This window comes from Chlamydotis macqueenii, chromosome Z (assembly GCF_036417535.1).
Source record: "Chlamydotis macqueenii isolate bChlMac1 chromosome Z, bChlMac1.mat, whole genome shotgun sequence".
Lineage (NCBI taxonomy): Eukaryota > Metazoa > Chordata > Aves > Otidiformes > Otididae > Chlamydotis > Chlamydotis macqueenii.
Genome location: NC_141593.1, coordinates 48,534,279 through 48,678,457, shown reverse-complemented (window position 1 = coordinate 48,678,457; position 144,179 = coordinate 48,534,279). Strand labels below are relative to the sequence as shown.

Genomic DNA, 144,179 nt, shown 5'->3' with positions numbered 1-144,179 from the left:
AAGGCAAAAAGCCATCTCTCTGCAACTTAGCTATGTGACCTTTCCCCTCCCTAAAGGGCAGTGTCTTGCATAACACTTGTTTATATCATTCTTAAAACCATGACATTCATATATTCAAACTTAGCTAATTTTCTTGTTTGGCCTCTGACAATTTTATAGCAGAATTGGTACCTTGAAAGGTAGACCTGTTAGGCTAATTCTATAGCAAAAACTCCAATTAACTTTCCTCCCTTTATTTAAGTTCAACATCTAGGTTCATTGAGATAAAAGACTTCATAGTAAAACAACCACTGAAGCTCTTAGGGAGCTTTTCAAGCATGCATTTAGGTCCTGTATTAATAGTTCTTGTTCTTTTCTTTAAACTGGTTCTAATTTGGCAGACTAGCACCATTTCAAATGACAGCATATTAACTAATTAGGGAAATAAAAGACTAGGTAGAATAATATCACTGAACAGCAAGTGTGCTAGATAATGTTCAGTGCTTAAACTAGAGTAACTATTTTGAAGTCAATACTGAACAAAGCATGAATGGAAATACCTATTATGACGAAGTCCACTGATAGGGGAAGGTAGATAAAACATAACAACATGGACTGCTCCTTGCTGAGAACATCCATGTGGCACAAACAACAAGCACCACTTAAACCAAAGCTTCTCATGCTCTGTGATGCTGGCTATGCTTAGCCTTTCTTCTGGACGTTTCCTCCTCCTGTGGATTGTTTTGAATCCTAGGGTCACAGGCACTAACGGCTTGCCTTGGAAATATGGTTGAACAGCTGCAAAATAAGAGTCAGTCACATACTGGCAGTCAATTCCCCTTTGACCTGTAGCTCTAAGGCACATCAGAAATACCAGAATTTAACTAATCTCACTAATAACACAGTGAAATACATACCACACGCTGGGGGGCAACTGCTAGCCTACAACTAATTTCCATGAAATTGTAGAGTTTTTCCATGGTGTCAGTGTGAAAAGAAACCCTACTTTATCATGTTTGCCATATGTTGCTGATGTTAAACATCTGGAAGAAGTTATCAAGATTAAAACGTCTGTATGGATGTGTTGGTTTTAATTAAGCCATAGAGGGTTCTGATGGGAAGTTGCCTCCCTCTTTGCTGGAGTATTTTCCATCTATCCGTGCAGACACTGGGAACTAAGGTCTCTAGCCTGCTTCAGGGTTACTGCTTCAGAAATGGGAAGAAAAGCTTCCAAAATCTGCTGCTGCATCCCCTCTCCAAAGCAACCTGAAAGGTTTGGCTTGTATTTAAAACTAGGAGCAAAAGCACATTTCAAAATAATGAATCCCTTTGTACAGCAAAGTACCTGTCTCCACCAAATGATTGTATAAAAGGCTTCTAACAAGATAATTTACAAGCCTGGCAGCCGAGTGAGCAGGAACCATAAGTGAAAAAATAATTGTTACAAAACTCTCCTCTGCCCTGTGTGCATTGGGGAAAGAGTAACTTTCAGACAATAGCACATCTGGTATGACAACATGGTTCATAAGATCCTTTTTCAGACAATGCAACAATAGCAAAACATGAACAGGCTTTTGGCCTACATTTGCCTGACCTAAACATACACTAATCAATAAAAGCTAATCCCTACTCTCCCCCATTTTCCCCAATGCTACCCAGATGGTAAATCACTCATTTAAGAGAAAAAAAATGTGAACTTTATCATTGCCTCCCAGTCTCCAGGCTTTTAAGAATCCCTCATCTGATTTCCACATTCTTTCCAGAAGACTGAAATTTTACTCCTGCATTTTTGAGAGAGCTTTTCAGTAAAAATTTGACATTCAGTGCCTTGAGAACTAGGTCTTATTGCAGAGAGACCTGAACTGCAATAGGGTAGCAGTTCATAGCAGTCTCTGCATTATCCAATATGTTTTCCCTTGTGGATTTTTTATCCAGACTCATGCTTAGCATAAAACTTGACAATGTATTGTTGCCTTACCCACATCTCTAAGTCACTCTGTGTTCAGGAATTTTGTCTCTTGCTTCTATTTAATCCGAGTCAGCAGCTGAATTATGTTTGTTCAATTTATGTCCAGCAAGAATGACTTGTTACGCTAATATTTTTTTAAGACGGGGTTTGCATAGAGGCCAGAATGACAACATGATCTTTTTGTTGCAAGATCATTAAAGAACATAATAAATTACATCAGCTATGTTCAGGTCATTTCTGTGTATAATCTGTAAAATTGCTCTTTAAAGTAACTTCAGAGCAGGAATGTATTCGTTCACATTAACAATGTCCTAAAGGGTATGGAAAATGAACTGAGATTCATGTCAGCCCCTTATATGCCAAACTGAATGTTCTGCCTCTGATGTGCAGCCTGTTTTTCCTGCTGGTAGTTTGCTGTGGGTGTGTATGGGAGGATGTTTGGAGCATGGAAATGTTATTACAAAGGCAAGTCAGGGCTCCCAAAGCCAGGGCTCCCAAAGGCTGTGGTGTTTGGGAGGGCTTCTCATATTTATCACACTGGCTGCACTTCTGTGCCTTCTGTCAATGGTTCTGCAAGGATAGTACAGCTCTGGGCCTCGGATCATGCTGCCTATGAGCCTCTAGACTTCTATTTTCCCTGCCTCACCAACATGTCCCTGGTACTGACCATAGCTATTTCATTGCGGCCAGACAAAGGCTTAATCTGTACAAAGGGCTTCCTCCCATGTGCAGTGACAGCAAGAAACGTGTTCCTCAAAGAATTGCTTCTTCAGTGCCAAGCATAGTTTCCCTTCTTCCATAACAATGTGAAGCTACTCTCCTTGTCAGCACAGGCCTCCAGAGAAGCAGCCTGTATCACCTGAAAGACACTTCTATCCCATCTCAGGTGGGAGCCTGTGTTTTCTGGGCTTCTGAGCTTTGGGGTCTCCTTGATCCCCCAGGTGAGGCCAGGGAACGCATGAGGCTTCAGCTTTGGTGGCACAGCTCTGCTCTGCAGCACTGCACTTCATGCTGAAGTGAGCACTGCAACATTTTCACACCCTTTTCAGCTTTCTTCTCAGTGCAAGCTCCTACTAAGTGACTTCAGCCCAGCAGGAAATGCTTTGTCTTCCCCTAAGCCTCCCATTGCAGCTGGTAGGGGTCTTGCTGGGCTCTGGTGTAGAGCAATGGCAGGAGTAAGGAGCTGAGACCTCCTGACCTGGAGTTTGATTTTGGATCTGCCCTGCATGAAGAGGAAGGCTGTCTGAGAGTGCCTGCTGACAGCATCTCCTTATTGCCATGGTAGGGATCACAGAATTACAGAGCCACAGAGGGGCTGAGGTTGGCAGGGACCTCTGGAGATCTGGCCCCATCCCCAAGCTCCCACAGAGCCACCAAGAGCCAGTTGCCCAGGTGGGATGTGCGAGTGATCTGGAAGTAACTGCTGCAAGTGTTTGTATTAGACAGGGTCTGCAAACTCTCTGCAATTAAAGGCAGCTAGTGGCTCTCAGACCAGTGATAAACATCTTGCAGACAATACTTACATGTGGTTACTCACTTCCCCATCATACGGGAAGTGACACTGTAGGTTTGGGAACAGTAAGCTCTTGCCACTAAAAGGAAAGGACTGGTATTGTTTTCTCTTCCTTTAGGGTTGTTTGCAAGTACCTCCTGTCTAAAATTATTACAGTAGGGCTGAGTTAGAACACTGGGATTTACTCTGATAAAACAGTTTATTTCAGTTTCTCTAATTTAGATCTTATTTAAGCTACTTAGAATGCAATTGTAACTCATCATCTTTGAAGTCAAGCTCCAAATCCAATAGCTTAAAGAACCTAAAATAATTTCTAGACATTTTTATGTCTAAAATTTACTCTGTCTTTCTGAGAGAGAAGTTTTAAAGACAGTTTTAGATAAATTCTTTAGTCCTGAAAATAACTTGTTTGAATGGAAATGGATAGCTTTTAGATCATTATACAGAGACAACTCTCTCTGTAGTTTCTGAAAGATACTTATACAAATTTGAACAAAAAGACTTCTAGCAACATTCAAGAATTAGTATGGTGTGTGCAGATGTCCCAAGGTGGCAGTGTTAGGCAGCCTTTCAGTTATCTTCTGTTGGGCAAGAAAACCCTCTGTCCTGGGCAGAAAGGCAGTGAAACAGCATTCATTTTATTATGCCATACTCTGGATCACTGTTTCATACATCATCATCTGCCAGGAATGAAAAACAAAATGTGTAAGTGCAATTGAAAAACAAAATGCGTAAGTGCAATTATTTAGGTGGTCTCATGGCACAAAATAGATGACAGCTTAAACTTGTCACTTTTTTTCTCTTATGAGGCCAAAGAAAATCAGACTGAACTTTAGGTGCCACACAGTAGAAAGGAATATATCTACTCCAGCACTCCTTGAGGACCATTTTAAACAGTGTTCCCCTGCAAGACTGGAGCAGTGTTAAGGAACACCTTCATCTCTGTCATTAAGACTTTGCTGTCTACTCCTGGAAAAATCAGTATCTTGTGTGTACCTACTTCTGACCCAGGAATTTCCCTCTCAAACAGGGGAGAACCAATACTGCTGCTTTGAATAGCCCCAATAGACTCAGCTGCCTAAACTTACTTCTATGCCACCTCATCCCAATACTAGGTATCTTTCCCCTTGCATCAGCACCACTGTGCCTGACTGCATCTGGGGACCTCTGTCCACTTTGGGCTCTTCCATGGAAGAAGTTCAGCAGATGCCACAGAGATTAGAATGGTGGTGGAGCACAGCACATCTGGAAAGAGGTGGGGAGAAAGGCCTTTGTTCAGTCTGGATACAAGAAGGGAAAGGAGGACTTTTTTTTAATATATATCTTCAGCTTCCTTGGGGTGGGAAACAAAAAGGAAAAAGCCAGACTCCTCTCAGAGGTGTAGAGTGACAGCACCAAAGACAGCTGACAGAGACCAAAGGACCCCTTCTTCGCCAGGAGGATACCTAACCCAGGAAGAGAGACCCAGAGAAGCCATGAAGTCTCCACTCCTGTGGATCTTCCCAGGTCTACTGGGCAAGGCCTGGAACTGCCTGATTCAACCAGCACTCCTTTAAGCTCCATGGGTGGTGATGGGGCAACTGGTGGACCGCAGACCTCCAGAGGTCCCTTGTGAACGAAATACTATTTCATAGCTTTGTCAACATTGCTTCAGTTCTGCTCATTTTCCTGAAGTATCCTCTGCAACGTGTTAGTATGCCAGAGCGAACAGCTAATTTGTTGTGAGACTTCTTCACCCTGAAGCTGTAGTATCGGTGACAACCGTCCTGGCCTCAAGTTAACAAATATATTTCTACTGCCTGTTCTTTATCAAACTATGATCCCTGAATTTATCCTAATTTCAGAAGTTAGGAGTGTTTTAGAAAAGGGACTTTTAATGTGTCATATTCAGCCAGGCAAATAATGTGGGATTCATCCAGGTACAAAGGTTTATGAAAGCCTTACAGGAGGAAAGGGAGTCTGGGGCCTCTGTAAGTAAATCTAGATGATGCCTTGGCTACTGGAGAGGGGTAAGAAAAGTTGATGGCAGAAAGCAGCACCAGGTATAAGCAGGTAGAAAGGGCTAATGGTCTACTCAGGGAGAAAAGTAGTACAAGAAGATGTTTATGAAGGTGTACTTAAGAAAAAAATTGCTTAGTAAGGAAAGGGACAGAGTTGAAATCTAACATGGGTATATCCTTTCAGTTTGTCAAAAAAAGGGGAATACGATCAGCTTGGCTTGCTCAGAACATGAAGGTTCTTGAGAGGAAATCAGCACAGAGCTAAGGGATAATGTGTTTCCTTTTACAGACAGTTCTAAGAAATACTGTGGGTTTTATATCTAGATATGAACTTTGGAATTATTTTCTGTTTCCTGGGTCTAAGTCTTTTGTCCCATGATTTGCCTTGGCTTCCTTAGTAACAAAATATGCATGCTGAAAAAAATGAGCTGTGATGTTTTCCTAATGAGAAGCTGAAAATATAGCCTTTGTATTCCTTTGGTATCCAGCTTCACAAAAGTGCCCATTGTCACTGCTTGTTTTCTGCACTAGAAATACTGAAAAAACAGTGTTGTAGTCACAGAGCTGTATTTTGGAATCCAAGAGCCCTCATACCTCAGCTCAAAATTTCTACATAGCTGGGACAGTCCTTCTATCTATATTTTTGTTTTGTAATCCATTTGACACATCTTGCTCCTTTTAAAGTGTACTTAGCTTCCCTAATGATCTGGCTGCTTCAGGAGCCAGGACTACACCGTTAATCTCTCTTATGGCTGTAGTCTAAATACAATGCTGCACAGGTCACTGTAGAAATACCATGTCACTGCGAGTCTTTCATGCATTTCTCATCTTACAAAAATGTGTCTCAATTTTCTTTTTTAAATCTGAACTGCAGTAAGCTAACCCACAAACATCTTGGCATGATCACTCCATTAATCACTGTCATTGCTTTGCAGACATCTTAGTTTACCCTGTGTTTGCAGTTTGCTCCTTGATACTGAGGCTAACTTGGGAGGAGGGAAGAGAGAAAGATGGACAGCACCTTCCCTGCCGTCAAACTCTTGCATACTCAGGGCTGCAAAAACCTGTGGAAATCTTATGCTACTGAAATAATTCCACAGCCTACAGATCCTCCCCTGTGTGCTTGGAAACGCAGCACAGATGGAGCTGTGCTGTCAGTGGGGATTACAGGCTGGGAGAGAGTGGCTAAGTACAAGAACCCTGTCAGTGTTTAAACCCACTCGCTGGAGGCTCGTGGGGTGAGTGGGAGGATTAGAATATGGGGAAGGGCTGTGACATCCCAGCTCTGAGCTGGGTCCTGTCCCAGACAGGAAGGCACAGCTTGGGAGGCAGTCTCCTGACCACGGATAGAGGAGTACCTCTGGAAACTCACAGTGACAATGGATTTCTTAGCACCTCTAGGAAGGCCATAAGCCGGGGTGAAAAGTAGATTTTTAATGAGGGAAAGACCGTCAAGAAAATAAGTCAAACCATGTATGTTTTCTGCCTGCACAGAGTGTGAGTTACAACCCAGGGACCCAAAGAGATCAGACAGGTCAAATGGAAGTAACTTCTGTCTTTTCTTACTGTTCCCTGCAGACCTGTTTCTTCACAGCTTCTATTTTCAGGGCACAGTAACTCCTGCATGCTGCATACTTGAAGGCTACACATACTACCAAATCAGGACATGCTGAAAATCTTTGTGAGAGAATTTATCCTTCTCAAAGGAGAATCATGCACTGTTTTGTATTCAGGAGAGTTTCGGGGTTTTCAATATCTGTCTGGTGTTAGATATGGGGCTAATGAGGAGAAATTACTTCTGAGGCCACTTACTTACGTGTGGGTCTCTTAGTTCTTGCAGAATTTTCTATTGCTATGCTTTTCTAACTGTAGTTAAGCATTATATGTATTTCAGATAATATGGTAATTGAGCTGGTACTATTGACCAAACAGGCTATTTAACAAAGTGCTGGATGGCTGGTCAGTATACAAATGCTATAATAACACTGAACTCTGGAAAGAGAAAAGCACCCATACGGGAACTGTATATTGTAGTATGCCACAAATCTTTGAATTAGCCAGGATTATATGAGTCAAGCTGCATTTTTAAATAAATGGGTATAGATTGACCATTAGAGATTTATCTTCAGCAATCAATTTGATTCTAACCTGCAGCACTCAACAGAATTCTCTTTGTCAGAGACCTGCGCTTCACAATGGGACCTGTTCCCACCCTCAACCACACCCCACCAAAGTGAAAGGTCCTCCTGTAGGAATCTGCTGGGAGGCCCATCTCTAAATAAGAAGGTTAGAACAGCTCTAGTCCTGAGCCTGCATGGTCCCAACACTGTCCTCAGTCCATGCAACAGCCCATTGAGCAGACTGGCCACTGGAAGTAAATGTAAAGGTTTGACCCTCTTTACATACAATGGAAGTTTTGTTTAAATGTTTTGAGCATAGATTTAAGTACAAAACTTTGTATTTACAAACCTATTTAGGTTGACATTAGTGGCTGAACCTGATTTCACAGAGTGCTGGCTAAAGGAGCCACATAATTGGTGTTAGCCCTAGCTCACCTTCTCCAAAGTCCTTTAGTGTCAGCTTATTTCTTCCTCTTGTTAACAGTGAGGACTAACTCTCCCAAAAGATCAAAATGGTGCTAATAAGCTAGCATTTGAGGTACAAAGAAGTTAGAAAAATGTTAGAGAAAAATCCAGGCTTTCAAAGCAGGCTAGTACAATGGTTGGTAGTTCAGAACTGCTTGCAGTTTTATTCAAGTGGCCTAAGCAATCTTCTTTGTTCTCAGGGAAACAAGGCACTCTTTCATGCAAGAAAAAAAACTTTAGGGAACCTAAAATTTGGTTTAAGAATGGAATTAGGTTGTTAACTTAATTTTGCTTCTCATAAAAAAACCCTACATATTAAAAAGCAAAATTTTTCTAAAGGGATTTAAGAAACCAAAACCAGATGCCTGACTTTCAGTGAACACGCAATACTTCCTGTACTGCACCTCTTCAAAACACCCCAAATCATTAGTCACCGGTCAGTAACAACATGTTCAGAATTCACAGAAGGGATAAATATGCTCCTATCCATGATGGGGTATCTCAGCAGACTAAAATTCATCAATAAGCACTGCCTTTTCCTCAAGGAAAATGACAGCACTTCTAAATTTTATCTGCAGTTTTCATAACGTGTGGGTGATTTGGCTGACTCATTAACCCTGGGGGGAGATTGTTAATCAGCAGATGACTGCTGTGTGTGCCACAAAACCATGATTCAGATTTGGTCCTTTATGGGAATGCCTGATTGAAATAAATTGCATGTCTTACATTAAACTGCAGTCTTCTCATTTGAATCCATTTTTTCCTAAGAAACATGGCTTATGTAAACAGTCCTTGTGTTTTCTCTGCCTTCCCAAAATCTTTGCTTTCCTTTGCCAAACTCCAGAAAATTAATCAAATAAAGTAGTGACCTCAGTCTCTAGTTGTCACAAGGTTCCTGACCGCAGGTGGCTGAGTCAAGGTACTCCATGTTACTGTAGCCCTCTTGAGACGGAGTTGCAGTCTTTACTGAACCCAGGTGGAAGAAGAAAGGTGGAAGGGGTAAGGGAGCCAGGGCTTCACTTCTCCTGTTACACCTAGTAAGCACATGACAGTGGGAGGCAGGTTCTCATCCTGTGCACCTTTGTAGCCACTACAAAAGAGTTTTTAGACATGCAATTATAGATCTCCAGAGGAATTACTTGCATTTTTTCCACTCAGATAGTTGATTTATTTCTATTTTTGGCTTTGATGTAAATAGTTTTTTCTACATCCCAGTGTGTAGTTACAGAACAGGACAGATACTGCAGATGTGAGGGAGACTAAAAGGAGACAGTTAGTAGACTTTATCCAAGTCTTAGGATTTTCCAGTATAAGCTATTGTTAAAAAGTTATCTTAGTCATAAGCCTGGACATAAGCCTGGAAGTATTGCAGGGCTTTGTACACAGAGCTGCACAGAGCTGAGTGCTCTAACTTGTCAATTCCTTAACTAAAGCTGTTTAAAAGAAATCTGGAAAAACTCAAGCCAGAAATGCCTGGGCTTTATAGTGGCTTACTTTTAGAAGGTAGCTCATGTGCTGAAATGTCCTTTCAAAATTGGATGTAAATTCGCAGCTTCAGTTGTACCTTAGTGCAGTGTACCTTGATTGGAAAGTAAAAGCGAAAGCAATGCAGTAGTGCCAATTTGGAAACATAATCCAAATCCAACAAGCCACGTGGCTTTAGGTCATTGCACATAACCTGGTGCCACTGCTACATAACCTCCTGGGCTCAGTCACATGCCAAACAGAAGATGGATGACCCATTTCATTTTGCCTACCAGTGCTTCAAACTGCATGCAAGAAAGGAGTGTGTTTGCGGTATGGATACCTGAAAGTGATAAATGGGGAATTTGTGTATAGGTACCACATTTTCTGTAAAACTTAAGAAAAAAAAGAATCATATGATGTCTCCTCCACTTTCTTCCTCTGATTCCTCCCCTCCTACAGACTTTCACAAGTTTATATTAACTCTTTCCACTCTTCTCTGCAATATTTTTCTCTCCCTCATTATTGCTGTGTGCTTACTTTTTTTCCTGCTCAGCTTGCCTAGTAGATTACAGGGTGCGCACCTCCCTTTGCTTCTCTCACATAACCCATTGCTTTGCTCATGGCCATTCCTTCTCTCTCCCTGCAGCCATGGGCCCATTAATTTGCCACTGCTCCACATCTCTGCCTCCTTGCAGTCCATATTGTTTGCTCCTTCCCAACTTCATCCTTAGTCTTCTGCGGTTTTGCCCACTTCTTTCCTTCTATCTTGTTTTCCATCAGTGGCTGAGGCTCCCATGCACTTCTGACCTCTCTCCAGCTTTCCTCCCTTCTTTCTAGTTAGCAAGTGCTCCTTATCTCCCCACTGAGGAAACTCAGACTCAATCTATAGACTTTTTCAGTTGTATTTGGTTTATGTGACAAGGTTTTGGTTGCGGAGGGGCTGTAGGGGCACCTTTTGCGGTGAGGCCAGGGCTGTTCTGTGCCAGACTCACCAAAGAGCACAAGTGAGCCCCTCAGACAAGATGGTGGCACTTCAGGGAGAAAGTACTTAAGAAAGGGCAAAAATGCCACAAAGGCAAAGAAGGAAAGGGGGAAAAAAGTATGAGAAACAGCTCTGCAGACACCAAGGTCAGTGAAGGAGGGGGAGGAGGTGCTCCAGATGCTGGAGTGGAAATTCCCCTGCAGACTTTGAGAAGACCATGGTGGAGCAGGTTGTCTCCTGGCAGCCCAAGGAGGACTATGGTAGAGCAGAGATCCACACTGCACCCATGGAGGATCCCACATTGCAGCAGGTGGAGATGCCCTGAAGGAAGTTCCTGCAGCCTGTGAAGAGCCCACACTGGAGCAGGCTCCTGGCAGGAGCTGTGACCCATGGAGAGAACCTCACACTGGAGCAGGTTTTCTGGCAGAAGCTGTGGCCCATGGGCGACCCACACTGGAGCAATCTGTTCCTGAAGGACTGTACTCCGTGGAGACAACCCACATTGGAGCAGTTTGTGAAAGACTTTATCCCATGGGAGGAACCCCAGGCTGGAGCAGAGGAAGAGTGTTTGGAGGAAGGAGCAGCAGAGAGGAACCATTAAGGACCAATCACAACCCTCACTCCTCATTGCCCTGCATGTCTGGGTTGAGAAGAGGTTCAAGAGATCAGAGTGAAGGAGTGAATTTGAGCTTGAGAAGAAGGGGTAGGGTGAGGGGAAACTGTTTTACCCTTGTCTTTGTTTCTCACCTTCCTACTCTATTTCTAATTGGTAATAAATTTATATTGCCGAGGCAACAGCTTTGGAGCTGGCACAACCCGCAGCAGTGCAGCGTGCTGTGGCGCAGCGCAGCGAAGAGATTTCCAAACCGGGAAAGCTCAGGCCAGAGGTGAGAGAGGTGCCAGGAGCCCTCAGGAACCCGCAGCTCGTGGGAGAGCTGCTGACGAGACCTGGGCGGAGCCAGGGGGCACTGGCGATCCAGCCGCTTTCAACGTACGACCAGGGTGGGCAAACAGGGCGTGGCATGGCATGGCGTGGCACGGTGGTTTGTGTGGGCACCAACCTGGGGCATACCCGACTCTCAAGGCAACATGGCAAACACTCGCCTGAAGGCAAAGGCTACAGCTCTGGCCATGAGGCCTGCACCAGCAACTCCTGTGATTGATGCCTCCGCGCAGACGGAGCAGCTGAAGGGAGAGGCTGCAGTGCAGACGTTGGGCTGCAGGCAGTGCCTGGACCCTACTCCCGGGGCAGGGACAGGCAGCAGCTCTGATGCAGAAGGTGTGCACAGGTGGAGGAGCTCCTGCGGCAGGTGGCTGAGCTGCAGGAGGCAGTCAGGAGGCTGCAGGACATCAGGGAAGCTGAGAAGGAGCTGGTTACTTGGTTTCAGGCGCAGTCTGCACCAGAACCACAGTGCCTGGTCAGTCAACCCAACCCCCCCCACCAACACACAAGGCAAGTAAGTAGGCAAAAGACATCAAGGAATGGAAGCTCACAAAGGCAAGGGGCAGCAGGAGGAGCTTCCCTCGAACCCTGAGGTGCCCCTGCAGAACTGCTTTGCTGTTCTGCAGGCTGAAGAAGTAAGACTCAGCACCTTGGGAGAGGCACTGGAGCCAAACAAGGTAGCCCAACCGACTCGCCTGACAACGAGTGCTACCAACAAAAGGAGACACGTGGTAGCAGTGGGTGACTCTCTCCTGAAAGGTATGGAGGCACCCATCTGCTGACCTGACGTGCTCTCTAGGGAGATGTGCTGTCACCTGGGGGCTCATATCAGGGATGTTACTAAGAGAGTAACAAACCTCATACAGCCCATGGACTCCTATTGATTACTGGTGTTTCATGTGGGTGCCAGCAACACAGGCAGGAGCAGCCTGAGAAGCATCAAGAAGGCCTTCAGGGCCCTGGGGGCACAGGTGGTCTTCTCATCAATCCTCCCAGTCAAAGGGAAGGGACCTAAAAGGGCCAGATGAATCTGGCAAGTCAACACATGGCTTAAGTAGTGGTGCTACAGCCATGGCTTTCGCTACTTAGGCCACGGGACTTGCTTTGAGAAGCCTGGTCTACTAGGGGTGGACAGGATACACTTAACTGAGAAGGGGAAGAGCATCCTTCACCAAAGGCTTGCCAGGCTCATCAGGAGGGGTTTAAACTAGTGTTGCCAGGGGAGGGGGAGCACAGTCCAGCCCACCACTGCCACCATGGCGCCAGTGCCAGCACCAAGTGCCCAGAAGCCGGGGAAGGATCACAGCTAAGTGCGAGAGAACCTAAACTGCAGACCAAAAGAACTCCTATTGCTCCAGCCTGCAAATTGGCTTTGTTGGGGGGCCCAGCTGAAGTGTCTCTATACCAATGCACGCAGCATGGGGAATAAACAGGAAGAGCTGGAGATGCGTGCACACATGCAGGGCTACGACCTTGTTGGCATCACGGAGACGTGGTGGGATGACTCCTATGACTTCCGCATGGGCATGGAGGGGTATAGGCTTTTTAGGAAGGACAGGCAGGGGAGACGAGGAGGGGGTGTTGCTCTCTATGTTAGCAACCGCCTGGAGTGCATGGAGCTCCGCCTGGGGATGGAGGAGGAGCTGACAGAGGATCAGGATTAGTGGAAGGGCAGGAGCAGGGGACATCACGGTGGGGGTGTGTCACAGGCCACCTGGCCAGGAGGACAGAGCAGATGAGGCCCTCTACAGGCAGATAGGAACAGCCTTGCGGTCGCAAGCCCTGGTCCTCATGGGGGACATCAACAACCCCAACACCAGCTGGAGAGACAGCATGGCAGGGCACAGGCAGCCCAGGAGGTTCCTGGAATGTGTGGACGGCAACTTCCTCCTGCAGGCAACAGAGGAGCTGACGAGGAGGGGTGCCATGCTCGACCTTGTTCTCACCAACAGGGAGGGGCTGGTGGAGGATGTGAAACTCAAGGGCAGCCTTGGCTGCAGTAACCATGAGACGGTGGAGTTCAAGATCCTTGGGGCATCAACCTCTCTGCCCTGGACTTCAGGAGGGCAGACTTTGGCCTCTTCTGATGGGCAAAGTGTGATGGGAGGCGGCCCTGGAGGGAAGAGGGGCCCAGGAAAGTTGGTTGATATTCAAGGAGCACCTCCTCCAGGCTCAGGAGCAATGCATCCTGATGAAGAGCAAGTCGGGCAAAAAGGCCAGGAGGCCCGCGTGGATGAGCAAGGAGCTCCTGGACCAACTGAAAGTAAAGAAGGAAGCCTATAGAGGGTGGAAGCTGGGACAGGTAGCCTGGGAGGATTACAGAGAGGCTGTGCGAGTGGCCAGGGATCAGGTGAAGCAGGCTAAAGTCTTGACAGAATTGAATCTGGCCAGGGATGTCAAAAGCAACAAAAAGGCTTCTATAGGTGTGTCAGGGACAAAAGGAGGTCCAGGGAAAATGGAGGCCCCATCTGGAAGGAAACAGGTGACCTGGTTACCCGGGACACGGACAAGGCTGACGTGCTTAAAGACTTTTTTTGCCTCAGTCTTCATTGATAAGGGCTCTTGTCATGCCACCCAAGTTGTGGAAGGCAAAAGCAGGTTCTGGGAGAATGAAGAACGACTCACTGTACTGGAAGAGCTGGTTTGGGAACATCTAAGGAACCTGAAGGTGCACAAGTCCATGGCACCCGATGAGATGCATCTGCAGGTCCTGAGGAAACTGGTGGATGAAGTTGCCAAGCCGCTGGCCATTGTATTTTAGAAGTGATGGCAGTCTGGTGAGGTCCCCAATGACTGGAAGAGGGGTAACGTAACCTCCATTTTTAAAAAGGGGAACAAGAAGGACTCGGGCAACTACAGGCCAGTCAGCCTCACCTCTATGCCTGGCAAGGGCATGGAGCAGGTTCTCCTGGAAACCATGCTAAGGCACACAGGGAGCAGGGAAGTGGTTAGTGACAGCCAACATGGCTTCACGAAGGGCAGATAGTGCCTGACCGATTTGGTGGCCTTCTATGATGGAGTTACAGCACTGGTGGACAAGGGACAAGCAACGGACATCATCTACCTGGACTTGTGCAAGGCATTTGACACCGTCCAGCACCACATCCTTCTCTCTAAACTGGAAAGGCATGGGTTTGTTGGATGGACCACTTGGTGGATAAGGAATTGGCTGGATGGCCGCACTCAGAGAGTGGTGGTCAACTGTTGGATACCTGGAGTACCAGGGGCACTTAGTGAACAATCCAGACTGAATGGAATTGTTATGTTTGTGAGCAGCAGGCCTCAAGGACATTGCTGAAGCCACCTGTGAGAAAGTAATGAAGCTTCCTGTGAGAAAGTAAATGAAGCAACCTTGAGAAGAAGGAAAACAGCTGGCATATGTGACTGGGGGCTGAACGTGAAGCGGGGTGCAGGTGGAGAGAACCGTGCGCGTGAACAAAGAGACTAAACGAATCATATTTTAGCTAAGAGCGCATGCATGATATAGTTAGCCAATTAGTAGAGAGCTTGCGCATGATACGGAATTAGAAGGGCTATATTAACCAGGATGTATCAACAATAAATCAGCATTTGCTTGATCATATTGGTCGTGTGCAGTGTCCATGACTTCCGCATCAGCAGTCAACGGCTCAATGCCCAAGTAGAGACCAGTGATGAGTGGCATCCCTCAGAAGTCCATGTTGGGCCCAGACCTGTTCAATATCTTTGTTGGCGACATGGACAGTGGGATAGAGTGCACCCTCAGCAAGTTCGCAGACGACATCAAGCTGTGTGGTGCTGTCGACATGCTGGAGGGGAGGGATGCCATCCAGAGGGACCTTGACAGGCTGGACATGTGGGCCCATGCAAACCTCATGAAGTTCAGCCAGGCCAAGTGCAAGGTCTTGCACCTGGGTCATGGCAATCCCAGGCACAAATACAGGCTGGGCGGAGAATGGATTCAGACCAGCCCTGAGGAGAGGGACTTGGGAGTGCTGGTGGATGAGAAGCTTAACATGAGCAGGCCTTGCAGCCCAGAAGGCCAACTGCATCCTGGGCTGCATCAAGAAGAGTGTGGCCAGCAGGTTGAGGGAGGTGATTCTCCCCCTCTACTCTGCCCTGGTGAGACCCCACCTGGAGTACTGCATCCAGTTCTGGAACCCCCAACATAAGAAGGACATGGACCAGTTGGAGAGGGTCCAGAGGAGGGCCACAAAGGTGATAAGAGGGCTGGAGCACCTTTTCTATGAGGACAGGCTGAGAGAGTTGGGGCTGTTCAACCTGGAGAAGAGGAGGCTCCGGGTAATCCTTATAGCAGTCTTCCAGTACCTCAAGGGGGCCTACAAGAAAGACGGGGAGAGGCTGTTCATTAGGGCCTGTTGTGACAGGACTAGGGGTAACGGTTTCAAAATAGAGGGTGGTAGATTTAGATTAGATATTAGGAAAAGATTTTTTTACAATGAGGGTGGTAGAACACTGGAATAGGTTTCCCAGAGAGGTGGTGGATGCCCCATCCCTGGAAACGTTCAAGGTGAGGTTGGAAGAGGCTCTGAGCAACCTGGTCTAGTGGGGGATGTCCCTGCTTCTTGCAGGTGGGTTGGACTAGATGACCCTTGAATGTCCCTTTCAACCCGAACTGTTTTATGATTCTGTAACTTTCACCAAGTTGAGTCTGTTTTTCCTGTGATAGTAACTGGCAAGCAAATTCCTTGTCCTTATCTTGAGCCATGAGCTTTTCCATCATATTTTCTCACCCTGTCCTGTTGGTTAGGGGGAGTAAAGGAGCAGCTGAGTGGGAGCCTGGCTGAGGTCAAACCCACTCTTTGCTGGGCGTCTTGCTTTGCCCAGTTCCTTTAACTGGACTGTCACCCCTGTGCACTTCCGTTTTTTTTTTTTTCACCACAGCTGTCCTCCACACTTTCCTCAGCACTCTTCTCTCCTTTATCCTCAGCACTTTCTGATACTTCACTGCTTGACTGCTGATGTGCCTCTTGGCTCTCTGACTCCATCACTGTCCCATTCTGGCATGGCACTGCAACTCTAACCACCTGGGTATGTCCATGCTCAGCCTGTCTCTCACTGTTAGTTAGAGAGTTACTGTCTTAGCATATCCAGGAACCAGCTGCCTTCTGAAATCATGTTTGAACTTCACCTTGGTGTCCGCTCTCCCTTCTTTAACATAAGAAACTTCCCCTGACCACTACAAGAAGTGACATCTATGGACAGTCCTGCTTGATGTCTATCCAGAGAAAGCAATTATGGGCAAGCTGACACCACTTTGTGAAGACAATCTCATTCTGGTAATGACTGGACTGAATTACCTTAGGGAAATGGACGAAAGTATCAGTGAGGCAAAAGACCTAGATTTACCTCAGCGTCCTGGGCAAGGAGTGATCATAGCACATCTACATTAGAAATAAGGACAGTAATTCTCCTAGGCAAAGAGAAACTTGGTTTGTTCATCCCTGAAAATGAGCTTGCTGCTTTGAACTCCTGTCTAATGAGTACTACAAACATGTTAGCTTGGTATCGCAAATGAGAGATTTCAGATCTTGCTGATTACACCAGTTTGTTGCAAATGGGAGATTTAGATGCTTGAAGAACCACTGTCAAAGGTATTAGCAAAAGTGGCTTTAAAATCATATTGTAAAAGTGCTACTTGACAAAGTTCAATGGCAAAGTTCGATTACTGCATGGAAAAGCATACAAAGGAAAATTGAGTTACACTTGAGTTAGAATGATTTGCACAGAGAGACAACGACGCTGCAGAAAGTAGGGAGGGCCCTCCCATTGAGTCAGAGGTTCAGAGTGGACCCCCTTGCTTTCTAAACTCCTTCTCACAGAGAGGTCTAAGTGCAACTGGATCCAGACTTAGTCTCAGACTAAGATCAAGAGTTTATGTCTAAAGACAAAGTGAGGGAGGGCCCTCACTTTGAGTTACAAGCTTGAGGAAGGACCCCCTTGCTTTCTAAACTTCTCAGAGAGGAGTTTAGGTCCAGACTCGGCTTCAGACTTGGTCAATGCTTTATGCCTAGGGATTATGTATGCAGTTTGTGTAATGTTGCACTAGCATCAATTCAGCATGCAAAGTTACCAAGGCAAAATCAAAGTTATCCTACTACAGGGTTATGTGCGATATTGGTGGCTTACCAAAGATCTGCCATTGGTGAAAGGTCTCTCTGCCTCGAGGAGCAACCCTGAGGGGAGTTCCAGCTCCAGGGGAGATTACTGCCATGCAGCCATGCTGCCTAGCAGGGAGAGCTCAAAGAAGGCCCTCTTAGGCTGTCATATTTATGGGATCAAGTGGTTGGCTTGTAGTCAATTTACATGTGGCCAATAAAGGTATGCCTGAGACGCCTTGTACCGACAGCTTTCTTTGTTCTTTGATGAATGAGTCTTGGAAAAGTCACCAGCTATTCACGTGTCAATCGCATGATCAGTGTTCCAAGCTAATATGCATCGATACTCACTGCCACGCTGTTCTTTTTGGATTTTCAGACAACAGCTTGAAACTAGAGTAGTTCTTGGCCCAGCTACAGCCTGAGCCTTTACCTCCTGCGGAGTCTGCACCAAACCACCGCCAGTCTGGTCAGGGGGCTGAGCACACCCGTCACACTTGGCTAGTCCTTTCAGGCCAACACAGGACATAAGTGAGGCAATGCATCAACACTGATCTAAGCTGGAATGAAACAGTGCATCAACTGCTTGCCCTGCTGGGAGGAAGGAGGACTCCTCATAGCATCTTTTCAGGCAAAATGATGTTGACACCAGAAAAAGTGACAACTGAGACTCTGTTTTGGAGGAGGGAGGGAAGTTAATGCAGTGGATAATTGGGAAATTGTGTCTCGTTTGGAAAAGACATCACTTCGAGATCTCTCCTTGTCCATGGTGATGAAAAGTTTCTGCTACCATCCTCTGTATTTTATCTGGCAGTTGCCAAGCCCTTGATACGTAATAACCTGTAAGCCATTTTCATATCTCTTGGCCACATGGCTATCTTCCACCTTATTAAGCAGACTGAATGTCTTATTCTTAGGCTGAAGTTTCCATGTAAGCTTCCAGAACCCCAGTTTTCAGATCTGTCATTGGAGACATGCAGAGCCTGTCAGCGGCTCAGAACTCAATTTTAGGATGTTGTTTCTATTCCCTCCTGACCTTCTTAGCAGCTGGTTCCGTTGGACTTCAACCTTCTGTCACGGCCCACTCGGGACTCGTGATGGTTCTTTTAATGCAATCTCAAAGTGCAAAATTACAGCGAACACGCCAAAGGGGTTGGTTTCAATCAAACAGCACAAACTTTATTATTTTGCCTGTAAAGCGGCGTGCAATAGGTGAAAGGGAGTGAAAAGTAAAGATAGGGAAGGGAAAAAAGAAGATAATAGCTACCACCGCGGGTCCAAGGCGTCCCTATGGTCCCAGGTCCAGGCAGTGTCCCGCTGGTCCTCACGATCAATGTCGATGTCGATCCTTGGTGGGGAGAGCTCTTCGGCGGTCTCGTTGTTAGGGGTCGACCTTTTATGCCAAGTGGCAAACCTTGCTCCTCCTTACTTCGGGGATCTCCACCTGCTCTTGGCCCTTAGGATAGAAGTGTGGTTTTTGTACATTATAATTAGCAAAGTTCCGTTAAAGGGCACTTTCTCACCGTTGTTTTTGAGACAGCAGTTGTGATTCATCCTCCTCGATAGCAGCGGCACGGTTATCTCTGCCAGTTTTGACAACAGGGATGAGCCGTGGCACCTCTGCGCCATCCTGTCCGCCGTTTCAAAGATGTTGTACATTTTGTTGTTAGGCCAGAGTTGGCCTTGTCTGTAACAGTTCCATTCTGTTCCCAGGAGGGAAAAAAAAACAACTGCATCTCAGGCAGGCTGCTCACAGCAACTCATGTCAAGTTGTGAGCCTAACTTTTAGGCCAGATCAAGTCCATAGTCCACCTGGAAGTCCTCGATGACAAGGTTGAGACAATACTGGTTTTCTGACCGACCCTTACACCTTCCCTCATGGCTTCTAGCTAGGTCTGTCCCTTTGTGATCTTACTGATTTATTATTTTCTCAGAAAAATCCTCACAGCTAATGAGGAAATGCTAATGTTTGTGGAAATGCTAATGTTTGTGTCCATAGTCAGTAATAAATTGTCAGTATGTCTTGTGGTTGTGGTAGCTTGTCCAGGTTGCTTATGGTGTGCAGTGGTGGTTCTGGCTAAGTTTCTTCAGTAGCATAAAGATTTGAAGAGACTGATTAGGCTTAGGTACCATTTGGGGAAGCATTTTTTTGTTCTCCTACACTAAAATCTCACTCAGAGTTGAGGCTTTACAAATTATTTTAATTTGTCTTCTTGTCCTAAGGGTAATAAACCCTAGGAAACACCTCCAGCCCCTAAAGAGAATCCTTTTATCCTCAAACCCTTTTCTATTTGGGGAACTACAAAGACTGATCTCGGGTCATGGACCGCATAAATTTACAAAAGCAGACCTGTTCTTTCCATCTGAAATGTATTCATTGAAACAGAGCTGTCCTTAAAAGACAATGAGACTGAAAAATTTCAGCTTGTATTCTAGGTAAGAATATTTCAAAAGCATTTTATGGTGAAGCAGATAACTTACCTAGCATCTGACCTGTGACCTAATGTCCACTGACAATTGTGCTCCCACTCAAAAAGACTAGTGAGTGCTGACTCAGCAAAACTGATTTTGAGGCTGAAGCTGAAGCATCCTTGAGGAGCTGCTTACTACATGTTGGTGCAGTGGCAAGCAGAACTTATGGAAGATCAGTCATTCTTCCTTCTCCTCATCTAGCTGAGAAGTGGAGGCACAAAAGAAGTAGTAAAACGAACATGGTAGAGGAGATCTGTGGAAACACTGAGATTTTGATTTGGATGTGCCTCAATTGCTGTTCTAGTCTTTGTTTCAAATCTCTTTTGACAAGAGATTGTCTTTTTGCTATTGAGTACCTGGGCTCTACTTGCCTCAATAACCAGAGAACCTTAAATGCAAGCTCCCAAACATGACAGCTGTGTTATCTCTGCAAAAAAAACCTGCAGATTTCTCCCTTCTTGTCAAATATTTCCTCTTGCTCCCTGCCTTCCCTGCCAAGCCCCCGGAGCCCACAATGGTTCAGGGAAGGCTCAAATGCTGCAGGACCTTATGCTGCCAATATGTTCATGGGATGACTGGACCTTGTCCTTAATTACCTCTCACTTGTCCCTGTGTTTTCAGATAATAATTTACTTAAATGAAAATGAGAACCACTACACAGTAGCAGATGACAGGGAGGTGGAGAAGCCTGATAAAGATTTATGACTAGGTTCTGTGGTAATAAATAGTACAGTCTAACACGTCCAGTGCTAATATCTACCAGAGATTTGCCTTGACTTGAACGTGCAAGACTGTCTTTGGATAATCATCCCACAAAAGTACTGGCTTCAAGACATCAGTATCCCAAATAAACAGCTACTCTGGGGACTTATACTCACCATTAAACATTATAAAATTTATACATTATAAACTTCAATATTAAACATTATAATTCATTAAACATTATAAACTTGTACTCACATTAAACATTAGGGTGGTAGAAGACTAGAACAGGTTGCCCAGAGAGGTGGTATATGCCCCATTCCTGGAAACATTCAAGGCCAGGCTGGATGCGACTCTGAGCAACCCGGTCTGGTTGAAGATGTCCCTGCTTCTTGCAGGGGGATTGGACTAGATGACCTTTAAAGGTCCCTTCCAACTCTAACTATTCTATGATTCTATGATTTCTCTTTGTCTCCAGGTTACATCTCTTCCTCCTTCCTGGATAAAGCAGTAAGTATGAACTACTCCAAGAAAACATCATAAAAGCAGGACACTTTGGTTCCCCTGTGAGACAAGATCACAAAGATCAAGCAGAAAGAAATAATAAACTGAAGTGCCTTCTCTTCACTGGGGGAAGGTGGAGTTATTTTTCACTGGTCCACATTAGTTAACTGGATGTTAAATTATGCAAAGTGCTTCCTAGGTGTAGGTACAGCTCTTGATAAGTCTAGGTCACTATCAGACTGGTTTAAGACATCCTGTTTCCCCTTCACGTGTAAACATCAGAATCCTTTCCAGTCCTGAGAGTCTCTGCCTAAAGCTGAGTGTCTCATATGCTCCTGGGGAGCTTCGTGATAATTAGGTGGTGGTGTAAGCAGTTCCTGCTTTGAGAAAGGCTGTGAGAATCACCTATGTGATGCAGACCCAGCTGTTGCATGAGGTGGCTCAGACTGTAGCCTCTGTGTCATTTAGCACAGAAGGCCTCACGCAGAAGCGTGTACTCCTTTGGATACAATCACAATGGGAAGTTACAGCCCACCCCATCTAGAACTGCTCCATTTCAGGACACAGTTCCCTATGCCTGCAGGTGCAGCCTATTCTTGCCACACTCAAGTCCAGCCATCTGATGCAGCTTACCGTAACGTAGCACTTTTCATAATTAATGAAGGATGAGTATTTCTTCTGAGTGAGGTGCCTGTTTGTTGTGCCTGCTGCAGTAGGAATATGCCAGTCTCACAAATAGGTATGATTAGAAGTTCCTGAGGTCTTGACTGTAGTAGATGAGTTTTCTTGAGCTTACTTTTCTCCCTCTGTCTCTCTCCTGATTCCTAGCTCAACACCATGCTTCACCTCAAAGGCTGCAGCAGCATCATGAAATATTTGCCTTCTAGTACATCAGCAGAAACTTCTCTGCTATTGACATTGATCTGGCAAGCTTTAGCATATCATCAAGATGTCCCCATATTTTTTCTGCCACAAGAAAGCTGATCCTAAATGTATAAATCTTGTGGTAGTCTTTCCTGAGATGTTGAACTCCAAGTGGATGAGTTACCAGGTGAATATCCATACCAGGGAGAATGCTTTCCAATAGTATACTGGGCATTGTCCAGATACTTGCAAGACAATTTATAAATATCTTGTAATACCATTGTGCAAAATGCTATAGAGAAATCTTGCAGAGACATTGAAAGTTTAGGGGAGAAAGTCCATGGAGGCTCAAAGAAAAGCCCAACAAGGGGTCTATTAAGGGCCACAGGAATCCACAGACATGCTGGAAATCACAGCATTAGCTATATGTGTCTTCCCATGGAAGGAAGAATGTGCCACTTCAGCCCACAAGACAATAGGCGATATAGATCTCTAGTTATTGTAGAGAATAGTCATTGAAAGTTGGAGATAAAGCTCCTGTATTAGTGAGACTATTATAGTAAGCAGCAAAAATGGTTTGTGCCGATTGAGCCAATGTAACAAAAGAAAATTGGCTGTTTTGATTTTAAAGTTGTGTTTTAAAAGACACTATTAAGAAACCTGAAGCAAGTTTGTCTTTAGAAATGGAGATTAAAAAAATGTAGTGAGAAGATATAACTAGAATTATATAATGAGTGGAATTCGGAGAGAAAGAAAAAATGTAGAAGAAAAGTAGAGGGGCACTGTGCACATTAAACCCTCTACAGTGCAGTGATTCACCCCAAAGCAAGGGAAATTCCAGTGAGACCTGATCACAGTTTATGTGATGCTAAAATTAGATGCTTGCAAAAGCAAATCTGTATGCAAGAATCAAACATAGCTGCTGTATATGCAGGAAGAAATGGAAAGCTTGGTTGGGAACTGTCAGAGATTATCTCCATCGTCTAACAGGCTTGAATTGTTCAGTGAAATTACTTTAATCCCAGAAGTGAGGGCTATTGTCACCCTACAAAATATAGTTCCATATGATTGCTAAACCGTTCCTGTTCTGGAAATCTACATAGAAGGAACTAGTAAGTTTACTTAACGTGAAGTCCTGATGTGAAGGCCCTTTTGAAACAGAACAGTTTCCTGGAGGATGTGGTGGAAGCTAGATTCCCAGAAGTAAAAAATAGGTCCCCTGCCCCAAGGTAAGATCAACTGGATTTACAGACATGTTTATTGTTAGCCTGTCAGATGCTTGTTTAGCCTCCTAGGATATAGACTACACACCTTCCCTGCATCTTCATGGTTGGATGTCAGAAAAATATCCCCCCAAACACCTCACAACTTTCAGCTATCTTTGATGTATCTCTCTCAAACTAAACCCATGCTCCACTAGTCTTTCCTCTTAGGAGGGAAATATAAGTAGTTAGTGGTAACAAACACTTATTTCCTGAGTCACTAAATCCCTCTCTATTTCCACTTCTCTAATGTTCATCTTTGAAGCACTAAGAGGTTTTCTGTGGAGGACAAATATATACCAGGAGTTTCTAATTGCTAGTTAACAGTGCTCTGCCAATAGCCTTAATTTTTCATTTACCAGTGTGTGAGGGATTTCAGTGATGGTCCATGTAGGGCCACTATGGGAAATTACAAGCTTAAGAGAGTACGGGTTATGGAATACCACAGTGTCCCAACTACAGACCATGTGGTGGCATGTGTGAGGGATCTCAGTGATGGTCCATGTAGGGCCACTGTGGGAAATTACAAGCTGCACACAGCTGTGAGAACACGACCTTCGAGAGAGGAGCTAGGAGGGTTGTTACTGAGCAGTATGTTGCTGCTATCCAGGAACCACTGTTAGCCAGCAGGGCACGTACTTGGCAGGCCTTGCTGCATGTGCTGGCCATGCGTGCATCAACACCTGGTCAGTACTCTTCCACTGAATCTGGTGAGGGGATAAACAGAGGTGGCTCAGAACAGAGGGACAAAGAAAGGACCCAGAGCACACTCTACGAACAACAGGGGACACCCTGAAGGTGCTGCGCCTACCTCCCTTCTCTGCTCTGACCCCGCTGATCATCATCCTCCTGCTCGGCAGTGTCTCCGGCTTAGTCGGGTTGGTAAGACTCTCACAAAAGGGAAAACAATACGCTAGTAACTGCTTATGCTAGGAACTGTAACTGCTTATGCTTGTAACTGCTTATGCTAGTAACTGCTTGTGCAAAGCTATAATAGAGCAATAAATACTGTTGTGCCTTTAAATATCATATGCTGGGTGAACTTTGTGCATAGGAATCCTATGAACCGGGTACAACCAGTAGGAATATTTGTAAGCCTAGAGTTACATGAAGTGTCTGGTATTTACTAAAATACTGTGTTTCTTGTTTTCCAAATGATTACTGAATCAGTTTGTCTTGTTCAGTTGAGTGGACTTGGCAAGAGAGCTTAATGAACCTGATTTATTTGAGTTTGATACTAGAGAGAAAACTAGGGATTTCTTTTTTGCCATGGGGAATGAGAGGAATTTTAAAGCCAAGTGACAGTGAGGACTGAAGAGCTCAGGTGGGATGAGGGTGTAGTTAAATACCTGTCTCTTGGGTTTAAATCACTCTGAGTTTTATGGCATCCTTCAATAACAAAAAAAAATGCCTCAGATCAGAATAGGAATAAAACTGTTCAGCCGGAGGCTGACAGTTAGTTGTCTATTCTGCAGGGACAACAGAAAGAAAGGCACAAAGCAGGGACTGGGAGAATGAAGAACCACTCACTGTGCTGGAAGAGTAGGTTCGAGAACATCTGAGGAACCTGAAGGTGCACAAGTCCATGGCACCCGATGAGATGCATCCACAGGGCCTGAGGGAACTGGCAGATGAAGTGGCCAAGCCGCTGGCCATTGTTTTTGAGAAGTTGTGGCAGTCTTGTGAGGTCCCCAATGAGTGGAAGAGGGGTAACATAACCTCCATTTTTAAAAAGGGGAACAAGAAGGACTCGGGCAACTACAGGCCAGTCAGCCTCACCTCTGTGCCTAGCAAGGTCATGGAGCAGATTCTCCTGGAAACCATGCTAAGGCACACAGGGAGCAGGGAAGTGGTTAGTGACAGCCAACATGGCTTCACTAAGGGCAGATCGTGCCTGACCAACTTGGTGGCCTTCTGTGACAGGGTGACAGCATCAGTGGACAAGGGACGAGCAACTGACATCATCTACCTGGACTTGTGCAAGGCATTTGACACTGTCCCACACAACATCCTTCTCTCTAAACTGGAGAGCCATGAGTTTGATGGACGGACCACCTGGTGGATAAGGAATTGGCTGGATGGCCGCACTCAGAGAGTGGTGGTCAATGGCTCAATGCCCAGGTGGAGACCGGTGATGAGTGGCATTCCTCAGGGGTCCATGTTGGGCAGAGCCTTGTTCAACATCTTTGTTGGTGACAGAGACAGTGGGATAGAGTGCACCCTCAGCAAGTTTGTGGATGACATCAAGCTGTGTGGTGCCATCGACATGCTGGAGGGGAGGGATGCCATCCAGAGGGACCTTGACAGGCTGGAGAGGTGGGCCTGTGCCAACCTCATGAAGTTCAGCCAGGCCAAGTGCAAGGTCCTGCATCTGGGTCATGGCAATCCCAGGCACAAATACAGGCTGGGCGGAGAATGGATCAAGACCAGCCATGAGGAGAGGGACTTGGGAGTGCTGGTGGATGAGAAGCTTAACATGAGCAGGCAATGCGCTCTTGCAGCCCAGAAGGCCAACCACACCCTGGGCTGCATCAAGAGGAGTGTGGCCAGCAGGTCGAGGGAGGTGATTCTCCCCCTCTACTCTGCCCTGGTGAGACCCCACCTGAAGTACTGTGTCCAGTTCTGGAACCCCCAACATAAGAATGACATGGACCAGTTGGAGAGGGTCCAGAGGAGGGCCACGAAGATGATAAGAGGGCTGGAGCACCTTTTCTATGAGGACAGGCTGAGAGAGTTGGGGCTGTTCAACCTGGAGAAGAGGAGGCTCCAGGCAGACCTTATAGCAGTCTTCCAGAACCTCAAGTGGGCCTAGAGGAAAGACAGGGAGAGACTCTTCATTAGGGCCTGTTGCAACAGGACTAGGGGTAATGGTTTTAAAATAGAGGGAGATAGATTTAGATTAGATATTAGGAAAAATTTTTTTTACAATGAGGGTGGTAGAACACTGGAACAGGTTTCCCAGAAAGGTGGTGGATGCCCCATCCCTGGAAACGTTCAAGGTGAGGTTGGAAGAGGCTCTAAGCAACCTGATCTGGTTGAAGATGTCCCTGCTTCTTGCAGGTGGGTTGGACTAGATGACCTTTGAAGGTCCGATTCTATGATTCTAAAGATACCAACTTCACAAAACCCAAAGATTAAAGATTACTGAAAGAAATAAAAGTATCGTACTGCTTTACAGATTTAGGAGATTGCACAATTATGGAGTAAAAAACTGTTAAGGATTACACTTTAAAGTAAATCTATAGCAAAATTAATTGATTAATACTTCAGAATGTGTCTGAATTTGAGGGGCAGTGAACCTCCAAGTTGCCTTTGACTTACAGCTCCCCAGCATAAGATTGAATGACTGACTATACTTCCTTGTTCTTCATAGTGTTTCTGGGAGAGTGTGTGTCCCAAGTTAGGCTTGTGTCAACAAACTGCATCTCTTCGTTTGTACATATTAGAGCAAAGCATCTGGATGGTGAAAGTAGCTCTTGTTAAAAGCATTTTCCTGAGGGAAACTGTGGTGGTTTAGCTCTCGTCACCACACAGTTTCTCGCACACCCTCCCCCTACCCAGTAGGATGGGGGAGAGAACTGGGAAGAAACAAAAACTCGTGGGTTAAGATAAAAGACAGTTTACTAAAATAGCAAAGGAAAACTACAATAATAACAGAATATAAGGATATTAATATATACAAAGTGAACAATGTATGATTTATCACCACCTGATGTCCGAATGACCGATACAGCCCATCCTGAGCAGCGATCACGGAAACAAAAACTGAGCAGAAAGCAAAGGAGTGAAGGCAAGCCCACAAGGTAGAGGAATGATGCCAGCAAAATGAGAGACAAGAAAAAAGGATATCCCCGCCACGGGCAACCCTCACTTATATACAAGCATGAAGTTTATGACACGGAATACTCTCTTTGGCCAGTTTGGATCAATTATTCTGTCTGTCTTTCGCCCAGCTTCCTGCATCTACACGTTAATGAGACTTCAACAAGACTTGGAAAGCCAGACAGTGTCCTTGGTCTCATTAACAACAACTCGTATCATCAGAGTGTTTTTATCAACATTCTTCATATACCAAATTCAAAACACACCGGCTACTGAGAGGAAAATTAACTCCATCCCTGCTGAAACCAGGACAGAAGGCAAGCTGTCTATCTTGGAAAGAAATGGCTGGTCTTTTGTAGAGGAAGAAAAGTCTATTCGGGTAGATAACTGGGAAAGTTGTGGCAAGGAAACACAAAAGTCTGCAAGCCCAAAACCTAGGATGTAAAATGAGGGAAAAAGTGGTTACTTAGTCAAGACAAGACTGATTGGAGGTTATGTCAGATATGTCACTAGTATTTGCAATGACAAAGGATATGAACTGTTTTGTCTGCTAAAATGATAGCAGGAAGAGCAAAGTTAGAAACTGGAAAATACTTTTTAACAGTGATATCAACAAAGCAAAGCTAACTTGTGGAACCTATTTGAAAGCCTCAGAAGACAGACACTGTACGTCTTCATGACTCACCTATCAGAAGCTTACACAGTACGGATACCATTGATCATATCACTTGGTAGATCAAATGACCTTTCACGGTCCTTCCTTATCCCATTAGCAAATGGGTAGGGAAATGGGGTAGAAGTGAGCTTCTAAGGCTACCATTGCTGACAAAGCAAAGCTCATGAAGGGGACTTAATGCTATATATATTGGGTCTGTATGGCAAGGTTTTGGTAGCAGGGAGACTGGCTTCTGTGAGAAGCTGCTAGAAGCTTCACCTATGTCTGGTAGAGCCAATGCCAGATGGCTCCAAGATGGACCCACAACTAGCCAAGGCCAAGGCCATCAGCGACAGTGGCAGCGTCTCTGTAATAACATAGTTAGGGGGAAAAACTACTAGGAAAAAGAGCAGCAGAGAGAGAAGTGAGAATATGGGAGAAGAACAACTATGCAGACACCAGTGAAGAAGGAGATGGAGGAGGTGCTCCAGGTGCCAGAACAGAGATTCCCGTGCAACCCATGGTGAGGCAGGCTGTCCCCCTGCAGCCCGTGGAGGCCCAGAGAGGAGCAGAGATCCACCTGCAGCCCATGGAAGACCCCATGCTGGGGCAGGCAGATGCCTGAAGGAGGCTGTGACCATGTGGGAAATCTGTACCGGAGCAGGCTCCTAGCAGGACCTGTGGTCCTGTGGAGGACCCATGCTGGAGCAGCTCGTGAACTGTAGCCCGTGGGAGGGACCCCACACTGGAGCAGGGGAAGAGTGTGAGGAGTCCTCCCCCTGAGGAGGAAGGAGCGGCAGAAATAACTGACTACAACCCCCATTCCTCATCCCCCTGCATTGCTGGAGGGGAAGAAGTAGACAATTCAGGAATGAAGTTAAGCCCAGGAAGAAAGGAGGGGCGGGGAAATGTGTTCTTCAGATTTGGTTTTATTTCTCATTATCCTACTCTGATTTGATTTGTTAATAAAATTAAATTGCCCAAAGTTGAGTGTGTTTTGCCCGTGACAGTAATTGCTGAATGATGTCTCCCTGACCTTATCTTGACCCACAAGCTTCTTGCTATATTTTCTCTGCCCTATCCCCTCTAGGAAGGGGGAGGATGAGTGGCTGTGCAGTACTTAGATGCTAGCTGGGGCTAAACCACAACATGGTAGTATCAAAAAGGACACTCAGCAAACAGTTTTTCATACTAAGCTATCTGGATGTGCATGACATGGCGTGCACTGGTTACACAAAAAATACCTTTCACCTACTTCAGCTGTTTCATTACTGAAGCTACAGATGTCCTTTAGTCAGTTTCTCTGGTTGACTGGCCTGCCACCTATGCAGCTGTGTCCACATGGAATGCTAAATCTTATCTCCTCCTGTAAAGGACCTCTAGGTCTTTGGTTTTGAAATGAGAGGATTAACAGACCGCATCTCTGAAGCCAGAATTTAGTTGTGGTAAAAGTGACATTCAGAATATTAGTTCCCAGTGGTTCCTGAGCAAGAATTAAGTTATCATTCAGTCATTAGGATGTTCATGCAGAATTTACAATGTAAGAATGGCAGTGTGTGTTCTTGTGATAAACAGAGGAAACAAGACAGCCAGCCTGCTGTACCTGACCCTCCTTTGAGCAGGGAGATTGTCCTGGGTGGTCCCCAAAAGTCCCTTCCAAACTCATCCACTCTGCAACACTATCACAAAATGCTGTGCACCATCTATTGTTAAAAGACTTCTCTGAGTATTAGCAAGAGAATGGAGACTTATATGGTTGGAAACACCACAAAGTCAGTCATGAATGACATAGAATCATAGAATGGTTTGAGTTGGAAGGGACCTTAAAGATCATCTAATTTCAATGCCCCTGCCATGGGCTGGGACACCTTCCATGAGATCAGGTTTCTCAAAGCCCCATCCACCCTGGCCTTGAACACTTCCAGGGATGGGGCATTAACAGCTTCTCTGGGTAACCTGTTTCAGTGCCTTACAGTAAAAAAGTTTTTCCTTATATCTAATGTAAACCTACCCCCTTGTAGTCTAAAATCATTACCCCTTGTCCTATCACTACATGCCCTTGTCAAAAGTCCCTCCCCAGTTTTTCCTATAGGCCCACTTGAGGTACTGGAAGACTGCTATAAGGTCTGCCCGGAGCCTCCTCTTCTCCAGGTTGAACAGCCCCAACTCTCTCAGCCTGTCTTCACAGGAGAGGTGCTCCGGCCCTCTTATCATCTTTGTGGCCCTCCTCTGGACCCTCTCCAACTGGTCCATGTCCTTCTTATGTTGGGGGCTCCAGAGCTGGATGTAGTATTCCAGGTGGGGTCTCACCAGGGCAGAGTAGAGGGGGAGAATCGCCTCCCTCGACCTGCTGGCCACACTCCTCTTGATGCAGCCCAGGATGCAGTTGGCCTTCTGGGCTGCAAGGGCGCATTGCCGGCTCATGTTGAGTTTCTTGTCCACCAGCCCTCCCAAGTCCTTCTCCTCAGGGCTGGTCTTGATCCATTCTCTGCCCAGCTTGTATTTGTGCCTGGGATTGCCATGACCCAGGTGCAGGACCTTGCACTTGGCCTGGTTGAACTTCATGAGGTTTGCACGGGCCCACATCTCCAGCCTGTCAAGGTCCCTCCAGCGTGTTGACTGCACCATACAGCTTCATGTTTACGGCGTGCTTGCTGAGGGTGCACTCTATCCCACTGTCCCTGTCACCGACAAAGATGTTGTATAGGGCCGGGCCCAACATGGACCCCTGAGGAACACCTCTCATCACCGGTGTCCACTTGGACACTGAGCTGTTGACCACTACTCTCTGAATGCAGCCATCCAGCCAATTTCCTGAGTGGTCCATCTATCAAATTAATGTCTCTCCAGTTTAGAGACTAGGATGTCATGTGGGACAGTGTCAAAAGCTTTGCACAAGTCTAGGTAGATCATGTCAGTTGCTCTTCCATTATAGAATCATAGAATCATAGAATAGTTAGGGTTGGAAGGGACCTTTAAAGGTCATCTATTCCAACTCCTCTGCTAAGAGCAGGGACATCTTCCACTAGATGAGGTTGCTCAGAGCCTCATCCAACCTGGCCTTAATGTTTCCAGTGATGGGGCATCAACCACCTCTCTGGGCAACCTGTTCCAGTGTCCTACCACTCTCACTGTCAAATTTTTTTCCCTAAGATCTAATCTGAATCTACCAACCCTGCAACACTGTTGTAGCGGGCCACCAAATTTGTCAGCACAATTTGCCCTTAGTGAAGTCATACTGGCTGTCACCAATCAGCTTATTTTCCATGTGCCTTAGCATAGTTTCCAGGAGGACCTGCTCCATGATCTTGCCAGGCACAGAGGTGAGACTGACTGGCCTGTAGTTCCCTTGGTCTTCCTTGTTTGCCTTTTTTTCCAGTCAGTGGGAACTTCACTGGACTGCCACAGCTTCTCAAATATGATGGATAATGTCTTAGGAACATCATCTGCTAGTTCCCTCAGGACCCACAGATGCATCTCATCATGTCTCATGGATTTGTGCACCTTCAGGATCCTTAGATGGTCTCAAACCTGATCTTCTCCTGTAGTGTGTGGTTTTTCATTCTCCCAGTTCCTGTGTTTACCTTCTGCAATTTGAGTGGTGTTGCTAGAGCCCTCACCAGTGAAGACTCAGGCAAAACAGTCACTGAGTACCTCAGCTTTCTCCATGTCCAGGGAAACCAGGTCCCCCATGTCCTTCCAGAGAAGGCCCACATGTTCCCTAGTCTTCCTTTTACCCCCAATGTACCTATAGAAGCTTTTGTTGTTGCCCTTAACATCCCTGGCCATATTTAATTCTGTCAGAGTTTTAGCTTTCCTAATCTGATCCTTCGCTGCTCAGACAATTTCTCTGTATTCCTCCCAGGCTACCTGCCCTGCTTTCCACTCTCTGTAGGCTTCCTTTTTGTGTTTGAGTTTGTCCAGGAGCTACTTGTTCATCCATGCAGGCCTTGTGGCTTTTTCGTCTGACTTGCTCTTTGCTGGGAGGCATCGCTCCTGAGCTTACCAGTGATGCCTCCCCAAGATTTGAAAATTTTTTTAAAAATCACAATTCTATTCCCAAAATATAATCACTACTTAATGCTAGAACAGCACTAGTATATAATTCTGTTGTTATTAAAATAACACGTGAAGCATAGCTACATTGTCTAAGCATTTCCCTAAAGCTCAAGTTTGTAAAACAAATCTGGATATTCTTGCAGGAACAGGAACTTGTGTCTTGCATCTCCAGAAACTTAAACTTTAAATTAAATGCATGCTAACTTTGCAAACGTTGGTGATGAGGAATGTTTTATATTCTTGATGCAAATGTTCAGTCCAGGCTAATGCAATACAATGCACGCCTGTAGCACACATGCATTTGAGGAGAATGTGGTACAAGTGTGTGTGCAGATATCCACAAAAGAAACCTGATAGCGTAAAAGGAAAAGGTGTAAAAAGGGAGATGTCAAAATATAGCATTTTACATATATATCTGTTTCTATGTATACGTATTCTTATATAAGTGTATGTATAGTGTGTGTGTGTTAAGTGACCACTTTGTGCTGCTAATAGCACCAAAATCTTGTAGATACTTCCCCTAAGAATAGGTTACTAAAATTTAGTGCATGGTACATTTATCTAGAAGATAAAAGCTGATGAATGTTTGGGTTCTTTTGTTTTATGCTTCAAAATGTTTGGAGCCCAGCTCTGAGATCTTTGGTTACTACTACAGTGTTTTGCGTGCTGCCTGCCATTTGAACCTGAATGAAGAAATCTAAGTTAATCTCATACTGACTTAAGATTTATGACTGCGAAAGACTGAGTGTGAAAGGTAATGATTAGAAATGCTCTGAGTTTTCAGTTGCAACTAACAGGTAAGTATCTGTACTCTAAGTGGCAGTAATTGGTGAGGGCCTGTTGGGAGCTAGTAGCAGCCAAAGTGAAAGGCGACGCATGGAAAAAGCAGTCAACAGTTCACTGACAAAGTTTAGTCACCTAGATCAGCCTATTCACACATAATCTACATGTCAATGTTGTTCCTGAGCAGTTTGAGAAAGTTGCTCTGTCTTCCCAGGACAATTCAGCTCCTTCAGATAACTCTTTTCTTCTGTTAATCTATATTTTCATAGACAATTTTGGTTTATCTGCTTGACAATTAATCCCAGAATTACAGAAACATTTAGATAGGAAGGGACGTCCATAGGTCTATAGTACAACTTCTTTCTTAAAGCAGGGCTTTGTCCAGCCTGGTCTTGAAGACCTCCACAGATGCACTATACACACCCTCTCTGGGAAATCTCTTCCAAAGTTTAGCTGTCGTCACAGTGATCTTTTTTTTTTTCCTTTCTGTCTCATCAGAATCTCCCCTGATTCTCTTTATGACCACTGTTTTTCATTCTCCTGCCATTTGCCTCACTAAAGAGTGTGGCTATGTGTTTTCCAGGTGACTCCCTTTTAAATGTTGAAGACTGCTATTAGGTCCCCCTGAAGTCATCTCTTCTCCAAGCTGAACTGTTCCAGTTGCCTCAGCTTCTCCTTGCAAGACATGTTCTCCAGATCCTCTACCATCCCACTGGCCTCTGCTGGATTTGATCAAGTTTATCAGTCAGTTCCCTCAGCTTCTGCTTGCAGGACATGTTCTCCAGATCCACTACCATCCCTGTGGCCTCTACTGGACTTGATCAAGTTTATCAATATCTTTCTCATAACAGTGCACCCAAAACTGGACACACTATGCCACAGTTGTTCTAACAAGTACCACGTAAAGAGGAACAATCATAGAATCATAGAATGGTTAGGGTTGGAAGGGACCTTCAAAGGTCATCTAGTCCAAGCCCCCTGCAAGGAGCAGGGACATCCCCAACTAGATCAGGTTGCTCAGAGCCTCATCCAGCCTGGCCTTGAACGTTTCCAGGGATGGGGCTTCCACCACCTCTCTGGGAAACCTGTTCCAGTGTTCTATAACTCGCATTGTAAAAATTTTTTTCCTAATATCTAATCTAAATCTACCTCCCTCTATTTTAAAACCATTACTCCTTGTCCTATCGCAACAAGCCCTACTGAACAGCCTCTCCCCATCTTTCTTGTAGGCCCACTTGAGGTACTGGAAGACTGCTATGAGGTCTCCACGGAGCCTTCTCTCAGTTTGGTCCATCCCAATTTACCTTCAGTAAGACATGTCCTTCTCCTTCATGTGTTCAGAAATGGCATGGGTGGACTTGCTCCATGATTCTCTCAGGGACCAAAGTGAGGCTGTAGTTCCCTGAACTATCTTTCTTGCTGTTTGCAAAGACAGGTGAAATATTTACCATTCTGCAGTTCTGGGGGACTCCCCTGGTCACCATGATCTTGCAAAGGTAATAGAGACGGAGTAGCCTTGCAATGGTATCAACAGGCTCTCTTAGCATCCTTGGATGCAACTAGTCTAGTCCACAGACCTACAGGATGGATATAGCTCTTTCGCTCTGCAAAGCAACTGAGCAACTACTGTAAAAACTAGTTCGCAGCTGTGCTGTTTGTAAACACTGTATTATGGTCAGCCTTAAAATAAAATCATTTTGTCATGTATTTGCCTACTTTGCGCTTTACTGCTGTTCATGAAAACATCGTGGTTTGTTGGGATTCTAGCCATTTCGCTGTTTATGCCATTACCGTTAAGGTGCTCATGCCATGAGCTCATGCTCATGCCAACTAACTTTCCACTGTTACAAGTCCTGAAGTAGACAATGAACTTTTTTTTACATGAAATGTCATATAATCTTCCATTAATTCTTTTAGCTGGGAAATAGATGATTCCAGAAGCTAGAGCTTCAATTTACCTATGTTCACATTATGCTTTTGTTTGTGTGAAAACTGTGAGGACTAACACAAGTAAAGCTAACAGAAAGAATCCTTTAAATGCTATTTCTAGTTCCCCCCAAGTCATTCTCTGAACTTCTGTAGTTTCATCACAGCTCACTGACTGCAATGCTAACAAAAAGTTTCACTTCTCAATACCAAGTGCTGCAGTTCAGACAAGGCACTCTTATCTACTCAGTTATGATCCCAGATACTCTTAATCACTGGCCAAGCTTATATTTCAGAAATATCACTTATAACACAATTTTTAATGACATTGCCAAAGGCATTAGAACAGATGTTAGGGTAATGAGGCTGAAAAGAGAGCAAACCATTGCCTTGGCTCTCTGAGGGTTGCAACAGTCTTGTCACAAAGGGTATATTAAAGTAGATTAATTGTTTGAGTGGGCATGGCCATATCAGCTTGCTTTAGGTATGGATCTTCTAAAAATTATCTATAGTAAGAGAAAACCAAACCCCACAGACTCTGGCCTTACTGGTTTTCCCAATCTGCAGCGTTTGTCTCTGGAAACAGTAGGAACAACAAAAAAAAGAGCAGGCATCCTGTTTATAATTTCATGCACATTCTCTTGTAGTTTCTTACTTTTGCTTCTGGCTATTTGAAATCCAATTTCAGAAGTCAGGCAGGAGGCCCCATTACTTTCCAGAGAACATCTCTATAAGCAAAGGCCTATACAAAGTCATTTGTGGTTAAACTAAAAACAGAATTTGCATTTCTGACAGACAAGACGCATCCATTTAACCACACAACACTTGAAGTTAAATAGAGCAAATCTACAATGCTGTCGTATTTCCTGTTAACACTGCCTTTGCTTCTGGATAACACAGCTCCTACAGCCACGCACAGACCCTGAAGTCTTGATACACAATTATGGCTCAGTATTTTGTTGGACAAGGAGGAAAACATCTTCTAGGGCAGTGCCATGTCAGACAGCTCAATTCCAGTTGCATTCTTAGACAAGGTGGAAGACTGGCTTGTGGCTCATTCTTAGTTGGCAGGGAGGAAAGAAAAAAAGGGAAACACACAGTTATTTTAAAGCATTACATGTAAAATATATGCATAATTGGGAATGTCAAGATTGCTGTGGTGTCTCAGAGTTTGGACAGGTGAATTTTTAAGCACCTGTCTTTGCAACCTTGGCATTCACCCACTTGATGTCAAGCTGAACTTGGGATGGGCTTCCCAAGCTTTATGCACACTCCTTGACCTAAGACCTCACACCTTTCGACTTTCAGGAAGCCAAAATCTTCTGAATTTCTGCAGTTGGAGTGTTCGAGTCACCTGCAGTTTGCCACCAGGTTGTGTGTCTTGCCGCCAGCGCTCCCAGCTCCAGGTCACCGGGTTCATCGGCCAAGACAACGCCTGTGCGATTTTGAGGAAAACCTTAAGCCGGCTCAGAGCAACGACAGGCCATACCCTGCCAAGAAGTAAATCGCCCGCACTGACCGCACCCTGCTCCGCTCACAGGTCAAACCGATGCTGCGGCGCTGGACGTATCGGGGGCCCGCACACCCTCCGCGCCCGCCGCCCCCGCCGCCGAACCCTCCGCCCCCGCCGCACGCGCGCGCGCCGGGGAGAGCATGGGGGAGGAGAGGGAGGCGGGGGAGCGCGCGCGGGCCAGCCCCACTCCTTGGGAAAGGGAGGGGGCGGCCGGCGCTGCGCCCGGTTGAGCGCCCCGCGCATGCGCCCTGAGCGCGGCGCCCCCGCTCGGCTCCGCTCGGGCCGCGCTCGGCTATTTCCGCCTCTTTGTTTTAAACTCCTGGCTGAGCCTTTTAAATTTATTCTCCCTCCCCTTTTTATTTTTTTTTAATTTTTTTCGCAAGGGAGAGGAAGAGGGGCTGGTGTTTCCCTCTGTGTCGCGTTACCTGGCTCGCGTCCTCCGCTTTCTCTCTGTGGTCTCGCCCGGGGAGTGGAGGGTCGGCGGCGGTGGCAGGGAGGAAAACCCACCGCCAGCCCCTGGAGGCGACCGCGCCCCTCCCCCGGCCACGGACGTCAGGTCAGTCCAGGGCTGCGGCGTGGCACAGGGTGGCGTGGCGTGGGAGTCCTTCGGTGGCGGGACCGAGGCCCCGGCCTTCCCCCGCCGCGGGGAAGGCCAGGCAGAGGTCTTGGGGACGGGGAGGGCCTGCTGTCCCCCCAAAATCCCCCCGAGGTATTTGCAGTTGAGGGTGCCTGCGGCCTCCCGGCATGGGTGTGCGTAGTGGTGGGGGAGGGTGCGGAGCGAGGGCTTTCTCCGCCCCGAGGGGCTGGGTGTGGAGGAGCGAGCCGTCTGCCCCTGAACTGTCCGGGGTTGGGGGCGGGGTGGGGGGGGGGGGCGGTTCGTTGTGGCTGAACTTTACGTGCAAGCAGGCTGTGTTCTCGGAGGGCGGGAGGGTGCGTTAATAGGAGAGGCTGGGTCTTGTGTGAGGATCCCCTCCCCAAATAGTCCGCGAGTCTTCTGTGGGCCAGGGGACCGTCTGTCCCTGCCCTTCGGTCTGTCTGGACAGCTCCCCTTCGCCCCGGGGGAAGGCGACTCTTGTCTTCTGAGGGAGCGGGAAGTCCCATACTGCGCGCTCAACCCCTTCCTACCCCCGGGCAGGGCACCCTGTTGTGTGGAGGGGCCTGGGACAGCTCAGCGGCGGGCACGGCTGTGCTGGGTGTGAGGAGCCGGGGTGGACGGAGCTGTCCCAAGCTGTCCGTCAGTGCTTCCTCCCCTGCAGGGCTGCATTTGCAGGGCCTCCAAAGCTCCACGGCTTTGGGAGAAAGTATCGCTTTGAGGCGTGGGGAAGCAGTTGTTAGTGGTGGAGATACCGTTTCGAGTAAGCTAGGGAATAGAGGGGGCATGTCCTGTGCATGTATGACCTCACCTCTGCAGGTGTGTGGCTTTAGTGCTGTTTATCTGAGTGGCATATGGGATTCTAACTCTTGTGAGAAATAGGAAATGGAGTGGTACTTGTAGGTAAAATATGGTAATGCTTATAGTTTGAATTGTTTTAAGGTTTAAGGAGATATATATATATATACACACACAAAATCACATATATGTGTGTATTTGATAGTACAAAATTCTGATTGTTTTCTCAACCACTGAGTTTTAGTGAGTTGTAGTGCTGTTGGATTTGGTCTCTTAAGTTGATATCTTTTAAAAAGTCTGAAAGTGTCAAGTATTACTTCAGAGTGTCCTGTGTGGAAAGTTTAGCATGTATTATAAGGCTCACAGTAGATTTGATTGTTGTGGTTTATATTCTTTTGTTACTTCACATGTTTTGTTTTTGTTTTGTTTTGTTTTCAGTTGTTCCAAAACTATCACTCTATGCAGGCTTTTTGTCAAATCAGTTTAGCCGTTTCCTGCCTTCTGCATGAAATGTGTGCCTCTGAGAAACTCATTCAAGAAATTCTGTTTTAGTATCTTTGTGTGCTCTGGAACATTCTTCTGGAAATATTTTGTTTGGTATTTTTCAAAATAATTCTATGTATTAAGGAGCATCCCATGTATGTATCTTCCATTTTAAATTGATTTCCTTTATACAGCGTTAACAACTAGGCATATGCTAAATATGTTGTTACGAGTCTTTTTAGTGTTAGGTAGTGTGCTTTTTAAAAATTATTATTGATTATTGCTAGTTAGGATACTTCTGAATTTTGTGTTCATTCTTTTAGTGGCAGATCAGGTGAGAGTCTGAACTGTGATACTTACCATATGTCTCATAAAGCTGCTCTGCAATTAATAAAATTCTTTGGTAGATGACAAGGTGACTAGAAATGGAAACCTTGTACCTTTCCAATAGCTTTACTATTTCAATTTAAGTTGTACATGTAGATATTTTATAATGTGTTTTAAGAGAATACAGAACCTGTGCAGAACTGAAGGTACTTGGTAAGATCAGGTAGGATGCATTAGAAAAGCATCAGGGGGTTTTCTGAAGAGATGCATATAGGTACTGCAACAGAAAGCTTGGAAAGAAATAGATTTTAAAGCATTTTGTAAACCGCTTTTTGAGGAAAATCTGTTTCATTTCTTTATGTGGGCTGATCTAGTCAGCTTGATCTTGTTACTATGCTGTCACCAGAGAAAATCAAGGCTGAACACTTGTAGATGCTATATTAAACTATATCAACGTAGAGTTTGTAACTATGCTAGCCTAATACTAATGCCTAGAATGGCAGAAATTAATTACAATGTTATAAAAGACTTCTGCTACTAAGAGACTGTAAAGTACACCTTCTAGTTGCTGTAGCTGCCCAGCCTGCTCTTACTTCTCCTGGCTACCTGTATACTTTAGAGGAGGTAATCTCTAAGCTCTGTATTTGAGATATAGGTAAGCTTTCTTGCCAAGAACCATTCTACGTTTGCTTTAATAGCTTCCATTTCCTTTTTCCCACGACTGTTTAATCTAGGTGGCCGTTTTAGCGTTTGTCAGGTAGTGATCTCTCAGAACTGAAATAATTCCTGAACTCTCTAGGAAACTCTGTGAGAAGTAGTAGAAGCATTTCCATTGAGGCTCTAAGCTAGATATGACCTACAAAGTGGATGTGGACATGATGTTTTGAAAAGCATGCATGTTAATATCATTTTGCTTTTCAGCTACTGTCTTAAGAGATGATACCAGCTTACGGGAAAGTGTAGTGAGATCTTGTATGTTACGAAATAAATATTTTATATATTTTTTGTTTTGGATCTGTTGCCCAATTGGTACATATGTGTAAGCAGAGTTACTAAACAGAAGCTTGCATTGATGATGACGTTTGGAGATGCAATAGATTTAAAAGTGTTGGCATTCCTGAGGGTTTAGTAGTGTAACTCTGTTCTTTTTTTTGTCTTTGCTAGTAAAGATGTTTAATGATGGTTGAAACTACTCTGATTTGCTAGGTGAGATACGCTGTCATGTTTAAAGGAAATGTAGAGAAGACCTGCTCAGGGCAGTTTGATTGGAGTAGGTTAGAAGCCAGGAAGAAGCTGTCCATGTGTTTTAGCTTATACAAGATGTAATTTGAAGCTCTGTCTTGAAGTAAACTTACAGTTTTGTATTCCTTGCACCTCTCATTTTAAAATGCAAGCTCGCTCTATTAGACTGTAAGTTTGGCTAATATATGGAAGTCATAAATGCAATAAAAGGGAAGAAAGGGGTTATTCTGCATTAAAATTAATCTTTGCTGTTGTGATATGTAACAGTTTTGTTGCTAACTGAAGACATACTGTAAACAGTGGTTTATTCTGTAACAGCTCTAAAGAGCTAAGAAAAAACTTGTTGCTCTTATCCGAATTAGATTTTCTCAAGTTAATTTTACTGAATAAGTTCATCTGTATTTAAATCAACAGACTATGAAAATGAAATGCTCATTGTGGTGAGAATTAGTGAGATTGAAAGCCTTATTTGCGATTGAAAGTTTGATTGAAGTTTGCTACTGCAGAGACGTGAAGTCTTAGAATCATATTGCAGAGCCAGCATTGTAGGAAGTTCATCAATGATACTATTTTCCCTTGTTTTCTTTCTTTTTTTTTTTTTCCTTTCTTAATCAGAAACAGTACTTTATACTAGGAACTTCATACTATACATACGACCTTAAGGGTCTTATTGTTCCTTTGTCAAACACAGCACATACTATTCAAAAGTAGAGGGTAGTAGAGAGCATTCAAAAGTAGGGGGAATAAGAAAGTATGATGGACTCAAGTTACTTGTTCTTTGTGCCAAATGGGGATTGCTCTCACGGTTATGACTGCCTCTTTTTCAAATCACAATTATAAGTTGACAGAGTCAGTTGGGGAAATTGTTGAGAGCGTAGCAGGGAGAACTGGAGATAATTGAGGAGTATGTGTTGGCATTACTACAATGGAGGGTGAGATTCTAAGGAAGAAATATGCAAGTGTGAAGAAAACCAGGCATTTTGTTGTCTTGCTGCTAGTGGAACAACTTATTTAAAGTAGCTTTATCATTATTTTCCATCTCTCTGCAAAGTGGCAAGAAGGAGACTTATTATTATTTCTATCGATGTATATTTAGTTTGATGATTAACAAGTAACTATTTCATATTCTGTTCATACCTTAGAACTTTGCCTGCATTTAAAGGGCTTGTGTTTTGGTGGCAATAAGGATCCTTCTTGTTTGAAACAGAGGTTATCCTTGTTGGAAACTGGCTGTCTTTGAAAGGATATCTTTGCTTTGTAAATAGCATAAATTAAGTTTTTCAGTTTTAGTTAAGAACTTTCAAGTCCCAGCGTAACAGGTCAGCGTATGTTACTATCTGTAGTCAATTATTATATAATCATTGTGATGTTATGGGATACAAGTCTTCTGTGAATTATACGTGCTGTTATGTCATGTCTGCTATCTTCTCTTGCAATGTGCATGCAAATGTTAATATAATGTTTGTAACCATAGATGTCATTTATTCATGAAAATATTGAGCATTGCCAGTGCAGTGTTTGCTGATTTTTCAGGTAGTGTGTTGTGCTTACAGCTTTTTCTAGTTTGTCGCCTGAAAGAACAAGCTGAAATGTACAATATAGCTGACTAATTTATGTATCTCTGACATTTCTTGTTGTGTCTGAGCTATTAGTTTGACTACACAGATTGGTGTAATGAAAGCCGTGGGTCAATTGATTACTTAGTTGAAGGACACTGACAAATTTATTTTAACTTATTAGACAAAATGTTTATTTTTATTTTAACAGCTTTATTTATTGTAATGAGCAGCAGCAAACAGTAGAATTTATTTGACAAATGGGATTTTTTTTTAACATAGTGGCATGCTTTGTTCATTCAGAACATAGAGACGTTTGGAAGTTAAAATTGTGTTTTTGAGCTAGGGTGAAAAGGTGCTGAGATCTTGTGTTAACTCCTGTGTTTCAGATTATTGTATTTAATACTGTTACATTGTGATAATAACTGGGTTTTGGTTTGTTTATATTTTTTACCTAAAATATAAAGTATGTTCTAGACACAAGGACTCCAGTCTTGATTTGAGGATTCAAAATACGCAAGAGATAAGGGACTTCTTAATATGTTTGTGTAAGTACCTAATCATGCAAACTGCTAAAAATACATATGTCCCTGTTTCTAAATTAAATTATTTGTATTTTGAACTCCATCTTTTGTTAAACATATATCTGTTAAAGGTACTTCTAGTACTATTTCCTCACCAAATCAATCCTATTAATGCTTGGAATGCTTTTATTTCCATCTTTGAATTATTCCTTTCTTCTAAGGCATGGACCCCAAACCAGTGTACAGTGTTTTCCTCATCACTTCTGTCTACGCTTATGAAAACTCCCCAGTTATGGTGCTATAGCGAGTGATTCCCTTAGTCCTTCTTGCTTTAGCATTGTACTAAGTGGTTGTTTACTGACTGTTTTTCAAGCTTCACTGAATCTTTTTCAGCAAAAAGCAAGCATAACACCACCACTTGTTAAATGCTCACTTAACATTTCTTATCTACAAGTGCAAGTTGCTCTTGCCCTGTGCGAAAGTCTACGCTTACAGAAAAATTCTTTTGTGGTGTTGTGGAAACAGTGTAGTAAAAAATTATACTCTATCAGTGAAATCCACCAGGTTTAGAGATAAATATTTGTCCTTTTTTTGGGACAGTGATATGGATTTGTTTCTTTTGTTCTAAGAAACAAGTCAACTAAGCTGCCTTTTCCTGTAGCAGTTTGCTAAGACTGATTGAAGAGTAGCCTTGCATCTCAAATTGATTTATGCTTTAAGATAATGCTTTTTTTTTTTGATTTGCCGTATGATGATAATTGTTCTCAGACAAATTGTGAAGAGACGCCCAATATTTTTGTATTATTTTCCTGGAAAATCCATATGTATTTTCCTTCCCAACCCTCTTTTCCCAGTGCATTTGGATTTGATAAATTGGCATTACCTTACCTTGAATCTGTACTTTTAAATTCTGAAGTTCATTGCTACAATCTATGTTTATTCCTGCAATGAAATATTAAATCTAGTCTATTTGAAATACTGTGGTAATACCTTATTTTACCAAAAGTTTCAATCTAACTGTTGTTGAGCAGGAGCAGTTTATTTGAAAGGTGCTTTTAAACAACATTTATCCTTGTTAATAGTAGCATTATACTTGGTGGCACCAGAGTAAGTAGTTTATTTGCATACCAATTTATTAATCTTGTAGTCCTATTCCTTGACTGACTAGAATTAGAATTCCCTCCCAAGATGAGGTTATTCTGTAAGAATTTCAGAAAAGACTTCATAAAATACTTCATTCAAACTTCTTATTTTGACAATTGACCACAAGAAAACTTGTCTAGATTTGTATAGGCTTGTGTCTGAGGTAGCATAAGTGGCACTGGATGAGATAAAAAGGCTTCTGGGTAGCTATTGAAGCTTATTTTCTTCAGTTCACCTTCTTGCATTCAGATTCTTTCAAGATTTGACAGAAGTTACCATGAACACTCTGTGTATATTGATCTACATTCACTATTAAGTGAATCTTGGCACTTGAAGGTTTGATTTTATGAATATCTTCAAGATACATAGGTGTAAAAAGTACCGTATTAGTTGCAGTCATTTTTGATGCAACTTTTTAGGCATAACTGTCGTGGTTTTGTTTAGTGAGGGGGGGCCTAAGGTGGCAGCTTCTGTAGGAAACTGCTAGAAGTCGCTCCCCTTTGTTCAGGGGACTTGGCCAGGTCTAGGGCGGACCTGCTGCTGGCCAAGGCTGAGCCGATTGGTAGCAGAATGTCTCGTGATAACGCCTCTGCGATAATGTATTTAAGAAGGGGAAAACAGAAAAAAAAGAGAGAGAAGAGAAGATGTGAAGAAGCTGAGTCGGGGCAGAGGCGCGGAGGGGGAGGCGCAGGCCTCATGGGCCTTGCAGGCCTCACCCTCTGGCCTCTCGCCAGGTGGCCAACTGGGCCCAACTCGGTCCGGCCCGGCTGCAAGAAGTGGAGAGGAGATGAGAAGTGAATAAGATGTAAAAAAGATTCTGAGAGACATCTACCAGCCTGTTGTGAGGAACGGCTGCAGACGCCAAGGTCAGTTCAGAAGGAGGGGGAGGAGTAATGCGGCTCCTGGCCAAGATTCCCCTGCAGCCTGTGGTGACGACCATGGTGGAGCAGGTTGTCCCCCTGCAGCCGATGGAGGTCCACGGAGGAGCAGAGATCCACTTGGAGCCCGTGAAGGACCCCGTACCGGAGGAGGTGGATGCCTGAAGGCAGCTGTGGCCCGTGGAGGGCCCACTGGGACAGCTGTTCTAGAGGGACTGCACCCGTGGAAGAGATGACCCACGCCGGAGCAGTTCCACAAAGGACTGTGGCCCGTGGGAGGGACCCCATGCTGGAGCAGGGGAGGAACGTGAGGAGTTCTTCCCCCGACCATGAAGCAGCGGCGTAAAACAACGTATGATGAACTGACCGCAACCCCCATTCCCTCTTCCCCCCTGTGCCGCTCGGGGGGGGAGGTGGTAGAGATAATGTTAAGCTTGGGAAGAGGGAGGGGTCGGGGGAGGTTATCTTGTTCCCTGTCTCATTCTCCTGCTGTTTGTAGTAATAAATGAATAGTTTTCCCCAAGTCGAGTCTGTTTTGCCCGTGACAGTAACTTTAAGGATTTCTCCCTGTCCTTACCTCAAACCTCGAGCCGTTTTTCCTTATATTTTCTCTCCCTGTTTTCTCGGAAGGTGGGGGGAGTGAGAGAGAGACTGCGTAGTCTGGTCCGATCGGGGCTGAACTACGACAATAACCTTAGATGCTACTACCAGGAATTGTTTATCAGGAGTATGTTTGCTCTAATCTGTAACACTTACTCAAATTATGTAAGGTTTTAATGGCCAGATGATAATAGCTCATGGCTTTTGTGGTTATGATTTGATGACTAAAAAATTACTTGAATTTGGACAAACTTACAAATACAGGGAGGATAATGCCTTGTCTTGTTTTCTTCTTGGTTTTTTTTTTTTTTGGTTTGTTGTTTTTTTTTTGTTTTTTGACAGAAAGGTATTTTACCCTGGCCCTTTTTTTTTTTTAAACTGAAATCAGCAATGCAATTTTTAACTGAAATTAGCAATAGCAGTGCAATAAGCCATTCTGTGACCAAGTATATAAATGGATTATGGTCTTCAAATTAAGTATTTTTGCTCCTTCTCTTTGGGAAGGGAAAGTATGTTCTGTCCCCATGTTTCAGTTCCTCCCTCTGTTGCACCACCAGATGGGTCAAGTGACTTTCCTAGTGGAACCTGAGGTAGCTTTCCAAGCCAGTGCTCTGTCAGGACATCTGTTCCCCACTTAGAAGCATAAGTTGACACTGAATTTAATTTCTGGAGGTGATTGGAAAGTGTTGTGGAGATTTGATTTATCTTCAGAATGTGGAGATACAGAGTATAAGTGAGAATATTCCAGATTCCTCTAATTTAGCCTCCATTATTAGGCCTGATGTTACTGTAGCATACAGTGAGCAGAGGAGAGAAGACAAGGAAAAAATTAGCTGCTTTTGCTTCTCTTCCAGATTCCTTAGCCCCTTATTGTTTCCCATTATAAGTAACTTTTTTTTTGAGTTAATAAAGTTTTCTCGCTCTCTGCAGACATTTACAATTTTAGCATGCAAGTGGGAAAAAAAAATCAGCTCTGTCCCCTCCCAGTTTTAATCCAAAACCACAGTAATGAACTTTTTGTTTTCCCTGAAATTACTCTTTCAAATGCTCATAATATATGAGGAGATCTACAAATGGTGCATCGTGAGACAAAAAGTCTTTCAGATGCCCAGTATTTGCTGTGTGGAGATCACTGTGAGGCAGGAGCCTTTTTGTCCTTGTCAGCCAAGCTTTTGATGATACATATTTCTTGTGAGGTATTTTTATTAAGTTGTGTTCTAAAGAATAGAGGGAGAAAGTGTCAGTGAAGATTACATCTATTTAAACAACTGTTTAATTTTTATTAACATTTTAAAGTTATCCTGATTGTCCCTTGTGACATAGTTCAGTCTCCAAAGGCAGTTCTGTGTGAATTGCAGAAAGGAATCAAATTCAAGCGTATGGATACTGCTAACAGGCTGTCGTAGTTAACGTTTTGCACTGAAAGACGTCCTTCCCTTTTTACTGTACATGTCACACATGCATCTAGTGGTTGAAATTTGTTGTAGGAAGCGATGAGGGTTTATGAAAGTAATTTCACTTTTAAAAATTCCTGGGGGGAGACTTAGTGTATACCTGGAATGCAATTATTATGATACATAGCAAAGGTAATATTTATTTATTTATTTACTTATTTATTCCTTTAATAGACTGTCAGACACTGTTTAGGCTGAGCCTTTTCAGAGAATATTTTCTTCCTGCAGTTTTTTAATAGCCTATATCAATGTGGGGTTGAAGTTTTGTTGTGGCAAACGTCTGTTTGATCGCTAATGATCAATTCTGTGATATTTCTGTAAGTTCAGTGATGTTTTTGATGATGGATATGTTTTCATATGGAATGAACAAAAGACTGATGCAGAAAACTTTAGGTCATATAGGTCACTTTCTTTGTAATTTGCTGCTTTCTGATCTGCTACTGTGGATTAGAAAGGTTCTGCAGTATATCATAGTATCTATCGTTCCATTATGTCCATATGAAATGCTGTTGTGAATGTCTGACTCCTGACAGCATAAACGCCGTTTAGTGGTTATTTGTCTGCTTTCATACTAGTTTTCCACATAGATGTCTCTTTTACTAATAAAAAAAAAGTTGGTCTACCGATCCATTTTTCCTCTGATTTTATTTTTTATGAAGTCTGTTACTTTATTTCATCTGACTGTCAGTGCTGTGTTTGTATACTTGAAGTTGGAAAGAGCTAGCTGCTTAGCTATTGCTTTTCTGTTTCGGCATCTTTATTTTCACCAGCTGTCTTCCCTTAGCTGTAAAAAGCTGGCATCTATGCCGTGTTTAAAGGGATTCCGAGGAGTTTTGTGCAAAGAGATAAATGCAGTGTGTGTCTTAAACTCATTTATGGACTAAAACTAAACTGTCCTAGGGGCTGTAGAGTACTATTACCGTGATTGGATAAGGAAGAGCAATTTAACTTCTGTTAGAAGTTACTATTCTTTTAACTTCTGGTAAAAGTACTATTCAAATATGTGTTTTCTATAATTCTAACTCTAGAGAAACAGTCTTGAACATGTGACAGATAACTATATGCAAGGCTGGACAGGGAAACTTCTGTTCAGGAGGCATTTCATTTCTCTTGCTAGCTGGAATATGTGAAGCTTGTGCTAGTGCTGCAGTGAGTGCTGAGTAAGTTGTAGTAAGGGAAACTGTTAATTGCTTGCTTTCTGTGAGATTTGGTTAAACTGTTGGTATTTGGTAGTTTAGATAACGTTTTCATGGCTACTCCTTACTAAAGTGTAAGTATTACTAAATATATAAACAAGGTGCACAAGTCCATGGGATCTGATGAGATCCATCTGCGGGTCCTCAGGGAACTGGTGGATGAAATTGCCAAGCTGGCTATCGTATTTGAGAACTAAAAGGGTAATAAGGAAGACCCAGTCAGTCAGCCTCACCTCTGTGCCTGGCAAGGACATGGAGCAGATTCTCCTGGAAACGATGCTAAGGCACACAGGGAGCAGGGAAGTGGTTAGTGACAGCCAACATGGCTTCACGAAGGGCAGATCGTGCCTGACCAACTTGGTGGCATTCTATGATGGGGTGACAGCATCAGTGGACAAGGGATGAGCAACGGATATCATCTACCTGGACTTGTGCAAAGCTTTTGACACTGTCCCGCACGACATCCTTCTCTCTAAACTAGAGAGACATGGGTTTGATGGACGACCACTCGGTGGATAAGGAGTTGGCTGGATGGCCGCACTCAGAGAGTGGTGGTCAACGGCTCAATGTCCAAGTGGAGACCAGTGATGAGTGGCATCCCTCAGACGTCCATGTTGGGCCCAGCCCTGTTCAACATCTTTATCAGCAACATGGACAGTGGGATAGAGTGCACCCTCAGCAATTTTGTGGATGACATCAAGCTGTGTGGTGCTGTTGACATGCTGGAGGGGAGGGATGCCAGCCAGAGGGACCTTGACAGGCTGGAGAGGTGGGCCTGTGCCAACCTCATGAAGTTCAGCCAGGCCAAGTGCAAGGTCCTGCATCTGGGTCATGGCAATCCCAGGCACAAATACAGGCTGGGCGGAGAATGGATTCAGACCAGCCCTGAGGAGAAGGGATTGGGAGTGCTGGTGGATGAGAAACTCAACATGAGCAGGCAATGCGCCCTTGCAGCCCAGAAGGCCAACCGCATCCTGGGCTGCATCCAGAGGAGCGTGGCCAGCAGGTTGAGGGAGGCGATTCGGCCCGTGTACTCTGCTCTGGTGAGACCCCACCTGGAGTACTGTGTCCAGTTCTGGAGCCCCCAGCCCAAGAAGGACATGGACCAGTTGGAGAGGGTCCAGAGGAGGGCCACGAAGATGATAAGAGGGCTGGAGCACCTTTTCTATGAGGACAGGTTGAGAGAGTTGGGGCTGTTCAGCCTGGAGAAGAGGAGGCTCTGGGGAGACCTGATAGCGGTCTTCCAGTACCTGAAGGGGGCCTACAAGAAAGATGGGGAGAGACTCTTCAGTAGGGCCTGTTGTGATAGGATGAGGGGTAATGGTTTTAAAATAGAGGGAGGTAGATTTAGATTAGATATTAGGAAAAAATTTTTTACTCTGAGGGTTATAGAACACTGGAACAGGTTTCCCAGAGAGGTGGTGGATGCCCCATCCCTGGAAACGTTCAAGGCCAGGCTGGATGAGGCTCTGAGCAACCTGATCTAGTTGGGGATGTCCCTGCTTGTTGCAGGGGGGTTGGACTAGATGACCTTTGAAGGTCCTTTCCAACCCTAACCATTCTGTGATTCTATATAAGAAGGGAAATACAGAGTGTCGTTTTGGCAGATGTTACTAATGTAAGAACAGCAGTTGAGAATTATGGCTGACAGACAAGTTGGTGGGTCTAGCTCTCATTCCACCTGCCTTTTTTACTGAAGAGTTTCCCCTTGCTCTTCTGCTACATTGAGTCTTTACTGGCATAAAGCTGCCTTAGTCAGTGGTTTGTGCTAATATTCTGTAGTGTTAAAATAAGCGCCTGGTCTGTAAGGATTTTTTTTTTTTGTTCAAGGTGGCCTTATGTTCTTGTTCTATTTTAGTATGGTAACGGTAGTATGGTCAACATGTCAAAATAAGCTAAGAGCTTAAAAGCTAGAATTACTGTATTGAAGGAGGGGTTTTTATGCTTATTGCATGGGTGCAGGTGTTTTCCCCCATCTTTATAGTCTATTTCTTTATAAATCAGAAAAAAAAATTAAAAAACCCAAACAGTAAACTAGATTACATTTCATCGTTTAATTTTATCTTTCTTTTCCAGGAGATTATCTTTCCTTACCTTCCTCTTTCGTTCAAATGACTATTTTTCACCTTCCTTTCTATTACCTGTTGAATGTTGCCATTTCTTTCCTAATTCCTTTCAACTATTCATTCTTCTACTACAAGCATATGTGCTTTTGTCAGTTAATGCTGGTCTTCATTTTAAGTGCTGTTTATATTGAAGTCTATTTCTCGGTTGATTTGAGTGCAGTTTACATGGGTAAAACAGGAGAAAAGAAGAGTGCTGCTGAGCACACTTGCTTTGCCTAAGTTGCTGTTTTTGCCTGCCTTTGTAGGGTTGACAGGTGCTTATTTGTCGCCCTTGATTCTGCAGAGGGCAAATGTGAGGGCAAATGATTCTGCAGAGGGCAAATGGCCCTGAGGGGTTTTTTTTTTTTTTTTTTTTTTTTTGGACAGCTGTGGAACAGAGAGCCTCATGGTGTCTTGGTGATTCAGCTGCTCTGTTGCTGGTCCATAGAAATGCATTTCAGGCCTTTAGCATTGTGGCTGCCTGTCCACTGTCTTGCAGGGAATGTTTGTCACATGTAGTGGATGATACCTGAATGAAATAATTACCAGGAGAAATGTGTGCTGCACAAGGCATATAGGGGTGACACTAAAGAGGGGCCTGCTAGAATAGGAGACTATGCTGCTTCATGGCAAGTGCAAGTGTACTCCCTCTGATAAATTGATTTTTCTCCTGGTAGTTTAGTGTGGCTATGAATAGTGGAAGGGGAGGGAGAGAGATAGCAAACAAGGAGCAGGGTAGCACGGCTTGAAGTTAGGTGATGTAATTTGGGCTAGGAGCTTCACGGTAGGATTTGAAAAGTTCAGTGCTACTGTTGTGATCAAAATAGTTTTTCAGAATATATTTATCTTATAAGGTATTAAAACTGAAACTGATAGATTAAGTACTGTAGATTTCTCCCTAAAAGTGTCTGAAAATATAGACTTGGCTACCTCAGATACTACACTCCACTGTCATAAGCATACTGAACTAAAGATTAATTTTGTTTTAAAAATACTATAGTTCCTAATATTTCATTTATGCTAAGAATTCTACTCAGCAAAGAAGTGGAAATGGGAATTCATGTCTCACTGAAAATCTGAAACTTTTGATGTTAATGTGATCAGCCTAAGACTAATATGTTTTTGTAGTTCACTTGACATAGTCCAAGGTATTTAGTGAAGAAAATAACAGAAGAGTTATTTTTTCCTTATAACAAAAAGTTTCCTCATAACAGAAAAGTCAGATATTACTGTGTTGCCTCTAAATATTAGAACTGTTGTGTTCCTGCTTATTAAAAATAACCAAGCCTTTTGCAGATAAAGTGGTGTTGAATTTGATTAGGTTGTTTTGACTTGTACAGTTGGTTTTATCAATAAGAAGTAAAAGTGTATTGATGTGGGTTTTCATCACTTGATGAGGTTTTCTGTATTTTGGAGCGTTTGGTCAAATATGTAGTGATATCTTGGCTTAGTTTTGGACTGGGTCAACTCTTTGAACAGGCTGAGTGTGTGCTCAGATTGGTGTGTTCCAGGAAGTGGACATACGTGCATGGCAGAGGGAGAACTGTGGAACAGAAACAGAGCAGGCCAGAAGTAGATTGGCACAGCCTGTTGTCTGAACCTTTGCCTAAGCTAGTGGAGCTCAAGATGCAGGTATACTAGACTTCACAGCTTGTTTTCACACTCTCAGATTCTTCCTATTACACTGAGCTGGGCAGTGCTGGAAATCCAAAAATTTATGAGAACTTGTCAAGAAAACGGACTTTGCTCGACAGTGCTATTTGGTATTGCTCAGCCTTTGTCATAAATGGTATCAGTGCAGGCAATCTGTGTATCTCCCTCCCTTCTCTCCTATTGTACTTTAGGTCATAAAGCAATGATGAGTAAATGCAGAAGATGTTTCCTATAAAACTTAAAAAATGGTGACTGTGAAAACAGATTCTATTTCATGTGCGTTAACATATAGTTAAAAGGAAGTTGTTGTATGCCTTGCATAATAATGCCAGAGTTCTCTGCTATTTATACTCACTGTACTTTGTATCCTCTAAACATGAAGTACTTGCAGAATAATGTCTGCTGTAAAATTAGCAGTGGTGTCTAATGCTTAAAACTCACACAATTTTCACATTAAAAATCAGTTTGGTTTATACTAGTGAAGACTCAAAGCTAACAGTTTCTCTTAAGTTCACAATGTGCAGCAGTACAAACTCTATATATTGAACAAAGTTAAATGTTCTTAAAGATAATGAGTGGAGATTGCTTGGATACTTGAAAAATATGCCTCAGTAGTGAAATAAAGTAGTAAAAGTTTAGATGATGAATCCATCCCTTTGCAGGTATATTGACAAAGAATTACAAGCTATTAGGATAAACTTCAGAGGTTATGAATATTTTTTCCTTCTGGCAGTGATTGACAAGTGTAGCTTTATTCCAGCTGTTAATGGGTTGATGTATTATTGAAATCATTTGTATGTCTCCCTGTTAAGAAAAAGGAAGCTTTTAATAGCACATTCTACTGGGTTTTTTGGTTTGTTTTGGTTTGTTTTTCTTTTGTTTTGGTTTGTTTTTCTTTTGTTTTGGTTTGTTTTTCTTTTGTTTTGGTTTGTTTTTCTTTTGTTTTGGTTTGGTTTTTTTTGTTTTGTGGGTTTTTTTTTTGTTTGTTCTTGTTTTTTGTTTTTTTTTTTTCTTTTTTTTTAAGAAGGGTAATTCTTGCAGTCTTTGGAAGTAACACATAGAAGCTTCTGGTGCTATGTGTTGCTCTATTTTAACACCTGCAAGTTCCAGCTCAGATGGTCCTGATTTCGTATTGTATTCTTCTGTCCCTCCCTCAAGTGTTTTCTCTTCAGCAATTGTATTTCTTTTAAGAGAGAAGAAAAAAAGAGGGAAAATGTTTTCAAAACTGAAGTTTTCAAGACTTCAGTGTAAGAATTGAGGTAATCAAATACTGGAAGGTACAGAGGACTGAACAGTGTTTGGTGTAAAGAAAAAAAAGCTGTTCTATTGATTAAAATAGTGCTATATAATTTAATACTAAATAAACAGTGCTAATTATCAGGTTTGTTTTTACATTCACAGTCAGTTGACAGGCTAGGATTGTGTCTGCTGTAAGAGCAGCAAGAGTTCAAAGGAGACTAAATAACTGTGTTATATCGTTGCTTCAATTTATATCTGAAAGAGCTGAATGTTAGAACAATAGAAGTCTGATCAGAGGGCATCTTAAAGCCCTCCTGTGATTTCAAGAACAAAAAGATTTTTGCAAGGTTCCTTTTCATTTGAGTTGTATGGTTCATGGGTAGCTAACTTCATGTAAGTTCTGTGTGTACATTCAAATCCAGAAAGAATGCAGAATACCAACTAACCACTTGCAAGGTATGTGGCAATTCTAGCAACACTTGCTCATCTTCTATCATAGAAGCACAGAGGCAATTATTGGACAGATCAGTGCAATTGAAAACTTTGGTCACTGAAATTTTTTCATGAAGGATATGTACTTTTTCAGATTCTTTCAAGTCTTTAGAGGTTTTTTTATTATTATTAATTAAGCATCAAGTGCAGTAATTGGGTTTAAACTACGTGAGGATGTTAAAAAAGAAACTGCTGGTAAATGTGCATTCAGTTGAATCGTGGCACCTTCCTACTTCTTACCTGCTGATAGCTTCTGGATTCTCACTACAGATTTCTGTTTTGATGGCTACTGTTTTACTGGGCTACCACTGGGTCTGGAACAATAAGTGGACTCAGGTGACTGAAAACCTGAATTTTTAAAGGCCTTTCGCTAAATACCAAAAGTAATTGTCATTTGTTCCTATGAAGATTCTTTATCCTCTCTTTTTGAAAAACAGGCAATATTTGCATGAGAATGGAGAAAAAAAAAATCATTGTTTCCAATAGAGATCTATTACACTTCAGATAAAAGGTATAAAAATCCTGGTTACCATGCAATTACTCACTAGGGATACACCTTTTCCTTGTCTTTGTTAAAAAGTGGTTGGTTTCTGGGGTTACATACGACATTTTATGTAACTAAATGTTTTAATTGTACCTAGGACTAAGATTTTTCAGCAATGGAAGTGGAAACATATTATGTAAAGGGAAAGAGGAAGAGAAAGATCACCAAAACTTTAAGTTTTCTAGGAGTTGATGGCATGGGTCTGTAAGGCTTCTTGTTTCTCCAAGGTGAACTTTTCAAGCCCTTATTATCTTGCATGGAGTTGTAGAGCAGTCAGTGCAAATGTACACCATCAGTTCAAATGACAGCTAAAAGTTACTTGGTATTTTGAGTTGCTCATCTGTCCTGCAAAGGATGACAATCTATTTCAGCTGTAGTTAAGTCCTAAATTATTTCATCTGTGCATGGATATTAAACATTCAACAAAGTGATGTGAGTTCATGTAGCAGAATCTCACTGAAGGTTTGCTTTTAAAGAACTTTGTTCTTCATGAAATTCAAGGCTAGTTTTGACTGACTTTTACTTACTGGAAGTCAAGGATCTCTTCGTCTCCTTCTGATCCATGTATACTGAATTGAAACAAAGTGCTGTTTTAATGGCTTGTAGTTTCTATCTCTAAATCCTCAATGAGGAGGATGTTGGAACATATTCTTCCAGTATACAATAAATGTATTTGTAACATTTTATCAAGACTTAATCTGTGATAATACTCAGGTTAAGAGTAGTCAGTCTTTTCTTCAAAAGCCTCCAGCCTCTAGCCGTGATTTTAATTTCTGATAATGAGCCAGATTTTGTTTAGAGAAGGTCATACTGGTATTCATTAATGAAATGAAGGTAATTCCTGAGATAATGCTGTGTTTTTATAGTATTTTAAAGACTTCAATAACTTTGACACTTTAAGACCTCTTCCCAGTTTTTTCAGTGGTTGTAATCCATGTTGATTGGAAATGATCTTAGACACTCAGGACTAAACAAAGGAAACAGCAGAATATAAAGAGTAATTTGAATGCAATTAAACCAGTGATTCTTAGTCAGAAATGGAAAATTAATTTAGTATGATTTAATCTCACTGGTTAGACATTGTTTTTATCCATGCTATCTTGCAGAAAATCTTAACTTTTGTTGCGGAGATACTCTGCATCCCATTATTGGTTAGTGTGCTCTTAGGAATGTGTCAAGACTCTACTATGAAGAACTTATGATCTGAACAATTGGGTGTGTTTTAATTGGAAGAGGTGTCTGGAATGCTTAAGAGTTTTGAAGGATGTCCAGAGGAGGGGCACAAAGATGACCAGAGGGCTGAAGCACCTCTCCTATGAGCACAGGCTGAGAGAGTCAGGGCTGTTCAGCCTGGAGAAGAGGAGGTGGCGGGGAGACATTATAGTGGTCTTCCGGTATCTAAAGAGGCCTTATAAGAAAGATGGGGAGAAATTCGTTAGCATGGCCTGTTGTGATAGGATGAGGGGTAATAGTTTCAAAATAGAAGGAGGCAGATTCAGACTTCATATAAGGAAGAAACTTTTTACAGTGAGGGTGGTGGAACACTGGAACAGGTTGCTCAGAGAGGTGGTGGATGCCCCATCCATGGAAACATTCAAGGCCAGGGTGGATGGGGCTCTGAGCAACCTGATCTAGTTGGAGATGTCTCTGCTCCTTGCAGGAGGGCTTAAAGGTCTCTTCCAACCCAAAGTATTCTATGATGTGGTTTCACAAGCTGTGGAGCTAGGCTAATTAATGGCTTGCTGCTGCCAAACAAAAGTTTAGTTTTCACTGTGCAGTAAATCATCTTCCCTTATAGTGTTCTTAAGTTTTCCTTTAACATTCCTGTGAATAAGTGAATTTATCAGTCCAGCAGAAGACTATCCACAGATCTGAGTCATTCCTAAAGCATCCCCAAGCCTTGAAACAGCACTGCCTGTATGGAAGATGCTCTTTTAATAAGACTCTATTTAGAGCTGCTTTGAACAATACAGTGATGAAACTGAAGTTCTGCTAATCAAGACAGCTAGATGGCAGTTAAGGAAAAATGTTTTCTACTTCAAAATGGCAACAGTTTTTTTTTTTTCTTGCAAGAAAGTTTACTGATTATGTAATCTATAAAAGCTTTCCTAAACAAAAGTTTCATTAACTAAACTTTATTTTAATTGTATGTCTTATAGTGTTTGTGAAAGAACTTTGCATGTACAGGTATTATACAATAAAGCACAAATACAGTAGTAAGTCCATCTGATTAAAAAAGATCCATCAAAATAAAAATTAGAACTAATTGTGTTGATATTTTAGAGCTTTGGGACTATTAAACCAGCTGTTCTAATTGGATTATTTTACAAATTGGAAGATTTATTTAGGTTATTTAATATTAAATGAAACGTCTGCTTTGAGACAGTGTATTTCCTCATTTGCCTGTCTTAATTCTTCTCTGCTTATACTACAGCTGCCTAAGCTCTACCAGAAAGAAATGGAAATAGCTTACATCACTGTAACATGCTTTCAGAGTATTGATAGATACGCTAAATGCTTGCTGTTACTCACTATTTGCACACTTCTGCAACTCTCAAAACCAGAGAAGGCGACTGTGTGAAAATGGTTTCTGTGGAGGGTAAGGTACTGGCTGAGCTTTAATACAAACCTGTAGAGGTTTGCACATGACAGTCAAGGGAGTTCGAAAAGTTCTGCCATCCCCATTAACAGATGAGTGCTAAAGTTATGAAAGTTACTTACTTGTCTTATGATTTTTTTCTTTTCTTTTTTTTTTTTTTTTTCTGAGATGGTACTCAGTCTATTGGAGTGTGTAAAAGGAGGACATAATTCTTGGTTATAAATTTTCATCCTAACTTTCTCTAAATGGGCTTGATATTATTGTAATAACTGACACTGTATTTAAGTACCACATCTCTAATTTCGGTGATGTTGAGTATAAGCAGAGCAACCAAAATCAGTGCAAGACACCGCATTGTAGAAGATTTTTGTTTCCAAAATCTTTGTCTTGCTTTTGCCCTTCCCTCTGCTTCTCTGTTGCCAACTCCTATTCTACCCGCTACGTTACTTGCCTCAGAGGCTAAAAGGAGTGAGGAACTGGGAAGGCTGGTGTTGAAGATGGGAGTATCCTGTTTCCCTTAACAGCTGGTACTGCAGGTACAATGAAACTTAGAATTTTCATGCTATTGCAGTAGGGTCACCTCGTATGCTCTCAGTCTGCAAGTCTCCAGAGACACGGCTGCTCATTGCAGATCTTTTCCAACGACACCTTTCCTCCAAAGATGATGAACCATTACTGGTTCTATAGTTTGGAGTTCTGAGATCTGTGATTGGAGTCTGGTGCTAATGGCTTGCCTCTGTAATTTGATTGGCTAGCTGCCTCTTATTGACCAATGTAGGAAAACTTGGTTAACTCTGTCCTGTCTTAAACGATAGAAATTCACAATACCAAATGTCCCTGTATTTTTATGGTGGTATATTCACTGCCATTTTAAATGTCCATTCAAGAAACCTAGCAAAGTTTAATCAGTACCTTTTTCTTTTTGAGGTTTACAGGCTGGCATTATGATATTAATACATATGAGACCAATACAATTTAGGGACCTTCACTGTAGTATGCTGCTTTTCAGATGGCTACTCTACTTGAGAAAAAAAACCAAACCACTGTATAAACAAAAACCACCCCTAATAAAAATATTTTAAGCTACTTTTAAAGTACTCTGAGATTAATCTTGTGTTTTGTATATTTTTGGCTAGTTACGTGAGTGCTTTGCCAATGGTCAGCTCTTTTTTTTTTTTTTTTTTTTTTCTTTTTTTTCTTCCCCCCAACCCCTTTTTCTTTTGTAATATAGCATCAGTCTTTTGGATTAGTTCCAATGACTTCTGAGTATTAATTTTGAGGTAACGTGTCATTATACAATGAAATCTATGTTGAAATGTGTAAGCTCGAGGTAGATCACTGTAACTGCACTTAAGGTAGCTTTTTGAGTTAGTACTCTGATCTAAAGTATCTATAAAAAAATCTTGTATCATGTATTCTTTTATGTTCCTCATCATGTTTTATTTCTGATAAGAAACACCTGCCATCTGTTGCCACTTCAAAAGCCTCCTATTGCTGAATTACAAGAATGTGATCTCTTCCATATTTACAGTTGCTAGTGTGTCTTGGGTGGATGTGATACATATTTATCCCTTGCCTAACTCTGTAAGAAGACTTGAGACAGTGGTAAGAGTGGAGGAGGAAGGATAGGGGGAATAACACAGAGGCTAACAGTTGTGATAGTAGGTGGAAAGCTATCAGCTAAGTAGGTCAGGTTGCATTTAGTTTGTATATACATTTTCCTTACCTTAAAAAATCTGTTGTTCTCTTACTTTTTACTCCTGTTGCTCCTCCTAAATAGAACCTTTTAAAATGCTGACTCCAATTTAATATTGATCCTTTATGCATCTTCATGTAAGGCAATTTTGGATCATCATTACTTGAAGTTGGGGAAACCTTAGTCTTGCATTTCTTTGCACTGTGTTTACTTTCACCTTCAGAGCTGAAGGGATCTAATAACAAAATCTATCCCCAGCTTGACAGAGGCAGAATGTTTAATTTCTGTGCTCTTTTGAATTCCCATTTGTACATTCTAAATACACTTTCATTTTCTTTGCTTATATATACTTCTGCAACAAAACTCTGTAGTAGGCTTCTACATGAAAGATGTAAAGAGGTTAAAGGTAGTCTTTTCAAGAGGGGATTAATAATGGAGGCACTGCCAACCAAAGAGTTGAAGATATGACATAGTTTGGGTTTGTTGATCTCCAGTTGACATACTGAGAAGGAAAAATGCATGTTTATGGTCATCTTCCTGAGTTTGCTGTGACCTTGCTGTATCTTGGAGAAACAATGAAAGCCTGTCCCACGACACATTCTGGGTTGATATGTATGTGATTATGGCTGCAGTAAATATTGCTAATATTTGGATGGAAGGCACTGTATATGGTGGATTTGATATTACTAAGTCATAGTGATTGTGAATTCAGGTCTACTATGAATCTAGTAAAACTCAACATTTAGAGAAAATGGGAGTCTCAGTGCAGGGATGTTGTCCATCTTTGCAGTGTTCTGTTACACTAATGGCTAGACAAAGGGTGTAGATGAGTTTTTAAAGTACAGTAAAATATGGCATATTACAACTCTCTAGTCTTCTGCCTTTTTACTGACAAACTAATATTTATCATATTTAGCTGATTATTTCCTGATTGTCAAAGTGTCTTCCTTAATTTAGTGCTTTATAAGCATCTGTGGTTGGGTGAAGAGTTAAAGAAAAGATTTAATTTGCGTAATTTGAGTATGTGTATAACTGTTTGGCTGCAGACACGTTGAGAGATTGGTTTTGTGACCATTTTTAGCTGAAATGTAGCAAGTGGATAGTAGTTGTTTGGCTATTCAGGACTCTAATACAGTCAGTTTTAATACAGACTCCTAGTTTATGCTGTGTATAAGAGAAGATATTTAAATAAAACCTTTTATTAAAATGTCTTAGTATCCAGTCCTAGTATTAAACATGTGTCTAGTAACTTTCAACTTTTTATGATTGTATGCCAAACTGAGTTTGAATGGCTCTGCGTTTTGTTTTTTTTAAAGAAAAATATTTAACGTTTTTATATACTCTAAATTTTTGTGAACTTTCTGGGAAAATTAATGCTTGTAACAGCTGGGAGGAGGTGGTGTTTGATGTTCCTCATTCCTCTCTGCAAAGTGAAATGATGGAAAATAAGTTTCTAAAATTTCTCTGAAGAGGTGTAGGACCCAGCTTTGAGTCACTCAGTTGCCTTCAGCTACATTGCCATTTTTTCTGCCTTGCTGAAGTCCTCTTTTTCCTCATTATGTCTTTTATTAATAACATGCAAGACAGAAATTTTGAAGTTATCTTTGCTGTTTTGACAAGTTACTGCAGAGCATAATTCATTTTGTGTAGATAGAGACAGATGTTTTATGGAAGAGTATCAGATCAGTCTCTCATTGTACCGTAAAAGGTAAGTATCTGGGGTGAATAAAGATTAAATGGGTAGATTTAATACTGCTGTGTCCTGATTATTAGTTCTACTTTATCTCAAACATTTATTTCACTTTTTACTTGTCATTTATTAATAGTGATGTCTTTTAGTTTGCATTGAAATGAATAGGACCTATATAAAAGTGAACGTGCTTTGCTTTGGGGTGGACATTTCTTAAGCTACCCTAGTGCAACTATTAGTAATGGTGTGACTACACTCCAAGTAGTTTCTCATTAACCTGTTAGTCAGGTCTCCTCAAAAAAGGCCGAAGTACTTGAGTGTAATAGATTAAACAAATGAGTAGCACATGGTCATTTTCAGAGGATGTTTTCATGATAATTATATGACATTAGAGTCTCTTCTCTGTTTTTTATTACCTGATGGTTGCTGTTATCATTAGTTGTGATCTAAATTCTCTAAAATAACATGACAGAATTTATTTCAAATAAGCTGGATGAAGATCATATTATTCATACTTTGCTGGACTCATCTGGTCACGTAATACTCTTTGACTTTTGATCATGAATAAATTGTTAAAAACTTAAGACCAATGTGTAATGACTAGTGAATAGTAAGAATTTTGACTTAAAAATCCCATCGCTCAAGCAGTTTCTTGGGGAGTAATACTGCAGATTGACTTTTACTTACTATTCATAGGCAATTTTAATACAGAAGTATTCACCCAGAGTTTATTTTGGTTGCCAGGTGGTTACAGAAAGGGAGAGAAAAAACATCTCACTCATTTGTCTGGTTATGGAAACAACCCTTTCAGTTACAAACTCGTACAGTCAGTTTCAAATTGGGATCATTGATTTTTATTTTTTTTTAAATTCTCTACAGTAATCTTGTAAGTATAGTAATACTCTTGTATTAATTTTAAAAAAAAATTAGATGTGTGTCTTGAAGGAACTTTGGCTTACTGTCCACAAAATAAGGTGGGTTTTTTTTTGTTGTTCTTGTTTGCTATTTCTTCAGAACAGTTCTTAGGCTTGGGAAATATTTCAGAGATAAAAATGTGATAGCAATCTAGAGCTTTAAGTACTGTTCCAATTGTCCCTCTCTTTTGAGCATCCCTTTTGCTTAGTTGTGTGACTCTGGCTTTGTGAGTGTCTTTTGTAGGCAAAGTGTTCAAGGGGGCCTACAAGAAAGATGGGGAGATACGTTCAGTAGGGCCTGTTGTGATAAGACAAGGGGTAATGGTTTTAAAATAGAGGGAGGTAGATTTAGATTGGATATTAGGAAAAATTTTTTTACAATGAGGGTTGTAGAAGACTGGAACAGGTTTCCCAGAGAGGTGGTGGATGCCCCATCCCTGGAAACGTTCAAGGCCAGGCTGGATGAGGCTCTGAGCAACCTGATCTAGTCAGGGAAGTCCCTGCTCCTTGCAGGGGGGTTGGACTAGATGACCTTTGAAGGTCCCTTCCGACTCTAACCATTCTATGATTCTATGATTCTTGCTGCCAGGAGGCGGTACCTCTGACACAAACCGCTGATAATTCAAGGCCCTGGGAATATATCAGTAACTTGCCTGAAGCTTATAAAGTGAATATACCTTCTAAAGAAAGCTTCTGATTTATTATGGAACAGTGAAATGTCTCAGTGCTCCCACTCCTGCTACTCAAAAAACCCGAAGTATTGACATATATAAAAATGAAATAGGTATTGACATTTGCTTGCTCTGGGAAGGCATGGTGACTTTCTCCGTGAAGACATGGAGACTGGAGAGGAATAACTATTTCTAAGGCATGGTGACTTCAGGATTCTAATCCCTTCCCTATCAGAAGTACATTCTGATAATACAGCTTTTGTATAGTCTTTATAATATCCTAGTTTTTATCTTTAGTGAAATTAATTAAACCTGTGTTTTGAAATAGCAATTATGAAGGAACTGAGATTCTATTGTAATTGGCTAGAAATCAAATAGTGGAGAATGTTATGCTGGTTATAAGAGTCAGGCTGTTAACCTACACTTAATTATAGCAGGCAGGCAAGTCCTTAAAAGAAACACTGGGGTAGTGGCTTATCTGAATACTTACATGTGCTGTGTGCTGTGTAATTAGAATAGTTAGGTCATTAAAACCATTCTTCTAGTAGTAAAGGCAGCTAGTATTTTAGATGAGGTAGTAAATTAAGTCTCTTTATTCTAAATGCTGTATTTTAAGATGACATGAGCTTTGAGAGGGTATATTCTTCCTAATGTTTCCAATACACAGAGTGAAAGATACAGCTGAGTTGAAGTCTTTGGAGGCTCACTCCATGCTTAAGTAGATTTGGTAGACTATTCTAGATTTGGAAGAGGAGGGAAATAGTCTTTGGTCTAGCTTTAACTGAATTTTAAAAAGTATATGTGATAGCTTCCAGGCTTCATGATGATTGTGTTTGTTAATTTGAATAATCTGTAAATACTAAAGGGACTTCAAGATGTTCATTTAGCAGATTTTCCAGTGGATTTCCTCTAGGGATCATTACACTATCCTAGACCTGAGCACAGGAAAGTAAAGTTATGCTACTTGGTCATGCCTCTGTGTTTCACTTCTTTTCTGAACTGGTTTGACATTCATATGCTCCACAAGCATTGCTCTGAGAGACTGAAGAGGAATAACTATTTCTAAGCATGCAGTGGAATGCCCTATTTTGATAGGTCTGGTACAGAGAGAATAGTACTTGCTCATTGGCCAGCTGAGAAGTAACTCATGGGAAGAAGAACTGTTCTTGGTGAGGATCCATCCTGTGTTCTGTGCCCTCTGTTTAAATATTTCTCTTTTGCAGGGCTGAAGAACAGCCTGTAATTACTTTGCTTAGAATCACAGAACCATAGAATGGTTTGAGTTGGAAGGGACCTTAAAAGTCATCTCGTCAAACCCCCATGCCGTAGGCAGGGACATCTTTCACTAGATCTAGTTGCTCAAAGCCCCTAATTCTGAACACTTCCAGGGATGGGGCATCCACAGCTTCTCTAGACAATCTGTTCCAGTGTCTCACCACCCTCATTACAAAAACTTTCTTCCTTATAACCAATGTAAAGCTACCCTCTTTCAGTTTTAAACCATTGCCACTTGTCCTGTCAGTGCAGGCTCTGGTAACAAGTCTCTCTCCATCTGTAACAAGTCTCTCTCCATCTTTCTCATAAGCCCCCTTTAAGTATTGAAAGGCCACAGTACGGACTCCCCAGAGCCTTCTCTTCTCCAGGCTGAACAACCCCAGCTCTATCAGCCCTTCTGAGTGGTGGTGGTTTGAATAGCGGAAAACAGAGGGGCAAGGGGATTTAGAAGGCTGGGCATGTGTACATAGTTGGGTGGTCAGTACATGCATCTATCTGTGTCCTTTGTCTGATCAGTACAGTCTATTTTGCCTTCTTTTTGAATTAGTTTCTAACACCTTTCTGGGTGAGGGATGCTCCATTCTGTGTACAGGTGTGTCTATAGGGGCTTGAGTGCCAGCAACTGTAAGTCAGACCATGAGCTGGAGCACCCAGGGTGCCAGCAGCTGGAGAGACTGGTGTGAGTGTACTTAAGTGCCAGCAACAGGAGTGGGACCTCAGGTCACCAGTGTGTCTGGTACCAGGAACTGGACCAAGTGAGGGTCTGGGTACCACAGCTGAAGTAGGACTGCCGGCCATAAATCCGAATGCTAGTGGCTGCGGAGGCTGGAGTAAGCAAAAAACCAGGTGCCAGATACTGGCGTGGGACCAGGGGTCAGAAGCCCATCTGTCTGTAGTGCCAGCATTTACAGTGAGTATTGGTGAAGAGCAAGCCAGCCTAGCATGCTCGTAGGTGAAGTGGCTAGGGGTGTGTGCCTTACTGAGGGGGAGACCAGAGAAGGGGCTGGCTGTTGGGGTGACCAGGTGAGTACAGCTGGCTGTCAGGGATACCATGGAATCTGGGGATCTTTAAGGCTGAGACTGATGGTGGCTCTAAGTGCAGGACCACAGGGTATTAAATACTGGGAGACCAGTGGAGTCTCAGCCATCTGTGTCTATGTGTGTCTGTGTTTCTCTGAGGGCGTAAGACCATGGTGGCAGGTGGAGGGGGGGAACTACTAGGGGAGCAGGAATGTCCCAGCAAGCTCTGTATGTGTATGCATGTGTGTGTACCAGTAGCTGACGCGCAGATCAAACTCTACAACTCTGAGAGAGTTATAAAGCAGGCATGTTTATTCGGCACCAGGTGCGTGGGGGATCGCTCCTCCAAAAGCACGCACACCGACAGCACATTTTACAAAAAAATTATATGGTGCAGGTATACATATCCATAGGATTGCACAATACAGACATACATATGCATAAATGAGGCGGGGTTATGAAGAAAAACAAACTTGCGTTGGCATTTCAGATCTGTCCTTGGTGGTCGTTTACTTCTTCAGGGGTCTTATTTTCCTCTAGATGAACTTCAGTCATTCACCCATGCTGTCCTTTCACTTGGTGATTTCAGCAGTTTCCCAACTTCTGACCGAATTTGTGGTGGAACTAAAATTCCATCCTTTGCTAGACGTATTAGTCCTTGACAAATACCAATCCCTGATAAGCGTAAGTGAGTTTCAAGGCAAACAGGATTGTCAGGCATTGTCTAGTAGACAGTCTCCTAAATCAAGCAATATGTAGTTAGTCTTGTAAATCAAGCAATATTTAGGAGACAGTTAATTCCCTGTGTCGATTCCTGCCTTTTCTTTACCCTAAGCAAATTCTTCTGCTGTTTAAAAGTGGTTCATTATATTTCATTACTAATTTTAAGGCCCTTATTTGTTCAGCAAGCTTCTTCAGTTTATACCAAAAGATAAGATTTATTACCGTTAATATTGCCATCAATGTCGGGTGGGTCAGTATGTTTAAGATCTTGGTAGCAGATGGGGAATAACCCATGAACACATCTCACCAATAGTGCTCTCTGTCTGACTTCACTCGTTCCATTATTTGGTGTATTCTTTCTGCATCATGTTGGATAGTAATTAAAGTCTTTCGGCCACTTTCCTGGACTTCTCATGATGCAGAAGTTCCCTTTCCAGAGCAAGATTCATTCCAACAGGGGTGGGCTGCAAATCTCAAATCAATTCATTACTAGATCATATCAATTGATCGGTAATGATAGGAGCAGTATAATTAAAATCACATCCTGTGAAACCAACAAAATTACAGATGCAAATATTTGAATGGTTACGCCATTAGTGTCCACTATTAGGTCATCAACTTGTACAGAATCACATGGAGTCCTCAAGCAAACACATCCCATACCCTTGTAAACTACAACAATTAAAATTACAGTGGTTTCTAGGGTCTCATTGGGGTGTATCTCAAAATGACAAACATTTTGTTCTGTATCCAGACAAATATCCTGCCCTTTTATGGTATTACCTTCACAAATAAATCCCTGCTGGTCTTGCACAGCACAGGCCTCGACATCAACAACATCAATAGTTTGCCATTTTTTCCTATTTTTCATAGCGCACACCCTATATTCTAGGGGATAAAGTATACTTCCATGGTGATTTAATCCTAATGCAACAATCAGATATATATTATACACTAAGACTTTAGATATAGTTATTACAAAAGCTGTGGCTGTGTTGCTAGTAGGGTCAAAAGTAAAATTAACTCAGTGCCGCCATGACTGGAATTTCCTTTCAAATTCAGTTGCATTATCCCTAATTACCTTTCGGATTTCTCTTTGGCAGGATTCTGTCCTCTCCTTCACTGATGATTGCAGCTGCTATTGATTGTATCCATAATTGGACCTGGATACAACTGAGTGCTTTAGAAACATTAGTTAGAACTATGTCTAATGACCTACAATTAATTCATTATAACAATTTTTATAATAAAATGTCATCCTCTGTCTGAGGAGATTGTTGCAGGAATCCCAAATCTCGGTACAATTTATTCTAGTAATGCTTTAGTTACCCCTCTAGTTTTATTGGTTCGGCAAGGAAATGCTTCTGGCCAGCCTGAAAAGGTATCCGTTAGGACCAACAGATATTGGCACCCCCGTTTTCTTGGGAGTTTTGAGAAATCATTTTGCCATTGCTGCCCTGGATTGTTTCCTTTCCGTATTTGTCCGAGCTGGACTTTAGGCCTGTTCTTAGGATTATTCTGCAAACATATTTCACACTGCTGTGTCACTTTTTTAAACAGTAGCGTAGAGGTTCTGGGCAGCTATACGCTGATTCAAGTATTTATACAATGCTTCAGCTCCCCAGTGGGATTTTCTGTGTTCTGCTATAACTACGGCCCACAGTAATGCAAATGGAAGTATTATTCTGCCTCGTGAAGTCTTTGCCCACCTACCCTTCTCTATTTCTCTACTTAAATCTTCAACTGATTTTCAATCAGAGGGACCTTGACAGGCTGGAGAGGTGGGCCCGTGCCAACCTCATGAAGTTGAACCAGGCCAAGTGCAAGGTCCTGCACCTGGGTCGTGGCCATCCCAGGCACAAATACAGGCTGGGCGGGGAATGGATTCAGACCAGCCCTGAGAAGAAGGACTTGGGAGTGCTGGTGGATGAGAAGCTTAACATGAGCAGGCAATGCGCCCTTGCAGCCCAGAAGGCCAACCGCATCCTGGGCTGCATCAAGAGGAGTGTGGCCAGCAGGTCAAGGGAGGTGATTCTCCCCGCCAACTCTGCCCTGGTGAGACCCCACCTGGAGTACTGTGTCCAGTTTTGGAGCCCCCAACACAAGAAGGACATGGACCAGTTGGAGAGGGTCCAGAGGAGGGCCACGAAGATGATAAAAGGGCTGGAGCACCTCTCTTATGAGGACAGGCTGAGAGAGTTGGGGCTGTTCAGCCTGGAGAAGAGGAGGCTCTGGGGAGACCTTGTAGGGGCCCACCAGTACCTGAAGGGGGCCTACAAGAAGGATGGGGAGAGGTTGTTTAGTAGGGCCTGTTGTGATGGGACGAGGGCTAATGGTTTTAAAATAGAAGGGGGTAGATTTAGATTAGAAATTAGGAAAAAAAATTTTACGATGTGAGTTATAGAACACTGGAACAGGTTGCCCAGAGAGGTGGTGGAGGCCCCATCCCTGGAAACGTTCAAGGCCAGGCTGGATGAGGCTCTGAGCAACCTGATCTACTTGGGGATGTCCCTGCTCCTTGCAGGGGGGTTGGACTGGATGACCTTTGAAGTTCCCTTCCAACCCTAACTTTTCTATGTTTCTATGATTCTCATCCACCATCACTCCCAAGTCCCTCTCCTCAGGGCTGGTCTCGATCCATTCCATAATGGAATGTGAATGAATGTGAATGCCATAAATAGAGACACTAACTGCTGTACTCCTATTTCTGACCCTGGGTCTAGAGGAGTGTGTCGCCTCCCTCTGGCCCCACCCCCTCCTTGAGGGGCGCCTGCACCACTATCTGTTCTTTCTTACTTCAGGTGCAAGAGGATACTGGACTATCTGGCGGGGCTTCTGAATCGGAACCTTCATTTTCTCCTTGTTGTACTCCTGCCGGTGCTTTATAATGCTCTGGCAGGTCTCCCATCCCAGGACCCCTTATTTTCCCCAGCTTTGTACATCTCTGCCCTATGCTGTACTCCTAGCAACACCTCTTTCCTTTCTTCTCCAAAGCCGTCGCCATTGGATCCTGTGGGGGTGCTAATCCACAGTCCATGTGATATTCCAGATAATTTTGGAGGGTGAAAAACATGTCCGCATATGAGACCTCATCCATTTCCCTTCTTTCCTCAAAAAACAACATCAATGGCAACAAGGTATTACAATACAATGTTCAGTTAAAGGGCCATTTCTCCTCATCATCTAATTTATAAAAAGGCCACCATTGATTGCAATATTTTATTAAAGTCTTTTTGTTTGTGTCCCCCCCAGCAACTCTCCTGTCTCCTTCCAGTGAGCTAAAATGCAGCCCTGAGGGCTCCTTTTCACTACTCTCTCCCTTTGTTTGCCTCACATAACAGACACTCTGCTTATTCTTCAGCCAAAGAATACAACCTGATTAACTGACAACAATAATACCTTATCCAAGGCCAAAGATACAAGGGTGTACTCACCCCACAGCAAATGCACCTCAAGTCAAGACAATTGTCAAGACAAAATTCCTGTCTCCTGTTAAAAGAAATAATGTACTTATGACACTTCTAACACTTAGCGCGAACAAACAAGCAACAGTAGGCAGGCACTCGTCCATGCTCCACACCAAATAAACCCGGCCTTACTCGCTCTACACTTCCTCCCATATACCAGTGGCATTCTTACTGATTCCTTACACCCTTTAAGTTCCCACCAAGCTCGTCTGAACGCTTGATCTATCCCAGTCAGACCAGTTCCCTTGACATTCACCACACAAAAATCATCCCCAAACAGTACCTGAATGTTCTTTTTACAGCCAAAGCATTCAAAAACATATATTGGCTTACATGAAAAATCCTTGTGCACGTATACAGGACAATAAGGGGTTAACAACTGGTTCGACTAACACAGTCTCAAAGCAGAACCGAAGATCAGGACTGCACTCTTGCGCCACAGTCAGACTGTGTCTCACTCAAACACTCACCCAGCTTACTTCAGACAACAACATAAAACATTAACAACAGAATAAAACACTTATTCCTCAACCCGCAGTAGCGGACACACAAGACTTCTTAAGGATACAGCCTGAAACGACTATCATAAATCAATTATTGCCGTAATGATATAAATTCCAATTCCCATGGGTTGCAACAGATGAACGATAGCTATCCCACACAGTGTTCCCACTATCACAGTGAGAAGCACTCAGTTCACTACAGGGACCCACGTACTGCCCTCAGGGATTCCCACAAAGTCCCGCCGGTCCGGACTACACAGGGGTGAGCAACAGCTCCTTTCCCTCACGTAGGACATCACCTCATGACTTACAGGTATCCCCTCTCCAACATACCTGGTCCGCTGGTGGTCCTTGTCTACTCCCACAGTGATCAGGCAAGGGAGGGAGTTCTTCCAAGGAAGGTTTGGGGTGCGCCAAAGACATCCCTCTCTCATCTGCTTCTGCGGTCGAGCAGAGAGGGTCCCATCTGGGTCACCAGATTGACGCGCAGATCAAACTCTACAACTCTGAGAGAGTTATAAAGCAGGCGTGTTTATTTGGCACCGGGTGCGTGGGGGATAGCTTCTCCAAAAGCACGCACATCGACAGCACATTTTACCAAAAATTTATACGGTGCAGGTATACATATCCATAGGATTGCACAATACAGACATACATATGCATAAGTGAGGCGGGCTTATTAAAAAAAACCACTTGCGTTAGCATTTCAGATCTGTCCTTGGTGGTCGTTTACTTCTTCAGGGGTCTTATTTTCCTCTAGATGAACTTCAGTCATTCACCCATGCTGTCCTTTCACTTGGTGATTTCAGCAGTTTCCCAACTTCTGACCGAATTTGTGGTGGAACTAAAATTCCATCCTTTGCTAGACGTATTAGTCCTTGACAAATACCAATCCCTGATAAGCGTAAGTGAGTTTCAAGGCAAACAGGATTGTTAGGCATTGTCTAGTAGACAGTCTCCTAAATCAAGCAATATGTAGTTAGTCTTGTAAATCAAGCAATATTTAGCAGACAGTTAATTCCCTGTACCACAGCCAGACCCCAAACAGTCTATACTAGCAACTGAAGTGGGGTAGTGGCCTCCAAAGGCAGGTGTGTCCAAGAGAGAGCAATCGTGGAGGCTGGGATCCAGGGGCCAGCAACTGGACAGACTGGGGTTCTGAGTCCAGCTACTGGGGAGGATCCACTTTGCTCAGCCATTCTGCTCAGCCAAAGAGGGGAGCAGGTTGAGGCTATTGGTGCTGTTCGTGTTCATGTGCATGCTGTGTGTCTGTCTTGGTTGATCTGTTGTCACTGGTGTAGCGTACATGTCTTGTATACATGTGCTCTGTGTTTGTGCCTACTAGGAATATGTGTTCAGCCTTACTAAGTTGTGTCTGAGGGCTTGGAGCTGCTGCAGTATTGCCTCTTTCAGGCTGCCAGGTGCGGCCTAATTTTGCCTTCAGGCTGCTTTGGTGCTCTGCATTTTACCTCCACAGTGTTCATAGAATCATAGAATGGATAGGGTTGGAAGGGACCTTCAAAGGTCATCTAGTCCAACCCCCCTGCAAGGAGCAGGGACATCCCCAACTAGATCAGGTTGCTCAGAGCCTCATCCAGCCTGGCCTTGAATGTTTCCAGGGGTGGAGCATGCACCACCTTTCTGGGCAACCTGTTCCAGTGTTCTCCCACCGTCATGGTAAACAATGTTTTCATCAATGGAGAAATCTGTCATCACTCTTGAATCTTTTCAGAGGAAAAGAACAATTACTGTAAGTAGACTGGAAGGCAAGTGGCTTTCCTTGCAAGAATATTGTAATAGAGTATGTTACTCATTTCTGTAAGTAATATTAGGTTATTTTAAATAAGTATTTGGGGCCAATTTTACATCAGTTTTTAGTAGTGTTTTAGCAATGTAACAGTGAGGCAAATACTCAGAAAAATGAAAAAAGCAGTGTACTGTTCTTGCAGGCCATCTCTGTTTTTTTCTGAGATGATAAAAAATCAAGACCTTAATTTCCACAGGAACTGGAGAAACATGACCTGTCAATTAATTTGTGTGTGATGCGATCTCTGCAAATTGCTTAGCACAGCCATGAAATGAGCACAGAACTGAAGTGTAGTATTCCACTTAAAATAACAACAAAACCTATGGAACAAATGCATTAGGAAGTATACTGCTTTGTATATTCTGGGTGTAGTGCTGACTTCACAATAATGTCAAAATATGATCTGTTGATTCAGATTAACTGCATACTACGTTTGTGTTCAGTAGATCTTTGTTATAAGAAGATAGAGACAATAAATGTGTAAAGGTTGTTTTTTGTTTGTTTCTCTGTTTGAGGCCGGTCGCTCTTTTTCTGTGTTCTTAGGATTGTGACCTGCTTTATTGACGTTAGGGCACTGGTGCCATCTAGTGGTCGTAATACATTCCCAGATATGGGAAAAATGGCTTGTGAGGAGTTCCACTGACATATTAGTTGTTGGACTGATACTTTTAAAAGTACATGGATAAGTTTATATAACATATATAACTTCATATGCAGATGAAGTAATTCATAAAAGGGTGCACATGGCCTGTTAATCATAACTTGGCTTGCCACAGCAAACTTCAACCTTTAACCATATTTCTTTCTGCTCAACAAAAAGGTTTGTTTCTAGTAGTTTCTTTTATTAAACAGTGCTTTGCAAACTCAACATTTTTTTTTTTTTAAGCTTACAGTATTTTAAAACTCAACTTGTAAGAAAAATTTTCTTCTATTATTACATTTTGCTAAACCCAGCACAACATTCTCACTGCTAGTATGTTTGAAGTTGCTGTTCTGGGTTTTTAAGTGGCTGATACATTAAGTTTGGAAGTAAAAATTCAACAACATAAATCTCACAACAATTGAAATAAAAACTTCGATACCTGAAGCCAAAGCAACCACAAATATTCTATTTTGTTTATCATTCCATCTCTTTAAAAAGATGTCCTGCATCTTAGGTTGTTTACCTGAGGTGATTGCCTCATCATTCTCTGGAGTACTGTATAGGCTGCATTGACCTTGTTAGCAATGAAAGTAGTACTGTGACTACTTCTTCAAGTCTCTTGAAATAAATCTCTGACTCAAAAATATCTTGCAGATAATAATCTTATTGTATCATTGTATTTATAGTTCCCTTAGCAATGTAACAGTAAAATCAGTAACCACAGGCTATACCTTTCATCTTTTGGAGCAAGAAGATGGAAGTAATAGTACTCTACTTGTCTCTGTAATATCTGAGTATTTCTTGTGTGAATGAACCTAATGAGAAAAACTACCTTCTTCTGTTAATCTGTTCCTGTGAGATTATCCTCTGGCTAAAGGTGACACAAATGTCTTTTTTTTTTTTTTTTTTTTTTTTTAAATTATAGTTCTGTTTTGGAAAATACCTAGAGATTCTGGAAATACAAGTTATTTCCTTGAAAGTATTTTTCGAAACTTAAGATTACTTGCAAATATGGCTTGAAAACGGAAAATAATACTCATCTAGCTGTGGATCTTCAATCCAAAGTCTTTACTTTTCTCACAGACTGATCACTATCCAGTCCATAGGTTGTGATTCAAGGTTTCTACTTACTTATTCTGTTTTTTTTCCCCTGACATTTGTGAAGATAATGAATTTCTTTTCATTTTGTCTTTACATAGTGACAGGACTACTTGGATTTTTGAGTAATTTTCCTTGCCTCTGTGTGTTGTTTTGTAGCAGGCTGTAGTACCTTTTTTTTTTTTCTCTCGAAGGATCTAATTCTGACAGTCTTGCTTTGCTTTTTTTTCCTTACTCAGAAGGGCCCCACCCTGCTGTTACTATGGATGATGAGATAGTTTACAGTGAATTTAGTGAGCTAAGTATTTCTTTGTGGTAACTGGATTTTGAGAAGTTTTGTATGTTAACTTTCAGACTATTTTTCTGTCTTTTCAGGTCTCTGGATGGCAGACTCTGAAAAGAAGTCCTGTTTTAAGAGGTATGCCTCATGTAGGCCAAAATATTCCTGACTAGTAGATATAAAAATGATAACACCGTACTTCTAAGGAGTCTCTCTGGTGATCTTCTCTGTAAGCTTGCATGAGTAATAATTTTCAGTGCTGAAATATCTCTGAAAGGTGAAAGCTTGTACAGAGACTTTCAGGCTTGTATTGATGACACAGTATCAGTAGAGAGATCTGTACTATGCCCCTTACCTTTTTGCTTGATCTTCTCAATAGAACACTATCTTAGTGGTTGAAGTGTAGCATGAACAAACCAGCTGACTATCTGACATGTGCATATGCCCTGCCAGGCTCTCCTGACTCTGTGGGTGGGGTTTTGTTGATTTGCTTGTTTTTCGATTTAGTCCAGAAGCCTTTGTAATTGTCTTCACTCATTTCCTCCTTGTGTAATGTAAGACTTACCATACAGTGAGAGGCTGACACCATGCCAACAGTGTGGTATAAAATAATGTCAGCTGGAACCAAGATGGAGAAATACTAATCTTTGTAGTAGTGACCACTTTTGCATATTAGCTTGATGTTTGGAATATTTTGTGTGTTTGTTTGGGCCTTCATGTTCCAGCACTTAAGGAGACTGCATCTTCTCTGTCTGTTGTTTCTGAATAATTAATTGCTTTACAGCTGTTAGGAAAGAAGTCTCTTCAAAATTGAGTCAAGTAGCTCTCCCATTCAATTCAGTATTCGTAAGTGGCAGATTTTAGGAAAGTAGGCTCTATCTGTCATTTGAAGAGAAAGATTGGTCTAACCTAGTCTTTTCAGGACTCTTGTCATTTAATTATTTTTTTTAAACAGGACCTCTTAAATCTTTATTAGGCATGATTCAGGTGTCTGAAACTTTAGAAGGTTTCCTATTTCTCTAAAGCAGTACAGAGCTGATTTGTTTTGCTCTAATTTAAAAGTAGTTCCTAGTGTAAAGTAGTAACAACTTCAGTTAGAAGTGGCTCTTTAGGCTAATGACTGAGATAATGGGGTTGCAGATTTTTATGGTATGTTTACCAAGGTCATAAAGAAAATCATAGAATCATAGAATGGTTAGGGTTGGAAGGGACCTTCAAAGGTCATCTAGTCCAACACCCCTGCAAGAAGCAGGGACATCCCCGACTAGATCAGGGCGCTCAGAGCCTCATCTAGCCTGGCCTTGAACGTTTCCAGGCATGAGACTTCTATCACCTCTCTGGGAAACCTGTTCCAGTGTTCTACAACTCACATTGTAAAATTTTTTTTCCTAATATCTAATCTAAATCTACCCCCCTCTATTTTAAAGCCATTACTCCTTGTCCTATCGCAACAGGCCTTACTGAACAGCCTCTCCCCATCTTTCCTGTAGGCCCCCTTGAGGTATTGGAAGACCGCTATCAGGTCTCCCTGGAGCCTCCTCTTCTCCAGGCTGAACAGCCCCAACTCTCTCAGCCTGTCCTCATAGGAGAGGTGCTCCAGCCCTCTGATCATCTTTGTGGCCCTCCTCTGGACCCTTTCCAACTGGTCCATGTCCTTCTTGTGTTGGGGACTCCAGAACTGGACGCAGTACTCCAGGTGGGGTCTCAGCAGGGCAGAGTAGAGGGGGAGAATCACCTCCCTCGACCTGCTGGCCACGCTCCTCTTGATGCAGCCCAGGATGCGGTTGGCCTTCTGGGCTGCAAGGGCGCATTGCCTGCTCATGTTGAGCTTCTCATCCACCAGCACTCCCAAGTCCTTCTTCTCAGGGCTGGTCTGAATCCATTCCCCGCCCAGCCTGTATTTGTGCCTGGGATTGCCATGACCCAGGTGCAGGACCTTGCACTTGGCCTGGTTCAACTTCATGAGGTTTGCAAGGGCCCACCTCTCCAGCCTGTCAAGGTCCCTCTGAATTGCATCCCTCCCTTCCAGCATGTTGACGGCACCACACAACTTGGTGTCATCGGCGACCTTGCTGAGGGTGCACTCTATCCCACTGTCCATGTCACCGACAAAGATGTTGAACAGGGCCAGGCCCAACACGGACGCTTGAGGGACGCCACTCATGACTGTTCTCCACATGGATATTGAACTGTTAACCACCACTCTCTGAGTGCGGCCATCCAGCCAACTCCTTATCCACCGAGTGGTCCATCCATCAAACCCATGCCTCTCCAGTTCAGAGAGAAGGATGTTGTGTGGGACAGTGTCAAAAGCTTTGCACAAGTCCAGGTAGATGATATCCGTTGCTCGTCCCTTGTCCACCGGGAATGTTGCTAGGTATAAGGGACCACATTATTGCTATTTTCAACACACCTGTGGACAGAAGTCAAAAAGATGGTACTGCACCATTCTTGGAGATGCACACTTGTAGAGTGAGAGGCATTGCACACCACTTGCAACATAGGCCATTTCTGTGAGACAGTGGGACCACTATTTGCCTGTGAGGGTGGTCAGACCCTGGAACAGGTTTCCTAGAGAGGCTGTGGAATCTCCATTCTTGAAGGTTTTCTGAATCCAGCAGGGATAGGCCCACAGCAACTCAATTTAAGTGGTCCTACTTCAAGTGCAAGGTTGTATTAGAGCAGTTTGGAGGTTACTTCCAACTTGTATTGTCCTATGAATATGTAACCTGCTGAGAGGTCACTGTTTTTGTATTTTACATTTCCTGTACAAACAGGTGAGTCTCAGATTGGTGTGTTTTGTTGGCATTGGGGACAGGGGGGTGTGGTGGTTTCGCCCGGATCACCACACAGTTTCTTACTCACCCTCCCCCTACCCAGTGGGACGGGGGAGAGAAACTGGGAAGAAAGGAAAACTCATGGGTTGAGATAAAAACAGTTTACTAAAAATACTAAAAACTACAAAAATAACAGAATATAAGGATACTAATACATCGAAAATATACAAAATGAACAGTGTACAATTTCTCACCACCCGATGTCCGAATGACCGACGCAGCCCATCCTGAGCAGTGATCACAGGAACGACACCGAGCGGCAAGCAAAAGTGGGGAGTGCAAGCTAGCAAGGTAGAGGGAACAATGCCAGCAAGCAAGAGAGAAGAAAAGGATGCCAAGGGTGCCTGAACGGATACCCGACAAGAATGCCCAACAAGAATGTCTGAAAAGAATGCCCAACAAGAATGTTCAAACAGAATGCCCCCTCCCATCGGCAACCCCCACTTATATGCTGAGCACGACGTTTATGGCATGGAATACTCTCTTTGGCCAGTTTGGATCAATTATTCTGTCTGTCTTTTGCCCAGCTTCCCGCATCTGCACGTTAATGAGACCTTAACGAGACCTGGAAAGCCAGATAGTGTCCTTGGTCTCATTAACAACAACTCGTATCATCAGAATGTTTTTATCAACATTCTTCACACAGGAAATCCAAAACACACCGGCTACTGAGAAGAAAATGAACTCCATCCCTGCTGAAACCAGGACAGGGGGGAGAGGGGCGGGCATTGTGGTTTTTTGGTTTTGTTTTTGTTTTTTTCAAGAAGCATCTGTAGTTGAGAAGTATTTTATGATTATAGACGGAGGAGTTGGTGTTGCCTTTGTTGGCGTGGCGACCTGGTTCAGGAACGGCACGGCGACCAACCCCAGGCCGCTCGCTCCATCAGCTCGCTGACACCAGTGTGGTGGACAGCAAATGGCGTTTATTGAGGGGTAACACGACCTTATATAGCTTAGGTTTACAACGTTATTTCCGTCTGCTTGCATCACAAACTGACCGCTATTGGTCATCAGGAGAGAGACCCTATCTTTCCGTACAGCGCGATATCTTCCGGTCGCCAGACCCTAGCTACCCACATTTCCCCCCTCCCTATGCGTAATTAAATTGATCAAAATATCACAGTCTTTTCCCGTTCGAATGCAAACGATTTTGACTGGCCTCATGGAGAGGGAGGCAAAAGAAAAAAAGCGTCCTTTCAAATCCAGAGCAGCAAGCCAAAGTGGTTCAGGTGTCATCACAGTCAGCAGGGTATATGGATCCGCCACTGCTCGGTAGAGGTCTTCTTACTTTCCATACGTCCAGTCCCAACAATATCTTTCCAGTGAGCAAGTACACAACCTAAAGGGCTTTTCTTTAATGTTTCTCCACTCTGACCTCCTCCCATATTTACTGATTCATTCTCTGATCCTGTCTTTACTCCGTGTCCAACAACTCAGTTGCTGTACCGCCCCTTCCCCAGAGTTTGAGGGGTGCTGCCACTCCCCCAGAATCCGAATGGGCGACTACTTCCTCTCTTCCCTTAGTCCGACTTCCTCTTTCCAGCGTACACATACACAACCCTCTCTTTACTCACCTAGGACACTCGAAATTCCAGCTAAACACTGCTCACAGCTTTTCATTACAGCACTTACTTGCACTCTGGAACAAACACAGGTTTACAAGAGGTATCGCGGTGTGAAGGACACCATTCAGGGCCATCGGGGTCCCACTACAAGGGAACAAAGAAATCTACAATGACAGAACACAATAAATTAGTACCGCAACTACAAAGATGCACTTTGGATCCAGTTCAAGAATACATACACCGTGATCTCGGATAAAAACATACTAAATATATAGTTAAGTTAGTTAAAATATTCTGTTCTTGTTCTATGTTTTACAGCAATCTTAAAGAATATATATGTCTTAAAATAGTTGTTACCTTAAAAAGATCGATTAATGGCACTTTGTGAGTAGGTGTAAAAGCGAAGGCAAGCCTAATACTGTTAGTAAACTTGATTGAAAATACTGTGTAATCATCTCGCGATAGCGAGTATAAGGCACGCTGGGCGGATGGTAAATGGGGAATGATTAGGGATAATTCTAAACAAACAGAACCTTAAAGCAATTGTCAGTGTTCCATGCGTTCCACTAACGTGATGTTGACCGTCTCTAACCGGCTCTTGACAAACGACACGAGTCTGTTTAATATACAGGGTCCGAAGATCAGTGCTAACACGATCATTGTGACTGGCCCTACCAGGGTAGATACCAGGGTGGTTAACCACGGTGGGGCGAGTAAACCCTTTGTCCCCCGTCTGCCACCCGGACCGGGAACGCCAGCGTGGCTGTTGGGACCCAATCCGCACAGGCAATCTTTATTTCCCTCCAGTCCGTGAGAGGAATTCCTTCCCCTCGCGATTCCTTTCTATTTTGGCTGGGGATATTTTTGCTTTTAATTTTATTTACCCTCGTGTCCTCCTCCTCTGAGTCTGAATCGGTTACGAGCCGCTCGTCCGAGCTCCTGTCTGTTCCGGAGTCGGAACTCGACTGACTGGTTACTTCCGGGTTCTGATGCCTGTTTGTTGGGCGCCGCCTACTTCCTTTGCGGGCGGGCCGTTCCCTCCCCCTTGGCTTGTCCCTCCGTTTTGGTTCGCCCCGCCTTCTGCTCGGCGGGCCGCTCTGATTGGCTGTCGGCGCTTTACTCACACTCCCCTCCCCTCCCCGGTCGCCCCCACCACTCTTCTTCTTCTTGTCCTCCTGCCCTTCACCTCTGTGTGCGCTTGTTAGCTCCAGCGCTTCTTTGTTCCCTCCGGGGACATCTTCGCCCCGCCCTCCCCCCTGGGGTTCGGCGCCATTATGAGGCACATAAGGTGGTGGTCTCGCCCAGGCTTCAGCGCCCCTGGCTTCCTCAGTTAACCCACCCCAGAAGGACAGTGCGCGCTTCTGTGCCTCCGTAATTGGGTCAGGGTTCGGGGACTGAGGGGGCGAGGGGTTCAGGGGTAGAGGGGGCGTGTCGCCCTCTTGTAAGTTTTTGGACTCCGTGGAATCACCGCCGTTTGGGGGGTGTGGAGTCTGCGTAGCTGCCCCGACTCCCAATTTCGGAGTGACTAACAAACAGTCCCTTGCCTCCCTCCAGGTTTCCTGCTCTTGTAAGGCCTTCTGCAGGGCCTGTACGACTTTCCCCCACGACTTAAGGTTTTTCCCGCTACCCGAGGACATCGTCTCCTCGGCTAATGCTTTAGTGCAGTTATCCCACACTTCAGGGTGGAGAATATCCACCGGCTGGTCAATGACCCCAATTTGTAAAAGCCTCGCAACTGCGAGAGTAAAATCTTTGGGCTTACAATCAATACCCCACTGCTTATGTAATTGTGATATGACCTTCACAAGGGCTTCCATCCTCCTTGTTGGTCCGGGAGTGTCCTCCCCGCCGGGCTGGTCCTGCCGCTCTGGCCGCCGTTCACCCGTCCAGGCGACTTCCCGGGTTTCGGCACCACTTGTTGCCTTTGTTGGCGTGGCGACCTGGTTCAGGAATGGCACGGCGACCAACCCCAGGCCGCTCGGTCCATCAGCTCACTGACACCAGTGTGGTGGACAGCAAATGGCGTTTATTGAGGGGTAACACGACCTTATATAGCTTAGGTTTACAACGTTATTTCCGTCTGCTTGCATCACAAACTGACCGCTATTGGTCATCAGGAGAGAGACCCTATCTTTCCGTACAGTGCGATATCTTCCAGTCGCCAGACCCTAGCTACCCACAAGTTGGGTAACTTCTTCCTATTCCAGCAACATGATTTTGAGGAAGAAAGATCATGCTTTGCCTCTACTGTTCATTTGTTGGCTAGGTAAAGAGTGAGAAACTTTAGTTTTTTATCGAAAGTCACTGTTCATTCAGTGCACTGAAAGTCTCAAAGTTATATACAGTTCTAACAGTTTATTTGAGACTACTTGCTCTAGTAGGTTACTATTTAAGCAGGGAACTGTGTAGAAGACCTAATCATAGAATCTTAAGGTTGGAAGAGACCACCAAGATCGTCAACCCAACACCGCCATGCCTACTAAACCATGTCCTGGCATGCCACATCTACACATTCTTTGAACACTTCCAGGGATGGTGACTAAACCACTTCCCTAGGCAGCCTGTTCCAGTGCCTGACCACTCTTTCAGCAAAGAAGTGTTTCCTAATATCCAACCTAAACCTCCGCTGACACAACTTGAGGCCATTTCGTCTCATCCTATCAGAGAGGAGACCAACACCTGTCTCCCTACAACCTCCTTTCAGGTAGTTGTAGGGAGGAATGAGGTCTCCCGTAAGCCTTCTGTTCTCCAGACTGAACAATCCCAGTTCCCTCAGCTGCTCTTCCTAAGACTTGTGCTCCCGACCCTTCACCAGCTTTGTTGCCCTTCTCTGGACCTGTTCCAGCAACTCAACATCCTTCGTGTACTGAGGGGCCCAAAACTGCACACAGTGTTCGAGGTACTGCCTCACCTGTGCCTAGTAGAGAGGCACAATCACTTGCCTACTCCTGTTGGCCGCGCTGTTCCTGATGCAAGCGAGAATGCTGTTGGCCTTCTTGGCTCATGTTCAGCCAGCAGTCTACCAGCACCCCCAAGTCCCTTTCTGCCATGCAGCTTTCCAGCCACTCTTCCCTAAGTCTGTAGCGTTGCATGAACCTCTATGATGAAACTCGAGGTCCTACAGATTTGCCTTTCTTGGCTTTGGCTTTCTAAAAGTTAAATTAAGGTGTGATATTTCTGTTGTCTGCTAACTACCATGGAGGTTTGATGGGGGCCTAAATGTTTGGGTTCTAGTCTGTCCTCTGAAGTTGTCTGCTTTTATGTAGAGGACAACTTTCGTTGAGGCTTCTGATTCTGAACTTGGCTGCGATCCTGTGAAAGACTGAGAAGCTCTTGAGCATCTTCTACGCAGTGACTGATTGGTCACATTACAAAATAAGGCAAATTCAAATAGTTTCAGTTTATTGCAGAGATTTGCTTTTCATACAAACTCCTGTGCAATATAGAGAGTTTATAAAGTCTCTGTAACAAAGACATCTCAGTTTGGAGATACGTTTTTGTTTTGTTTTGATCTTTAAAATTTTATGCAGGAAGATAACAGCCTAGGTGGTGCTTTGGAAAGTAAACATATTATCTCCTCCTTTTATTACTTCAAGCTGGTGTGTGTAACTTTAACCTCACCCTGATTCTGCCGGTTTTCTTTTTAAAGCAGTTTAACTGAACTGACATCTTGGTAATAAGCCATTTTGTTGCTAGCTCGTTCCTTTCTTTCTAAAGAGATATGAACTGGTCTGGCTTTTTTGGTTTTGTTTTTTTTTTTTAATTTTATTTTTAATAAGACCTCCTATTGTTACAGGTTAAGTGTTATGAAAAACAAAAGAAGCAATCAGATTTTCTTCTTTTTCCTGAGACTAGTGGACACAGGTCTCAGTTGTGTAAGATAAAGGCTAAAGTGGAGTCTGCACTGACAGCTTGCTTACAGACCTTAAAAGTTGCATTGCTTATTGGAGATTCAAGCTGTGTTGAAACTGCCATGTCTGGGCCTCAGCATATGCAGAGAAGAGATCATGCTCTTGTTCTAGCAGCTGCAAGATAGCAATCTGGGCCAGGCCTTTAGGAGAAATCTCCTACTGTAGGTTTTATCATGTTTTGTAACTGAGGTGTCCAATGCCCTGGAAAAACCTGTTCCCATTCTGCTTCTTCTTCAAGTAGTTCCCAGTTTCTATTCTTTAAATATCTAATGAGAGATAGTTTGTGTCATTCTTGAAAGGTGTACAAAATTTTCCTAAGATTGGTTTGACAGGCTTGCTCTAGATATTCTAGAAGACATATATTTTTCTGTTGCCAAGAAGTGTATGAGTTTGTTTTCCATTCAGTCAGTGAAGCGTGCAGTATCTTTGCTATTCTCTTTTTCTGGCACAATGGGCTATATTTCCATTTTGTAGCATTTTTGCCTTCTTCATTGTATTGTTCATTCTTTGTTCTCATAATATTATACCCTATCTGAACTGGTTTTTGTTTGTTGCAGGTTTTTTTTTCTAATGGAAGTGCTTGTCTCTCCTGTAGTGGGGAAAAACTGTCATGCTTTTTCTGGAAAATAATTTATTTGCTGCAATTTTCACTGTAATTTCTTTGGTTCTTCTGCCTCATTACTGCTTGGATTCAGTCTATGATAATCCTGAACACCATTTTCTAAATTTCTGCCTAGGCAAGTAATTAGCGTTTTATTGATACTGCCTTTATAAGTATCCTTGCAGCTTAATTTCTCTTTTGCCTGTCATGACTTATGTTTTCCAATGTGCTGACTTTCTATTTAACTGGTAGTTTTAAGCCCTCTCCTGAACTCTTCCTAAAGATTGATATTGAATAGGTTTTCCCTGTGCCATGGAAATGTACTTACTTCATGCAGTAGCTTCTTTAACTGAAGACCTTGTGCACTAACTTCCAAGGGTTTAATATGTGACTGCTTTTTCAGTTGGTTAGAAATAAATCTATAAAATACAATTTAGAAAAGTAATTCAGTTTCCTAGCGTAGATTTGGACCTGTCTTGTGTACTGCAAAGCCAAGTTGCACTTTCATTCTTCTTTGATGGCTAGTCGCTAGATTACTTAAGAAATCTCAAGTACCATAAATAAGTTTGATTTTTGTGTCATTTACTTATTAGCCATGAGACTTGGAAGTCTTCCTAGTAATTTTTTTAATAAGACAATGCAGATTTTAATGGGTGAGTGTTGGTTATGCTTTTCTGTAGCTTATAATGGATTAGAAAGTACTTCTTCGTAGAATCATAGAATGGTTAGGGTTGGAAGGGACCTTCAAAGGTCATCTAGTCCAACACCGCTGCAAGGAGCAGGGACATCTTCAACCAGATCAGGTTGCTCAGAGCCTCATCCAACCTCACCTTGAATGTTTCCAGGAATGGTGCATCCACCACCTCTCTGAGCAACCTGTTCCCGTCTTCTACAACCCTCAGTGTAAACAATTTTTTCCTAATATCTAATCTAAATCTACCTCCCTCTATTTTAAAACTATTACCCCTAGTCCCGTCGCAACAGGCCATAATGAACAGTCTCTCCCCATCTTTTCTGTAGGCCCCCTTGAGGTACTGGAAGACCGCTATAAGGTCTGCCCAGAGCCTCCTCTTCTCCAGGCTGAACAGCCCCAACTCTCTCAGCCTGTCCTTGTAGGAGAGGTGCTCCAGCCCTCTTATCATCTTCGTGGCCCTCCTCTGGACCCTCTCCAACTGGTCCATGTCCTTCTTATGTTAAGGGCTAGTTCAGATTAGTGTGAAAGTTTGCCTTTTGGTAATTCTCTTTGCTTATTACCACTTTGTTAAACACCGAAAAAGAATATGACAATTTAAATTAAAGATTAGACAACCTTGGTACAATATTTCTAAGTGAAATTTGGGGAACATGTGCCACCATTCAAATTCTGAATATATTCCAAACTAAGCTAGATGAAAGAGCTAGTTTGAGAGCTATGGACAGTAAATTCACTTTAATGGAAAATAGTGTAATTCAGTGACTTCTGCATTGTGGGAACCAAATGTAATAGATTGTAAGCCAGTTTAGCCTGCTCTGTTAATGAATGCTGTCAACTTATAGTAACAGTGCAATTTTCTTTTAAATATATTTTGTAAAACGAAATATATCTATATTTAAAAGGTACAAAGTTTGTTTGTAAGGCATGAGCTTTGTGTGGTGTTTTCTTTAAAAACAATTGGGGTTGCTGCAAAAATGTTACATGAGCTGTTTCATTTTCAATTTCTGATTTTTCTTCCTTTTAATAATAGTTAGGCTACACCTCCTCTGAAGAGAGAAGAACTTTCTAGTTCACATTTCTTAATATAACAAATTGTAGCTCTGCCAATGAGACTATTTTAGTATGTAATGTGTTCTTTAATTAACTTGAGTTTAAATAAAAATAGGATTTCAGAAGGTTTACTTTTCAGCTCAATTATTGAGAGACAGCTTCAAAATTATACTTTAACTGTATTGGCGCAAGGCAAACAGTTGAAAGTGTGGTTTAACCTACTGTGCCAAATCAGACCCAGTTATTTTGACTTCTCAATTGTCAAAATGCTTTCAGTTCTCAAATTGGATTTTTTGTTTCCAAATTTTTTTTGTGAATTTTTCCCCATTGCTAGACTGAATGTGATGACTTAGATCAGTAGAATAGTAGGGTTTCACCTTAAATCCAAGTCCCTTCGCTGGTAAAGGAGCTTATTAATAGCATGCTACAAACACTGTTTTCTATACAATTGAAATGCTGACTTTCAAAATAGTGTGGGGTTTATATTTTTTTCACCTCTGTGAAGTACTTTAAAAGTTAGTGCTACCATTGTTCTTGTGTGCATGCATGTGCTTGTAGAGCATATGAGAGCCTGAAGCTGTATAAACATGTCTTTAGGGTTAATTCTAGTTAATCATTTATTCTCAACTGACTGTTACCTCATCACTACAGTTATGTTGCTTTGATATGTCTTTTCTGCAGACACCAAAGATGCTAACGAGAAAGATTAAGCTTTGGGACATTAATGCCCATATAACCTGTCGTCTGTGCAATGGATACCTGATTGATGCTACTACTGTTACAGAATGCTTACATACTTGTAAGTAGAAGTATAATTAAGTTAAAGAAATTGCTTTTTTTTTTCCTTAAGCTTGATGTGCATCATGTTTTAATGATTTGTAGTTGAAATTAAAAAATCTATTGTGCATCAGCCAAAATAATACGTATTTCCCTAGAACACTGCTTTTTAAATAGATTATTTATTTTTTAACAAAGCAAATGAAGAAAACATTAAAACTGTACTGCACAAACTTGAAGCCATGTACAATTAGTGGCAATGTATGCACTCAAAGCAGTTTGTCTTCCTGCTAAAAGAATGTGGAATGCCTAGTTTTTTCTTCTGTGTCAGTTGACATAGCATATGTTCTCCACCTGGAGCCTTCCAAATGTCTCTGTTCCTCTGCAAAAAGCAGCTGTAGTTTATTGATTATTGTACCCTAGAAGTAAGCTTTTGTTCCAAAATACTGTGATAAGGTGAGTTTTTGTTGTTATGTTACTTTGTGAATTTCTAGTTTCACCTTGCAAAGCCTTGGACTTCAAAAAAACTGAAGGTGTAAGTCCCAGCATCTTTGTTGTTGACATTGTGGAATATAGAAGTGCTAGAGTATGCAATATTCTTGTGGAAACTGTGCATATTAGCACAGTTCCAACTAAAGATCCAGGAAAGATTCCAAATGAAGAGAAGTCCCCTCGTAGTCCAGAGTGGTAACTCAAGAAATGTTCTCTGTCTTGAATCTGTTCTGATCCTCAGTTTCCTTTGCCAAGGTAGGTATCAGATGAGGAATTAGCATTCAGTCCAGGAGGCCTGCTTTAGTGAAATTAAATATCCGCTGTAGCAGCCACGTTAATGGCTTTACAGCTTACATTACAGGGTTTTACCAAAAATGTTTTTTTCTGGCTGCATCTTCAGAATCCCTGCAATTTACAAACACATCCTTGTCACCTAGAAGCTTCCATTTGTCTGGCTGTATCTGTTCAGAGCTTAGAATATAATTTGTTTTGTTTATATGCACTTGTATTAATCCATTAGATAGTGTTAGCCATGCAATTTCAAACATCCCATGTTTTAAAATGCTTCTGTCACAGTATCTTAAATCAGCTTAATGAACCATAGTCCTAAACTGGCAGTGGCTTCATCTGCAAAAAATGAAAATTTCAGTGGACTTAATCTTCACCTAAAAATGTCTTACAAAGGGGAAATACAGTGCTTGTGATTTGTCAGAGATGACATTTTCCATTGTATTTCATTTAGAAGTTCTGTTCGTCAGCTTTAACGAGTTTGTTCTTGTCATGCTTCCATGTCGCTTTGGTTATTCTCATGTCCCTTCTGCATATATTTAACATCTTAATTTCCATAGTGTTCTTTTTGTGGTGTAGAGATCTTTAGCTAAACTTCTACTTAGTTTTGTTTCAAATTCTTTATTGCTGCTATTAACAAGATTATGTATAAAATTAGTATTGTAACAAGTTAACATGGCTGACACAGAGCTCGAGGGTCATTTTTCTTTGTTCTTTAAAATAAAAAAAAAACAAACCCACAAACACTTCTCAGCTGACATTGTTTACACCTTTTCTTACATTTGCTTATGGAGGAAATTTTTAGTGCTACAGTGATTCAGTGCTTACTTCGAAAGCCAGGGAATTCTCCTTGCTAGTTTCTGTGTCCTTCCCCCTGCCGCCCACCCTTGTGGTCTGTGGTTTCTCCCTCCCTTATTTTGACTGTTTATGTTTTTTGAATACTACTTCAATGTGTGTCCTGTAGAATTACAGTTTTCTGAGAAGAGATATGCTGCCATGTCTTTCTAAAAATCTTTGTATGTGTTGGCGTCATTTGTGTTCTGTATGTTAATGCTAATAATAAATGTTCCTGAAAAAGCATCCTTGCAAAATCTATCCTGAAAGTGATATCCTGAAACTGCATCCTTGCAAAATCTATCCTGAAAGTGATATCCTGAAACTATCTCTGTCGAGAGAGTGAATTCTCAGCTGAATTACACCACCTTCATTTTTTTTTCTGTTTCTACTCAGAACAGCACAGTTTTCTTATCTTTTTCATTTTTCTCTAATTCCCTGTCCTTCAGACATTCAGACACTCTTCACTTCAGTAGTAAATGTAGTTCTTGAGTCCTTTGGTGAGAGCTCTTTGGAGAGACAGGGCCAGCTTCTTTTATAAAACAGAATTCAGGAGAAAACAAGGGGGTTTTTTTGCTCCTTTTCATACTTGTTTCTCTGCCCTGTCTTTAGTTTGTTGTTGCCAGGCAGGCCTATTAGTCAGTAGATAAAAACTTCATTAGGAGTAACTCAGTCTTTCCTAGTTTACTTCTGTGTCTTGATTAGAATTCTAGGTTAGCAGATATATGCAGGTCTTGTTAAACTTTTACATTTGTAATTTGAGTTTCATTAGTGTTTAGTAATGTGCAAGCTGTCCTCATATGTTATGAAAGGGAAAGCCGGATGTGTTATGAAAGGTGGGGTTTTTTGTGGGTTCATGAGAAAAATAAAAGACCAACTGTATTTCTTGAATTGGATACAGAAATGAAAAAAGTCAAAAGGAATGGAACTTTTAAAAAAAAAAAAAAGTCAGTGAGGATTAACCTTGCCTGTTCCTTTTCTAATGAAAGTTCTCTGATATGTTTAAGTGCACTGTAAAAGTAACCAGAAAATGTACAGCTCAGTTCAGGCCTACAAATCAGTGCCCAAGTATCTGGATAATGGACCTCGGAAAGTTTGGAAAACCCAGGTAATGGAAAAACTCTAGTAATACTGTTGTTTCGGTCCCTAGAATAGTTCCCATGTTGGCTGTCCCATACTCCTAGGACTTACAGTTTCAGGAGTGTTTATTAATCTCAACTTGACTGTGAAAAAAAGAACCAATCTAGAAGACTGCAGCTATCTGGTTTCATTTATTTGGATGCTGTGCTTAGACTAAAATCCTGCCAGAACCTGAGCTAACTTGTGATGAGTTCAGGTTAGGAGAAGTTGGTGTATACTTAATCCAAACTGGAAGATGTACTGAAATGGGAGCTTGTTTTAGAAAGTGTCGTAGAATCACAGAATGGTTTGAGTTGGAAGGGACCTTTAAAGGTCATCTGATCCAACCCTCCTGCAATGAGCAGGGGCATCCCCCACTAGATCAGGTTGCGCAGAGCCTGGTCCAACCTTACCTTGAATGTTTCCAGGAATGGGGCATCTTCAGCCTCCCTGGGCAACCTGTTCCAGTGTTCCACCACCCTCATCGAGGGACTTGGCATCCTTTGCCAAGTTCAGCTCGAGCTGTGCCTTGGCCTTCCTGACTCCATCCCTACACAACTGGGCAATGTCCATATACTCTTCACAGGATACCTCTCTGTGCTTCCACTGTCAGGTTCTGCTTTCATTAACTTGGTAAGACTAGGGTTTGACTTAACTTTTCCAAATGGATCTACTGCTCTGGCATTCCACGGGAACAGACTGCTGTGCAAGATCTGTGCTTAGTGTGCAAAGCCATGAGGTTTGGTTTAACCATAACCTCTATCAGCAACAATACTGCCGTCCTAAGTGCAATGCAGAATGCAAACTTACTACACTTCATTTGCTGCTGCATTTTTTTTTTTATTAACAGGTGTTTATGTAATTGTACTGTCATCTTGTCTGAGAGGTAGATGGGACTATAGTTACAGAAATTCTTTCATTTTCTGTGACAAAAACGAATGCATTAATACCGAGATTAAATTAACTCCTGCTGTTTAAGAAAAAACTATTTCCTCAACCTCGTCCCCCCACCAAATTTTTAAGTTGTGACTTCAAGTGAGTCAGGATATCATACAGTAGTGTATATTACAAGTACTGTTTCAGGGCAGGGAGGGGAATTGTAAATAGTTTACTTTGAATGAGGTACAGATGATTGTATGTATCTGTATAGAAACAGCTCCAGAAGCATGCTTATAAAGAACCATGTTTATAATGGGCAACTGTGTTAGCTACTTCAGGACATTTTATAAACACTGAAGGTCTATGCCTGTATAATTTTTTTTCTAGTGGAAGTTTAACTATAGTGTGCTCTGTGAAAGTTAGAATTAAAATAGCACCTGCATATGCACTTTTTGAAAGTTTTCCATTCTTTTAAAAAGTATTCAACTCTGGAATAATTTTTTTTTGTATTGGGTTCATTGCAGCTGTACGCTTAATTTCTGCATGTGGCCATCATTCAAGCAAATAGGCTTAGTATCTTAATGGCATACAGTTCCTGCACCATCTGTGCAAGCTGAATGGTACACGCAGTATTATGTTGACGTGCTAGAAGTTGCTGTTCCAGTATATTCTGGAGTGAGATTGTGCATTTTATGCTTTATTAGGAAGACTCTGGCTGGGTACAGATGCCTTAATTGTAGTGCTTCACTTCTTGTATCAAGAATGTTAATAAAAGATCTTGTACTCTGAAGATCTTGAACTCAGTGTAAATTTCAGTAAGGTGCACTTCTGAGACTGCATAAAAACAAACTTTTTTTCATTATGTTTTTAAATTTCTTTTTAATTATGAGTATCCTTGTTATCAGTCTGTAGAAGCTGCCTGGTGAAATATTTGGAGGAAAACAACACCTGTCCAACCTGTAGAATTGTTATACATCAGAGCCACCCATTACAGTATATTGGGTAAGTATGAAAGCAAATGTGCAAATAGATTGACACTAGACTGTTTCAGCCTCCTTAATACAGCACAACTTTTTCCTAACTTTTTTTACTTGCTTATCAGCATGTTAAACATTTAAAAGGAAGGTTGAAGGTAATTGAGGAAATACAGAATTAAACTTTGCTAGGAATTTGCAACTCCTTAGCTTCTTCTAGAAGATTTCTTTATTTATTAATATATATGTGAGTTTTAATGGGATTTAGTCCTTTCTCATTTTATATGCTTGGTTTGTAAAAGTTGCATAAATAAAACATTTGTAAGAAACTATACTTTTACAATATCCTCAAAATAATTAGTCGAACAGTGCTTTCCAGTGTCTGACACAGTAATGAGAGAAATAATTGTCAGCTTTATTGTTCAGTTAATCTTTCAAAGGTCCATTTAGTTCATAGGACCAGTAAGAATATGGCAGCAAAAATACTAGACCAGTGGCTTTAGAATGTAACAATCCTGTCCTTCATTCTGTTTTGATCTCTACACAGAGTGCTCTCACTTTCTGACTGTTGTGATTTTGTTTAGTGAGGGGGGGCCTAAGGTGGTAGCTTCTGTAGGAAACTGCTGGAAGTCGCTCCCCTTTGTTCAGTGGACTCAGATGGGACTGTGGCGGACCCGCCACTGGCTAAGGCTGAGCCAATTGGTAGCAGAATGTTCCATGATAACGCCTATGATAACGTATTTAAGAAGGGGAAAACAGAAAAAAGAGAGAAGACAAGATGTGAAGAAGCTGAGCGGGGGCAGAGGGGGAGGAGGCATAGGGCTTGTGGGCCTTGCAGGCCTCACCCTCTGGCCTCTTGGCAGTGGACCGACTGGGCCCGACTCAGCCCGGCCCAGCTGCAAGAAGTGGATATGAGATGAGACTGGATGATGTGAAGAGATTCTGAGAGGTGTCTGCCTGCCTGTTGTGAAGAATTTTTCTTGTGAGAGGAATGGCTGCAGACGCCAAGGTCAGTCCAGAAGGAGGGGGAGGAGTAATGTGGCTCCTGGCCAAGATTCCCCTGCAGCCTGTAGTGAAGACCACGGTGGAGAAGGCTGTCCCCCTGCAGCCCATGGAGGTCCACAGAGGAGCAGAGATCCACCTGCAGCCCGTGGAAGACCCCACATTGGTGCAGGCGGTTGCCTGAAGGAGGCTGTGGCCCATGGGGCAACTGTTCTGGAGAGACTGCACCCCATGGAAGAAATAACCCACACTGCAGCAGTTTCATGAAGGACTGTGGCGCATGGGTGGGACCACAAGCTGGAGCAGGGGAGGAATGTGAGGAGTTCTTCCCCTGATGACGAAGCAGCGGCATAAAACAACGCATGATGAACTGACCATAACCCCCATTCCCTCTTCCTCCCTGTGCCGCTCAGGGAACTGGGGAAGGTAGTAGAGATAATATTAAGCTTGGGAAAAGGGAGGGGTGGGGGGAGGTTATCTCATTCTCTGTCTCATTATCCTGCTATTTTTTTTTGTAATAAATGGTTTTCCCCAGGTCGAGTCTGTTTTGCCCGTAACAGTAATTTTAAGGATTTCTCCCTGTCCTTATCTCAAACCTCTAGCCGTTTTTTTTTTTTTTATATTATCTCTCCCTGTTCTCTCAGAGGGTGTGGGGAGTGAGAGAGAGCCTGTGTAGTCTAGTATCGATTGGGGCTGAACTACGACACTGACCTAACATGAATGTACTGTTGTCCATCAGTTTCCTTTTTTTTTTTTTACAAAGCATTTTTTGGGGTTTTTTTTTGTTTGTTTTAAGAAAAGACATTCCCTTTCTTTTCCTTCAGTGCTTTCCTTTAATTTTGCTGAACTGTAGTAACTTTCGCTTGCAAAAATCAGTTGTGACAATGTGTTTGCAGTAGCTGTTGCATATCAAGTAGTCTTTTGCCTACCTTTATAAAGAGATGACTTTCATTTGTGCTGATTTTCAATGTGCCTTTCTCAATTCTATAACAACTGTAGAAACAATGCTTGTAGAAAGTGAGTCTAATTTCTCTTCACTTTTACAGAAAACTGTCGATGTTCTATATGCACTTATATTGCTCAAGCTGATCCTGATTCAGGAGCCTGAAACTGTGCCATCACTGCATTTGAAGAATAATAGTGTACACTGATAATATGTTATGTGATACACTGCTAATTCCTTGTATGAGTCTATATTTTGAAGGGACAACTAGATGCCAATAGGCAAGAATTAATAAATGACACTTAAGACAGCATCTTTGTATTCTGGAAAGCTATAAGAGTACACCAGTGCCTTGGTTCAGAAGCTTATTTTCTTTGTCAAACGGGGCCAGGAACCAGTGTCAAATTGAGAACAGCTTGAAAGGAATCTGTTACTTCTTTGTGGTCATTGATTACACTTCAAAGGAAGTATTTTGCCTGAACTAGTTACAAAATACTACCCATTCAAGACTGAAACAGCCTTTGCACAGCCTACTTTTGGATATATATGTATTTTAACACCGAACTGAGAGTTAGGAGTTTCACAATATGTCTTAGAATGGACATTTGTACTCCGATTCATCTCCCTCTATCTGGAAAATAGGCAAACCAAATTTCACATTTCTGAAGGCTGTTAAAAATCTCACTTCTGATCTCGTAGTGGTGGCTGATTTATTCATTTATGTTGAAGTATTTTCGGAGATGTTCCTGCAATCCATATATGACACTTAAAAATTCCAACCTATGCAAATGGGATTGCTACTGGTTGAAATGACATTAATTTTAGAATTAATGATATTTTGATTCTTCTTGTAGTGCTACTTAGAAGATTGTAATGGTCGACTGTAAAACTCTTGATTTGTCACCATTTCTGTACTTGTTCACTGGTCTCCACTGCTATGAAGTGCTTATCTCAGGTGATGAGAAGTGTGAGGCTACCTTTGTAAGCCTCTTCTATTTATGTCAGATTCAGGATTTGGCATTGCAAATTCTGTTGGGGTAATGACCTTGCAGCAGCTGAAACAGACATTTTAAATGTTTCTGATTTTATTTATCAATTGGAATCTAGAGTAATATTTAGATTCTTCCAGATAGGAACTTACTTTAGACTAAAACAGAATTTTGTCTAGATAAGCTGGGAATTTAAAGTTTAGAATCTTAACTAGCCTTGCTGCCTTCCATTTCCTTTCTTCTGCTTGAGCCACACTAACTATACAGGTTTCTGAGTTGCATAATGTTGCTCACAGTTAAAAAGTTGGTTTTTAAGAGTAAAGTAAAATGGTATTTTTGTCGTCTTTTTCTTTGAGTTTTTTCATTAGTTTTTGGAAAAGCCTGTTAAAGATAACTAAGTAATGTAGAAATGTGAGAGATGAGTCTGTATGGGTTAAGAACAGACTACCCTTGCTCTTTTATAATAAAAATGAGTCTACCTCAAAGTAGTCAAAGAATTTTGAGATTATTAGTGACATACTTGCCATGATGCAGAAGGCCGTGTTCCCTGAGGCATCATCCTCTACGTGTCCAAGACTATTCTTCCTCAACCTTCCATTGGGTTCCTGTCTTAGCTTGTACTTTTTCATAATTTGTTTTATGTTACTGTCCTCTCTTGTTTCATATAAATACTGATTTGAGAATTGAAATACTACTTAGGTAAATTTAGAGATTTTACATCAATTTAGTATTGGAACCTTTTTAAGATAAATGTTTTGAATCAAGATGGTTGACTTAAACTTTTGATTTTGTTTTTTTCTTGCTAGTCATGACAGAACAATGCAAGATATTGTTTACAAACTTGTGCCAGGCCTCCAAGAAGGTAAGTTGTGGTGTGACCTTTTTTAGAGATTGTTTTGCACATACCTCTCTAACACCTAAAAAAAAAAATAGTTTCAAGTGATGAAAATGAAGGAGTGGGAACTGAGGAAACATACACTGGAAAACTGTATTCCTTCATTTTTGTCATTACTAGTGATTAATTTAATTTCAGACCTGTACTAGCAGCAGTTGGGGGGGTGGGGGGGGCGTGGAGAAAGAAGATATTATGTATTTCTTTGAAAAGTAATGTTATGTAGAGGAGAATATTAGTTCAACTTTTGAATTCTGGCACACTGTAACTCCGATTTGTTCTTGTTAAATTGTGTACTTACGTTGAGCCAGCTTTCTAGAATTCTCAGAGGTAAAATGTAGTGCAGAACAGCATTTAGTTTCAATGAAGTTTCTGCTACTGTGTGAGTCCTTTCTTAGCAGGTAACTTTCAATTTCGTTTTTTCTAATCCTCTTAGAGACTGAATCCGTTCAACTAAAGAAGTACTTTATAATAACTGCTTAGTAATTTTTTGTCTTAATATATGTTACAACTTTAATTTACATCAAGTATTTTAATCCATTTAAGCTGCAAAATCAGAACATTCTCAAACATCAATAAAATTAAATAATTTAAAAATCTAGCAAATTGAAAATCAGAACTATAAGTAAAAATTCAAGAACAATGGTGTGACTGAGGTATTGTGGGAGGGATTCAAAAGAAGATACGGTATTTAAAATTATATCTCATTCTAATAGGAATGCTATAATATAGTAGCTATACAGATGACTTTGTAGTATTCTAACTCTGAGAAATACAGGCATGACTTGATACAATATCAAAGACAGAAGAGTAGTAAATACTGACAATACCACTATTTGTTGGCATGTCTGTTTTACTTAAGAGGGAAGGGATTTGGAGTAACTTCGTAAATATTGCATTAGAACTTTATTACAGGGATTAATATTTACAATTTTAAACAGCGGAAATGAAAAAGCAAAGGGAGTTTTATCACAAATTGGGCATGGAAGTTCCAGGTGACATCAAAGGGGAGACATGTTCTACAAAACAGCACCTAGATTCCCATCGAAATGGTAAACGGTCCTTTATTTATTCTTTCTTGGGCAGTTGATGGCTAGTAAATTGATTAGACCTGTTGGTTGTATGCCTAGTTAGTTTATTTTAATCACATTTGTTTTATAACACTGCAAAATACAATGAGCGTAGGATCGTTGTTTTGTCCCTTTTTTGTGCACAGAATTTTTTTTTTTTTTTAAGCTGCTCAGAGCATATTGATGTTGATGAAGGAGATCTCCATAGTAGCACCTACATGCGGACTCTCTGAAGTTGCCTAGCTTATGGGCTGCTAGCAGTTGAACTATAGGTTATGCTCTATATGTATTCCTCTTCATTGTGTGGGGCTGTTGGCAGCTAGTGTTGCCTAAGGAGAGAAGCAGTTTGGGAAAAGCAAGGTTTATTCTATATTGCAGTCCTAAGCTGTGCTTTTTAAATCAAATTAGCATTACAAGCTGCTGCTGAGTGCTATCCCGTATATCTGGTTTCTTATCTAAGGTGAAACTAAAACAGATGAAAATTCAAACAAAGAAACTTCTGAGGACAAACAGGAAGAAGATAATGACTACCACCGAAGTGATGAACAGGTGAGCTCCTAGAGCATGTTTTAGTTTTCTCCTGTATTTTAGCTTTAGTGCTTTGGTAAGCTAATAACAGAAGAAGAGTAACTGTTTCAAGCTGCTTTTTCTGTCCTCTCATACAAACAAGATGCAATTTTGCCCAAAGGTTTTCTGTAAAAAGCTTTTCACCTTTGGGTTTTGACAGGAATGGAGAATACATTAAAGACATTTGCACTAAGATTTGATAGTTCTGACTGTTTGTTTATGAGTTTCCAAAGTATTTATTTGCTTTCAAAACAAATTCACATCATTTGTCCTGCTCTTCTGAGGGAGTGTATCCCAGGGTTATTGTGATACATTGAACTGAATATGTATCAATAATTATTCATAAAACCTTTTGCACTTCTACCAAATTACTATTAATTTTGTTTTAAACCTCTAATACTAAGTTGGAGAGTGAAATCTCCTTTTGGGATAAACAAGCCATCCCTTTTATGTTTTCCCAGAGTAAATTAAACTTGGATTGATTTTCTTTTCAATTACAGTGTAAGGGAACTTTCAAACGGATTGTACCTAGTACTAGATCCTCTTAGTGTGTAAAGTAAATCATCACAAACTGTTTAAACTAGGTAATGAATAGTTGGACAAGAAAATAAGTGAGAATTGAAGCATAGAATGTAGAGAGAACTTTTAGGGGGATAATCTTGAGAATTTTAAAAATCTATTTTGTCATTTGTATCCATTCTTCTTAAACTTCAAATTATCCTTTAAACATGTATTAAAATTTTGTTTTAAACTGCATTTAGCAGTTGCACTAAAAGAAGAAGTTATGTTAGAAGCAATCATTAAGAACTGTCCATGATATTCTTACTCTTTATCTTACTCTAGCTTTTTACATAGGGTCCTCTTGAGCAGCAACAGGATTCATTCAGGGCAGCCTATGAATTTGAACTGGAGCTGCCTTGTTCCAACATAAAAAAAATATTTCTTGAACTTTTTTGTCTAGATTCATTTTGATTGCAGTAGCATTTATCTCTAAAATGACAGATGTTAGAAAGGGCTACAGGCATTTCAGTTTAAGGAATACTAGTACTGTACTTCTTCACTTTGTTGTATTTATAAAAACTGCATGTGGAATACATAATAAGGACTGCAGAAAGTTGTTCCAGCCAACCCTGGCTGTTGTTTTTTCCTGAAGGTAAGCATCTGCTTGGAATGTAATAGCAGCAAATTGCGTGGACTGAAACGAAAATGGATTCGCTGTTCAGCACAAGCAACAGTCTTGCATCTAAAGAAGTTCATTGCCAAAAAACTTAACCTTTCTTCTTTTAATGAGGTAATATTTTAATTTTTTAAAAATTATTTTGCAGATATAAAAACCTTACAAAACGTGTGGGATTGTTGCTTTGCAAAGGAATGTCTTTTAGTCTTATTTTATTTTCAGAAAACAGGAGCATACACCATTTCTTGAATATTGTATTACATAGCCATTTTATTGTCCTTTCTTGGGTCTGTACAGGTCTTGCAACAAAATTTGCAGTGTATCTTTTCCTGTCCGTATATAAATAGTTGAGGTAAAAGGCTTTGTTATGTGCTTCCACATGTGTTGAAATGGACTCTGGCAAGGTGTGTTGTTTGACAGCTTGTAGTCAGATATACCCTACCCTTTCAGAAATTTCATACTCAGTGCAGGGGACAGGCAGTAGCAAACACTTAAACACTACTGAAGCTCAGATTAAGCAAAAGCAGCACAAACATTTTATTCCTTTTTATGTTCTCAGTGAAGCTCAACCTGAAGTCACTACCTACCACGAGCAGAGTATTACCAGATACCTCATTTTCCCTTCCTTTGCAGGGAATACTTGGAATCATGGGATGAATTTATGGTGAAAGGTACAGGAAGGCAGGCAATTCTTTGCATTTCAACTAGTTCAGATTTGAAATTAACTGTGGCGAAAATATGAATGCAGCTTCTGCTTACACTTTGCTGGGTCTTCGTCACAGTCTCTAGATGTCTCTTGACTCTCAGTGTGACATCTGCCAACTCCACGTTGTGTCACTGATTCACTGAATTCTATTAAGACTTTTCATCCAAATTAAGTCATCTACTTTCCAGTCCAATGTGTCAACACCTTTCTGTTCAAACTTTTTAACAGCCAGTTTGCATCTTTATCACTCTTCCTTCTTACCTTCTGTACACTTCAAACTAACACTCTATCTTATGGTTGGAGTATGGTCCCAAACTCTGCTAGTCTTCCTGAAGCATAACTGTATCTGCTGTCTTGTCTTCAGCTGGCTTGGAAGTGGTTGACTCCTGGGTGTAGCCCAGCAGCAACATAGGGGATATTTTTTTAATGTGTCTGTAATTTAACAACCTGCTGGGCTTTTATTGAAGGAACAGACTTTCAGGAGTACTGTTTATTCCTTTGCCATCCCTCCCTGCCTTCTTAAAGAGTACATAAATTGTGGTGTAATCAGTGTACCGGTACCAATTAATGGGTATGTAGTAGAAGGATTTAAACTTACACACATTTGATTGATTGCTATAGACTATTGTAGATTTGACTTATTGCCAAATAGAAAAGCTATGTAAGTGGACTGCATGCACATTCAGGTCTTTCTGGTTGTGTGGTAAAGCATTGTTAATATAAAACACCTTGGTGGAACTTACTGTTTTTATGCATGTTCATAGAATCATAGAATAGCTTGGGTTGGAAGTGACCTTTAAAGGTCATCTACTCCAACCTCCCTGCAAGAAGCAGGGACATCTTCAACTAGATCAGGTTGCTTAGAGCCCCATCCAACCAGGCCTTGAATGTTTCCAGGGATGGAGCATGCACCACCTCTCTGGGCAACCTAGTCCAGTGTTCCACCACCCTCATTGTCAAAAATTTCATCCTTATGTCTAGTCTAAATCTATCTTCCTTTAGTTTAAAACCACTACCCTTTGTCATATTGCTACAGGCCCTGCTAAAAAGTTTATCCCCATCTTTCTTGTAGGCCCCTTTGAGGGGGAAGACCTCTATAAGGTCTCCCTGGAGCCTCCTCTTCTCCAGGCTGAACAGCCCCAACTCTCTCTAGCTTTCTTCATAGGAGAGGTGCTCCAGCCCTCTGGTCATTTTTGTGGCCCTCCTCTGGACCCACTCCAACTGGGCTATATCTTTCCTGTGCTGAGGGCTCCAGAGCTGGACGCAGTAGTCCAGATGGGCGCTCACAAGAGTGCAGTAGAGGGGCAGAATCACCTCCCTCAACCTGCTGGCCACACTCCTCTTGATACAGCCCAGGATGCGGTTGGCTTTCTGGTCTGCAAGCACACATTGATGACTCATGTCCAGCTTTTCATCCACCAGTACTCCCCAGTCCTTCTCAGCAGGGCTGCTCTTAATTCCTTAATCTCCCAGCTTGTATAAATAATGAAAGTTACCCCAACCCATGTGCAGGACCTATCCCTCAGGCACGTCAACAGCACCACTCAGCTTGGTGTCGTCAGCAAACTTGGTGATGATGGACTTGATTCCGCTGTCTGTGTCATTGATGAAGATGTTAAACAGAACTGGTCCCAGTACAGACGCCTGAAGGACAACACTTGTCACCGACCTCCTTCTGGACATTGAGTCGTTGACCACTACCCTTTGGATGTGATCATCCAAACAGTTTCTCATCCACCGAATAGTCCACCCATTGAATCCATATCTCTCCAATTTAGAGAGAAGGATGCTGTAGGGGACTGTGTCAAAGGCCTTACAGAAGTGCAGGTAGACGACATCGGTAGCTCTTCCTTGTCCGCTGATGTAGTCACTCTATCATAGAAGACCACTAGGTTCCCAGTTTTAGTTCATGTTCAGCTATTGTAGTTCAGCTGATTAGTAGACATGTGATCCTCATGTTTTTATCTTGATATCCTCACTGTTTCTCATATCAAGATCTTTCAACACTGAGATAGAAAAGTAAAAATAGCTATTGACTATCTGCAAAAACCCCATAAATATAATTTATGAGGGAGGTGGCAGACAGTTTTTTTTTAAGAATATATCCTTGTAGCAGAAAGCCACCTGGCTGGTCTTAAGTAAAAAAAAATTTCATAGTGTATTAAATAACAGAGCTGTCTGAGATTTGTGAATTCTATCTCCTTGATAATTTTATTAGGCCGTTTTAAAAGCATGTAAAACTTTCAGGAAAGGCCATTAGTATTGGTTGGTAAGCTAAATCAAACAGTTAAGTCCAGTTCACACAGTATTTCATAGGTAGGCAAAGATACAGTCTTTGAGCACTTCAGATTGAGAAAATACACTGTCTTTTCTTTCCTAGTACTATTTTGGTCTGCAGAGCAACTGCAAGAACAACAGTTCAATGTCTTCAGAGAAAAAAAAAATCCTGTCAAACATTTGTAGTATTATATGAAATGTGTTGTTTCGTATACTGTGTCCCAATCAATAACTGCCATTTTTGTTTTGTCAGCTGGACATATTATGCAATGAAGAGATTCTTGGCAAGGATCATACACTCAAGTTTGTAGTTGTTACTAGATGGAGATTTAAGGTATGATACAGTGTTTCCAAGTAAATCATTAAATGGCCCAATAAAATGTTTATAAAATAAATAAACAATAAAATGTTTATAAAATAGGCATCATTTGGAACTAACTGCAGTAACTGCAAACTTGATAAAAAGATACTTTAATAAATATCTAATACAGCATCCTTAAACATCAAGTATTAATTTTGTTTCCAAGAAAATGAAGGAAAGGGGAATTAAGTATTAATTGCACAGGAAAAGGAAACGCTGCATCAACTGTCAAATTGTTATCAAGTCTGGCAAAGGAGGTGGAAGCCACAAGAAAGTATTATTTTTTGCTATTTCAGGTAAAACAGGTTTTTATCTATGTAGATGGGGAAATTGATTATGATGGAGAAAAGGCAGAAATTTTCAACACAGTTCTCTTCTGTAGCTCAAGAAGGCTGTTTTACTTCTGAAGGACAGACAGTAATTGCAGTGTTTATCTGCCTTAGTTAAGGAAACTTCTAGCAGCATTTAAAAGGGATAAACAAGGCTTAAGGTTAAAAATGTTTAAGTACATCTTTGACTTGCTTATTATGGTTTCTTTAAACAACTTCCTTGAAATCAAAAAGGAAACAATGGGGCATTCATTCTGGCTATTAATTATCACATTAATAATGGCAACTCAAGTGAAATTACTGTTACAATTAATTGCAGAATTGAACACTTAAGAGGCAAGTCACACCTACAAAGTCAGTTTATCTGTATTTGGGAATATTTGAACTAGAGTTTTTATTCGTAAGGGACAAGCAACACAGTTCAAGCTTACAGTGTACACTGAGGTAGAACCACTTGGTGACTTTAGATGCGTATCTAGAAGAGGTGCAAGTGGGAGTAGAGAAGTATTTTTCTGTATTTGTGTAGAAAAATAATTTACTTGCCTAAGAGTCACAGGATAGAAATCAGTGATCAGTCTCTGAAATGCAGGGAGGTCATGACTGGAATCCTACTGGAATCTGCTTTGTGTGATATTCTTGAATGACCTGGAAAGGGATTTGAGTAGTGCAGTAACAGTGCACTGATAACATTGGGGTTATTTAGGGTAGTGAAGACAGATTGATGACAAAGCATTGAAGTAAGCTGTTACAGTTCTGAGTGACAGGTGATTAGTGAGCACCTTAAGTTCAATATAGGTAAATAGGAAAGGATACAAGGCAAGTGTCAGGGATTTTTATGGGGGATGGGGGAAGAAGAGAACCAAACAAGAGCATCAAATTGATGTTCATCTGTACAAGTCTGCTATTCACTTTTGTCATTAAAATCTATGGAATTAAGAGTCACATGGAAAAGGGAACTGCAAACTGCCTTCTGAGATAAAAGAGATGGGAGTTGTAAAATGAAACTCGAAGATGAGAGATCCAGAACAAACAAGAGGAAGCAATCCTTTACGTGAGACACAGGACTCCTTGGTAGAGTATGTTGTGGATGTTAGTTTACCTATTCATAAATAAGTACTGGATATATTTACAGAAGTGGAATCAAGTGAGAGCTGTTAAATATGAACCATATGCTTTTATGCTGCTTTCTAGGCATCTGTATTTCTCCCTTACTGGGAATGTGTTTTCCAAGTTAAACAGACCTGGAGGAACTGATCTTAAGCTGATCAGCTGTTGAGACAAAAGGGAAAGGATTTTTCATCTCTTGTTCGAACTCCACAGATGAAATTGCATCTTATCTTTGTCATGGTGAAATTTTGACAGGTCAGATAGCTACTCTGATAGTTCATTTAAGCTTTAGTTTATGAAACAAAAAGTTTTGCCTACTGAACAAATTAGTTCTGGTTTTGTTTCTTAACTTACCTCATATTTCTGTCTTGCAGAAGGCACCTCTACTGCTACATTACAGACCCAAAATGGACTTGCTGTAAGAGAACTTTATTGTCCTTCTGGACAGAGTTTTTTGCAGAGACTATCAGCTGGCACCTTCTTAGTGCATCACTAATCACATGACACAAATAGGCTGAATAATTTTGGAAGACTGTAGTGCTTTCATAGCGGACTGTCCTTCTGAATATTTCTTCTAGGGATGCATTACCTAGATTTCTGGACAGAAAATATTTATACTTTTTTTTCGTACAGAAGAAAGAAGTTGCAACTCAACAAGACACTACCAGCACTAAGTTTATGGATACTGAAAACATTTCACAGTTACATGTAGCTCAGCCTGATTTATCTCTTACAGTTACACAGAAATAAGATAGAATGTTGTGGAGTGATTTTAAAATGTGGCTTTTCACACCAAGTTGCATTGAGTTACTTTTCACATTCTGAATCTTTAAAAACTATATTTTTGCAAAGTGTTATTGTCATACATAGTATGCCCGATTGCATTGGCTTTATTGAAGTTGTTCTGTAGAGCATTGAACATACCTAATGATATAGTGACTGGTGATAATTTATTATGCTGCATTGAAAACTTCTGAAAATTTGGGAAACCAATGAATTTTGTTATTTTTGCCCAGTTGTTACTCTCCCTCACTTTGTGTTTTAGTAAAGTTTTGATACTCCTCTATGCATGTTGATTTGGTAAGATTAATATAAACAATTTCAGTTTATTTTAATGTGCCCTGATATTTTGCTGTGGCATAAATTTTACCACATAATGACAAATACTCAAAAGTGCTACATTTGTGAACTTTTAAAAAAATAAACATTTCTTATGTAGTTGTGGCTTGCAGAAATCAGTCTTTAATTTAGAGAGAATTTGCTCTCACTAGCTATTGAAACACTGGGTCTTGGGCAACTTTGGGTGATATTTTACAGTTTTCAGTTCCCTGATTAAAAATTCCTCTGATCATTATGAGCAGCTTTATATTTCCTTTACCTGTTTTCGTATTAAACCATAGTATTTTCTTTAGCACAGTTTCTAGCTGTCTTGGAGTGGGGTGGGGAGGATGTCAGACAAGGTTACTTTAGCACCTTCTGGCCTTAACTGATAATTTTGCTTGCATCAGCCTTAATGGATGCAAGGTAATACACATGCATGTATATATGTGTGCATACATCTATATGCACATATAACTATAGATGTTATAGAATGCACCCTCAATAGCACTTAGCAGTCTTCACTGCACTGTTTGTAAGGCTTTTTGAAATAGCTCGCTTTTAAAAAACAGTAGTTGAAAGTGATTTCTGCAAGCTGTATGCAGTACAGCGTATATAGTATGATTGTGAGAGTACTTGTCTGGCACAGGTGTCAAGTCACTGAAAACAGGCTATGCCATATTATTGGCAGCTGGAAATAGTTAACCTTCTAATTTTTGGAAGAGTTTTCCAGTCAGCTGAACATGCTAGTTACTATTCCTATTATTAAACCCTGTTATTTTTTGATAAATTATCTTTGGATAAGAAAACAAATTTACCTGTAACTGCTCTGCTTCCTCTAGCTGTCCTCCTTCCCCTCTTCTGCTAGAAAGTATTACTTGTTACTCGGTAACAGGAAGCCAATACTGCAAGAGGTTTGTCCGAGCATTTTAAATCTTCTTCCTCTTCTTGAGTTTTCAAAGCACCACATTCTTCAGTATGTGTCCCATAATTTCCTTCTTTGGAGTCTTCAGACTTCCTTTCTCAGCTCTGCTGGCTGCAGAAGTAAACTTGTGTTTACTTTTGAAAAGAGGGTTTCTCATTTTTAATTACAGTCACAGATGTGAATGAGAATGAAAAGAGAGCCTACTGAACTGTGGAGATGGAAAGGAGAGCCACACAAAGGCCAAAAAGTGCTGCTGTCCTTGCAGATGAGAGTATGGGATGCTGCATTTGAATGTTTTGGTTAGGCAGAACTCCAGTTTCAGGCTGGGTGGCTCAGTTTGTGTGGGTAGAGTGTGTGTGCATGCATAGGAGCAATGGAATCAAACTTGGCTCTAGTTTTGTCTTAATGTTTGTGAACTATATATAAACTATGTATAGTTTAGGTTTTTTTCTGTCTTTAACATTACTTGAAGTGGAAGAAGAGAACAAATTAGATTGTGGGTCTACCATTTTTATAGTTTTTTCATGAAATAGTGAATGCAGGTGGTATGGATGTGTACACAAACTGACATACTGGGGGCCTTTCTGGAGCTGTCTCTGTGGCTCTTACTGTCCTGGTGTAAGTAGCCAGTGAGGCACTGAGAGTATGAACAGGGCTGTAAGCGTCCACTCTCAGTGCACCCTGAGTATACCAACACTGGCTGTACATGATGTAGACATAAAATTAAAGCCGCCAGACAGCATTCTGATTAACCACCTTAACATGGTTATATACATACATAAAAACAAATACATATATATGTGAGATCTGTCTACCTCAGAATGTGTGTACTGCAGAATCTTTTTGTACGACTAGATACTGATGCAGTGCTGTTAAAGTACATTGAGATTTTAGTACTTTCCTGTGTACTTCTGCAATTGAGAAATTAGTTACAAATAGGCAAATTCAGAAGCTTTTCGAATCTATCTCTTGCAGTAACAATCTACAGAACATATAAATATAAGTTTATAACCATTTTTAGAATAACTTGAATTTGTTATGGTGCTATCAATATGTGAAAAACTCTGTTTATACCTACATGGATACATAAACTCAAGCCAATATTAATACCTGCAGCTGGTTTTTTGCTTATAATTGTGTGTAACTGCTTTTGCAATGTGTTTAATCTGATAAAACCTCACCAGCGAAAAGGAAAAAAAAATCCCAAAAACCGAACCAAACACAAAACCACCCAGTTATTTTTTTTCTAAATCACGTCACAACATCTTGCTACAGAAAATCTTTCCCTTAGGAGGGATGTAGCTGTGTCTGGACCATCATGCTTTTTTTTTGTTAGCCTTACTAAAAGACTGCAATGCAATTGAATTGAGGTCAGAGGGGAGGTCTCCTTTGGGTCAGAGCCTTGTTTCACTTCTGTGAAACTTAAGAGACAGTTAATTTATATCAAGATTATATTGGGTAAAATAACTCTGATATTGTTCAAAGTTGAACTAAAAGTTGAGCTTAGCATAGATATCTCTTAGTCCTAGTAAGATCATGTTAGTTTATTTTGACTTTTGTCAAGATGTCATTACTGTGAAGTAGTTTTCACAATTGCTTAGGCTGGTAAATAATTGCAGTAAAGAAGTATCCTCAGCATTATCCTCAGCAGCATTGAGACTGATGAATCATCTAGGCTCAGAGTCTCATTAAATAAGGTTGCATTAAAAACAGAGAATTCAGATAGAATATGTAGTATTGAATTTAAATAAGACTTGGGGTTTTAAATTTTAACTTTATAAAATTATTTATTCTACTTTAAGCCTTCTATCTTATTTTATCATTCAAGTATTTTTGGTTTCAGTGGTCCAGCTTTATTTACGGGCATATAAAATGAAATTGTAAGATGTTTTTACAAGCTTCTTCCTTTTACATTGAGTTTGAGTAGCTTTTATTTGTATGTTTTTGTTTTGTATGGATAAAGAGCATTACTTATGCTTTTGTGCAATAGGTTTGAAACATGCATTTATTAAGCATATGTTTAAATTGTAAATGTAGCATCTACTTACTGTTAAATTTAAAAGGAATGTAGATGGCTTATCTCACTTCTTCAAATGGAGTTTTTTATTTGGGGCTATTTTTGGCAGGGGGTGCTTTTTTATTTGTTCCTTTTTTATTTTAAGAGTGAAGTGTGGGACTTAAATTTGTGTAAGTACAAGAACTATCTGTCAGCAATATTTTAAAATAAATGATCTTGCAAGAAACCTTAATGTGAATTGTGGAAGCAATCAGCAAGACTTACAGCCTATCTGAAAATGTTTTGTGCCATTGTTATGTCTGGTATATTTGTGTACCATCAAACCTAGGAATATTTATGTCTATTAGTTGTGCAATAGTATACACAACACTTTCACCTCCGGGGATATGGGACCATTAAAAATATCAGACTACAACTATGATGGTGCTTTTTTTTTTTTTCCAGTAGGCTATGAGCTTTTGAAAGCTTATTGTCTTTATAAATAACATAATTAATCCTAGGAAATTCACTGAGTTTTTTAAATATAACCATACAACTAGCCTATCTTACAGCATTATGCATCTTACTATTGAGCTAAATAATCTTACTAAGTACTTAAAATGCATTTTGTACAGAAGGCTTGACTGTACAGAAAAATCAAGTTTCTATATTTCCTCAGGTAATCACTTCAGTTTGGATATTTCACTAGAAATGTTAATGCAACATACACTTCAGTTAGTCTGCCTAAAGTTGTTAACAGGGCAAAAAATTGTCCCATATACTAGAATCTCTACATAAGATATAATTAACTGTAACTAGGTCTTGAGATCTGTTGTTGAAGTAAAAAGTTGCAGAGGGAACAACATTAAGGAACATGAAACAATGCTTCAGTCTCTACTTTAATCAAAACTTGTCATCTGTACAGATACTTTCTAGAAATTTGCATCTTATAGCAAGTCAACAGGAATATTTTACTGTGGAGTTATGGTTTATTTATATACAAATTTAAGCTCTGGTCCTGCTGTTTGATTCATGTGTGGTCATTGTTAGGGCTTCTTGGAAATCTCGCAAAGCCACAATGACCTAGTGGTCAGGTAGGAACTAAATGTCCAATACTATGAACACTTATATTGGTAACTTTGCTAATAACCTGGATGGTCCCACAGAAACCAGTGGGATTATTCATGCAAATAGTTAGGTGTTGGTGAAGTAGGCCTGATTTTTGAATACTGATGTTCTAGGTTTTCTGAGGGTTTTGGGTTTTTTTGAAACTCACAGCATTGGTTTAATGAAATCTTGAATTCAAGTGACCTACCTGGACAAAAGGAGAGTTTCTTCTTTCCTTCTGCAACAAGATTATTTTACAGTTAAGGGACAATAAGCCAGTGCAACCACTAAGCCTTGATCCTTATATGTGGCAAAATAAAGATTTTGGAACTGTCACAGTGTAAAACCATATTTTTGGCGTAGCTTCATTTGAAAGTTTACAAATTTTTATGCTTTGTGTTGCTGTGTAATTTTTGTACTATTGGTGGCTAATTTTGTCTGAATAAGCCTTTTGGGATTATTGCTTAATGTTTTGATTTTATGATAGTGAAGCTTGTATCCAGTGTTTTGCCAACTAATATTATATGCTTGTTAATAAAAGCAGAGAAACTAACTGAAATACTGTCAGGCTGGAAGTTATTGTCCCATTTTTCCCCAAGAACATAAGGAACTAGCTGTCATGATACAGTAGCATGTAACAAATACGGCATGACTGAAACAATGGTAGTGTGGCATTGCATTGTCATAATCAACCTTTTTTAATCAAAACACAAGCAGGGTCCAAAGCATGACTCCCCTGCACAGAATGGCAATATGTCTATCACACGTGTGTGTAAGTAACTGCCAGTTAGGAAACGAAATGGCTTCAGCTACAAAGAGTAAAACCAGAGTTGCCCTGACGTCTTTGTGTATCTGTGGGTAGAAAGGCACTTACCCAACCTGTATGTGTTACTTTCGGTCTTACCCTTTACCTGGTGATGTTGATGCAGAGGCCAACTGCAGCGTTTTGGAACACGGACATTGACTTAGATGCATGCCAAATTGAAAAGCATATCCACACGCATTCTGAATGTATTTTACTCTACTTTGAGCTGTTAGAGGGATAAAAGGTTTCATCTTGCTTAAATGAAGCTTTGATTAATGAACCGAATATATTTTGCCTTTGAAAAACTTGGTCTGTTGTGGTATTTAACAAACTCTGGTGCTTGCCTGCTTTGTGATTTCAAGAGCTTTTTTTTCCTTCAAGATCGTTAAGATTTATCTTAGTACCCCAACAGATCAAAGGTATAGGGGAGTTTTTAGGTAAAATTGAAATGCCTAGTTGAGATAGTACAGTAAAGCCGCAATGCAGGTGCTACAGTAGTTTAATTTCTTGCAGTATCTACATGCAGTAATGCAAATTTATAGCTTGTGAACTGTTCTATACACACTGAGAGGGCAAGAAGGGCTTTTATTTCTGCTGTTGGCTTGCTAGAAACTGACAACGACTGTGGGCTGGTTTGAAGTCAGGGCTTTATTCATACACATATTTCTTACTTGCACTGATAGTACCAGTGTATAACTGTCCCAAGGAAAACAGGCATTTGCCACTTAGCTTCATTTAAATACCAGCATGAGAGATTTACTGCAGAAAGGTCCCTTTGCCTGTGTATAGTCACTTAAAAGTGAATAAATATAAGCACCAATAGAGCAAGCATTACATTTTGTAAATCTTCCATGCTCTCACTGGTTCTGAAACTGCCTTGAATCTTTGTACTACTAGTTGCTTCCATCCGTCTGTGATCTAACCAGTGATGAGGCTGGCTCAGCCTGCTTCTTTCCTCCTTGCATTTTCAGCAACTGTTACAGGAATCTACAGAAGATGTGCTTGAACGGAGGGGTTCTGTTTTATGGGAGTGCGAATACAGATATTCTGACTTCTGTAAAAGCTGGAGTACTTAAGAGATGACAGAAGCTTTATTCTCCTATGCAAGAAGAAGTATATAGTCACTTAGTGCTCTGTGCAACTTGTGGTCTCTTAATTGACACATATACTATGAAGAAATTGCTCAGGTTTGCAGGAAGAGTGACTTACACGTACACCTCACTTCAGGAATCATTAAAGCACCACCCTCAGCATCTGTATTGAATGTCACCTTTAAAATGGTTGTGGCAAAAATTGTTTTGTAAGTCAATGTTTTGTATTGTCCCATGTAAAATATACTTGTAGAAATTCAGACTGTTCTCTGGCTTTGATTTGGACAGAAATAACCTTTTCAATATTTTCTCTTTTGTTACCATTACTTTGTGTTAGTTTTAAATGAGTCATTTAAAGCGAGGCTGCAAAACATTGTGGAAAACCTAAACAACAGAAATACATGATAGAACCGAACTAACTTCCTTTGCGTGGTGGTTTAGCCTGGATTGCCACACAGTTTCTCACTCACCCTCCCCCTACCCAGCGGGATGGGGGAGAGAAATTGGGAAGAAAGGAAAACTCGTGGGTTGAGATTAAAAAAAGTTTACTAAAATACTAAAAACTACAAGAATAAGAGAATATAAGGATATTAATATATACAAAATATACAAAATGAACAATGTACGATTTCTAACCACCCAATGTCCAAATGACCGACATGTCCCAAGCAGCAATCACAGAAATGACACCGAGCAGCAAGCAAAGGAGGGGAAAGCAAGCTATCAAGGTATAGGGAACGATGCCAGCAAGCAAAAGAGAAGAAAAGGATGCCAAGGGTACCCAAATGGGTGCCAGAATGGAATGGAATGCTCCCTCCCATGGGCAACTCCCACTTATATACTGAGCATGACGTTTATTATTATTCTGTCTGTCTTTCACCCAGCTTCCCACATCTGCACATTAACGAGACTTTAACAAGAAAGACTTGGAAAGCCAGACAGTGTCCTTGGTCTCATTAACAACAACTCATATCATCAGAGTGTTTTTATCAACATTCTTCCCACACAAAATCCAAGACACACCAGCTACTGAGAGGAAAATTAACTCCATCCCTGCCGAAACCGGGACACTTTGTTACCTGAACATGGTGCTGATCTAATAAATAAGAGTAAAAACATTCCAGTTTGACTGAAATTCCCAAGCCTCACAACAAGAAATAGTAGTATTAGCTAGCCCTGAAAGCATGAACCTGCCCTGCTGGTAATAGCAGCCAAATGCATTTTTTTTCCCCAGAGGTAATTCAACGTGAAGAATCTCTAACTTACTTTCTTTGTAACTAATATTTTCTTATTCCATTGATTGAATATTCTGCTATAAAAATCAGTATTTAAAAGTAGAATATCTCTTTATATGTGGTAACTTCCTTGGGGTTTCCTGTAGATTGCAGCAGTCAGAAAAAAATAATCCAAATTAATTGAATATGTGAACTTAAAATAGATTATTTCAGCTGTTTAAACCCTGGTATAGACATAGTCACTCAGGATTAAATTGATCTCAACACAGGTAAGCTTAATCCAGTACTGGATCTAAGTAAGTGTCTGAATAGAGGCATAATGCAATGCAACTCTCTATGTACTTTTATGTAAAAAGTCCCTGCATTTCTTTTACTTCTAACAGGGACCTCATTTAGCTTTTGCCTTTTTGTTTTTTCCCCCAAGCTTCCTTTTGATTAGCTTTTCTGTGAAGAATTCAAACAGTGGCCTGACCTTAGTAGACAAAAAAAGTTTACAAGTGTACTCTCAGAGATTCCCCTACCAACAGTAAGATGCAGGCCACATCTGTCCAAACATGTCTCATCTTTCACAGGACAATATTCGTGGACTTGTACTATCACTATTTAGTGATGTTGTTTTGATAAGTTTGAATTAGACATGTCTGTACTTCATATGTTCTGTGTAATGATTGTACATGAATGTATCAAAAAACACACCGTATCTGTGAAAATAGGAACAGAACAAAAATCCAAGCAACTGGCATCAATAGGAAGAGCGACTTTCTGCCTGTAGCATGTAATTGTTCTTTTGCACACCCAAGGGAAGGGCAGCTTCATTTTCATTAGAGTCTTTAAGGCTATTTATTTTCTTGTTTGATGCAAAGCTCAGTGTCCCTTGCCTGAATCGTGAATCCTTCATTCAAGAGAATATAGAGCCTTTGATTCTAAATGCTCTAAGGCTGCACCATAGGAAGGTTTCCATTGCTGTTGTGGAAAATGCTGACTGCTGGCGTAGCAAATAGTGTCTCTGCTTCTAGTCTGTTCTGCTAGCTGTCAGTAGGCTGCACAGCAAAGTTTCTACTTTGATGTGTTTTATAATACAATATATTCTCTAAATGCTTTTATTTTCCCACTTAAGCAATGCCTTTCTAACCAGCTGCAATGGATTGTGACAGCATTATGTGGATTATTGTTTTAAATGTGTTTTGCTGATTTCTGAGAGTGCCTGGAAAGAGACTGATAGTACAGCGGTGAACCCGGATGTCAGGTAAAATGATAGTATTTTACATCCTCTGGAAAAGATTCCTTTCTCTGCTTCATTTCAGCCTTACAGTATATGGCTGCAACATCTGAGACCTGATGATTTCAACTGTTTCCTCTGGTCAGCTTTGAGGCTGTCTCTGGATTTTATTGCAGCAGCGGACATTACTTGAAAATCGTCATAACGCTGGTTTGACACAAAGATACTGAGTAGCTGTTTCTGGACCCCTACCACTGGCACCTCAACAGATCTTTTGTGTCCTGACTCGAGAGACAACTAGCTTCTCATTCAGGAGAAACAGTCCCTAGAAAACAAGCAGTCCCAAGTCTGCCTGCATTTTGATATGACAGGGACTGCTTCACCATTGCTGTTTTCAAGATCTTTCAGGATTGGAAGATCCTCATGTTCAGACAAGGTTTACATAGTTCTACTCTGGTTCACAAAGTCTTTGCTGGTTTTAGTCAGAATGACTGGAGGGCAAACAGATGAAAAGATTTGCTAGCAGGGGAGTTTGGGTTCTGTGATGGGCAGCTGTGAAGTTCACAGTTCTGCAATACTACATGGCTCCCTTCTTCAGCATTTTCCATAGCTGACTGGCATCTCAGCATCATGGGTCTGATAACTGGGGGTCCTCCTTAGCAAATTGTGCTTTCAACTTGCCTTCGGCATCATCCTTTGCTTCCTTGGCTTTGATGGGTTGACTAGCTTTGTCTCTGTGGTGAGGGAGCTCTTCTTGCTGAATATGAGGGGGCATCATCATCTTTCTTTATCTTTCCTTGGTCACTTACCTTGATGCATGGTCTGTTTGAGGTTGCAGTCTCAGCACATGCGTGTTTATTAGAGTGTCACTCTTGTAGCGGAGCTGTTCTGGCTCCAGTGACAGAGTTTTTCCTCTCTTAGCAGCCCTACACCCAGTGGTTGCTGGGCTTGCTGCAGCACACTACTGACACAAAACCACAAGCACTTTGCCACAGTAGGCGCTTAGCTCTGCAAACCAGAAGCGAGTGCTTTGCCTGTGGTTTCTGGTGCGCTTTTGGATCAGAGCTGTTAGTAATTGCATGTAGGTAAAGCAAACCTATAAAACCTATAAACCTAGGACAGAACTAGTTGAGGATCTCACTATTGCAGTGACATCCTCCTGACCAGAGACACCTGTCCATGTGACACTGCCAGTCACCTCAATTGCAGTCATGAGTGTTATCTGTATTATCATTGTTCTTATTACTATTAAATTTATAAAAGCTTTTATTAATTAATATTTTAATAATGTTAGATCTGCTAGATCTAATATAGCAACAATTAGCAATATTTAGATGCTTAATAAAGCGTACGTGTGCTGGTAGTCCTGATGTTTGTTTGGTTTGCTTCTTTACCTATTGGAGCCCACTGGGTATTTTTCGATTATGTTTTATTCTTAAAGATCATTCTATGGACATTGGTCTGGTATTGTACGTATACCCATATTAAACAGTTTGGCGGAAGTAAGGCTGCTGGGGAGGAATCTGGGCATAACTCAAACCCAGATCTTTCCTCGATGGCCCAAAGCTTTATCAGTGTGTAACGCCTCAAGGTAGATGGGCTGTCACTTGGGCATAGATGCCTTCAAGGCCACAGCTCTAATACAGTTGTTGGTAGAGACCACCAGACACACACAGGACTCCCCTGGTCCCACCGATGCTCCCCTGTGCTCTTGCTCCTAGAGACACACAAGCACTCCCACACCCAGAGCTGGCCCCTTGCAGACTCAACCTAGGTCACTTCAGCTGTTCACTATCTGGTCTGGCTTGACCTTCGCTAGTGCTTGCACACTCACTCACACAGCCACACTTGTGGCAGCTGCTGGCGGGCCCAGGCCCTCTGAGCTGTGGTCTGACTTGCAGTTGCTGGCACCCAGGCCCCCCCAGACGCACTTGGAGACAGCACAGAGGGCCCCTCACCTGGTGTCATAGTTTAGCCCTGATCGGGACCATACTACCCAGTCTCTCTCTCACTCCTCCCACCCTCTGAGAGAATAGGGAGAGAGAATATAAGAAAAAAAATGCTCAAGGTTTGAGATAAGAACAGGGAGAGATCCTTAAAGTTACCATTACAGGCAAAACAGACTCAACCTGGGGAAAACTATTCATTTATCACTAAAAATAGCAGGATAATGAGACAGAGAACAAGATAATTTCCCCCCACCCCTCCCTCTTCCCAGGATTAACATTATCTCTACTACCCTCCCCCTCCCCGAGGGGCACTGGGGGGGGAGCGGGAATGGGGGTTACGGTCAGTACACCACACCGCTGCTTCATCGGGGGAAGAACTCCTCACATTCCTCCCCTGCTCCAGCGTGGGGTCCCACCCATGCGCCACAGTCCTTTGTGAAACTGCTCCAACGTGGGTCATTTCTTCCACAGGGTGCAGTCCCTCCAGAACGGCTGCCCCAACAGGCCCTCCACGGGCCACAGCCTCCTTCAGGCATCCACCTGCTCCAGCGTAGGGTCCTCCATGGGCTGCAGGTGGAAAGCCTGCTTCACCATGGTCATCACCACAGGCTGCAGGGGAATCTTAGCCAAGAGCCGCATTACTCCTCCCCCTCCTTCTTCACTGACCTCGGCGTCTGCAGCCGTTCCTCTCACAAGAAATTCTTCACAATTGGCAGGCAGACACCTCTCATGTTCTCTTCACGTCTCCTCTCCACTTCTTGCAGCTGGGCTGGGCTGAGTCAGGCCCAGACAGACGCCTAGTGGGAGGCCAGAGGGTGAAGCCTGCAAGGCCCACAAGGTTTGCACCTCCCCCCTCTGCCGCTGCTCAATGTGTTCTTCTTTTTCTTTTCTTTTTTTTTTTTTTTCTGTTTTTCCCCGTCTTAAACACGTTATCGCAGAGGCGTTATCAGCGAACATTCTGCTACCAATTGACTCAGCTCTGGCCAGCAGTGGGTCTGCCCTAGGCCTGGCCGAGTCCCCTGGACAAAGGGGAAACTCTTACTCTTCTGTGAGAGTTTCTTACAGACGGTACCACCGTAGCCCCCACCTCACTAGAACACCTAGGAATGAGTTAGAAAAATTCACTGTGAAGATAAGACAAGCACTGATCAGGCGCAGGGCACGGTTAGACGTGTACTGACCAGCCAGCTGTTTACACAAAACTGTTCCTTTTAATCCTCTTAAACCTCTTTTTGTGCCGTGTTTTTTCCTCCTCAAATCACCTAAGCCTCTCCCTTTTCCTGCCTTTGTTTCCTCCCTTAAACATCCTGTAAGTCTTGTGCAACTTGGAACTGCTATTCCACTGCATCCCACAGTATCTCTCATACCCCTTAGGCAGCAAAACCCCTCAGGCACCTGATACAGAGAGCTGCTCCCAATGACTCGTCATTGAGTTCAACAAGGCCAAGTGCAAGGTCCTGCACAAGGATCAGGGCAATCCCAAGCACAAGTACAGGCTGGGTGGAGAATGGATTGAAAGCAGCACTGAGGAGAAGGACTTGGGAATGCTGGTGGATATGGAGTGCTGGTGGATATGGAGTGCTGGCTCAACATGAGCCGACTGCACACTTGCAGCCTGTAAAGCCAACCGCATCCTGGGCTATATCAAAAGAAGCATGGACGGCAGGTTGAGGGAGGCAATTCTGCCCCTCTACTCTGCTCTCATGAGACCCTGATCTGGAGTACTGCGTCCACCTCTGGAGCCCCCAACTTAAGGACATGGACCTGCTTGAGTGAGTCCAGAGGAGCGCCACAAAGATGATGTGGACAAGTGGCGTCCCTCAGGGGTCCGTGCTGGGCCCGGCCCTGTTCAACATCTTTGTCGGCGATATGGACAGTGGGATAGAGTGCACCCTCAGCAAGTTCGCTGACGACACCAAGTTGTGTGGTGCCGTCAACACGCTGGAAGGGAGGGATGCCATCCAGAGGGACCTTGACAGGCTGGAGAGGTGGGCCCGTGCAAACCTCATGAAGTTCAACCAGGCCAAGTGCAAGGTCCTGCACCTGGGTCATGGCAGTCTCAGGCACAAATAGAGGCTGGGCGGGGATTGGATTGAGAGCAGCCCTGAGGAGAAGGACTTGGGAGTGCTGGTGGATGAGAAGCTTAACATGAGCAGGCAATGCGCCCTTGCGGCCCAGAAGGCCAACCGCATCCTGGGCTGCATTAAGAGAAGCGTGGCCAGCAGGTTGAGGGAGGTGATTCTCCCCCTCTACTCTGCCCTGGTGAGACCCCACCTGGAGTACTGTGTCCAGTTCTGGAGCCCCCAACACAAGAAGGACATGGACCAGTTGGAGAAGGTCCAGAGGAGGGCCACGAAGATGATAAAAGGGCTGGAGCACCTCTCTTATGAGGACAGGCTGAGAGAGTTGGGGCTGTTCAGCCTGGAGAAGAGGAGGCTCTGGGGAGACCTGATAGCGGTCTTCCAGTACCTCAAGGGGGCCTACAAGAAAGATGGGGAAAGGCTGTTTAGTAGGGCCTGTTGCGATAGGACGAGAGGTAATGGTTTTAAAATAGAGGGGGGTAGATTTAGATTAGAAATTAGGAAAAAATTTTTTACGATGTGAGTTATAGAACACTGGAACAGGTTGCCCAGAAAGGTGGTGGAGGCCCTATCCCTGGAAACGTTCAAGGCCAGGCTGGATGAGGCTCTGAGCAACCTGATCTAGTCAAAGATGTCCCTGCTCCTTGCCAGGGGGGTTGGACTAGATGACCTTTGAAGGTCCCTTCCAACCCTAACCATTCTATGATTCTATGATTCTATGATGAGAGGACTGGAGCACCTCTTCTATGATGGCAGGCTGAGAGAGTTGGGCCTGTTTAGCCTGGAGAAGAGGAGGCTCTGGGCCTTGTAGTGGCCTTCCAGTACCTCAAGGGAACTTAGAAGAAAACTCGGGAGAGACTTTTGACAAGGACATGTAGTAATAGGATGAGGGCCAACGGCTTTAAGGTGAAAGATGGTAGATTTAGGTTAGAGATAAGGAAGAAATTATTTACGGTGAAGGTGACAAGGCACTGGAACAGGTTGCCCACAGAAGTGGTTGATGTCCCATCCCTAGAAACATTTGAGGCCAGGTTGATGGGGCTCTAAGCAACCTGATCGAGTGGAAAGTGTCCCTGTTTCTTGCAGGGGGGTTGGACTAGATGATCTTTAAAGGTCGCTTCCAACTCTAATCATTCTATGGTTCTATTATTCTATGACTCTGTTTTACTTCTTGGGAAAAAAACATGAATGCTCCTGTGGTGATTACAAGATCCTTGCCAGAAGGATGTATAGTGCACCAGCATCATATACTGTGCTGGCTTAATTCTCTATAATGTGGTGGTGGTGCTCACCTCTGCAGGAAGAGCAATACTTTCTGAAAGCCTCTATAGATTATCAACCTGAGGTTTGATAAATGCTTTGCACAGATTCCTTTCCTCATGTGTTCCACTTTGCTGTGGATGGAATCTGTTTCTATAGGGCAGGAATAATGGATTACTGTTGGCAAAGTAAGTACATGCTGAGCTGCCCACAGGCTTTGAGTGCACTAACAGCAGTGCGGCAGCTACCTGACGGCTTTTCAAAGCAGCAGGCTTTTTAGACAACCTAGAAGTGGGATCACAATCAGGGGTAGATTGTTTGTGTTGTATGGCAGGAGAGAGGGTTGTAATTTACAAAACACTCAAACTAATGGCTGTTTTTATGCTATACATCCTCCTGGTTTCCATTTTGGGACTGTCCCTACTAACACTCTTAAAGGCCTATTTTCTTGAGCTAATTGTGGGTTCAGTGGAACACATCCTATTTCAGGGAGTGCAGCAACAGCTGCGCTCAGTTAAATTTGATGTTTGATGTCTTCCCTTCAGCCTGATCAGCCTTCCATTACTCTTACCATTTTGTAAAACTTCCCTCATCCAGCCATGCTCATTTTGTGCAGCCTGTGGGCATGAAGGTACTTCAATGGACTTGACTCACTGATTGACCTGTACAAATGGGGCTGAGGACAGAACAAGCAGAGTTCTCATGATCTGCTGCTTAGCAGTAAGCTTGGAGGTAGTTAAGTGAAGTTGAGCTTTTCCAACTCCACAACAGAAACTGACTGTGGGTCTGAGTCAGGTTAGTCCTGGGGCTCTGGGACATTTTGGAGCTCCTTCCAGGCTTTCATGGGCTTTCTGGAACACAACCTAAAGCTGAAAAATATGCACTTTTTGCAGAAGGATGTCTTTTAACTGCTTTGTGCTTGAGGAAACCAGCAGTGTATGCAGAATGCTACATGCTGACAAAATGTATTTTAAGGGTACCTCAGATGGCTGGGCTGGTTACAAACAGTACTTGAGAAAGCTGCATGAAAGTCACATAAAACACTTCTAAAAATCTCTGCAGGTAGGTATTTTTACTACCCACCCACTGCAGTTTCATTACCACAATCTATCTTATATTTGGAGAAAGACAGAGATATGTAGTACCCTAAGAAGCAATGCATACAAGGGATTAAGTAATCATTATGTCCCTTCACATTCAAATATTTATTTTTTAACCCTGCAGCTAACTATTGCATGCCTTAGAAAGACAGTGGAGGACTGCAGGATTCAGTGAGATTTTATTGTGTTCTGGTTTTGTTTATGGCTTCTGTAAGAAACTGCTAGAAGTTGCTCCCCTTTCTTCAGTGGACTCGGCCAGGCCTAGGGCAGACCCGCTGCTGGCCAAGGCCGAGCCAATTGGTAGCAGAATGTCCTGTGATAACACCTCTGCGATAACGTATTTAAGAAGGAAAAACAGAAAAAAAAAAAAAAAAAAAAAAGGAAGAGAAAATGTGAAGAAGCTGAGGAGGGGGAGAGAGGGGGAGGCACGAACCTTGTGGGCCTTGCAGGCCTCACCCTCTGGCCTCCCACTGAGAGGCCATCTGGGCCCAACTTGGCCCGGCCCAGCTGCAAGAAGTGGAAAGGAGATGAGATGGATGATGTGAAGAGATCCTGAGAGGTGTCTGCCTGCCTGTTGTGAAGCATTTCTTTTGAGAGGAACGGCTGCAGATGCCAAGGTCAGGGAAGACGGAGAGGGGAGAAGTAATGTGGCTCTTGGCTAAGATTACATTGCAGCCTGTGGTGATGACCATGGTGAAGCAGGCATTCCCCCTGCAGCCCATGGAGGACCCCACATCGGTGCAGGTGGATGCCTGAAGGAGGCTGTGGCCCATGGAGGGCCTGTTGGGGCAGCCGTTCTGGAGGGACTGCACCCTGTGGAAGAAATGACCCACGTTGGAGCAGTTTCACAAAGGACTGTGGCGCATGGGTGGGACCCCACGCTGGAGCAGGGGAGGAATGTGAGGAGTTCTTCCCCTGATGACAAAGCAGCGGGGTGAAACAACATGTGATGTACTAACCGTAACCCCCACTCCCTCTTCACCCCATGCCACTCGGGGAGGGGAAGGGTAGTAGAGATAATGTTAATCCTGGGAAGAGGGAGGGGTGGGGGGAGATTATCTTGTTCTCTGTCTCATTATCCTGCTGTTTTTAGTAATAATGACTAGTTTTCCCTAAGTCGAGTCTGTTTTTCCCATAACGGTAACTTCAAGGATTTCTCCCCGTTCTTATCTCAAACCTCGAGCCTTTTCCTGTATATTCTCTCCCCCTGTTCTCTCAGAGGGTGGGAGGAGTGAGAGAGAGACTGCATAGTGTGGCCCCGACTGAGGCTAAACTACAACACACAGCTAATATCTGAAGTAAATTAACTGCTAGCCCTAGGAAAGATTCAGTTTAAATGTCTGCAATGCACTCAGCTATGGGAAGCCAGCAGCAGTTCCTGGGTATTCTGTAGTTGTGAATTTTATTTAACTTTCCAGAGGAATATTCGAAGAGATGAGAAGATAATAGAAGGGCGTAACATTCAGGAGGCAAATCTAGTGATTCATTAGCTTTGTAATGAGTAGAGATTCTCCCAACTGTCAGGGATCATTTGAAGCATGCTTGGTAGCTATTAAGCAGATTTAGTTAGGAAGAGTAAATGGAGGATTTGGGACTGGTTGAGGTGCTGCCAAAACAGTCACTGAAACTTTCCTCAGGATATGAATGCATTTTGAAATTAGAATGTCAGACTTTTTCCTGGTTCAAGCACTCTCACTTTCAGACCTTGGACTTTATCCCAATACAGTAGTGCAAGCTGCATTCCAGGACTGATTCCTGACTAGGACAAGATGTCTAGTCCACATCCCAGCTTTTCTTACAGATCAGTAGTTGAAGAAGTGCAGTGGTTCAATTAAGCCAGGAAGTGGCACTGTTTGAAAGCTATAAGAAGCCAAGTCTGCTGTGCAAGCCCCTGCAAAAGCAAGTTCACAAACAGACAGAAAATCTGATGGGGTAGTGGGATGGAAGGTATGTCCTAATTGCCAAGGCTGCGAGTTATCTTTATGTGTCACTACAGGAACTCTGAACCAGAAGTCTCTGGGGCTGTAACTTCAGTCCAAGCTTCAGCAAAAGGCATGTAATGGCAGAAAGACAAACTCACTGTTTTCTTCCACTTCTTGCCTTTCAGAACCTCTACCGCAGTATAGATAATTCAGAAGATTCCTTCCTGCAGTGCCTTTGGGAAGGCTTTTCCTATTTAGGAAGCTACAACACGGAGATGGTATATGGACATCCCAGATTTTTCTCTTAAAGCCTCAGATCTTCTGGAAAGCCTTTTCATCTTTGAAAAAAAAAAAAAAAAATCAGAAGTGTCAGGACTGACACCTGCAAAATTAAAGATATGTCTCATGTTTTGCACCATGATCTGGTGGTGCTGTCCAGTACATGTGAAACACAACACGACACACTGCAAAATCTGCAAGGCATCACACACTGACTTAGATTCTTTCTGTGAGAGGCAGAGGAAATTCTGCTTCAGCCCCAGGGCATGTTTATTTTACAGCTTCTCCTACTGTGAGCTACTGGGATGAGACTTAGCATTCCCAAAACTGATCAAACACCAAACAGTCATCTCCACGGTCGTCTCTTTCCACTGTCTATTTGATCTCTCCTTGTGGCTTGATGGTAAACAGCCAATACATGCCTGCTAGAGGGAAGGACACTATGTTGGCCATAGCACAGCTTTTGAACTGTGGGGCCATCTGCTGTATTTCTTTGTGACTATGAGGCCACTTACGGCAGCACTTTTTTTGAACTAAACAAAGTTTTCTAAATTGCAGAAGGAATTGTCCTTGTTTTCTTCCTTTGTGCGCTCTAGGCAATGTTGTGCCAACTGACATGTGGCTACTTTAGACTTTCAGAAGAAAACAGACCTTTGACTTGAAAGTCTGTGCAGTTGCCCAGCAGCTTTGGTGCTATCAGCAGCCAATGTCACAGTGCAGACAGCTCCAGAGCCTGGCCAGCAGGCAGGTGCAGGCTGGTGGAAGTTTGAGTAAAATTCCTCCTCTGCCATTATAGATTTGCATCTTTTTCATTCCATGTAGACAGTCTGTGTTTTTCAAACTGTGGCTGCAGAGACTTAAGGTACATCAGTCAGAGTCTCTAACAGAAATAACTTGGGAGGTTTGTACATGCACTGGCATTGCTGATAGATTTCTCCCATGTTCCTGTGTGCTGGTTAGCATTGCTCTCGAATAGGTAGAAGGTCGACAGTTACATCAGGCCTAATGATTCCAATGTATCATTGGCATTAATATCTTTTCTGATCTTAATTTCTAGGCCATTTCATTCATTCCAATCTGCTGTAGTATTGCCATGGGGTTATTTGAACAAAAAAAGAGACTGTGTTAGATTTCTTTTAGAAAGGCAGCTGAAACTGATAGCTTACTATCCAAACAGTTTCAGTGTTACTATACAGGAATTACCTTATGCAGTTCTAGGGAAATCCTGCGGTCTCACATTTTCCCCTCAGAGCTGGAACAAGACTACTTTCTTACAAGATTCCTCCTTCTCCACCAGCGTTATGGCCTTTTGCCCCAAGCAATCATTGGGTCACTGTAAAATTTGCCTTTGACAAAATCACAGTACTGTCTTTGAATTTCAGCACCCAAACCAGCCCTTTCTGACCTGGAAAGTGGAAGCGAGCACCTTTTGAAAGGGGAAATAAAAATTTTCCCCCTGGACCTCACCGCTGGTGGCATGCTGGGGTAATAAGTGGTTTGCTTTTCCTTCAAAGGGGCTTTATTCGCTTGTCTTCTGTGAGGGGAGCAAGCCACCTTCAGTTGCCTTTGATTTATACTGAGAACCAGTCCAGCTGACAAAATTACCCAAAATGCATTAGCGAAACTACTTCAGCATCGATCAATGATTTTATTCCTCACTTAATTCAATTACTTAATTTTGCAGACCACAGCCTTGAAGTCAAACTGCAGTAATGTAATTTGGATGGCTAATTTAAAAAAAACTCAACCTTGTAAATATTTAGAAAATGTCTGTTCTGTGTAATGCTACAGAATACAGTAGAACATCTGTTAATTCAATGCAGAATAAAGTTTATTAATTTAGATTTAATTTATTTTCATGCAAACTTGTTGTATATGTTGTTTTTTGAGCATGCAAGTCCTTGTCTCATTGCTTTATTAATGCAGAGAATGTTACTGCATATTTCCCAGCTATCTTCGTTAGTGTAACTCCTTTATACCTTTGCTTTGCTTATTCTGCTTCCAGACATCAAGTCAGAAAAGTGAATTACAATAGCCCCAGGAGAGACAGATTATACCTTGAAATTCATGCTAAAATGAGTTTTCTGCAAGTGGTCTGTTAAGTGTCTTCTTTTTTTTCATTAAACTTTTTAGCCTACTGAGACCAAGGAGGTCATGTGGATGATTTGTACATGGAAAAGTACCACTATATATTTTTTTTCTTGTTTCTCTATGATTTATTATTGCTACATGCTTTGGAAATAAATTAGTATTGGAAAAGATAATTTTTTAATGTATTGCCAAGCTCCACGAAATGAATGGAAATGCCTGGTTTTTACAATAAGTTGAACTAGATGTTGAACTAAAACATACTGTTCATGGACTTACAGATAAAATCTTTTTCTCTGGCTAGGAATAGCGTTTATGTTCTGTTCTGTGTTCTTGTATGGAATGCGCAGCAGAGTGGATGGGAGCCTTACATTGTCTGTGGAGCTTATCAGCATCTCAGCCTGGACAAGAGACAAAGAAAGAAGCTCAGAGATGGGATGGATAAATCTTTTCTGCCATCTTTTCTGCCTTTGACCATCAGACTGATTTGGGCTTGAAATAACCAGTATTTACTAAGTTTGCAAACTTGGTTAGTGCTGGTGAAGAGTTTTGAGAGCTTTTGTTTGGAGTCCTGTTTCCTCACCAGAAAAATGAGTAAAAAGATCTGTCACAGTGAGAATTAATGGGGGACAAGTGTTAGAGCTGTTGACAGCTCCCTGCTAGGGAAAGAGAGAGACAGCACCATTATGATAGACTAAATTTGAAAGTTATGGGGAAGTGATATCCCTGTCACACATCTGCATGCAAGTTCCCTTGAACAGAGCAGATATTTCACATATATGTCTAATTGTGTGAGGTGACTCTGAGCGAATTACTATCTTTCACACTTCTTTGGGTGTTGCTAGATGGATCCTTGGCTTGGAGCATCTGAAATCCCAACACAGCTTTTGGCTAAGAGAGCAATTCAGTAATGTCAGCCCTGGCTGAGCAGCGTGGCTAAACCAGCAAGCACTCTGCAGTGGGGCATGCCAGCACTCTCTTATTCCATCTCCAGAAAGACAGTAAAGTTGTTTTCACACTACAGAGAAGCCTTGCTGCAGGAATGACTGGGCATGTTGCATGCTCTAGCTAAGGAAATAGATCCCGGTGGGGATGGAAAGGACTTGGGGAGAGCTGGGGAGAAAAATCCTTTGGGTCCAGCTGTGCTAAAACATGAATTGCTTCTTTGCTCTGGATCCACGGAAGTTTTTTCACATACAGTAAGCAAACTTTGGACCAGTATAGACTGAAATCCTTCCAAGATCTGCAGGCTGGGGGACAAAGTATTGGACATTAACACTGCACTAAGCTCTGACAGGTTTTAAATTTCACCTTCTCCCTGCCGCCTCACTGATCTTGTTGTAAGATGTTAACCTCTTCTGCAGAAGCAGTGCTTTCCACTTTATGGAGACATGGCTGCCATTGGTATTTTTCAGATCTGTAGGACTGGCCTTGCAGCAGAGGCTGGGAAAAGGTTTCTGAGGAAGCTGTTGCAAGGCCTTGTCTGCCTGCTTCTTTGCCTCAATGGGTAACAGATTACATCACAGTCCAAAGAGTCCATAGCAATGTAACCTTTAATGATGCTTGGTATGCAGCCTAATAGTTGGAGTCACGAGCTGTATGATCCCTCTTGCAAACATTTTGGTTAGTCACCAGCCACTCTGTTCTGCATTTGTAAGGCTCCTGAGACCAAGAAGGTAGAGAGGGCTGCTTGGGATGGCTCTCCTGCAACTGGGCAAGGGGAGGTGGACAGAAGGCTACTTGGAAATCATGATAGCCGCATCAACAGGGAAGAACTTCAATAAGCAAAGCTGAGCAAACATTTTCCTCTCCCTGACAAGGACCCTAACACAGCGGTCTGATCCCTCAGATTCATTGCACAATGTGTGTGTGAGGACGGGTTATAGAGAAGGGCAAATAACTACACATTTCACCGATAACTCTGTGGGAAAGCTTCAGAAGATACCTCATCATTTGGCCTGTGCAGATTTGTGATTGTTCTGTCTGGTAAGTTAATTTCATTTGCTGTAATGTTGATGAAATCTGCTTGAATGTGCTTCCCTCCCACCTCCTGAAGGTAGAAAATCTGAGAGGGAGAAAAGGAAATTTTCCTGGCCCAGCCAAAAGTATCCCTCATGATGTAATAACATATGCTATGATTGGGCTACTAACACAAGGCAGCGTAAAGGGCACCTGGAAAAGGAAATAAAACGTATGAGGAGACTGCTAAATACCTCTGCTGCTCACAGCATCCTTTTCTACTTCAAGCCTGTCTCTGGCTCAAGCTGAAACCATCCAAATGGAAGACTTTGAAACTTGTAGTAGAAATGGGGTGCAAAGTAAGGAGGAAAACAGTTTGATTTGTGGTCACAATACAGACAGAAATTACTCATAAGACGTGAAAACTCTTCACTTTAAGGTTAAATGGAATTGAGCACTTTTTTATTTAGAGGAAAGAGCAAAAAAGAGGAAAATAACATTACTTCATTGTAGTAATTACAAAAACTTAGAAAATGGGCATAGCTTGTTTAGGATGTTGATAAACCCACTGGAACAGCTCTGGTTCTGAGTGGTTTAGTACAGTGTGCCAGAGCCAATTCTTGGCAGGATTACAGTTATATTGTTTTTAATTATGTCCACCTTTTGACTTTATTGATTTTGGCAGATGCTAGTATTCCAGCATGCTAGTCTTCATAATTATAATCTATAATTAGATTAGATAGGTTTGCACACAGCCTAGAAAACATTCTGCAAAGAATTACATCAGTATTACTGAAGTTATTTAACCCTGTAAAATCCTCCTTCCTCCAACTATTAGCTCTACTTCCTTCATATTCTGTACCCAATTCTTTAAGATACTGTGCTGTGCTGATGCGTAAGGAATAAATGCAATGACAATATTTAACATGCCAGGGAAGCAAGTTATAGTCTGTAGTTAGACTATACTTATAAAGTTATGTACTTACCTAACTATAGGTCTATAGTTGTAGTGAGTTATCATTGCAACTTGTGCTTTTCCACCATTTAAGACAATTTCAACTTCAATTTCAGGTGGAACATAAGAACAGAGAACAATGTGGAACTTGATAAAAGGCCCTGGTAGATCTGAAGCCCTTGTCCTGTTGTAGTGGAGTATGAGGAGTAGTGCTTTACTCCTCATAGAAGCTTTAAAATTTTGTCAGCACAAGAGCCTAAGAAGGTAAGTTCAGCTGACCTAAATTAGACCAAAGATATGGCCCTGGCCCAGTATCTTGGTCAGCAGCTGATGCCCAGAGGGATGTGTAAGAATGGGTCAAGCTTGATTCTTTCCTGTCACTCTCTCCAGGACTCTTGCAGCTGGCATATCTAAGTTAGCTGACTTGGACTGACTTTTATGAGCTAATTTCTCCAAGTTTATTTTTGAACATGTGTAAACCCCTAGCATCCTGTAGCAGGGAGTCACAGAGATAAACTACATGTTGTTTCAAAAGTCACTTCCTTTCATTTGTTTTGAACTTATGACAGAGAGATTCATCTAACATCCCCAGCTTTTTACCAGAGGAGACAGCTGAATGAGTATTTCCTGGTCACTCTCTCTGAGCTTCTTATAGTTTCACATAGCTCCCCCTTTCTTGATTTCTGTATCATCATACTGAGTAGCCAATGTCATTAAGCCCCTTCTTCTTCTCCGACCATTTTTTGGGGGATATTCCTTAGAGAGCAGCTGTCTCAGGCATCTGATCTTGCCGTCTTGGCCTTTTGTAAATCCATTATATTTTTCTGAGTGCCAGAAAAAAGTTTCTACAGAGTATTCAAATCTTCTTCACTTATATAGGAAGATAATGATGATGTTATCTCTGGTGTCTTCTACCTCTTTTGTAATATTTCTGAATATGTGTTGGTATTTTACTACTACTGAGCACACAGCTAGTGTTTTTGATGTATCATTAGCCAAGATCTCACTCCTGCATGGTTACAGTTATCTTAGACACCATCATTTTATACATGAAATTAATAGCCTTTTTTTCCCCCACCCATGTGCATCACTTTATGCTTACCTATATAGCATTTCATCTGCCGTTTTATTGCCTAGTCAATCAGTATTACCAGATACTTATGCAGAGTTGACTCTTGTCAGGATGACCCTGATTAGGCTAGTGAAGTCTCTGACCTCCCTACTTCTCTCCTGAACTTTTACAGCTTATTTGAGATTGCGTTGAACAGCAAAGTTCACTAATGTACATCTCCCTGGAGATTTTCCTACTTCTTTCTCCTAGTCTTTATCTCTTCTCTTTTAACCATTTATTTAAGTCTCTGTGAGGTCTTAAACATATTATCCTATAGTAGACTCATGTTTCTTGCTGGCTGTACTGAAAGCCATCAAAACTGTTTCAAGCTGGCATGTTTGCCAAACCACCCCAAGATCCCCAATAGGTTTATAAGGCATAACTTTCCTTCACAAACACCATGACCCATCCTCAGTATCTCTGATATATCGAAGTACCTACCCACTGTTCACTAGACACTGCTGATTTGCCTGATATGAACAGCACACTTGCAGGTCTGTGGCTCCCCAGATCTCATGGCTCTGTCTCTTGGTGACCCAGAGGTGTCTAGAGAGGTTCCCAGTCAGCAACAGTCTAGACATGTTAACCAGGTCAGATAAATATACATTTATCTTGGCACATTCTGGAAATTTAAAAACAGGGGGAGAAGCAGCTACATCATGTCTTCATTGTCCTTTGGAGCTTTGGGCAAAAAGGAATGAAGGAGCTTTCAGCTTCCTGCTACGTGTGGCAGAAAAGTGAAGATTTAAAAAATTGCATGAAGGGACTTAGTTGAGGAATAAAAAGATGTTTAGACCTAATGGGAGAACTAGTGACAGAATGCTGCTTTTTGGGAAGGCATACAGGTATCCGTAGTCTGACATTTGGCTAAACTAAAGCAGAAAGTGGAGAAATGAGGAGAATTTCTACGTCCTTGTTAATGATTCATAAATAAGAGAAGCAGCAGCATAAAAGCAAGCGAACATGTTACATGTATTAAATCTTAAATGAAAGTCAGTTGCTTCAGTAGACAAGACTTGATGATAGACTCAGTGGTAAGGATATTTATTCCCAGCTGTGATAGTGTTTGATAGTTTGATAGGTGCAGAACTACTCTGGCAGATAGAAACATTTATCCATGGCAGTGCAAGCCTGTGTTTGCATAGCTAATTCTCTCCCTGTGCCCAAGGAAACACATGTTTGGGATACGTAACTTGGCTATTAATTGCAAAGTTGCACCAAAAATAGTTTTTACATTCACCTTTGCCCATCATGACTGCTTACCCCATCTACCCTAAGACTGCCTCAGTTGTTCTTGCCCTGCTGAGCTTTTTCCAGGAGCTGCTGTTCAGGAAAGTGTTCATCTTGTTCAAAACCTTCCTGTACCATTCTTTCCTCAAGAATATGACACTAAACTTTTTTCATAGTACAAGAAACTGGCCAAAAGCCTGGTGCAATTGTCAGTAGTAACTAACAGAGTAAAGGTTTCATTATAGTAGAGGCTATACAGACAGGAAAAAGTAATGATTGCTACCTTGAAAATCTTATGGCCTAGAAATGCATTTAGTGTTCAACACCTTGTGATCATTTCTGTGTTGATATCATAGAAAAATAGTAACCTTGTCTCTAGACCATAAGGGCTTCCAAAGTTCTAAAATGTATCTAATTCCTCCTCTCCGAAGCTGTTATCACTGATTCCATAATTTTCTGCTCAGTTTTCAGCAGTGTTAGTCTCAGAGTAACAAAGGGACTTTCCTTTAGGTGACAGAAAAAGAGCTTAACAGCACCATAGATCCTTCCTCTGTATATTCATTAAATGGCCAGTGTATATGTACAGATATTAAGGCCTATACTTAGGCCTTAATACAAGAATTTTTACATACCAGATTGTTCTTTCTCTGTAGAGTAGACTTTCTCTAAAGATGCTGGATAGGCAGTGGCGCTGCTATGATTAATTCAGTGTCACAGCCTTTTCGTGACAGCATCTGCTCTTTTGCAGTTCCCAATCCTCTGAGATAAGGAGGCTTGAGAATAAGCTGAGCCACAGTTCTTCATAGGGACCTCTGTGATGGTAGTCAGGTTCACAGTTTCCACCACTTACCCCATGACAAGATTTTATGACATCCTGGAAACAGAGATAGGAATTCATTGGCATGCCTCTTCATCTCCCTTGCTTTAAGAATTGCATTGTACTGTGCTCTATTGGTGGTTTGAATCAACAGGCTTGTCATTCAGAATGGCCTATTGCTCTTCTTGTGGTGTTCACATGAGCAGTATAGTACAGTCTATGTTGTGACAGAAAGGAAGGGCCAAATGCTGCAGAGATGAAAAGAGATTCTAAAGAAAAACTGCTGTGGTGCATGCATCAGCAAATGGAGTCTGTATATTGGGAGAAGAGGACTATGAAGTCCTTTCAGAGATGCACCATCTAATACTCAGAATAAAAATTCTTCTAGCCTCTTCTGTACTTTAATCACATGGAGACTGGGAACCTTTGAAACCATAGGAGGAAAGCCAACCAAAGTGCAAAACCTGTATCCTCAGAAGAGTGCTACAGAGTAGAAGTTCACCAATGGAGAAAGATTCTGCTCTTTTGGGCCATCTCACGCATTATCCAAAATGAATTGGAGAGTTGTTTGGAAAAAAAAAAAAATCAGCTTTATATGAATCTATGGGAAAAATTTATATACTTCTACAGCTTTCTGAAATTCATATAAACTGTCTGAAAGAACTGGTAAAAGGAACTTTGAACCTATTTCTGTTGTCGATGAAAAAAAATAGATGCTGATGGCTGGTATGAAGCAAAACATTGGGAAATCCTTCTTCAGAAGCTTCATTGTCTCTGGGTGCCAGGAGCTGGAGTGTCTCCTGCTGTGTCTGAAAACTGTGAACCAGGAGCTGTCGGGTTGCATCATGGGAGAAACAACCCACAGGCATGGCGCTTTCTAGTAACAAAATCTTCTGTCTCTCTTTTGGCAGAATTTTGCACAGCACAGAAACGAATGCCGTCTCCTGGCCCTGACTGCAGCACTCTAGAAGTGCCTTGTCCTTATGCTCAGCTTCCTTGATTACGTGTGAGGAGGAAAAAGTATTTGTGAAATTCAACAAGGCCTAAAACCAGTTATTGCCTAAAAATAGTGCCTTTCCAGCAGATGAGCAGTAAGGGCTGCACTTGACCATGCTAAGAGTTTCAGTGTACAGCTGACAGAGGAAAATAGACAACCTTAAGAGGACAAGGGACAAAGACAGATATTTCTGGGGACTCTGATGGACTTCTTCAGTTCAACAAGCCACTGAAAGTGTTTGGGAACATAGCTGGAGAAATAGATGTCCCTCTGCTAGAAAAACAGTGTTTGCAAACACTTTTCTTCAATCTCATTCCTTTTCTTCAGCCTGTCTTCACTGGCAGAATTCTCCTCAGTTAGAAGACCACTTAGTTGACTGTTTTTCCATTCTCATATCACAGCAGTGGAACTTGGCATCTTACAGTGCCCACTAGCAAGAAAGGGGATGCTGCGTCTCTTCAGGTTTTTGCTCTTTTGAGACTGCATTATGCCCTGCAATACTGCATTCCCTGGGAGCTGCCCTTGAGAGGAGAACTTCCCATGGTAGTTGCCTGTGAGGATTGTGGGGAGAGCAATGGGATGCTCCACTCATGCAGCTGTTTCTCAGGGTGTCAGAGGAAGCACGTGGAGCTTAGCAATCAGCCTTTGCTGCACTGCCAAACCCCTTAAAGGCTTTAAGTCAGCACGTGCAAAGCAGCAAATGAGTTGACTGACCTTATCATCTGGGCAGTATCTTTGTGAAAGAGCTCTGACTGTGAGAGTTGCTTTTCTTCCAAGTGAAAGGACTTGTAATCACAATCCATATGCAGTTCGTGCTTTTGTCCATCTCTAGCCAATGTTGCTTCTTTCAAACCGTGCTGGGTAAGTGCTTCAGAGCCAATTCAGTTTATTAAACGTATGGCAATAAGTGGCTCTTGATGCAGTTTCTGTGTTTGAAGAGAACCTGGAAGGCCAACGCAGGTTGTAATTTAGAGCAGTGACGCATAATCAGATTTTGATTCAACCCAAAGTCTGGTTTTCTAATGCAAGCGTCTGTTGGCCTGTGAAATTTATATGTGTCTATTGCACTGTAAACTAAGAGTCTCCCTGTGAAAAAAGTTTTTTGAAATTAGAGACTAAGGAAGAAAAAAATTATAAACTTCTTGTGCCCATGATATTTTCCTGGAATCAAGCTGAAGTCCAGTTGCAAGTGAAAACCTGCTCTCTTCTTTTTCTCTTGGAATATAAACAGCTTAACTTGTCAGCAGTGACAGGGATTGTGCACAGAAGTGCTTGAGCGGATTTTGTGTAAAGCAGATTTCTTTATCTGGTGTTCTTTCTGTGAAATATTTCCCTCTTTCCCTATGTCACTAAGGGATGTTTTGAGATTACAGTGTTTTCTAGACTAAATTTTCTAACATACTGTGTTAGTCTCCACTGATGTATGCAATGATGATAATTTTAGATAGGCAAAAATTGAGATGGCCTTCCTACTATGGGCCTTTTGCACTTTGCAGCAACCTGCAATGATCTTGGGAACTGAGAGAGGTAGTGAGTGATGTGCTCACCAAGAAAGGCTTCTGAAGGGCAGAGCTACAGCAGTCTGTGGGGAAGGAGAGGGGGCTAAAATAATGCTGCAGGCAAAGTTAGACGGATCATCACTCAGAGGCTTGAGGAACAAGCAACACCTTTTGTTTTTCTGTCTAGTGAGAATCTTCACTGCTTTATTTTTTTCCCTCCAGGCTCAGAACAAAAGGTTAGGTCAAAAATTAAATTGTTAACTGAAAAATAGAAAAAAAGAAACCATCAGCCTCTGCACACAGACATGTCAAAAGAAGAGGTGAATTTGGTACCAAAATAGAGTTAAATACAATTTTTACAGAAAATGGTAAACCTCCTTTTTTTTTTTTTTTTTCTTAAAAAGTCTTTATGGGAACCATTGTCAGAAATGGAACTTTTACTGCAGGCTGATGAATTTTGGGGGATGTATTTATCCTTCCCTGAGATCCATTTTTTATTCCAGCCCTTGTGTTTGGCTGACTGATCCTATGGGGCTAGTTCTTTAGTACTTACCCTTTGGCTAGTTGCTGCAATTGTCCATTAATCTGCCATTGGTCCCCTTGAGGCTTGCACCAATTTCCTCAACAGGATCTGAGAAGCTTCCCCCTACCCTCACCATTGGCAATAATTTGTTTTTTACCTTTTCACTGTTTTTTTTTTATGTTTTGGATGGGTCTGCCTTGTTTCATGGGCCATGTATGTGCAGATTGGGGCAGGGGGTGGTACTACCTCCTTTCCCAGCTGCCTCTTCCTCTAGACACACAATCTCTTTTATTTTCATTCACCTGCTTTTCTTATACAAGTTCCTTTTCCTGGAGAGTTTCCAGCCTCACCAGGACTCTCCTCATTTCTCATTGCATTGGCCCAATGGTGATTCCCAAAGCAGAATTTCAGAGGTGTTGCGACTGCCATGAGAGAGTTGGGGAAAGTTGCCCAGCTGAGGTGCATGCCCCTTTGTGTGGAGTTTTCCAGCTGACTGCCTCTTATTGAGGGGAGTTGAGCCTCGACATCCAGTCTTCACGCTGCAGTGAGGCATCATCTTCAGGAAGCTCTGTGAAAGCTTTCCACTAGGATCGCAGGTAAGTGCAAGAGAACTTAAACAGCGGACCAAAAGAACTCCTATTGCTCCAGCCTGCAAGTTGGCTTTATCAGGGGCCCAGCTTAAGTGTCTCTATACCAATGCACGCAGCATGGGGAACAAACAGGAAGAGCTGGAGATGCGTGCACACATGCAGGGCTATGGCTTGTTGGCATCATGGAGACGTGGTGGGATGACTCCTATGACAGGAGCGTTGGCATGGAGAGGTATAGGCTTTTTAGGAAGGACAGGCAGAGGAGATGAGGAGGGGGTGTTGCTCTCTACGTCAGCAACCGCCTGGAGTGCATGGAGCTCCGCCTGGGGATGGAGGAGGAGCTGACAGAGTGCTTATGGGTCAGGATTAGAGGAAGGGCAGGGACAGAGGACATTACAGTGGGGGTGTGTTACAGGCCACCTGGCCAGGAGGACAGAGCAGATGAGGCCCTCTACAGGCAGATAGGAGGAGCCTCGCAATCGCAAGCCCTGGTTCTCATGGGGGACTTCAACCACCTTGACATCTGTTGGAGGGACAACATGGCAGGGCACAGGCAGTCCAGGAGGTTCCTGGAATGCATGGATGACAACTTCCTCCTGCAGGTGATGGTGGAGCCGACAAGGAGGGGTGCCATGCTCGACCTTGTTCTCACCAACAGGGACGGGCTGCTGGGGGATGTGAAACTCAAAGGCAACCTTGGCTCTAGTGACCATTACATGGTGGAGTTCAAGATCCACGGGGCAGCAAGGAAACTACACAGCACGCTCTCTGCCCTAGACTTCAGGAGGGCAGACTTTGCTGTCTTCAGGAATCTGATGAGCAAAGTACCATGGGAGGTGGCCCTGGAGGAAAGAGGGGCCCAGGAAAGTTGGTCCATATTCAAGGAGCACCTCCTCCAAGCTCAGCAGCAGTGCATCCCAATGAAGAACAAGTCGGGCAAAAAGGCCAGGAGGCCGGCGTGGATGAGCAAGGAGCTCCTGGATCAACTGAAATTAAAGAAGGAAGCCTATAGAGGGTGGAAGCTGGGACAGGTAGCCTGGGAGGATTACAGAGAGGCTGTGCGAGTGGCCAGGGACCAGGTGAGGCAGGCTAAAGCCCTGACAGAATTGAATCTGGCCAGGGATGTCAAAAACAACAAGAAAGGCTTCTTCGATAGGTGTGTCAGGGACAAAAGGAGGTCCAAGGAGAATGTAGGCCCCATGTGGAAGGAAATGGGTGACCTGGTTACCCGGGACATGGAGTAGGCTGAGGTGCTCAATGACTTTTTTGCCTCAGTCTTCACCGATAAGGACTCTTGTCTCGCCACCCAAGCTGTGGAAGGCACAAGCAGGGACTGGGAGAATGAAGAACCACCCGCTGTACTGGAAGAGCAGGTTTGGGAATATCTGAGGAACCTGAAGGTGCACAAGTCCATGGGACCTGATGAGATGCATCCGCAGGGCCTGAGGGAACTGGTGGATGAAGTTGCCAAGCCGCTGGCCATCGTATTTGAGAAGTGATGGCAGTCTGGTGAGGTCCCCAACGACTCGAAGAGGTGTAACGTAACCCCCATTTTTAAAAAGGGGAACAAGAAGGACTCAGGCAACTACAGGCCAGTCAGCCTCACCTCTGGTGCCTGGACATGGAGCAGATTCTCCTGGAAACCATGCTAAGGCATATGGAGAGCAAAGAGGTGGTTGGTGACAGCCAACATTGCTTCACTAAGGGCAGATTGTGCCTGACCAATATGGTGGCCTTCTATGACGGGGTGACAGCATCGGTGGACAAGGGATGAGCAATGGACATCATCTACCTGGTCTTGTGCAAGGCATTTGACACTGTCCCACACAACATCCTTTTCTCTAAACTGGAGAGACATGGGTTTGATGGATGGACCACTCGGTGGATAAGGAATTGGCTGGATGGCCGCACTCAGAGAGTGGTGGTTAACGGCTCAATGTCCATGTGGAGACCGGTCATGCGTGGTGTCCTTCAGGGGTCCATGTTGGGCCCAGACCTGTTCAACATCTTTGTCGGTGATATGGACAGTATCCCACCCTCAGCAATTTCGCTGATGACACCAAGTTGTGTGGTGCCGTCGACATGCTGGAGGGGAGGGATGCCATCCAGAGGGACCTTGACAGGCTGGAGAGGTAGTCCCGTGCCAACCTCATGAAGTTCAACCAGGCCAAGTGCAAGGTCCTGCACCATGACGGCAATCCCAGGCACAAATATAGGCTGGGCAGAGAATGGATTGAGACTAGCCCTGAGGACTGGGACATTCAGGGACTTGGGAGTGCTGGTGGACGTGTAGCTCAACATAAGTAGGCAATGCACCCTTGCAGCCCAGAAGGCCAACCGCATCCTGGGTTGCATCAAGAGGAGTGTGGCCAGCAGGTCGAGGGAGGTGATTCTGCCCCTCTGCTCTGCTCTGGTGAGACCCCACCTGGAGTACTGCATCCAGTTCTGGTGCCCCCAACATAAGAACATGGACCAGTTGGAGAAGGTCCAGAGGAGGGCCACAAAGATGATCAGAGGGCTGGAGCACCTCTTTTATGAGGACAGGCTGAGAGAGTTGGGGTTGTTCAGCTTGGAGAAGAGGAGGCTCTGGGGAGACCTTATAGCGTTCTTCCAGTACCTCAAGGGGGCCTACAGGAAAGATAGGGAAAGGCTGTTTAGTAGGGCCTGTTGCGATAGGATGAGGGGTAATGGTTTTAAAATAGAGGGAGGTAGATTTAGATTAGATGTTAGGAAATTTTTTTTTACACTGGACCAGGTTGCCCAAAAAGGTGGTGGATGTCCCATCCCTGGAAATGTTTAAGGCCAGGTTGGATGAGGCTCTGAGCAACCTGATCTAGTTGGGGATGTCCCTGCTTCTTGCAGGGGGGTTGGACTAGATGACCTTTAAGGTCCCTTCCAACCCTAACCATTCTATGATTCTACCCTGAGACGTATTTAAACCTCTGTTCACTTCTTATGCAATCCGTCTTATATTGCAGCAAAGTTTATGTCAGTGTTTGAGCTCATAGCTTCACAGTCCTTGAGATGCAAGCCATACATTTCCAAATAATAAGTAACAAAGCATGTCAGACTCAACACAGCTATTACAGCTGAAGTGACCATGAAGAGGGCATTTTCAGTATGTGCACCCTTCGTTTAGGGAGAGAACTCTGGAAACTGAAGGGAGAAAAAAGGTAACAGATATTAATGGCTCTGTGTACTCTCTTCAAAAGCCCTGCACAGGTGTTTGTTTTTCACAGTCTCTGTCATGAGTGATTCCATTGTTAAAACAGAAGTATTTCCTTTCCTGAATGAAAAATCAGGCAGTCTGGGTGATGGGAAAATCTCTGTCTTCCTCCAGTTCAGTCTCCCAGTTTTGTGTGGCAAATATCTTAGACAGCATTTGGTATCTGTGGATGAGAGATGGAGCTGAGTTTGGATTCATAATAAGTTTTAGTTGGATATTGGATTTTTTTTATGTGAATTAGCATTTTTTCTAATCCAGAAATATGACAAGAAATGCTGCTGGCAATTGTCAATGCTTGCACCAGTAAAGCGATTGAAGATGAGAGTCTGTCTCTATAACGTAAATTGTTCTCCTAAGCAGTCAGATCTTAGAGAAAGGATAGACCTTTATATGCATTATATAACTAGTCTTTGTGTCATGCACAGTTGAGCAAGGTGTGTGCCAGTTCCTTACTTCTGCAATTTAGTGCAGTTTTATGGAGGACAAGGTGCTTTCTCAAAGCCTAGCAGCTCATGTCCTGCTTCCCAGGCTCAGCCTGCTGGTGAGTTTCTCTGTGGGCTTGTCCATGGGTGCTGTGGTAGCAGGCCAACAGTGAGATCCACATGTCAGTAGGTGCCTTGTGGAACAATGCTAACCCTGCCTATGTTTGCTGCAAAGGTCTGGCCTCTGCTTTGGGACTTTAGTGCAGGACAGAAATGCAAATATATGTATTTTAGCTTATTAGAGTGCCTTGGTAAATATAATTATACTGTCTATTGCTTGGTGTATATAAATACACCAACTGAGACATTGCTCTTAAGGAAGATATCCCCATTCTCCTGTGAGGAGGAAAAACCTCTCAAGCACAAAAATGAATTTTGCAGAACAAATAAAGTTAGAGAAAAAGGAAATCTCTGAGTTTTGCTATACAGAAAGGAACTTAAAAATAGGTTCCTCAGCTGTAGTGAATAACAAAACTATCTGCATCCCTTTCCTCTGCTTCCATCAAGTCTTCAATTTAACAAAGACCAAAGGCTTATGTCACTGCTGAGTATTCTGTGATGGGATTTTCTTGCCCTCTCGCTGGGCTGACCTGATCCTAGGTAAGGCACAGACATCCTCAGGGTATTGGGAGCTGTGCTCATAGCTAAATAAGCTGATACTTCTGATGTGAATCACACAGCTACTATTGATTTCTTTTCATCCAAAAGTACACTAGAGTGGAAAAAAAGAAGCTTTGGTCTTGAGACTTTGTTCTTCATTGATCTTTTATTATGCATGAAGGCACAGTTTCTGTTTCACAGACATTAGGAGAGAATTTCTGTTTAAACCAGCAAGCTCCAGGCTGTGAAACGTTCTTAGTGTCTCTTCTCTGAAGACACTTCCCAAATTTTGAGACAATGAATAAAGAAAATTGTAGATGTGTTGATTTAATCCGAATATTTCTCATCTAATGATGCTTTCTCTGATTTTAAACTCTGGATTTAACAAAGTAATTCAGAGAAGTGTTTTGGATGGAAAACCTCTAAAATGAATAAGAATAGGAGCCTGTAAAGTCTCTCCTTCCTCAGCTGGTGAAGCATAAGTATTCATAGCCAACGCCTCTGATGTCCATAGAGCTGTTTCCAGCTTTTTCCCATGTGAGCTATTATAACTTCCCAGTGTATCCTAAGGACCACAGAGTCTGAAGTCAGAGAGAGCTGAAGATTAAAGAGTAACACAGACCTCAGCCTTTTAATATGGAGGTGTTGTTATTGGAGCCAGACACTGTATGGATAGGTGGCACCGGGGCAGTTTAGCAAACTTTCTGTGCAGTCCATCACAAATACTGAAAAGCATGTTCATTATGTGGACTCCCTTTATATAACCACCAACATTTAGTGGAGTGGTCTCAGCTTGGTCCATGCCATATAGGAGAACTAAAAACTAAACAGTGTGTAACATTTTAGCTATCATGTTACCACTTTACAGTTGGAACATGTTAAGAAATGGTACACCTTATATGAAGGCAGAATTCAGAAACAACCATGATTAATTTCTTTTCTCAGACCATCTTAGGAATGAAATGAATCACAGAAAAATTCAGTTCAAAATGAGACACATAAATCTGAGAATTTTTAAAAATCCAATCAAAACAGCATGTGGTACTAGTATTGGAAATAGAACATTACACAATCTCAAGTCTTGTGGTTAAATGCAAAGCAAAATTCCCAAATAATTCAAATTAACTGGTATAGCAGGAGGGCTAGACTGTATGAACTTCTGCATTCATCTGTAACCATGCTTTTAAAGATTGTGAAAGGCTAAGTAGCCTCTTATGTGATTTGTGCCCAAGAAAAGTTTCCATAAATAGGAATGTTGCTGGCAAGAAGGTAACTTGGAGGTCAGATTTTAAATGGTGCATACTCAGTTCTTTCAGGGCTATTAATCTTCTCCAGCGTGGTAAGTCTAGGTGAAAAATTTCTGATCCACACTGATGAGGGAAGGTCCATAGACATCAAGTATGAATACAGCTGATTTGTTGATAGAAGGTGCTATGAACTGTCTTTTGAGCTACCACACTCAGTAAATGTGTGAAATCTTGCAAGAGAGAGATACAAATGAGTATACAGTTGCCTCAGCAGAAGTGCTTAAATGTAGTGGATGCAAAAACTTACTCAGTCCATGCCAATGGCAAATCAAATCCTACAGCAATGTCCATCCCCTGCTTAAGTTGTCAGGAATTCTACCTCTCTCAAGGAGCCAAACTGCGATCAGAAAGGAGGTCAGTACTTTTGCTATTGGAATTGCATTGACTATGCAGTAAGGAGACACAAGCCTGGCCAGGAGATTTGCTTTTCTGACTGTTTTAATGCTTGTGAAGTGTTTTGAAGATAAAGGTCCCAATTATTTGTTTTAGTCTTCACTTGTTGCCATGGCCAGTACAACTGAGAGTTCCATAGCTGTGCTTTCTGCCAGAGATGTCAGCTCACAAGCGGAAGGGCTTTGTAGTCTGTTCTGTTACTTACTTTTAAACGATTTTGACCTTTTCCAGCATTTCAGAGCATTAAATTTTTACAATAACTTCCATCCAGTGCACAGGGGGAAGAGGACAGAAAAAATAAAAGGATTTAAAGGATTCGTACTGGCACTCTGGTTTTGGTTAAGGTAGATTGGTATGTGCTGGCATGGTACTTCTACTCAGCAGATGGCAGCATCAGGAACAGGATGGAAATTTGTGCCTGTTAATGTCAGCCAGGACCCAGCTGCTCTTCTGAGAGGATATATGCAGGTGCTGATGTGTGAAGGACTATGAAGGAGCCACCTGAAGCCAGATCCCAAATGTCTTCTAAGTGCCAGCTGTCTCCCAGAGAAGTGAGTTGCCAGGAAAACTCTCCTTTGGGCTCAGCTCTTGGGTGCTGCCAGTCAGATTTGGCAGTGGAGCCCCCATGTTGCTTCTTAGACTTAAGAGGAGTGAGTTGGAATGCACTATGGGTGGACATCTCCTAGGGAATGCAAAGGCTGCTATGGGAGCCTTGCAGTCAGGCCAGTGATGACTGGATACACCCCTGGAGGACAGGCACTACTCAGGCCAGTGATCTGATTCACAGAGACAACCCTTATGCTGCCTCCCTTCCCTTCCCTTCCCTTCCCTTCCCTTCCCTTCCCTTCCCTTCCCTTCCCTTCCCTTCCCTTCCCTTCCCTTCCCTTCCCTTCCCTTCCCTTCCCTTCCCTTCCCTTCCCTTCCCTTCCCTTCCCTTCCCTTCCCTTCCCGCACCTTCCCGCACCTTCCCGCACCTTCCCGCACCTTCCCGCACCTTCCCGCACCTTCCCTTCCCGCACCTTCCCTTCCCTTCCCGCACCTTCCCTTCCCTTCCCTTCCCTTCCCGCACCTTCCCGCACCTTCCCTTCCCTTCCCGCACCTTCCCTTCCCTTCCCTTCCCTTCCCTTCCCTTCCCTTCCCTTCCCTTCCCTTCCCTTCCCTTCCCTTCCCTTCCCTTCCCTTCCCGCACCTTCCCTTCCCTTCCCTTCCCTTCCCTTCCCTTCCCTTCCCTTCCCTTCCCTTCCCTTCCCTTCCCTTCCCTTCCCTTCCCTTCCCTTCCCTTCCCTTCCCTTCCCTTCCCTTCCCTTCCCTTCCCGCACCTTCCCGCACCTTCCCTTCCCTTCCCTTCCCTTCCCTTCCCTTCCCTTCCCTTCCCTTCCCTTCCCTTCCCTTCCCTTCCCTTCCCTTCCCTTCCCGCACCTTCCCGCACCTTCCCTTCCCTTCCCGCACCTTCCCTTCCCTTCCCGCACCTTCCCTTCCCGCACCTTCCCTTCCCGCACCTTCCCGCACCTTCCCGCACCTTCCCTTCCCGCACCTTCCCGCACCTTCCCGCACCTTCCTGCACCTTCCCTGCTGAGTCGGGCCCAGACTCAGTGGGAGGCCAGAGGGTGAGGCCTGCAAGGCCCACAAGACTCATGCCTCCCTCTCTGTGCCCCAGCTCAGCTTCTTCACATCTTCTCTTCTTTTTTTTTTTTTTTTCCATTTTCCCCTTTTTAAATACGTTATCACAGAGGTATTATCAGAGAACATTCTGCTACCAGTCGGCTCGGCCTTGGCCAGCAGCGGTCCACCCTAGGCCCGGCCGAGTCCACTGAACAGAGGGGAATGACTTCTATAAGTTTCTTACAGAAGCTACCACTGTACCACCCCCCCACCCCCCGTCCCCCTCCTGAATAAAACCAGAACAAACATACATCCTGGAGTCTCTTTTATTTCACAGTGTGCAGGGATCTAGAAACTCTGCTTCCTATTTACAGGCTAGGAGGCTTTCATGGATCACTGCATGTCCCAAATGTACAGGATATTAGCCAGTGTCTCTTCCCTGCACAATTGTTCCCCACGCTACTCTGGCTTCCTCATACTTTATTTACTGTTGAGCCCAGACTTTGTTAAAGCTAAAGCTTGAAATATTTTTTGTTCTTGTTGGTGAGAAGTATCTGTGATCCTCAAAAAGGCAATTGTGCTTGCCTGCTGCTGCACCTACATTATTACTATTAATAATAAATATGTGTCATTTAAACAGAAACTTTTCATGCGCAAAGTGCTTCACAAACAATTGCAAACCCCCTCAGAAAACCTGTGTTAAAAGGGTATAAATGTTGCATGAGTGGGCATTTGAAAGACAGGAAATGTTAATGTGAATCTTGTCACTGTGGTTCTGTGCTGTGTGCATAATTATTATTTATTAATTATTGGCTCTATGCAAGTCCCTAAAAGTTCCTATTAAGAAGGGGATTCCATTGAGCTTGATTAAAAACTTGTTCCATTTCTGAAAAGGAACAAGACAGAAGAGGGGTTATGAGATGAGAGGGAATACTCTACCAAGAGAGTAAGAGAGTAGACCAAGAAGAGAAACTAAGTCTGTAGGTGAAGCTGAAAGCCCTACAAGATGCTGCTTCCTCTGTATCTGAGCGTGTTGCCAGTTGTTTCAAAAGCAGGTACTTCCTGCACCATTTGATTTCCATGATACAGTGCGGTTTCATCCTTGCAAAAATATTTTACGAAAGTGATAAACATTTTAGTTAAGTAGAGTACCCTTCTCCTCATCTGGACAATGACATCTTCTGGTTATCTCACTGAACCATAGCAACTGCTGAATCTCCAGGGTTACAGAATTTGTTGTTAGGAGTCTGATCTTTCAGCAGAAGTAAGACACTCAGAGGTTTCTTTTTTTTTTTTCCTCACCTTTTTTTCCCGTGCACTAAAACAAATTTCTGACTACAGAGGATGCAGTAGAGTAGATATCTTTGACTAGTAACCTGGGAAAGTGAGAAATTACTTTGGGATGCCTGGATTCATTACTTTTCTCTCCACCTCCATTTTCCCTCTTTAATCTCAATGGTACCTAAAGCATAGAAGTTGTAGCCTGGTGTAGATCGTATAGATTTTGGCTTACGATTGCAGCCAAGTGATTAGACACCTCTTGGATAAAAGCTGTTCTGCATCTCCCACAGAGTACAGGTACAGAGGGCTTGCTTTTGCTAGCAAAACACTGTTTAATAGATCCGTCCTCTGCTTGACAGAGGCTGTGCAATCCGCATAGCTAGTGCTAGCTAAGTTTGTAGTTAATTTAATTATCTTTAGGACTGCATGTGAGGATAACAATCTTATGCAGAGCTCTCAGCCTGTGCCCAGGCAAGCCACTGACTCAGAGCACGCTGGCTAAAGCAGAAAGTTAGATACAAAGCTGCAAGTGTTAAACGGTAAGGTTTGCCCAGCCATGCCTAAGAGTAAGTCTGGCAGGAGCTATTAACAACAAATAATAAGGGGGCTTGATAGGCAGACAGTCTCAAATGCTTCTGAATCAACTGGACACTTTCCAGTGCAAGCTCAGGGACTGAAATACATCTGACAGAAGTATGATCATTCATTTCTCCTTCTAAATCATAGAATCATAGAATGGTTAGGGTTGGAAGGGACCCTCGAGGGTCATCTAGTCCAACGCGCCTGCAAGGAGCAGGTATATGACAGTACAGTCTCCTGTGGACATCTCCTGGTATCCAGAGAGAATATCTGGGAAGAGCAGTTAGTTCTTGATGATCCTGCTCTGGATAGGATTTCCAAGGCAATTACTCTCTTCAAGCTCCCTTATGCTCCCAGGAGAAGCCACCTACCACACCCTTGACATATCCAGGATTAACAGCAATATTTAATTCTCTGCCATACAGCTCCAAACAGAGCTTTTAAGTTAAAAGCCCATTTTTAAAACCTTACATAAAACTATAGAAATATGGGGTCTGCGCAAAGGAAAAGAGAGAGAGAGAAGCAGAAGAAAAGAAGAAAGGAAGGAAAGTAAACAAGGCCAAACTCAACACTGGTGACCCAAAACTTGATACTCATCCCAAAACTCAAGGACATATATAATTATCCTCACTTTACTTTCATGGAAAACCTCCCCTCTGCCTCTCTCTCTTTTTCTTTTTTTTTGTAGCAGTCTCAGGGACTTCTGTCTCTAGTCAGCCAGCCTTGCTGTGAATCCTTTGAATTGTAGTTATATAAACTTCCAGATTGTGAGGGACCCTTTTGTCAAAAGAATTACTGGAGATAAAGCATACTTGATCATTCCAAAACCTGCTAAATTAACACAGGACTGACTAAAGAGATTATTCTTACCTCAAAGTAGAAACCCTGTTTTACAACGAGGAGGGGGTGTCGCTCTCTACGTCAGCAAACAGCTGGAGTGTGTGGAGCTCTGCCTGGGGATGGAGGAGGAGCTGACAGAGAGCTTACGGGTCAAGATTAGAGGATGGGGACGGACAGGGGACGTTACGGTGGGGGTCTGTTACAGGCCTCCTGGCCAGGAGGACAGAGCAGATGAAGTGCTCTATAGGCAGCTAGGAGCAGCCTCACGGTCACAGGCCCTGGTCCTCATGCGGGACTTCAACCACCCTGACATCTGTTGGAGAGACAACACGGCAGGGCACAGGCAGTCCAGGAGGTTCCTGGAATGCGTGGATGACAACTTCCTCCTGCAGGTGATAGAGGAGCCAACAAGGAGGTGTGCCATGCTCGACCTTGTGCTCACCAACAGGGAGGGACTGGTGGGGGATGTGAAACTAAAGGACAGCCTTGGCTGCAGCAACCACGACATGGTGGAGTTCAAGATCCACGGGGCAGCAAGGAAACTACATGGCAAGCTCACTGCCCTAGACTTCAGGAAGGCGGACTTCGGCCTCTTCAGGGACCTGATGGGCAAGTGCCATGGGAGGCGGCCCTGGAGGGAAGAGGGGCCCAGGAAAGTTGGTCTATATTCAAGGAGCACCTCCTCCAAACTCAGCAGAGGTGCATCCCGATGAAAAACAAGTTAGGCAAAAAGGCCAGGAGGCCGGCGTGGATGAGCAAGGAGCTCCTGGATCAACTGAAATTAAAAAAGGAAGCCTATAGAGGGTGGAAGCGGGGACAGGTAGCCTGGGAGGACTACAAAGAGGCTGCACGAGTGACCAGGGATAACGTAAGGAAGGCCAAAGCCCTGGCAGAACTGAATCTGGCCAGGGATATAAAATGTAACAGGAAGAGCTTTTATAGGTATGTAGGGGACAAAAGAAAGTCCAGGGTAAATGTAGGCCCCCTCCAGAAGGGAACTGGTGTCCTGGTTACCCAGGACATGGAGAAGGCTGAGGTTCTCAATGACTTTTTTGCCTCAGTCTTCATCGACAAGAGTTCCTGTCCCACCGCCCAAGCTGTAGAAGGTGCAAGCAGGGACTCCGAGAATGAAGAACCGCCCATTGTATTTGAAGAGCAGGTTCAGGATCATCTGAGGAACCTAAAGGTGCACAAGTCCATGGGATCTGATGAGATGCATCCACGGGTCCTGAGGGAACTGGCGGATGAAGTTGCCAAGCCACTGGCTATCGTATTTGAGAAGTCGTGGCGGTCTGGTGAGGTCCCCGATGACTGGAAGAGAGGGAACATAACCCCAATTTTTAAAAAGGGGAATAAGGAAGACCCAGGTAACTACAGGCCAGTCAGCCTCCCCTCTGTGCCTGGCAAGGTCATGGAGCAGATTCTCCTGGAAACCATGCTAAGGCACATGGAGAGCAAGGAGGTGGTTGGTGACAGCCAACATGGCTTCACTAAGGGCAGATCGTGCCTGACCAATATGGTGGCCTTCTATGATGGGGAGACGGCATCGGTGGACAACGGACGAGCAACAGATATCATCTACCTGGACTTGTGCAAAGCTTTTGACACTGTCCCGCATGACATCCTTCTCTCTAAACTAGAGAGACATGGGTTTGATGGACGGACCACTCGGTGGATAAGGAGTTGGCTGGATGGCCGCACTCAGAGAGTGGTGGTTAATGGCTCAATGTCCATGTGGAGACCGTTCACGAGTGGCGTCCCTCAGGGGTCCGTGCTGGGCCCAGCCCTGTTCAACATCTTTGTCAGCGACATGGACAGTGGGATAGAGTGCACCCTCAGCAAGTTCGCCAATGACACCAAGTTGTGTGGTGCCGTCAACACGCTGGAAGGGAGGGATGCCATCCAGAGGGATCTTGACAGGCTGGAGAGGTGGGCCCGTGCAAACCTCATGAAGTTCAGCCAGGCCAAGTGCAAGGTCCTGCACCTGGGTCATGGCAATCCCAGGCACAAATACAGGCTGGGCAGGGAATGGATGGAGAGCAGCCCTGAGGAGAAGGACTTGGGAGTGCTGGTGGATGAGAAGCTTAACATGAGCAGGCAATGCGCCCTTGCAGCCCAGAAGGCCAACCGCATCCTGGGCTGCATCAAGAGAAGCGTGGCCAGCAGGTCGAGGGAGGTGATTCTCCCCCTCTACTCAGCCCTGGTGAGACCCCACCTGGAGTACTGTGTCCAGTTCTGGAGCCCCCAACACAAGAAGGACATGGACCAGTTGGAGAGGGTCCAGAGGAGGGCCACAAGGATGATAAGAGGGCTGAAGCACCCCTCTTATGAGGACAGGCTGAGAGAGTTGGGGCTGTTCAGCCTGGAGAAGAGGAGGCTCCGGGGAGACCTGATAGCGGTCTTCCGGTACCTCAAGGGGGCCTACAAGAAAGATGGGGAGAGGCTGTTTAGTAGGGCCAGTTGCAATAGGACGAGAGGTAATGGTTTTAAAATAGTGGGGGGTAGATTTAGATTGGAAATTAGGAAAAAATTTTTTACGATGCGAGTTATAGAACACTGGAACAGGTTGCCCAGAAAGGTGGTGGAGGCCCTATCCCTGGAAACGTTCAAGGCCAGGCTGGATGAGGCTCTGAGCAACCTGACCTAGTCAGGGATGTCCCTGCTCCTTGCAGGGGGGTTGGACTAGATGACCTTTGAAGGTCCTTTCCAACCCTAACCATTCTATGATTCTATGATTCTATGATTTTTAAGGAAGTCTATATATGTATGCTTGTACATTCATGTTCCTATATTTTCTTTCCTGTCAAGACTCTGAATTCATGCGTATTGTGTGCCTGTGTCATTGGGAATTTGGATCTTAGACCACATGCTTCCTACCCTCAACCTTAGTGACCTCAAACACGTAGGCACAATTTGAAGTAATTTCCCAAATTAGTTTCATTTGCGCACCTTATTCTGAGTGTACATGTAGCTGTTGGTCACATGTAACACAATTGTGATGATAACTGAAATTAAAAACTGCAGAATTTGGAAGAGAAAAACATGTATTATTAGAAAACCAGACAGGAGATGATATCATATAGAAATTCAGAGAGAGTCAGGATGTTGTTAAAAAGATAACTGTAAGTTGAAGAGTGCAGAAGTGTAAAGTCATGTAAAGTTCATCCATAAAAATAATTTTTTTCTTTCTTACTGCAGCTGCAGCATTGAAGTGATGTTATTAAAAGTTTCCTCTGAGATTATTTACACCACAGAAAACAAAAAGAAGGAAGAATGCAGCTCCCTACCAGTAGAATGGCTTAGCTTCTTTCAGACCAATTCTGACTCTGATTTTCACCAAAGTGTACAGTCTTCCATGCTTGAAATAAATCAAAGCTGGAAAAGCCAAGCTGAATGTTTTACAAAAAAAAAAAAAAAAAAAAAAAGTTGCTTATAAAAGTCATAAAAACTAAGTCACTTAATCCCAGAAATGCCTACTGATGACATATGAGGACTATGCAGAGAAAATGGCTGGTGAAGAGAAAAAGAGAGATTAATGTTATGTCTTGGAAAGCAGGAAACTAAATTAATTTCTCCCCAAATTAGGCTTACTTTCTTAAAAAAATTACAGAGAAGGTGAGGTGTTCCATCTCCACTTGGAAGTCCCCCAAACAGACATTACAGACATTAATTGCATACTGTTATATAAAGCCTCCATTTCCTGACTGTTATTTTGACACTTAAAATCTTTTAACAAACCAAAGAAATGGACAAGATCCAGAGAACATGCTTGTCTTTACAAAGTACTGTGCACCCCTTGGAGCAGGAGAATTGTGATCCAACTGTCTTCCTACCTCTGAGTGTGTCCATTTTCCTTTTCACCCTTACTTTTTTTTTCACCCAGTGTTTAAACATAGTCCGACTGTGCTGGCCTCTGTTGTTTCTTCTGCAGTGATGCTGTGAGTCAGTGACCAAAGATGCCTCCAGAGCAATACCTTAAGCAATTCAACATGAGTACTTTTTTTTGCCAGGTCTGCCACAAAGACTTTGCACAGGTGCTGGTTGTGCCCTCCATCAGCACAGGGGAGCTGCAAATTTCAGCACTTGGTGTTAAGCCATAGAAGCTGTATTTTCTATTATGCTTTGGCTTTCCTCTTTCCTTCATATGTTTGATTTGTTCTGCCTTCAAGGAAGCAGACTCAGCATTGTAAGCAACAAGAGTAGGCAACATCTGCAGGCCAACTCTTTTCCACTGTCCTCCAGTGAAGGAACTTGCCAAATTTGGCATAAAACAAAAGGCTTGCAAGCTGAAGGGGTTAATACATGAGAGCTCTGAACATCTAGTAGCAATGCACAACATCATTTTGTCACAACCTTCTTTAATGCTTTACACCTTCAGTGCTTCAGATGCTCTTTTTGTCTCCTTTTTAGTATTATAATTAATATTTAATTATAATTAAATGTACTACATTATAAATAATTTAATACATTATTTAAATATAGATTAATATTTCAAACAAGACTTTCTAAAGGGAAAAAGCTATGGAACAATGTGTGTGGGCATGCAGAAAAGCTATACCAGATTTTCGACTCCCTTCCAAAATTTTGAACCTGTCAGCTGATTTCACCTGAGTTTATAAAAGGACGGAGGTCTCAAGGAAAGATTGCTTTAAAGTTTTAATAAGATATCTGTGTCAGTTAGATGAAAGCAAGAGACTCAAATGTGAGTTACTACCAATAGGAAAAAAAAAAAAATCTTATTTAGCCCTTGATCAGACAGAAGAAACCCACTCAAGAAACTTATCCTCCCCTCACTGTCTTTTCCCAGACACAGAACAAGCAGCATCAGTATGGTGGATGTAATTTCCCTGAAATTGCTTCAGGTCTTTCGTGTCCCTCAAGTTCAACTCTTTCAGTGCTATTTGCTCTTTTCTTTGTTTTTATCAGTTGTCTCCTGAACTCTAGCTTCTTGTGGTAGTTCTCATTCTGCCCATCGTATCTGACAGCTGATCAATGATTCATTGAAATCCAGGCAAATGAACATTAGCACATTTTCTTTGCCTAGAAAATAAGTGATTAAGGAAAGACACCAATTCAGTTAGACATGAAGTATCTACGATAAGAGCACAAATTGTGCTTTGTTGCTTTTTCCACTTTAGAAGTGCTCTTGTCTTCACTGTCCTCTAAGGCTTGTTTCCCATTGGCTTGACTGCAGGCAAAATGATAGCCCGTGTTTTCCATTTCATTCACTCAGTGTTGAGCTTACTGTACTCCAATCTTTCGGTAGAGCTCCTCATTCAATA

The 144,179-nt window shown here is 42.5% G+C and overlaps 1 protein-coding gene across 3 annotated transcripts; it reads left to right on the top strand.

Moving 5' to 3' along the window:
• The first annotated feature begins 36,517 nt into the window (after nt 1–36,517).
• On the top strand, nt 36,518–104,436 carry PCGF3 (polycomb group ring finger 3). Of its 3 annotated transcripts, XM_086770115.1 has the most exons (10): nt 36,518–36,654; nt 71,406–71,448; nt 82,650–82,767; nt 87,263–87,359; nt 91,072–91,127; nt 92,099–92,209; nt 92,688–92,776; nt 93,948–94,085; nt 97,208–97,288; nt 99,126–104,436. In XM_086770115.1, exons 3-10 carry the CDS (start codon nt 82,659–82,661, stop codon nt 99,171–99,173), a joined length of 729 nt encoding a protein of 242 aa, XP_086626241.1. In that variant the 5' UTR covers nt 36,518–36,654; nt 71,406–71,448; nt 82,650–82,658; the 3' UTR covers nt 99,174–104,436. The 3 variants fall into 3 exon arrangements, with proteins under 3 accessions (XP_086626241.1, XP_086626242.1, XP_086626240.1); XM_086770116.1 differs by lacking the exon at nt 71,406–71,448 and having other exon boundaries at nt 36,537–36,654; XM_086770114.1 differs by lacking the exons at nt 36,518–36,654; nt 71,406–71,448 and having other exon boundaries at nt 82,635–82,767.
• The last annotated feature ends 39,743 nt before the right edge of the window (nt 104,437–144,179 follow it).

Bases quoted from the DNA above. Each gene is read 5' to 3' on its own strand.
- PCGF3 (XM_086770114.1), top strand. From the start codon at position 82,635: ATGTCTTTTCTGCAGACACCAAAGATGCTAACGAGAAAGATTAAGCTT. The intron at 92,210-92,687 runs GTAAACGGTCCT...TTCTTATCTAAG, and splicing joins CCTAGATTCCCATCGAAATG to GTGAAACTAAAACAGATGAA. The intron at 97,289-99,125 runs GTATGATACAGT...TCTGTCTTGCAG, and splicing joins TTACTAGATGGAGATTTAAG to AAGGCACCTCTACTGCTACA.